Source organism: Scyliorhinus canicula, chromosome 7, assembly GCF_902713615.1.
Source record: "Scyliorhinus canicula chromosome 7, sScyCan1.1, whole genome shotgun sequence".
In the NCBI taxonomy this organism is placed as follows: Eukaryota; Metazoa; Chordata; class Chondrichthyes; order Carcharhiniformes; family Scyliorhinidae; genus Scyliorhinus; species Scyliorhinus canicula.
Window position 1 is genome coordinate 65,507,913 of NC_052152.1, and position 144,179 is coordinate 65,652,091.

General features: G+C 48.0%; 2 protein-coding genes across 5 annotated transcripts; both read right to left on the minus strand.

Moving 5' to 3' along the window:
• Window positions 1-213: 213 nt before the first annotated feature.
• LOC119969040 (nectin-4-like) lies at window positions 214-88,197 on the minus strand. Of its 3 annotated transcripts, XR_005461284.1 has the most exons (7): window positions 88,060-88,197; window positions 63,412-63,747; window positions 39,215-39,550; window positions 36,103-36,214; window positions 22,876-22,929; window positions 11,859-11,891; window positions 214-898 (listed from the first exon to the last, which is right to left on the minus strand). XR_005461284.1 is itself a non-coding variant. In XM_038802192.1 (6 exons), exons 1-5 carry the CDS (start codon window positions 88,133-88,135, stop codon window positions 22,914-22,916), a joined length of 876 nt encoding a protein of 291 aa, XP_038658120.1. In that variant the 5' UTR covers window positions 88,136-88,197; the 3' UTR covers window positions 214-898; window positions 22,876-22,913. The 3 variants fall into 3 exon arrangements, 2 of the variants coding, with proteins under 2 accessions (XP_038658120.1, XP_038658119.1); XM_038802192.1 differs by lacking the exon at window positions 11,859-11,891; XM_038802191.1 differs by lacking the exons at window positions 11,859-11,891; window positions 22,876-22,929.
• A 23,341-nt stretch (window positions 88,198-111,538) lies between these two features.
• Window positions 111,539-125,905, minus strand: LOC119968612. 2 transcript variants are annotated; one of them, XM_038801234.1, is made up of 5 exons: window positions 125,832-125,905; window positions 125,373-125,720; window positions 121,587-121,655; window positions 120,808-120,927; window positions 111,539-112,111 (listed from the first exon to the last, which is right to left on the minus strand). In XM_038801234.1, exons 1-5 carry the CDS (start codon window positions 125,884-125,886, stop codon window positions 112,029-112,031), a joined length of 675 nt encoding a protein of 224 aa, XP_038657162.1. In that variant the 5' UTR covers window positions 125,887-125,905; the 3' UTR covers window positions 111,539-112,028. The 2 variants fall into 2 exon arrangements, with proteins under 2 accessions (XP_038657162.1, XP_038657163.1); XM_038801235.1 differs by lacking the exon at window positions 121,587-121,655.
• Between the last annotated feature and the right edge of the window lie 18,274 nt (window positions 125,906-144,179).

Consider the following 144,179-nt stretch of genomic DNA (forward strand, 5'->3'; position numbering starts at 1 on the left):
GACCTTGGAGCTGTGATGGCTCATTGCACAAAAGGAGTGCTGCCAGCCATATTCAGAAATTGCAGGTGGGACGAGTTCCCATAATTTTCTATCGTACACATACAACTCAGTGGAGTTTTGTAAAATTGGTCCTGATATGAAACACCCAAAGCTAAGTAATTAGCCATTTTTCTCTTTGTACTTTGCCACACCAGTTAAAAAAATAGTAGCAAATTGAACAATATAGAAGTGATTAATCTTAGAAAAAGTACAGAGTACAAATATATATCATATTTCCCATGTAGCCAACTGACAGAAAAAAAGGCTCATATTCCAGCTTCTTGAACAAATGTACAGCCAAGACAAAATCACATTATGTGAATCGGAAATCAAGTACAGTCGCATTAAATTAAAGCCACAATATATTTGTGAAAGTAAATTCAAATATAATTCAAATATGTAAAACTTGTGTGTTCACAATAAAATTCTATATTTCCAATATTTATGTCATGCATTGAAAACAGAAGAACAATGCTACTTTAATCAATTTTACATTTTGGTAATAAATAAATTCTCAATACTGTTAACATTAGGCGGTGCATGAACATATAAATATACAATTCCTTTGTCCATTATTTAAATGAGGCTATAGTTTTCAAATATTTTTTTTAAATGATTACATATGAATGGTGTAAGCACTGGTATGCACGTGGCACAGTTTAATGTTTGATTCAAGTGTTGTTGTAATGTTGCCAGGAGACACTGTCTACACATAGGAGCAGAAAGTCTGTCACCACATGCCTGGTGCCATTTCGTGTAAATCCTGGTTTTGGGACAAATTGCTTGTAGTTAGAAGTTGGACTGGAAACTCTTCCTGAGTTGTCAGGTGATCTGCTATTATCCAGGACGATTTAATCGCCTAGAAAAAAATGCAAACAAATAAATTTGAGACACCAAAATGCAGAAATTAGATTTCATAATTTATAAAGCAACATAAAATGTGGAAGTTATGATTGTGGTTATGTGTGGGACATCCATTATGCCAAGGATCCCCTGAAGTGTTATAAAGATTTTAAATGACCTCACTTGATCACGAGGAATGTGCCTTTCACAAATGTGGTAATTTTCCTCCTACTGAGTCAGAAAGTACAGGGTCGACTGCCCGGAATAGCTCGTTTGCATAATAATTCAAGCATGAGGTGTAAACTCAAATTTGTTTTAAGAATGACTGAAGGGAAAAATTGCATGCCAATTGTGTAAAGAAAAGAGGAAGAGATTTACAAGAGATTGTTACGCAAAACAAGTCCAAAATTTCCAAAAGCTTTTCATGCCTTCCACCACAGATCATATCGGCCAAATCTGAAATTTGTGTGGAACTGATTCTGCTTCTTTTGCCACCAGACGTCTCTGTTCAAAGGTGGGCACAGTTAACTGGGTAGATGACACTTAATTCACTCCCAAAGTTGCTACATTGGCTAGACCAAAGGCTACATCTGCAATAAGAGCCATCAATAGCTTTATGCTGTATTGTGTCTATCAAAGAGTAACAGTACAATGCTCCTGTATACCATTTCCTAAATCCCCAAGAGGACAGGCCCAGACCACAGACAACCTAAATTACAATAACTGAGGTCACTTAAATATGTGGAGTGAGGGTGTCAAGACAGTGAGGATGCCAATTGCTGGAAGCTCTGGCCAAAGAGAGAAGGCCCTGGAAGGGCTAATTTCCTGTGGGAATTAATTTAGCTTTCAGTGGTTAGTAATAAATCTCCTATGGGATTGACTAGCTTTCATTAGCAATGGTTCAGTTTTCCTAAAGCCTTCACACCAGCTTTCAGCTGACAAGAATGCCCCATGGTCATAGAAAAGGAGAGGTTGATGGAATTCACTTGGTAGCTTGTTAACTCCCCGAGAATCCCCAACACCATTGATACATCATTTAAGATACATCCATGCTTCCTATTAGAAAATATGGAAGAAACAAGGCAGAATCGTGGTGAAATTAGTTTAAGCCCAAAAATCAAGCCACAGACAACCCACCCACTGTTTGCCAGAATCAAAGCTTGGGGGTTTAGAAAACAGGAGGTCAAGTGAGCTAACCAATATTCTGAAACCACCCTTTATCTGTACTGTATATGCATAAAAGGCCTTTTTATATTGAGCGTGCAAAACTTCTATGGTCAAAAATAATCTGTCCAGTGACTTATTTCCTTTCTTTTGAATTGTGAATTTCAAATTAGTTCTTCCTGATTTGGGACACCATAAGTAACAGGAAATTGCCCAGCTTCCTCTTTGAGGTTTGATAGAGTTGTGGGAATTTCAAAGAAAATTGAAGCTGAAAACACCAATACTAATCTGATCACCTTCCTCACTTCTGACAGGATCCAGACGAGCTATTTAATTGTATTTGTCTCCTCGGACTCAGCAAATTAGTAAAATTTTATTTCATACCCATAATTCTGAGGAACATCAGCTGCGATTTAACAGCCATGTTAGCTGTGGGCACAATTCCCATAATGGTCGCTAAATCTCACAAGATGCCGGAAACGTGACTCTCGATGGGAAGATTTCAGTTTGCGATCTCCCCAGCCCCACTCCGATTACGCGATCAGGTTCATGCCCAGGAAGGGCGCACCTCTGATTTACATGCATTGCCATCTCATTACGAGTATTAGAACGCATTGTCCTCCCTTGTTGTATCTTCCCACCAAGCTCGCGTGATGTCACGCTGACACAAATCATGACCGTTGTTGAAAAATGGAAAACTGGCACCATGACCTCTAAGAGGGAGGTTGGTGGTGATTGCACATGTCATCACTATCTACCAGGGAGTCCCAGGGGAGAGAGGGCACTGATAAATCTGGGGGATGGGGCGGGGGGGGGGGGGGGGGGGGGGAATCCAAGAAGAATGTAGCTGCGATTGATCTGTGATTGATCTTACGGGAGCCTGTAGCTCCGTTCACAGGGGTCTCTGAAGTCCATTTGCAGGAGTCTGTGGGTCCTAGAGATCAGGGGAGCCTGTAAGCCTATTCTGAAAGAACTTTCAGTGGTCCCATGCACATGGGCAGGAGGGCTAGAGACGCCCTCATCGCGATATGATTCTAGGTGGTCCAGGTTTAGGGAGGACACTTGGTTGACCCTTCTGCATATATGACACCTCCTATGCTCCCAGGGGGTTCGTGAGGGCTAACAACCCAGGGAGCTTGTGATGCTAGCTGCCCATTCAATACTAGAGCGTGATGATCTGCAGTGAGGAAAGAGCTGTGAAGCTCTTCGGAGACACTGAATATCTGACTCCTGTCTGGTTGATGGCAGCTTGCAAACTCCCTGTGAATTGGGTCATTTCAAAGCGATGATGCGCAGAGTTACTCGTCTCTCCTGATGCTGTCTCGGGGGACTGGGGGTTCGGTTAGAGATTTCCCTTTATCATTACTGAGTGCAGCGAAACATCTTTACTGGGAGGACATCACAGCACATAGGGGATGGAGGTGATGCTGGAAGTCCCATTGCATCCGTAATGTTAGCTGCACCATTGCTGTCATCAATCAGTGCAGATTGGGCAGCCTAAAAGTGGTTAACAAAGGGGAATTTAAATACATTATGAGATCAAATATAAACAAACATCAGTGCTCTCCATCTCTAATGCCTAACATCACAAGAGCCCGCGTGTGCGACTACAAGTTCTTAACCCTCCTAACCCCACCACTACATCTAGGTGTCTCCCTAAGATCTGAGGTTGAGGTGGTCTGCTGTCTGCCATGTCATGGTGCCCGAGAGGACCATCCTCTGGAGGGCCAGGACTTGGTGGGCCCTGGCCTACTTGCGGATGGCGCAGGTATTGTGGTGCCACCCTGATCTGTCTGCTGGGCTAGAGGCACTCAATATCTGGAAGGGGAAATCTGATAGACAGGACACTCCCAGGGTCTCCTGCCCACCTGTGCATAAATACTTGCCCTCCTCTCCTGCATAGCATCCAGCATCCATGTCAGTGCACCCTCGCCGAACCTTGCAGTCGGCTTTTTTGCCACCATCCTCTTGGCTGGACTGTGAAAAAGTGCTGTGAGGCTGTTTAAATGCAGTGCTCCCTTGATGGAACTGCTCAGATGACCCCGGGACAGCCAATTCAGACACATGTTATTCCTGTTAAAAAAAGTGTCTTAACAATTCCGGTCCAGATCGAGTTAACGGGGCCGGCACGATTCACTCTGTTTTCCACACCGAAAATAACACAGTCAAATTTTAGGAAGATTCCACCCACCGACCGTGAAATTGTATAAGGCTCAAAAATGGATGCAGGGATTGTAGTGTGCGATGAAACCATGTTTTTTTGCTTCTGCTGTAAGTAGTACACAAACCTGGTGCTACTAGCTCATTTAAATTATTTCTGTGTGCAGCCGGACTCACTATTGAATGGCTGCACGCCAGACCAGTGAGAAGCTTGCACCACTTAATGTCAGCCTGCACTTCTTAAAGGGGAAGTGGCTGCAACAGGTGCTGGCACTGGTTACGGAAGAGAATCAGCGCAAGAAAAATACCAAATACTATGGCACAGTATATATTCCAAGGTTTTCTAATGCTGCACTGGAGGCTGTGGTCAAGAAGGAATATAGGAGGGGTGGCATGGTAGCTCAGTGGTTAGAACAGCTGCCTCACAACTCCAGGGTCCCGGGTTCAATTCTGGCCTCGAGTGACTATCTGTGTGGAGTTTGCACTTTCTCCCCATGTCTGCATGGGTTTCCTCCGGGTGCTCTGGTTTCATCCCACAGTCCAAAGATATGCAGGTTAGGTGGATTGCCATGCTAAATTGCCCCTTAGTATCCAAAAGGTTCGGATGGGTTATTGGGTTATGGGGATAAAGTGAAAACATGGGCTTGGATAGGGTTCTCTTTCCAAGGGCCGGTGCAGACTCGATGGGCTGAATTGCCTCCTTCTGCACTGTAAATTCTATGATTCTCTCGAAGGAGAAACATTGTCCATTGCAGGGTTCACGAGGCCCTGCGAACAACCGATCAGAAGGCAGTAGGAGTAGACAGCTGTGGTGGTCAATGCCAGGAGGATGGTTCCAAGTATCTAGATGTAGTGATGAAAGAGGTTCAATGACCTCGCACAGTGGTTAAGGTCAGTGAATGCATCTTGAGATGTCATATCCCACCAACTACATCAATTAGGGGCGGCATGGTGTCACAGAGGTTAGCACTGCTGCTTCACAGCACCTGGGACCCTTTTCTATTCTGACCGTAGGTGACTATCTGTGTGGAGTTTGCACTTTCTCCTCCCAGTTTGCGTGGGTTTCCTCCAGGTGCTCAGGTCTGCCCACAATACAAAGATGTGCAAGTTAGGGTGGATTGGCCATGCTAAATTACTCTGTAGTTTTTAAAAGGTTAGGTGGGGTTACAGGGATGCGGGGAGAGGGCAGAGGAATAGGCCAAGGTGAAGTGCTCTTTCATAGGGTAGATGCAGACTTGATGGGCTGAATGGCTTCCTTCTGCACTGTAGGGGTTCTATGATGGCCTCAGCAACTGCTCAATTCACCACACCACAATCACTCGCCGACCAATACCCTTCTTCATTCGGTGCACATATCTAAGATTCATAGCTTCACCTCACACATTGCACTGTTGAAAGCTTGGCAAGCTATCTCACAACTTGCACACATTGCCAGCTATTCACGACAGCTCTATCAACCAAACACATTGTATCACACTCACAGACACACTACCCTCTCTCCTGCAGAACAAGGTGACACACAAAATGAGACAGCAGGAGCTATCCCAAGAGGGGCAGGTGAGTCTGATTATCCATTGGAAAAAGACAACGCTCCCCACCAATGGAGCAGCCATAATTTAGGCCTTGGCCAATGGTGGGGCTGAAACCATCCAAGATGACAGTACCCTCAGATCTCATTTTCCGTCTCATATCCCACTTCCTACTCATCCCAGAATCTCCTCATATTTACAAGTTGCAGGTGGTGTACCTGTGCACCTCTTACTGTCGCCCCACTCCACTCACCATAACTCTGTGTCCTTTTTCTATTCAGATCCCCTAGAGCTGCCATCTGGCCAGACAGTGGTAAAAGAGAAGAGGAGGGAGAAAGAGAAAGCAATGAAGAGTAGGAAGAAAGTGAAGGAAACTAGAAGTGGTGTGGATGAAACAGTACCATTCACCTCAACGCTCGCAGCCACCAGCCCAGACGCTGGGCTGGAATCTCTGGATTGTCAGCCGTATGTTTCTTGACCACATGCCATTCGCTGGTGGCGGGATTCTGTCTTCCCTCCGATCGTCAATGGGATTTTCCATTGTAACCATCACATACCGCCACAAAACGCATTGGCGGGAGTGTGCTGCTGGTGGGAAAATTATATCGCAACGGCCAAAGAATTTCGGCCACTGACTCAGCAAGTACTTTAGAGGAAAGTAAAGAAGGAGGATGTGTGTGTAGTGAGACACCTGGTACAAACAGCCTGCATGGGACAAAGAGGGTGCCAGCTCATCAGAGGGCAAGGGCCGCACAAAGGGTTTACTGCAGAGGATTCAGTGAGTTATTCAGCACAGGATTTCCAGCCTCTGACCTGCTCTTTATGTATTCATGCAGCTGGTACAGTGAAGTTTCTTGTCAATGGTGACCCCCAAGCTGTTGATAGTGGGTAGCCACTGAATGGCAAGAAAAAGTGGTTAGATTCTCTCTTTTTGGAGATGGTCATTACTTGACACTTGTGTGTATGAATGTTACCTGCCACTATTCAGCCCAAGCCTAAATGTTACTGATGGCTTGCTTCATGTGGGCACTGACTACTTCAGTATCTGAGAGGATACAAACGGAACAAAACACTGTGCAATCATCAGCAAACAATCCCACCTCTGGCTTTATGATGGAAGGTGATTGGTGAAGAAGCTGAAGACAGTCTGACCTCGGACATTGCCCTGAGGAACACCTGTAATGATCGCCTAGGACAGAGATGCTTGGCTACCGACAACCACAAGCACCTTCCTTTGTGCTAGATATGACACAAGCCAGTGCAGAATTTTCCACCTGATTTTTATTGACTTCAACTTTACTAGGGTTCTGAGTATGTTCTACTCGGTCAAATACCGCTTTGTTGTCAAAGGCAGTCACTCCCACCTCACCGCTGGAATTCAGCTTTTTTATCCATTTTTGGCCAATGTTGGAATGAGGTCAGGAACTGAGTGGTTCTGCTTTGGCAAATGTTGTGCTGATGGAGGGTCTTGTTTTATTAAGAATTATTTTGCAAGTAGAAATATGTTTTCCACAACCCCTCAGCAGATTTATGGGCTCGATATACCAGCTGCATCCCACTGGAATCGGAGTAGGATGCAGCTGGTAAATCCCGGGAGAGGCCTCCCCCAGGAATCCCGACATCCAATATGCCCCGCAAGACCCAACCAGATCTCGCATTGTGTCACAATGGGCAGGATCCAGTCCCGCACAGCTAAATAAGTTTAAGAACTCACTTAGCCGTGCTGATGCCAGGTTGATTGACCACCCAGCATCTATCGACCTTGCTGAGGAGACCCCAGCCAGGCGCTGTTCAGTACTGGTCGCCACTGACGGGGACAAGGCGTATCTGAAGTGGGGGGGGTATGTCTCCCGGATGATCGGAGGCCCCAGGGTGGTTCGCCTCTGGTCAATGCAGTACCTTGGCACTGCTGGTGCCACCTGGGCACCCTGCTGTTGTCACCCAGTTGCAAGCCTGGACTGCCAGGATGCCCAGGTGTGACTGCTAGGCTGGCAGGGGCTCTGCCAGCATGCCAGACTGACCAAAGTGCCAACCTGACATTGTGCCCGTGTGTCCGGGGTAGTTCTGCCCCCCTATGTAGTGGGGTGCATTGGGGCTCGAGGAACCCCCAACAGTTGAGTTGGGGCATTTGGGAGGGTTTCTGGGGTTGCGAGATTGGGGTGCCATTTAAAAATGGCGTCCCAATCTCTTCCTGCACTGGGGAGCTCCAATTATCGGAGCTCCTCCGTGCAGGCAATGATGCTAAAGTGTGGTATTGGGGTCAAGACAGAAGGCTGTTAGATAGCGGGAATGACCCTGCTAATCTCGCCCAGAATGGACTCTGTTTTATTTTGATTAGATCACGCCATAGCCTTTTACAATACAGATAAAAGTCTCCCTTCCTAATAGCACCATGGGTGTGCCTCCACTACATGGACTGAAGCCGTTCAAGAAGGCGGCTGACCACCACCTTCCCAAGGGCAATTTGGGATGGGCTATAAACGCTGGACTTGCCAGGGACACACACATCCCGGGAAATAATTTTAAAATAATTTACGATGGAGCTGCCAGTGTAAACATTTGGCCGGTTTTATTGAACAGCAGAATATTTATTTGGTCTTCAGGATTTACCGACATATCCTATAAAGTTTCAAATGTTCCTTTCAATTAACAGAATCATTGAAACTACGCAGCCACCATAACGTTTGCTCCAATGTTTTTCTCCACATGAACGATCTCTTATTTTCTGTCTGCCTGATGGTACACTGTTGTGTTTATTATATGTGTTTTCAACAACTGTCCTTTCAAAATAACTAGTATGAACTCCGTGTGAACTATGGGGGTCGGATTCGCCATTTGGGAGACTAAGTATTGTCATCAGGACTGAATAGCCTGTCATTTGCTGAGGACATGAGTAAGTGAGTTAGGACATGCTAATGGACCAGCACTCTGCCGACTCGACTTCAGAGCAATTCCCAGCCCAGTGGCATTTCTATAATAATCTTTATTATTGTCACAAGTAGGCTTACATTAACACTGCAATGAAGTTATTGTAAAAATCCCCTAGTTGCCACAATCCGGCACCTGTTCGGGTACACTGAGGGAGAATTCGGAATGCCCAATTCATCCAACAAGCACGTCTTTCAGGACTTTGTGGGAGGAAACCAGAGCACCCGGAGGAAACCCACGCAGACACGTGGAGAATGTGCAGACTCCGCACAGATAGTGACCCAAGCCGGTAATTGAACCTGGGAACCTGGCGCTATGAAGCAACAGTGCTAACCATCGTGCTACCCCTCTGGGGCCAGAGCTAGAGCCAAAGAACCTACACTCCACTTATCACACACCCACTGCAGCCATCAAGATGTCTCAAAGACGACCCCCCCCCCCCCCCCCCCCCCCCCCCCCCCCCCCCCCCCCCCCCCCCCCCCCCCCCCCCCCGCCGGGCATCCCAAGGTCAAGAGTCCGAGGTGGATCCACTGCTCTGTGCCGGTGAGGAGAGGAGGGACAGCCTCTTACTCAGGATGGGCTACAGACTCAAGTCTGCCTTCCTGCATACTGCCTGGGAGGTGGTGGGAGAGGCAGTCAGTGCCAACAGCCTCACCAAGAAGAGATGGCCAGTTGTCTGGAGGGGATCACTGGTGAGGCCTCTGCCCTGAAACAGGCAACTAACCAAAGGCCACGGTGTGGGTGTCCTCTGATTGGGATGGGATCTGCTGACTCCCCCAATACCTCTGCAATGGGGCAGCGCTTCTAATAAGTGCCAATACTTGGCGGGCACCTGATTGAGCTTGGCCATGCCGATCCCCTCGATGAAACAGCTATGGTATGAGGGTTTACAGAGGGGTGGCTTGGGTGGGCTCCCAGTTGACCGAGGCTACCTGAGTATTCAAAGGGCACAGGTAACACCCAGCAGAGCGAACAGCCAAGGGCCTGTAAAGAGCACCAAATGGGTGCATTTAAAAGACAGAACTGCAGCAATGATGGTCTGAACCAGGCCACCCTGATCCCATGGACCTGGCACCAATTCGATCCCCGCTGCAACCCCCAGCCTGGGAAACCAACCCCCCCCCCCCAGCTAGCCCGACATTTCACAGTTTTTTAACCTCCCGCTCTCCCTCTGTAGCCATGGCGCCCAGACCCCACTTGTCAATACTTGCACAAATTCACGCCCGTGAGAATTCCACCTAAAAGGGATGGTGCATAGCTGAAGGGTGGAGCATACTGCGCCACTAATGACAATGAAATCCATGCAAATTTCAGTTTTGCATGGATCTGCCAGTGCTTGGCGTAAACATCAATATCTGCATCAGTGAGGGACCGGAGCATAGTGCCGAAATTGGTGCCGGATGCAAACCTTGATTTTTAAATTCACCCGATTCTCCGTCCAATCACGATTTGCATTTTCAGCATCACGAAACGGAGAATTCAGCACCATATTTTATTATTAATAGATCCATCAATGGTGGGCGGAGGAGAGGAGCAGACCCAAGTAGGATGTAACTAACTGTTAAAATACTGACAGGTTTGCAATGAAAAATACTCACCATATAAATACAAGCACATCTGCTTATCTTGTAAGCATCAGACCATAACACTTCCTGTAATTCACTCAAACATATTCTCAGGAATCAACCTGAGTTTTAAAAAAAAGTTCTGCTTTCTGAAAATATTTTTGAATTTGCATTCAGGGTTTTAACCTTGTTCTACATATTCAAATCTTGTCACATCAAACAAGCCTTGAGGGCATTATAGTAAGACTAGGTGCGGTTTAAAAAGATTGCAGAAGAAAGTAACAATTCCATGCATTACTGTCCAGTCACTGTGATAATGTAGATAAATACATGGGGTATACCCTATTCAAAAGTATGCTGATGAGCATAACCTCATACCACTGGGGAGCCAGAAAAGGTGACATATGCTCATTAACTGGCCACGAGGACAATAGAGTCAGAGCTGCCCTTCGTCAATCAATTATTTCTATGTTTTCTGGAAAAGCATCCCGCGGGCTCCCCGGCAGCCAGTGTGCCTCAAGAGATCTCAGTGGCCTAATAGCAGGAAACCATACATGAGGGACTGCGTTAATACCCATGTGTCTGGGGGGTGATATTACCCATGGGCGGGGGGTGTGAGGGACCCACAAGCCCTCTCAGAGGCCGGGGCACCCTTTCAAAATGGTGGCCCAATCTCGGAAGAGCCGGTCTGGCCAACGAGTTCAGCTTCCCAGTGATGAAAATAATTCTAAGGCAGGATTAACCGACCACCCCGTCCCGTGTTTTTCGGCAGCGGAGACGGCCCGCCCTGGGAGTTACCAAATCCGCCGTTGTCAATGGGATTTCCCAGTGACACCACCACTCGTCGCCGGGAAACCCGTGGGCCGGCGTGGGACTAGAATTTCCCGCCAGCGTGAAGAGCCTTTAAATCCCACTCTAAGTGTGGACTTGACCGGGGAGAAACTCCCCAGGGCCCAAAAAGGTGACTAATAAGTGCGGTTAGATAGCAGTCGGGAACTCGCTGGCAGAGCTGGCGGGAAACTCCCAGCAACACCCTCCACAAATGACACTTTGAAACATTTTCCCCCCTTAGATCGCGCCCGTTATCTTTCTGGCAACCTACAACCGAGCTAATGCCAGACAAAGTGATATGCATTCCTTAACCGAGAAGGCTGAGAGTGGGCCCCTGATATTTGGGCAGCCATAAGGTCTCCATAAACTTTGCCCAAACTTACACCCTGAAGAAGACACTCCCATTTCACTGCAGAACATTAACACAACATGACAGACAGTAATCACGAGTGATAAGTTCAACTGACTTTGTAGAAATATGGGGTGCTATGGGCTGTCTCTGACTTTGGAAGGGACCATTGTGTCCTTGTGGTCAGCCACTGCCCACATCAAGGCAGGCAGCCCCTGGACTAATAGGGTATTGACCCACCACAGTCCATCTGTTCTAATGTGTCTTGGAGCTTAGTTCAACAAATGGACAAAATCTATCACACCAGGCAAATTATAAAAAGAAATAAGATGTTAATTCTTCGATTAGTAAGCCGGAACATCAGGCCAGCTGCACAGGACTGACAGACAACTTGCAGCTGAGCGCAAGTCAGCTGTGATCGACATGGTACATGGGCTGAATATAGCTTACCTAAAAGAGACCAAGCTCACCAAAGGCTGTTCACTGAAAGAAAAATATTACACGTAGACTTTTTCAATACTGTAACAGACTGCATGTGGCAAAACTACAGTTTATCCAAGATAATTTCCATGAAAAGTAAAAACGTTAAGAGAACAGAGAAGAAAGATTTGATAACAATCAAACTCTAATTCTTGAACATAAAACACAACCTTGCAGCTGCCTGTATCTCTCTCCTCAAATGAAAGTTCAGTTCTCCAAATTATAATAACAAAGAAGGAAAAAGAAAGGAAGAGATAAGTCTGGACTTAATAGAACAACTGGCACAACACCAACACAGTGTGCAGAATTTTACAGGCCCCTGTGGTGATATGCCTGCAAGCAATATCATAGAATGGCTGGTGGTGCGACCTCCAACCAGCAGGTGGTGGTACAAATCCACCATGCTCTGAGATGACACACTCCGAAATAAAAACTCAAATCGAAGCTGCTGATACCACGGAGGACCAGCCACTGACCAAGCTAGAAATAGACGACATTGTCCCAATCTTAGAGAAGCTTGCTCTAGAGGTACTTTGTGACTTGTTCCAGGGTTCTGAAATGACTCTCAGATTCTTGAGGACACTGAGGATGAATGAGAAGACATTGATGATTAAAGCGATGATAGCAACGCTGATGTTGAAGAGATTGATGGCTCAGAGAGTGAAACAGTGGAGGAGCTGATGACAATCTCGCTACGCAGCTCAATGGATCACTCATTTTTTCTCGAACTAGACCAGGATGACCCAACACCTGGATTTTACAGAAGGCACCCTGTAAAGACCACCAAATGGTCATTTCGCCACCTATCAACCTGCCGCGGATGTATGAGGGATGGGTAAGACTTAGGGCAATCCACCTGCCCTTATTCCAATTGAGGCCCTTAATTGGCCAATAATTGGCCTCTTCTGCATGGCTTAACTTTTTGGATGGGGGAGGGAGGGTGGTTGTTGCCCAAAAGGTTAACCTGCTCAAGCGTGATGCAGGAAAGTGTGGGGAATTGATAACCCCTTTCCCGACTGAGTTACACTTCCTTAAAATCTGCTCCCCCCTCTGCCTCACGCAAGCTCACCGTATTTACCTTCTTCTAGGCTTCTAGCACTCAGAATGAAATGGAAATGGAAATCGTTTATTGTCACAAGTAGGCTTCAAATTAAGTTACTGTGAAAAGCCCCTAGTCACCACATTCCGGCGCCTGTTTGGGATGGCTGGTATGGGAATTGAACCTTGCTGCTGGCCTGCCTTGGTTTGCTTTCAAAGCCAGCGATTTAGCCCTGTGCTAAACCAGCATTCTCTGCTGACTTTTCCAGTGGCATGATGGGAAACACCACCATCGCCATATGGAAAGTCCTGCCACATCTTAAATCACACTTTTCAATATATTTTGCAGGACTCTGATCCCAGAATGAAGCCTCACTCAATGAGAACGCAAAATAATTAGGTGAGTCGGTCTGTGGGCTGATTTGCAGTATAACAAACTGTGCAGTTCCACTAATCGAGCGCAATGATCAATTTTCCAACCTGCGCCTATGAATGGGGTTTTGTAAAGATCACAGGCAAAGATGATCATTCAACCTTACGCCTGCTGCAAAAATATTAGACATGTCATTTTCTGCACTCATGCAAACTCTGGAAGAAAGAACTGAATGACAGTTGTTCCAATTTCTATTTTAAATAACAATATCCTGTATCAGCATATCAGAAAATTTACAGCTTTTTATCGATATGCTTCTCTGCTATTTTTTGCATATTACTTCAGAAGAGCTTTATTTTGATATGCGGTTGTATAATCGGCTGGTATTCTTTTTTACTTGACATCCTGCAAATTGTAAGGGGAATAGACAGGTATTTATGTGGTCGAAAACGAGACTCCCGAATGGTATGTTGCCTCCCGGGTGCTCGGGTCAGGGATGTCTCCGATCGGCTGCAGGACATACTGAAGGGGGAGGGTGAACAGCCGGTTGCCGTGGTGCATATAGGCACCAATGATATAGGTAAAAAAAGGGATGAGGTCCTACAATCAGAATTTAGGGAGTTAGGAGATAAGTTAAAAAGTAGGACCTCAAAGGTAGTAATCTCAGGATTGCTACCAGTGCCACGGGACAGTCAGAGTAGAAATTCAAGAATAGTCAGAATGAATACGTGGCTTGAGAGATGGTGCAGGAGGGAGGGGTTCAGATTTTTGGGACATTGGAACCGGTTCTGGGGACAGTGGAACCATTACAAACCGGATAGTCTACACCTGGGCAGGACTGGAACCAATGTCCTAGGGGGTGCTTTTGCTAACACTGTTGGGGAGGTTTTAAACTAATGTGGCAGGGGGGTGGGAACCAGATTAGGAAGTTAGAGGTCAGTAAAGAAGCAGCAACTAAAGCCAGTAAGGTACGAGACAATAAACTCAATGTGACTAAGGGGAAGAGTAGACAGGGAAGAGATGATGAACGCAAAGGTGGTCTGAGGTGCATTTGTTTTAATGCGAGAAGTGTAGCAGGTAAGGCAGTTGAACTTAGGGCTTGGATCAGTACCTGGGAATATGATGCTATTGGTATTACTGAGACTTGGTTGAGGGAAGGGCAGGACAGGCAACTGAATATCCCAGGGTATAGATGCTTCAGGAGGGATAGAGAGGGAGGTAGAAGGGGTGGAGGAGTTGCATTACTCGTCAGAGATGAGATCACAGCTGTGATTAAGGAGGGCATGATGGAAGATTCGAGCACTGAGGCAATATGGGTGGAGCTGAGAAATAGGAAGGGTGCAGTAACGTTGTTGGGACTTTACTACAGGCCTCCCAAAAGTGAGCATGAAGTAGAGGCACAAATATGCAGACAGATTATAGAAAAATGTAGGAGCAATAGGGTGGTTGTGATGGGAGATTTTAACTTCCCCAACATTGAATGGCATTCGTGTAGTGTTGGAGGCGTAGATGGAGCAGAGTTTGTAAGGAGCATCCAGGAGAGTTTTTTAGAGCAGTATGTAAATAGTCCAACTCGGGAAGGGGCCATACTGGACCTGGTATTGGGGAATGATCCCGGCCAGGTGGTTGATGTTTCAGTCGGTGATTACTTTGGGAATAGCGATCACAATTCCGTAAGTTTTAGAATACTCATGGACAAGGACAAGAGGGGTCCGAAAGGAAAAGTACTAAATTGTGGAAAGGCAGAGTATAACAACATTCAGCTAGGGAATGTGGATTGGGAGCAGCTGTTTAAGGGTAAATCCACATTTGAAATGTGGAAGTCTTTTAAGGAAAGGTTGATTAGAGTACAGGACAGACATGTTCCTATGAAAATGAAAGATAGAAATGGCAAGATTAGGGAACCATGGATGACGGGTGAAATTGTGAGACTAGCTAAGATGAAAAAGGAAGCATACATAGGATCGAGGCAACTCAAAACTGATGAAGCTTTGGAGGAATATCGAGAAAGTAGGACGAATCTCAAACGCGCAATAAAGAGGGCTAAAAGGGGTCATGAAATACCTTTGGCCAACAGGGTTAAGGAAAATCCCAAAGCATTTTATTCGTATGTAAGGAGCAAGAGGGTAACTAGAGAAAGGATTGGCCCACTTAAAGACAAAAGAGGGAATTTATGCGTGGACTCAGAGGAAATGGTGAGATTCTTAATGAGTACTTTGCATCGATATTCACAAAGGAGAGGGACAAGACGGATGTTGAGGCTAGGGATGGATGTTTAAATACTCTCGGTCAAGTTGTCATATGGAAGGGGGAAGTTTTGGGTATTCTAAAAGACATTAAGGTGGACAAGTCCCCAGGACCGGATGGGATCTATCCCAAGTTACTGAGGGGAGCGAGGGTCGAAATAGCTGGGGCCTTAACAGATATCTTTGCAGCATCCTTGAGTACGGGTGAGGTCCTGGAGGACTGGAGAATTGCTAATGTTGTCCCTTTGTTTAAGAAGGGTAGCAGGGATAATCCAGGGAATTATAGACCTGTGAGCTTGATGTCAGTGGTAGGCAAACTGTTGGAGAAGATACTGAGGGATAGGATCTATTCACATCTGGAAGAAAATAGACTTATCAGTGATAGGCAGCATGGTTTTGTGAAGGGAAGGTCATGTTTACAAACCTAATAGAATTCTTTGAGGAAGTGACAAAGTTAATTGATGAGGGAAGGGCTGCAGATGTCGTATACATGGACTTTAGTAAGGTGTTTGATAAGGTTTCCCATGGCAGGTTGATGGAAAAAGTGAAGTCGTATGGGGTTCAGGGTGTACTAGCTACATGGATAAAGAACTGGCTGGGCAACAGGAGACAGAGAGTAGTGGTGGAAGGGAGTGTCTCAAAATGGAGAAGGGTGACTAGTGGTGTTCCACAGGGATCCGTGCTCGGACCACTGTTGTTTGTGATCTACATAAATGACCTGGAGGAAGGTATAGGTGGTCTGATTACCAAGTTTGCAGATGATACTAAGATTGGTGGAGTTGCAGATAGTGAGGAGGACTGTCAGAGAATACAACAAATATAGATAGATTGGAGAGTTGGGCAGAGAAATGGCAGATGGAGTTCAATCCAGGCAATGCGAGGTGATGCATTTTGGAAGATCAAATTCAAGAGCGGACTATATGGTCAATGGAAGGGTCTTGGGGAAAATTGACGTGCAGAGAGATCTGGGAGTTCAGGTCCATTGTACCCTGCAGGTGGCAACGCAGGTTGATAGAGTGGTCAAGAAGGCATACAGCATGCTTGCCTTCATCGGACGGGGTATTGAGTACAAGAGTTGGCAGGTCATGTTACAGTTGTATAGGACTTTTGTTCGGCCACATTTGGAATACTGCGTGCAGTTCTGGTCGCCACATTACCAGAAGGATGTGGATGCCTTGGAGAGGGTGCAGAGGAGGTTCACCAGGAAGTTGCCTGGTATGGAGGGTGCTAGCTATGAAGAAAGGTTGAGTAGATTAGGATTGTTTTCGTTGGAAAGACGGAGGTTGAGGGGGGACCTGATTGAGGTCTACAAAATTATGAGAGGTATGGACAGGGTGGACAGCAACAAGCTTTTCCCAAGAGTGTCAGTTACAAGGGGTCACGATTTCAAGGTGAGAGGGGGAAAGTTTAAGGGAGATGTGCGTGGGAAGTTTTTTACGCAGAGGGTGGTGGGTGCCTGGAACGCTTTACCAGCGGAGGTGGTAGAGGCGGGCATGATAGCATCATTTAAGAAGCATCTAGACAGGTATATGAATGGGCGGGAACAGAGGGAAGTAGACCTTGGAAAATAGGAGACAGGTTTAGATAAAGGATCTGGATCGGCGTAGGCTGGGAGGGTCGAAGGGCCTGTTCCTGTGCTGTAATTTTCTTTGTTCTTTGTACACACCCTGCTGAATCACATTCTGGGGAAACCAAGTGAAGGTAAATCTCATTCTAACATTTTTTCAATGTTGCTAAGTGGTGAGTCTCAGTTGTGAATTAAGTCTAAAATAATAACCACATTTTATAGGTTTTCCCCATCCATCACAATATAATGGTTAAAAACTGGCCAGAGCCCCAGGCATTCCCCTTTAACTTCTGCATTACAGAATTTTCCCAAATACATCCACCCAAAGAAGTTCCCTGGTGAGAGGTTAATTTAACCTTGATGGGATTTCTGTTCAGGTGTTTTTGAATCATTAACTCCAAACAACATCAAGATTGAGCCGTTACAATATTTGATTTTCACCCTCTGTAAATTTTTCCTTTTCTCGCTATAAATAGAAAAACAAAAAGTAAATTTATTTCTGCTGAGAAAAGTACTGATGTCTGTCTATTCCCAATTCTGGGGCTGGATGCTCCCCTACCCAGCGTGACGGAGGGTCCCGGCGTAGGGGAGTGGCGCCAACCACTCAGGGGTCGGGCAAAAAACCGGGGCCCCCGGCAGCGGGGCTGGCTGAAAGGCTTTCGCTGGTCGGCGCATGCGGAGGCAGTGACGTCAGCGGCCAGCTGCCGCTGATGTCACCACCGGCGCATGCGCGTTGTGGGTTTCTTAGATTCCCGCCACCGCCACCGCCACTTCCCGGGTGGCGGAAAATCTCTGCCACGGCGGGGGTGGGATTTTAGGCGGCCCCAGGCGATTCATCGACCCTGCTGGGGGTCGGAGAATTTCGCCCCTGTTCTCTCATTTCCTCAAAGCAGTGTACAAGTGGTCATGTTTCAGACTCTTTTCCACTAAGGCTGAGAATGGTGATGAAACTCAAGTCGGTCTTGAGTGAGAAATATAATGGCAGCTGATCCACTGGCTACTGCCTTGTTTCTGCTGCTTCTGGGCCTTCTCTCCAAACGCCTAAACTCTCTCCTGGGACCAATTATTTCCAATTCATGTCAACTAAGGGGTTTTCGAGTCCTGCCCATGGTGGAAATGGGCGAAGGCGAGATGGAAATTTTCACAGACTAGCCAAAAATCTGTTGACTTCGGGCAGAAATTTCCGCACCCACTCAAAATCCCGGCTCTAATGTTAAAGTAGGGTTTGCTTTTCAGTTGCTTAATAATTCATGGTGAATGTGCAAGTTAATTCAGTAATGATTTAGTTTTCACATTATGTTCATTCTCCCATGTAAAGCTGTTGTTAAAACACAAAGCGGGACCATCAGAGATAATAATTGATGCACGATCAATTGCACAAAAGACTCAGATTGGTACAACTATGGCTTTATTACAGTGTGATGCGTGGCCTCCTACTGCAGCTGGCGAAATGGCTGCTCAGAAGGAGGACTCGCATATTTATACGGCTCCTTATGGGCGGAGCTAGCCGGCAGGGGCTACCGGCGAACCTGTAGTGCAGGTCCTACTTCATCCCCTAATACAGGTGCACACAGTGATTCACCCCCTGTTAAAAATGAGTCCGACGGGGGCGGCGTGGAACTATATACAGTTTTGCAAATAATTTACAGTGGGAGGAAAAATGGCCATTTTGAAGGTCCGGTGCCCGTGAGAGGTTAAGTCGATCCGGTGCTTTGACGGTTCGCTGGGAGCGACTTAACAGCGGCGGCGATGTCGGTGCTGGCGGTGTTGGTGCTGGCCAGTAGTCGGATGACCCCGGGAGCGTGCCAAAGTCTTCCTCGACCTCATGCATGGGCAGGGGAAGGAGGGATGGACCTGGTGGGGTTAATGTTGGGGGCACCGGGGGAGGGGAGGATGGCGCCTGGGCGGGGAAGTGTGTTTGGTTGGAACCTGATGGTGCCAGGTCCCTGAGGGAGACGGTATCTTGGCGGCCGTCGGGGAACTCCATGTAGGCATAATGGGGGTTGGTGTGGAGCAAGTGTACCCTGTCCACCAAGGGGTCCGCCTTGTGGAGCCAGACATGCCTACGTAGAAGGACCGGTCCTGGAGCTGCCAGCCAAGTCGGGAGTGACACCCCGGATGTGGACTTCCTAGGGAAGGAAAAAACACGTTCATGAGATGTGCTATTTGTGACGGTGCACAGTAGTGACCGTCTGCAGGGTATTGCATCAGGGAGGACCTCCTGCCAGCGAGAGGCTGGGAGGTTCCTGGACCGTAGGGCCAGCTCCACGGCCCTCCATACCGTCCCGTTCTCTCTCTCTACCTGCCCGTTTCCCCGGGGGTTGTAGCTGGTCGTCCTGCTGGAGGCGATACCCCTGCTGAACAGGAACTGAAGCAGCTCATCACTCATGAATGAGGATCCCCTGTCACTGTGGATGTAGGCGGGGAAACCGAACAGAGCGAAGATTGTGTTTAGGGCTTTGATGACGGTGGCAGACGTCATATCGGGGCATGGGATGGCGAAGGGGAATCTGGAGTACTCGTCTACCACACTGAGGATATACGTGTTGCGGTCGGTAGAGGGGAAGGACCCTTTGAAATCCACGCTGAGGCGTTCAACGGTCTGGCCAGTAGAAGTGCGGCTTGCACTCCGCACAGACCTGGCAGTCTCTCGTGACTGTCCGTACTTCCATGACGGAGTAGGGCAGATTGCGAGCTTTGACGAGGTGGTACAGTCGTGTGACCCCCGGGTGACAAAGGCTGTTGTGTAGGGCCCGCAGTCGGTCTACTTGTGCGCTTGCACATGTACGTCTGGCTGGGCGTCTGGGGGGTTATTGAGCTTGCTGGGGCGATACAAAATCTCGTAATTATAGGTGGAGAGCTCGATTCTCCACCGCAAGATTTTATCATTTTTGATCTTGCCCCGCTGCGTGTTGTTGAACATGAAGGTTACCGACCATTGGTCGGTGAGGAGAGTGAATCTCCTGCCGGCCAGGTAATGCCTCCAATTTCAGAGGCGCGGATGGTGCGGGAAAAGAAAGCCACGGGTCTGCCTGCCTGGTTTGGAGTGGCGGCAAGGGCGACATCTGAAGCATCGCTTTCTACTTGAAAGGGCAGTGTTTCGTCTACTGCGTGCATCCCGGTCTTGGCTATGTCTTCTCTAATACGGGCGAATGCATGTTGTGCCTCGGCCGCGAGGGGGAATTGAGTGGGCTGTATGAGTGGGCTGGTCTTGTCCTCATAGTTTGGGACCCACTGGGCGTAGTAGGAGAAGAACCCCAGGCAGCGTTTGAGGGCCTTGGGGCAGTGGGGGAGAGGAACCTCCATGAGGGAGTGCATGCAGTCGAGATCGGGCCCCAGATTTCGTTTTGGACTACATAGCCGAGGATGGCTAGGTGGGTCGTGCTGAACACACACTTCTCTTTATTATACGTAAGGTTGAGAAGAGTGACGGTGCGGAAGAATTTTGCGAGGTTGGCATCGTGGTCCTTCTGGTCATGGCCGCAGATGGTGACATTATCTAAGTACGAAAACGTGGCCCGCAAACCGTACCGGTCGACCATTCGGTCCATCTCCCTTTGGAAGATCGAAACCCCGTTAGTGACGCCGAAAGGAACCCTAAGAAAGTGATAGAGGCGACTGTCCGCCTCGAAGGCAGTGTATGGACGGTCTGATTTCTGAATGGGGAGCTGGTGGTAGGCGGATTTCAGGTCAATAGTAGAGAAGACCCGGTGCTGTGCAATCTGATTGACGATATCAGATATGCGAGGGAGGGGGTACGCTTCGAGCTGTGTGTCCCGGTTGATGGTCTGGCTGTAGTCCACGACCATTCTGTGTTTCTCCCCAGTTTTAACCACTACCACTTGGGCTCTCCAGGGGCTATTGCTGGCCTCGATAATACCCTCCCGAAGCAGCCGCTGGACTTCGGACCTGATGAAGGCCTTGTCCTGGGAGCTGTACCGTCTGCTCCTGGTGGCAACGGGTTTGCAATCCGCAGTTAGATTGGCAAAGAGGGAGGGGGGTCAACCTTGAGGATCGCGAGGCCGCAAACGGTGAGTGGAGGTAGGGGCCCGCCGAATTTGAGGGCAAGGCTCTGGAGATTGCACTGGAAATCCAGGCCCAGCAATAGTGCAGTGCAGAGGTTAGGAAGGACGTAGAGGCGGAAGCCGGTGAATTCTACGCCCTGGACTGTGAGAGTGACCGTGCAGAACCCTCGGATGGGGACAGGGTGGGATCCGGAGGCCAGGGAGATCCTTTGATTGGCGGGGTGGACCACGAGGGAGCAGCGCCTTACCGTATCCGGGTGTATGAAGCTTTCGGTGCTCCCAGAGTCCAGTAGGCAAGAGGTCATGTGGCTGTCGATTTTTGTCGTTGTGGAAGCGGTGCCCAGGTTGTGTGGACGAGATCGGTCCAGCGTCATCGAGGCGAGCTGCGGGTAGTCGTCAGAGGTGTCGGATGGACCCAGATCGTGATGTGTAGTTGGTGTTCCTGCCCCATGGGGAAGGCAAGATGGCGGCGTCTGGAGGTCCTGTGAGGAACAAAATGGCGGCACCCATGGGGCACACATTGCGGGGGCGGGACAAGATGGCGGCGCCCACTGGCCGCACGCAGGTCCGGGAGGAGAAGATGGCGGCGCAAACTGGCCGCACGTGGCCCCGGGAGGAGAAGATGGTGGCACCCATTGTGCGTTCGGAAGGGTGGAGGGGGCGATTGCGGGCGCGATAGTGGCGACTGCACGGGCCTGGCACACAGCTGCAAAGTGGCCCTTTTACCGCAAGACTTGCAAGTGGCGGCGCAGGCTGGGCATCGTTGGCGGGGGTGCTTCTGCTGACCGCAGAATTAGCAGCAGGGACCCCCAGGGTTCGCGGATTGGCGGGCTGTACAGGTGTATTGACTAGGAAGGGCCCCAGCCAGGGAGGTCATTTGCGGGGTCCAGGAGGGGTAGGCTGGGTGGGCCGCGCGGCGAGTGGGGTAGGCTTGAAAGTTATGAGACGCGACCATCATGGAGAGCGCTAATGTTGTGGTCTCCGCTCGGTCGAGCGTGGCCCCTTCCAGTAGTCGTTGTTGGATGGAGTCTGACGCAATCCCTGTTACGAATGCGTCGCGCATCAGGAGATTGTTCGGTGAGAGTGTTCAGTGGCCATAATGGTCTGACAGTCACAGTCCCGTACGAGTGGGATTAGGGCCCGCCAGAAGTCTTCGATTGACTCACCAAGTAGTTGACAGCGAGTGGCGAGTACGTGCCTGGCGAAGATTGTGTTTGATTTCTGCGCATAGTTCTCTTTTAGGAGTGCCATTACTTCCCTGTAATTTGGGGCGTCCTGGATCAACGAGAACATGCTGGAGCTCAACCTGGAGTATAAAACTTGAATCTTCTGAGCTTACGTCGGCGCGGTTGTCGCAGCGTTGATGTAGGCCTCAACACAAGCTAGCCAGTGATTAAAGTCCTTTCTGGCATCGGGCAAGTGCAGATCCAACTGCAGGCAATCTGGTTTGATTCTGATATCCATGTCTTAGAAAATCTGACTGTAATAAATTGATGCATGATCAATTGCACAAAAGACTCAGATTTGTACAACTTTGGCTTTATTACAGTCAGATGCATGGCCTCCTACTGCAGCAGGTGAAATGGCAGATCAGAAGGAGGACACGCATATTTATATGGCTCTTTGTGGGCGGAGCTAGCCGACAGGGGCTACCGGCGAACCTGTAGTGCAGGTCCTACCTTACATCCCCTAATACAGGTGCACACAGTGATTCACCATAATAATAAGCAGCAATTACCTGAAGAAGGTTGTGAATTCTGAACCGTGGCTGCCTCATCAAGTCTGGCAATCTCTAACAGGAAGAACAACAAAAGAAAATCAATCAGGGTTCCGTAGATTCATAGAATGGTTACAGCACCAAAGGAGGTAATTTGACCCATTAGGTCAGTGCATCTCTCTGCAAGAGCAATTCCACTAGTCCTACCTCCCCCACACCTCCCCGCTTTCCCCACAACCCTACAAATCTCTACCTTAAGGTGGTTATCCAATCCCCATTTGAAAGCTATGATTGTATCTGCCTCTACACTATAATCTCATGCAATGTATTCCAGGGCCTGTCTACTCTTTGGAATCTCCTCATGCCACCATTGCTTCCCCCGCCCCCGCTTCATTTTAAATTGGTGTCCCCTGGTTCTAGACTTCCTCTAACAGAAAGAGTTTCACCCAATCTATTCCATCTTGCCCGCTCGCGTCTATCAATTCTTTCAACCTCTCCATTTCAAAGGAGGACAGCGCCATCTTCTCCAACCTATCCATGTTACTGAAGTGCTTCATCCCTGGAACCATATTGATAAACCTTTTCTGCACCGTCTCAAAGCACTCACCCATTCCTAAAATCTCTGCCCCGGATTTGACACAAGACTCGAGTTGAGGTTAAACTAGTATATTACAAAGCTACCCCATAACTTCCTTCCTCAATTTATAAAGCTGCATGTCTTTTTAACCACCTTCTTAACCCGCCCCTCCACATTCAATGATTTCTGCACTACACCCCCAAGTTTCTGTTCCTGCACGCCTTTTAGCCTTTAGTTTATATTTTCTCTCCCCGTTGTTCTTCCTACTCAATGCAAAACTTCTCATTTCTCTGCATTAACTCACACCTGCTGCGTGTCCACCCATTTCACCAGCCTGTTAAGTCCTTTTGAAATCTATTACTATCTTCGTCACAGTTCACAACACTTCTGAGTTTTATGCCAATGTTTGCAAATTTTGAAATTGTGCTCAATAACTCAGGTTGGAGAACAGTAGTGCTTGTACTAACTCCTGGGTAATCACACTATGTACCTTCTCCCAATCCAAAAAACAATAGAATGAGAGACAAGGGCCGGTATTCTCTCCCCCCCCCCCCCCCTCCCCCCCCGGGCCGGGTCGGAGAATCGCCGGGGACCGGTATGAATCCCGCCCCCGCCAGCTGCCGAATTCTCCAGCGCCGGGGATTTGGCGGGTACCGGAATCGTGCCGCGCCGGTCAGCGGCCGCTGGCAGCGGCCCCACAATGATTCTCCAGCCCGCAATGGGGCGAGTGGCCGCCCGTTTACGGCCAGTCCCATTGGCGTAAATTAGAATAGGTACTTACCGGCGGGTAATAGGTACTTATCTGGCCCAGTGGCTGCCCCCGCGGTGGCCTGGACCGCGGTCGGGGCCCACCGATCCGGGGGGGGGGGGGAGGGCCTGTGACGTTGGGGCACTCTATTCCTCTGCGTTGGCTGCTGTGGACCTCCGTGATGGTCGACGCGGAGATGAACCCCCCTGCGCATGCACTAGGATGACGCCAGCATGCGCTGGCGCTCCTGCACATGCGGCAACCCACGCAGGCCGCTGGAGGCCTTTCGCGCAGTTGGTGTGGCGCCAAGCCCCTTCCGCACCGGCCGGCGCGGCGCATACCACTCCGGCACCGGCCTAGTCCCTGAAGGTGCGGAGGATTCCTCACCTTCGGGGCGGCCCGACACTGGAGTGGTTCACGCCACTCCTTCACGCCGGAGTTGCCCGCCCCGCCAATTCCCGCAGAATCTCGTCCAAGGCTACAAATAGCTGAATCTCATGTTGTTTTTTCCTTTCTTTTGCAATGGGAACATCACTTGTGATACTGCCCTGGCTATAAGTCAACAGACTGAAGCAGTGCACTTCGGCTTAACAGAAGGTTTAGAAAAATGAGACATGTAACTTTTCCTATTTTTGTGAGGGCCAAGAAGAGTCCAGCACAAGTTTGTTGAGTCAAATAGAAAGTAACTTTTATTTACAGCAATATATTGACATAGCACCAGCAGTTTACTGCTGGCTCTCTCTTTCCAGCTGATATTATACTGGCTGGCTCTATTTATACAGCTGAAAGGTTAACGTTTGCTCCGCCTCCCTATCAGGGAAGTTAATATTAATTGAATCATAGAACCCTTACAGTGCAAAAAAGGAGGCCATTCTGTCCATCGAATCTGCACCGGCCCTTGGAAAGAACACCCTACTTAAGCCCACGCCTCCACCCTATCCCCATAACCCTACCTAACCTTTTGGATACTAAGGGGCAATTTAGCATGATCAATCCTCCTAACCTGCACATCTTTGGACAGTGGGAGTGCAAACTCCACACCTGAGGTCACCTGAGGCCGGATTTGAACCCAGGTCCCTGGAGTTGTGAGGCAGCAGTGCTAATCACTCTGCTACCATGCTGCCCTGATTTCCCAAGATAACCTTTCCCCTTGCATGAGGCGTGGTGACCCTCAGGTTCAATCACCACCAGTCAGCTCCTTGTCAAAGTGTGAGCAGCTTATGGTCTTCTATGGTGACTTTCAGTTACATGCTCAAAAACTCCAAGGGAGTAAATTTCCAATTGTCCTTAGCCAATAGGATCCTGGCAGGTTACAGCACTAATCTCTCCAAATACCCCTCAAACGCCTATATTTTGAAATTCTTACTTTCTAATACAGTGTGAATACTGCAAACACATCTCATACCAAGATCTTCACTGACACATGATGGACAAGTACATTTTGCCTCAGCAGGCTTTGAACTCAGATCAATACAATTTCCTGGAAATAATTCTGGCAGCCAAGCAGCAATATCTGAAAGGTACTGTCAATGCCAGTGAAAACTGGACTCAATTTATTTGCCAATGCATTATTTCAGGGGTGTAGTAATCCACAGGAAGCAGGAGTTCCGTCACCACACCAATATTTATTTACAATAACGATATTACAGGAGCAGCTACAAACAGTGCTGCTAGCAGTCCAGTCAACTTAAGACTGGCTCACAAAGCCTACACAGCTGATTACATGGACCCCCTCAATGAGCTATCATTGAGGGAGTTCATACTCCAATTGGCCAACCAATAAAGCCAATTGGAGTTCATTACACCCCTCCCCCCCCCAAGGTCCGAGGAATTCCTGCCAGCTGGCATTCCTCTGAGCTTCTTCCTGCTCCTCATGTCTGGGTCTGTCACCTCTGTGTCGTCTGCCGAGTCGTTCTCCGAAGTGGGCGGGGTGTACCTGATAGGTGCTCATCTTTTCCTTGACGGACTCCTTGGAAGTTGTTCGTCCTCCTCCTTGGGGAGAGGTGTCGCGGCGGCCTCGTCGAGTCTGTCCATCTCCGACTCTGATGACTGGATGACGGGGTCTGGAGAAATTGCTCGGGGCTGGGGTGTGGGTATCCTTTCCGTCTGGGCTATCCCAGCTTGAGGCGGCTCTGCTTCGCCTGCCTCCAGGTGTGGTTCCGCTGCCCTTATTTGGTCCAGGCGTTTCTTCAGCACCTTACCTCCTATTGAAACCTCATAGGATATGGGCCCTGTTTGGGACTCTACCGTGCCTTTGACCCACGTTGGTCCATTCCCATAATTCTTGACCCAAACTGGTGCCCCCACCTGGAAATGTCTCTGCTGCCGACTATTATCATGCCCCCTGCGTTGGGCCTTCTGTTGTTTCTCCACTTTCCCCGTTAAATTTGGGAAAAGGAGACTCAGCCTCGTTCGCAGCCGCCTTCCCATTAAGAGTTCAGCTGGCGGTATGCCCGTTGTGGAATGCGGTGTGGTCCTGTAATCAAACAGCCAGCGGGAGAGTTTAATAACTCTGGACCGCTCGCTCTGCCAGGCCGTTGGTCGCTGGATGGTAAGGGGCCATTTTGATGTGACGGACTCCATTTTCCTTCAGGAATTTTTCAAATTCCCCACTTGTGAATGCTGTTCCGTTGTCCGACACCAATACCTCCGGTAGTCCACGTGTTGCAAACGAGGCCCTGAGCTTTTCAATTGTCGATGCTGTGCTTGCCGTGTTTACCCGCTGGACGTCCAACCATTTGGAGTGGGCGTCCATTATCACCAAAAACATTGAGCCCATGAAAGCGCCGGTGTGGTCAATATGCAGGCGAGTCCACGGTCTGCCTGGCCATTCCCACGGGTGCAATGGCGCCGCTGGTGGCACTCTTTGCCCCTGTTGGCACTCCTGGCACCGACGTACCAAGGCTGCTATGTCTGTGTCCAAAACTGGCCACCAAACGTAGCTTCGAGCTAGCATCTTCATTTTAGATACCCCTGGGTGTCCGTGATGTAACTCAGTTAAGATTGGCTGACAGCCCTGAGCTGGGACGATTACCCGGGCTCCCCATAATAGGATACCGTCTTCTACGGTTATTTGGTCCCTACTGCTCCAGTATGGGTGCATCTGGGGCTCCACTGGTCTTTCCAGTTCCCCTGTTAGCAGTAAATGCTTCATCTTGGCTAAAACTGGGTCTTTTTGCGTCCACAACGGAATGTGTTGTGCGTCTACTGGTAGGGTGTCCAAAAAATTTAGAGTCATTACTGTCTCCTCTACCTTTGGTATTTGCGGCGGAGTGTCCGGGAGGGGAAGTCTGCTCAAAGCATCTGCATGTACTACTTGCGTTCCCGGTCTGTGCTCCAGAATGTATCTATATGCCGCCAGTAGCAACGCCCAGTGTTGAATTCTAGCTGATGCAATCGGGGGTATTGACTTGTCTTCTTTTAATAACCCTAATAACGGCTTATGGTCCGTCACTATGGTGAATTTCCGCCCGTACAGATATTGGTGATATTTGTTTACTGTGAATATCACCGCCAGTCCTTCCTTCTCGATTTGGGCGTGCTTCCTCTCAGCCATCGCCAAGGTCCTCGAAGCATAGGCTATTGGCCGTTCTTCCCCATTCCTTCCTCTATGGGCTAAGACGGCTCCTATCCCGTAGGGGGATGCATCACAAGTGACCACCAACTCCTTCCTTGGGTCATAATGCTCTAGGGCATTTTCGGATGACAGCTGTTCCTTAATGTCCCTCAATGCTCGGTTTTGGCGGGTGGACCATTTCCATTCTTGCCCCTTTTTTAGTAGCTGGTGGAGGGGTTCTAGGATGGACGCCCTATTTTCAATAAATTTTCCATAATAGGTTACCAACCCTAGAAATGATTGTAACTCCTGGACCGTGGTGGGAGCTGGGGCTTCTAATGGATGTAAGCCTGACTCGTCTACTTTATATCCCAGGTACGTCACTTGTGGGGCCAGAAAAACACATCTTTCCCTTTTTAGCCATACGCCTGCTTTTGCGAAATGCCTGAGCACTTCCTCCAGGTTCCGTAAGTGTTCCCTGTTTGTCCTACCCGTGATTAAGACATCGTCCAAATAAATCGCCACCTGCGGTAGGCCCTGCAGAATATTTTCCATCGTACGCTGGAATATAGTGCAGGCTGATGACACTCCAAAAGGTAGCCTAGTATAACGAAAAAGGCCCTTCAGGGTGTTGATCGTAGCGAACTTCTGGGAGCCCTTGTCCAGTTTTAACTGCAGGTAGGCGTGGCTCATGTCTAGTTTCGTGAACAAAAGCCCACCTGCCAATTTGGCATATAGGTCATCTATTTTCGGGATTGGGTATTTGTCCAGTAGTGCGTATTTGTTACTGTCTGTTTGAAATCTCCTCGGATACATATCGAGCCGTCTGGCTTCAAAATTGGTACCACCGGCACTGCCCATTCCGAGAATTGTACTGGTCTGATAATGCCGTCGCGCCGTAACCTTTCTATTTCATCATCTACTTTCTTCCTTAATGCAAAAGGTACCGGCCTGGCCTTACAAAATTTCGGAAGGGCTTCTGGGTCCACGTGCAAAGCTGCTTTGGCGCCTATGATTTCCCCCAAACCTTCCTGGAAGACCTCCGGGTATTTTTGGAGTACTCCACTCAACTGCCCGCTTCCACTCTGGAAAATTTTCATCCAATCTAATTTTAGGTCTTTCAGCCAGTTCCGTCCAATTAAGCTCGGTCCGGAGACCTCTACTATCGTCAACAGTAATCTGAGCAATTGTTTCTCATATTCCACAGGTACATGAGTCGTGCCTAGAACTTCCAGGGGTTCCCCCGTGTAGGTTTTAAGTTTTGTCGATGTTTTAGTTAGGGTTAGTGGCTGGAGTCCATCTTTGATTTTTCTAAATGCTGCCACTCCCATTACTGATACGGCCACACCCGTGTCTATTTCCATTATTGTCGGCCACCCGTTCACCCGTGGGGTAATCCTAATGGGTTCTGCTTTCTTCATTGTAATATCATATAATTGTTCCCCTTCGGAGGAGGATGGGGCATCTAGGTTGTGTACTTCCCTGCGTCCCCACCTGCTATTCCTCTTTTGCCACCTCCTTCTAGGGTTTCTGTCGTTGTTACACCACTCTGTCTGGTGCCAGAAGCGCTCCTTCTCTGTTGGGGGAGCCTCAGCCGGTACTTCCCTCTGTCTCCAGTTAGTCCTGGCAGACTTGGGGGCAGTTCTGGGGTTTTCCTTTTTCCCTCTATTCCTCAGGTTTTTCCTGAGAGCGGCTATCTGGTAGCAGGACCCGTTGTGGTAGTCCCTCTCACAAGTATCTACCTCCATTGGCGTGCCCTGTAGTTCCTGCGCCCCACTTGCTGCCTTTTCTAGGGACAGTGCGAGCTGTAACGCCTGCCTGCAGTCTAGCTCCATTTCCGCCAACAGGCGTTTCTGTATTGTGAGGTCATTTATACCACACACTAACCGGTCCCGAAGCATTTCATTTAGCGTCGGGCCGAACTCACACTTTTCCACCAGCCTTCTCAGGCGGGTCAAGAAATTCGTGACTGACTCCCTGTCTTCCCGCTTCGCTGTGTAGAATCTGTACCTACGCAAAATGAGGGGTGGTTTTGGGTCGTAGTACTCTTTCACCAATTCCGTTACTTCTTGGAAAGTTTTCGTGTCCGGCGCATCGGGATACGTCAGACTACGTATAATGGCGAAAGCAGAGGGTCCGCACGCCGACAGCAGGATAAGCCGTCTACTTTTGTCCGTCAGTATATCATTTGCCCGGAAGAAGTAACACGTTCTCTCCACATACTGGGACCAGTCCTCAATAGCCTGGTCGAATGCCTCTAACCTCCCAAAAAACGGCATTTTTTAAATGGCAAGGCTTACCCTCCGAGTGCGGCAGCTGGTCTCCGCAAAATTCGTAGTTTACCTCGTCGCCACTGTAGTAATCCACGGGAGGCAGAAGTTCCGTCACCACACCAATATTTATTTACAATAACGATATTACAGGAGCAGCTACAAACAGTGCTGCTAGCAGTCCAGTCAACTTAAGACTGGCTCACAAAGCCTACACAGCTGATTACATGGACCTCCTCAATGAGCTATCATTGAGGGAGCTTATACTCCAATTGGCCAACCAATAAAGCCAATTGGAGTTCATTACAAGTGGTCAACAGAAAATGTCATTTGATCACTATAATGTTCAACAGTACATTACTGCTGCCATATGTTGACATTCAAGAAATTTAACAGGAGCATGAAGGCCTAATTTTGCCAATAATGTGGCATTTGCTGAGTACAAGGTGCTACTACTTTTATTCGTGTGCTACTTTGCTAATGCCCAGAACATTTATCTATACACATAGAACAGGTCACAACACTACCCTTGGAACACATTACCAACTACATTTTTGTCATTTGAAGAGACAGATATTTACTTCTATTCACCACTTTGTTTTATGCCAAATCTCTATTCATGCCACCAATTTATCTTTAATACCAAAGGTCTTAATGTTTGTGACACTTCTCCAAATTGGCCTGCTTTGAGTGTAATGAAAGTAAAATTGATTGCCAGAGTAAACACATCTGATTATCATTAGTGCAAACCATGAACGTTGTCATATCCATAAAATCTGGTTGTCAAGAAAATCTGTCAGGAAAGCCAAAGAAATTGTACCGGCTAGGATTTACCACTCCCGTTCTCCTCAGCGGGTTTGGTGACGGGAGCGGAAAATCTAGCGAGATGCCCAATTCGCGTTTTATGCCGGCGGAGGTTTCATCGCTATTGTACCCACTCCCCACCAGTGATGCAATGGAAATCCTGATGTTCAATGCCAAGTACCCCATCATATACATTTGATTATCATTATCAGGCCCCTGTGCCTGATCATACCCCCCTCCCCAACCCTCCATTAGATATTCCCATTCACATCAGCGTGAGGACAAATTAGCGTGAATTACAACTGGTCTCTCATGGCAAGCACAGATCCAGCAGTACCAAGGGCAGTGCCAGAGGACAGTGCCAGAGGGCAGTGCCTAGGTAGCTCCAGATTGCCAGAGAGGCATTGCGACGTGCGGGGGTGGTGGCCAGTCTCAGGGAGTGGGGGGGGGAGGGGGGGGGGATTCCATTTTAACTTTTGTGTTGAGCTGGTCTTTAAAAATGGCATCTCTAAAAAACTACGTTGTTGGCAGATTGGGCTGAATCGGCGTCTGCCCTGCCAGCGGTTTCAATGCCACTTTTCCTCCCTGCTACCACACTCTGCATGACAAAGGGAAATTTCCACCCAACATTTTTCTGTTGGTAATATTCCAGTCATATTTTTTTTTAACTGAATGCGAGTGGGAATTAAAGCAAGCAACAGAGTGATTGTGTGAATGTAAACTGAGTGTGATATGTTAACTATGGCCATCTAAAATGGCTGTCTGCAAAGGATAATGGGACTTGTGGTCAAGTTGGGACAGTACACAGCCCCTGTGTATTGTGCAAAGGAAAACCAGACCGAACTGAAACATGCACCTGTTAAAGGTCAATCACCGATTTCCCCAGGACAATAGACTCAAATCAAGGTATAGCAACATAGCAGACTCACTAACGCCGCTTCCCCTTATTTGGAAAGGCATACGTACTTGGGACAATGGTAACTAGGACCCGCCCAGTCATCGAGGTACCCGCCCCCAATTGGCCTGAATCGATTTGGGTGATCGCAACCCTATCATCTATTGGATCCTGAGTTAGTACCGCCCAAAAGGGCGCAAAAAAGGAGGATAAGAGGCACTGTGCCACTAGGGATCGGTCTCTTTTGGGACCGGTCTGTGCCCACACCAACTGCAGCATAACGACCAGACAAGTTCAAGACACGTGATCGCCACCTGAGAGAGACGAGCCGCAGCCAAGACGAACCTGCCGATTTCCAGCCGATACACGTGGGGACTCAGGTAAAGGCCGTGTCTACCTGCACAGAGCCGGTCATCCAGTAAAGGTCATCTTAGTTGATAGGTGTAGTTTAATTCGTAACCACATGTATCATTGCTCATCGAGATAAGTCTTGTGTTTAATAATAAACTGTCTTTTGAACTAACATACTGGTTGTGTGATCATTTGGTCAATACAAGAAACATGGAATTCATTACCACAGGAAGTAGTTGATGCTAAAACTTTGGATATATTCAAGAGGCGGCTGGATATAGCACTTGGGGAGAATGGTATCAAAGGCTATGGGGAGAAGCAGGATTAAGCTATTGAGTTGGATGATCAGCCATGATTGTGATGAATGGCGGACCAGGCTCAAAGGGCCAAAAGGCCTCTTCCTGCTCCTATCTTCTATGCATCTATGTAACATACTCGCAGCCTGTGGTTATTAATAAAGATAGCAACATAATGAGCATAGCAAGACTTCAGACAGATGATTACATAAGGTAATAGAGTAAAAACGGTTATAGGACAGGAATAGATTTGAATGCTGTTGCGGTTGAAAGGATAGGATATGCAAGGGGATGAAAGAAACGTGTCAAAGGTAAAGTTTGGATAAAGGGAATTTACTTTTCTTTTAAATTCTGAAAGCTAAAGTAAAGAGATTAAATTCATCAATTCTGGGAGAGCATAAGACCATAAGACATAGAAGCAGAATTAGGCCACTCGGTCCATCGAGTCTGCTCCGCCATTCAATCACGGCTGATATTTTCTCATCCCCATTCTCCTGCCTTCTCCCCATAACTCCTGATCCCCTTATCAATCAAGAACCTATCTATCTCTGTCTTAAAGACACTCAGTGATTTTGCTTCCACAGCCTTATACGGCAAAGAGTTCCACAGATTCACCAGCCTCGGGCTCAAGAAATTCCTCCTCATCTCTGTTTTAAAGTGTCGTCTTAGATTCTGAGAATGTGTCCTCTGGTTCTAGTTTTTTCTACAAGTGGAAACATCCTCTCCACGTCCACTTTATCCAGATCTCGCAGTATCCTGTAAGTTTCAAAAGATCCCCCTTCATCCTTCTAAACTCCAATGAGGACAGACCCAGAGTCCTCAACCATTCCTCATATGACAAGCAGTTCATTCCAGAGATCATTCTTGTGAACCTCCTTTGGGCCCTTTCCAAGGCCAGCACATCTTTCCTTAGATACGGGGCCCAAAACTGCTCACCATACTCCAAATGGGGCTTGACTAGAGCCTTAGACAGCCTCAAAAGTACATCCCTGGTCTTGAATTCTAGCCCTCTCGACATTAATGCTAACATTGCATTTGCTTTCCTAACTGCTGACTGAACCTGCGCATTAACCTTAAGAGAATCGTGAACAAGGACTGCCAAGTCCCTTTGTGCATTTCCAAAGCATTTCCCCATTTAGAAAATAGTCTATGCCTAAATTCCTACTTCCAAAGTGCATAACCTCACACTTTTCCACATTGTATTTCATCTGTCACTTCATTGGCCACTCTCCCAGCATGTTCAAATTCTTCTGCAACCCACTTGCTTCCTCAATACATCTGTATCTCTACAGATCTTTATATCATCTGTAAACTTAGCAACAGTGCCTTCAGTTCCTTCTTTCAGATCATTGATGCATATTGTGCAAAGTTGTGGTCTCAGCACAGACCCCTGAGGCTGCTAGCCTGAAAAAGACCCCTTTTTCCCACTCTCACCCCTCTGCCAGTCAGCTAATCCTCTACCCATGCCAGAATCTTACCCTTAACACCATGGGCTCTTAACATTTTTAACAATCTCCTATGCGGCGCCGTGTCAAAGGCCTTCTGGAAATCTAAATAAATCACATCCACTGGTCTCCTTTGTCTAACTTCCTTGTTACCACCTCAAATAACTCTAACAGATTTGTCAGACATGACCTCCCTTTGATAAAGCCATGCTGACTGAGTCCTATTTTATCATGCACTTCCAAATACTCTGTGATCTCATCTTTAATAGCAGACTCAAAAATCTTCCCAATAACTGAAGTCAGGCTAACCGGCCTATCATTTCCCTTCTTCTGCCTCCCTCCCATCTTAAACAGTGGTGTTACATTAGCCACTTTCCAGTCCTCTGGGACTCTTCTTGCCTCCAGTGATTCCTGCAAGATCAACACCAATGCCTCCACAATCTCCTCAGCTATCCTTTTTAGAACCCTGGGGTGTAATCCAACCGGTCCAGGTGACTTATCCACCTTCAGACCTTTCAGTTTCCCTAGTACCTTCTCCTTAGTGATGGCCACTGCACTCACCTCTGCCCCCTGATTCTCCTGGAGCTCTGACATCCCACTGGCGTTTTGCACCGTGAAGACTTATGCAAAGTAACTATGCATTAGCCATTTCTTTGTTTCCACTATTACTTCTCCAGCCATGTTTTCCAGCAGTCCAATGTCTATTTTTGCCTCTCTCTTACCTTTTATGTATTGAAAAAAACTCTTCCTCTCTTCTTTTATATTACTAGCTAGCTTGCACTCGTATTTCATCTTCTCTCCGCTTATTGCTTTTTTAGTTGTCCTCTGCTCACTTTTAATAACTTCCCAATCCTCTGGTTTCCCACTAATCCTCCCCACTTTGTATGCTTTTCCTTTTGCTTTTATGCTGTCATTGTCTTCCCTCGTCAACCATGGGTGCCCTGTCCTCACCTAAGCATGTTTCCTCCTTCTTGGGAAGAATTTCTGCTGTGTCTCCCGAATAACCCCCAAAAGCTCCTGCCATTGCTGTTCCAATGTCTTCCGTGCAAGGCTCCTTTTCCAATCAACTCTTGCCAGCTCCTCCATCATGTCTTTGCAGATACCCTTATTTAAATTGCCAAGACATTGGGCGAGACAACGGGATATCAAAGAGAATGAATGTACTTAAAGAGATATGGCAACCAAAGACTGTGATTTCCCTAAATTTAAGACAGATTTAAATTTGATTCAAAGCATCTTAATATTATCAAGCACTGGGGCCCTGATTTTGCAGAAAAAGTAACAAGAGTTTAATGCGCTCATCCCTATTAATGTGTAAATAACACAGCGATTCATGGCAAGAAAGATTCACATCAAGTTGTGAATTGCCAAAACCTGCAGGATGATTTGCCATTAGCCTTGTGAAAACAGGATAATCTCCCAGTGAGGTAAAAATTGCTGCATTTATGCTGTAAAAATTCATTAAACTTGCTGCAGATGGTTCGTGCTTATGCATAATTTAATTATGAGATTGATGTTCCTGTAACGTCACTGAACCCCTCAGCCCGGAAAGGGAATAACGGAAACTGCACAGTTTCAATCCTGCAGATTCCTTGAGATTTTAAAAGAAACTTTAAATGTGGATTTTGCTTCTTGTCTGTCCCTTTTTCACCCTCTTCATCTAATCTTTCTCTGTTTTTCTTCATTTATTTCATTTAGTTTGACCTGTTTTCACCCTGTTTTCTTTTTTTGTCATTTCTCTGTTCTTTTCTCCATAGAACATAGAACAGTACAGCACAGAACAGGCCCTTCGGCCCTCGATGTTGTGCCGAGCAATGATCACCCCGCTTAAACCCACGTAACCCACGTAACCCGTATCCCAACAATCCCCCCATTAACCTTACACTACGGGAAATTTTAGCATGGCCAATCCACCTAACCCGCACATCTTTGGACTGTGGGAGGAAACCGGAGCACCCGGAGGAAACCCACGCACACACGGGGAGGACGTGCAGACTCCACACAGACAGTGACCCAGCCGGGAATCGAACCTGGGACCCTGGAGCTGTGAAGCATTGATGCTAACCACCATGCTACCGTGAGGCCCCATCTTTACATCTCATTGGTTAAGGAGATACACGGTTGGTTCCGTCATTTACCAAGGTTACCAGATGCCCTATTACAAGTGGCAGCTCACACTTACACCATTTTTTGGCACAAACAATGTTCAAGCTGAAAGAGGAGGGAACATATCATTCCGGGCAATCCTCAAATGCCGCGATCCAGAAAATTCTTCACCATTGAGTGAAGCAATTAAGTTTCCTTACCTTTGTTTATGTGTCCTCTTTTTGAAGTAGTAGAAGCTGAGTATAGATATAACTATCAGAATTGTGACCAGTACTGAAATAATCCAGATGTGGAGCTGCGATTTTTTCTGTGCTGCAAAAACACAAAAGGGAAGTATTGATGAAAATCGGGATGGGCAGAATTTTATGGTTCTGCAATGGTGGGTTTACAAACAGGGGGTGGGGATGGCAATAAAATTCTCCGGGTGCCCTCCCACCTGCGAAAACCTGTCTGTAATTTCACAAGGGGCCGAGTAAGGCCTAGAGGCCAATTATTGGGTATCTGAGGGCCATTGCAGGTAAGCTCATATCTTGAGGCTGGTGAGAGCAGTTCAAGGACTGGGAAGAAACCTGGCAGATCACCTTGCTTGGGCCTCAGATGGAAAGAGGAGAAGCCCCTTCCATCCAAGGTTTCGCCCCCACCCCCTTCACCAACCCTTTGATACTCACTCCCTGACTGACCTTGCCACTATCCCCGGGGCCCCCTCCTATCTCCGCCATGATAGCTTGCACCAACCTGGTCCTGTGGGCTCTGACACTGGGGACTGCTTGTAATCCAACCAATGGTTGTTGCTCCCTGTGATGCTGCTGGCATTACAGTGCTTCTGATCAATCAGATTGATTTCCAGCTCTTTGAGGAGGGAATTCCACTTGAATAAGGGGAAGATGTCCCATCCCCAGCCAACTAATTGCTGCGGGGTTGCCCTGGTGCGTTCCCTGCCAACACCCTGGGTGGTGGGGTGAGAAACACTGCTATCAGAAAAATCCTTGTGTTCTCTCTTTTTGTAGTGTTGATCATTTTGATTTTGGATCAAAAAGTCCCAGTTTTGTGAGTTCATCAGAAATTTTTTTTAAATGTAAATATAATGCCAGAAATCTGTTATTTAAAAAAAAAAGAAATCAGTTATTTCTGTCCACTTATTTCTGATTAACAATGTTAAGCATTTGAAAGAATTTTGTCCAAAGATGTGCAGGTTAGGTGGATTGGCCATGATAAATTGCCCTTAGTGTCCAAAATTGCCCTTAGTGTTGGCTGGGGTTACTGGGTTATGGGGATAGGGTGGAGGTGTTGACCTCGGGTAGGGTGCTCTTTCCAAGAGCCGGTGCAGGCTCGATGGGCCGAATGACCTCCTTCTGCCCTGTAAATTCTATGATTATCTATGATAATCAAGTGACAAGGCAAGTACCGGAAGTTCAGGAAAAATGTAATTTGTCCCTAATTTAATCTTGTATCCAGTCGATTGTATGATTCCGAAATATATGGGAGTCTGCGTTATGCAAATTTTAAAATTATGAAGCAAATGTTTCTGCTAGGTCTGGGACTGAATGGTGGACCCAAAAATATGCCAATAGGTATTTCATGTTCCCTTATTTGTACAAAGCAAATAGGTTGGGAAAGCAGTGAGTGTGGAGGCCCTGGGGAAGGGAGGAATCAGAGCAAGAGGCAAAACATGCAGATGCAATTCCTTAAAGAGCCATCTGCACTTTCCTCTGTAAATAGTTTTTCTACCAATTTATGCTAGGTTTGTTGGAGGATGAAGTGAAAATTTGCAAGTGCCTACAGCAGGAAGCCTTTTCTATTAAGGAGCGTTGGAAGTTATGTTGATAGAGGTGATTCAAAGGAGATCTGACAAGTTTGGTTGTAAATGACCATCTCTTAAAAAGGCATCTGTCAGGGCTGCATGGAAAAAGGTGGTGGATCAGATCAATGCAATTTCTAATATTAAGATGTCTCCACTGCCTGTTGCTGGTAGCAGGGTCCTCGATGCAACGTAAAATCACAGTATTTACAAACATCAACCACATCAGAGAGAGTTAAGACCACCCAATCATGGCGCTTCACACTTGAGTGATTTTGAAGTGCTGAGTTGGAAACTGACTGCACTTGACTCTCTTTGATGTGCTGTTATTTGTAAAGAGTGTTATTTCAGCATTTAGACTTACTCATCCATGAAGAGGATGAATGAAACAATGCTGACCGCTGTGTTTGCAGAAGCTGTCAATCACAGCCCACGACCAGAAATGAATGAATGGCTTGCAGTTAATGGATCGGAGGGGTTTAAACACAGGTCACAGCCATTCTCCTTCCAGGAATGGACATGTGGAACTTCAAGGTAGGCGTTACAACTGTAATTTTGTAACTGCCCCAGTTGGCTCTAGCTTCCGGGGGGGGGGGGGGGGGGGGGGTCGTGAAGGGGAGGGGTCCCTCTAGGTAGTGGGTCTTGTAAGGATTTCTTTAGATTCCTGTGGGAGGTCTCCCTATTTAGGGGGCCCCTGTGGGGTCTCTGTGGGAGGGATCGCTCTCGTTCGGGGAACCCTGTGGGGTGTTCCTCTAGTTAGAGAGTCTCCCTATTTAGGGGGTTCCTGGGGGATCTCCCTATTTCAGGGATCTCTGGGATGTGTCCCTATTTAGGTGGTCCCCGGGGGGAGGAATCACCCTATTTAGCCAACCCTGGGAGGGCAAGTTGGTTGACACCCATACTTGGGGGAAGTGGGGGGCACCTGAAAAATCTGGGCCTGGGGGGGGGCTGCTTTGAGATATGGGGGTGGGGAGGGGATGGGCGGCTAACTTATGGTGGGGGGGGGTCTGTGGCCAGCCGCGGGACTTTTCAATCAGGTCGCCAGGTCAAAATGGCAGCCAGTGGCGGCCTTATATTCTTGCCATGCATAAATTTGCATGGTGAAGGATACTGAATTGCTCTGTGTGGGGCTAGTCCCATGGGGGGAATCCGTCTGGGTCTTTACACTATTTACCCAGAAATTAGAACAGGTTTTGATACTTCTAACTTTCTCGGAGTAACTATTAGTGTTACCCTGGCGGAACCATCCAAAGTTAGCGATTTAGGTTGCATTTTCAGGTGGTTCCCAGGGCAGCGCAATTAGCTGAAGGAAGTTAGAGGAAGTTAGCGTTTATGGAAAATTACCATGTGAACCCTTCCCTGTAAGGTTGCAAGTGGGATTCCCCAGTGCATTTTTGGGGATCACCCGCAAACCTCACGTTCGGCAGATTGGAAGTTACGGCATTGATCTTGACAACGTAGTTCACTTTTTTACCTTCAAGCTTTTTAAATATTTATATATTTTTTAGTCTTACCATATACAGTGAGGCAGGTCTTCCCAATATTTTGGCCACTTCTGAATGTATTAAAGACACACTGATAACATCCTTCATCTTCAAGCCTCACCCCAGACAGTACCATAACGGACTCTTGCATCGTTGATGGTTGGAAAGCAGCTCGACCAATAAATGCCCCAGAAAAATTGGCTTGAAAGTTTTCACTGACTGTAGCGATATTGTCCTCAGATTGGCCATTTAACTTTTGCCAGGTAACCTGCAGGATATCATTTACATGTGAAGTACAGTTGAAGGTAGCTTTTCCACCTAAAACTGCTGTCATATTCCCCTCCGTCTCCACATTTATGTCCTTTACTGTGAAATGGAAAAATAATATATTAAAACACATAATTGTTCCACAAAAGTATTTACCCCAAAAGTATTCAGAGATTTATTAACAGAGGACTTAGAATGTCAATGTAGCTCCATGGTTGTAAGCCCATCCCTGAGGCAGAGTGTGGTTAGCTCAAGTTGCACTTCAGAGATTAACTGCAAACTCTAGATAGATACTTGCTGTACAGTAGTGAGAGTGGACTATGCTATTGGAGGTGCTATCTTACAGATGAGATGCTAAACACAGGCTCCCATCAACCCTCTCAGGAGAAAATAAGAGCTACCTGACGCAATTGAATGCACAAACAACAGAGTCCTGTTTTGGGTTTATAAAGTGGAATATTTCTCAGTGCTTGCAGCGTCGAGAACGACTCGCTATCTAACAGGGCTTTGTTTTTTTTTGGACCTCGATAAGGAAAACCCCCACCAACGTCGCACTTACCTCACGTGCTGCACTGATGATCTCAACTCGCCAGTGCAGGAAGGGACTCAAGAGCCATTTTTACATGGTGCCCTGATCCCTCAACCCCCCTCAGACCCCCCACCATCATCTCCGGACCCTCCCAGCTTCCCAGCTTACCTCTTAGGGAGTCCTTATCTCTTAGGTGGTCCTTGAGTCCCCAACCTCACCCTACCTCTTAAGGGCAGAACGCCCCTGGGACCGATCCCTGGAACTGGCAACCCAGCACCTGGGCACCTTGGCACTGCCTGTACCACCTGGGCACCCTGGCAGTGTCAGGGTGGCACTGCCAGGGTGCCTGCTTGGCTGTGCCAAGGCACCCGTGTCGCAGTGGGAGAGCTCGAATACTACCCTGCCCGGAGCCTGACCAACCAAGTGAGGCCTGAGAGTCCTCCCCAGATGCTGTTTCGCTTAGTCCATGTTTGTGTGGATCTGTGCTAAATGGAGCCATGGCAAAATCTTGCAGGTGTGGGCGTTCGTTCAGAGGCCTTGGGAGAATTGAGCGCTGACATATTTAAATGAGCCTAATGGCTCACTTAAATAGGTAAGACTGGGTGGGTTAGGTACAAATCTCAACGTCTTGCAAGATCTCGTTAACTTTTGCGAGGCATTCCAAGCATTGCAAATCTTGCGAGGCCTCTCGTGAAATTTAATAGCCTCGTCGCATCACAGAGTCGTGTGACAAGGCCGTTCGATCGTGCCCACCATATTTGATCCAGAGCGGGACAGTTTCCCCCACAGTGTCTGGTGAATATTAATAGTTCAATAAACATTATTAAAGTAGACAATCGGTCATTTTTTGGTTGGTGCCAGGCTATCAACTTTCTCTGTTGAACAGCAGCCAAACCAAAACGGTTTTAACATGTTCGTTCAAAGCTGCTATCAAAAATAACTTCTTAACTTCAGTGAACATGTAGTCTGAAGCACTGATCTTTGTCTTCAGTGTGACCAGTGACCAGTATCCTGCCCATTGTTATGTGACTGTCATCCCACTGATCATGGGCGGGATTCTCCGACCCCCAGCTGGGTCGGACAATCGCCGGGGGGACGGCGTGAATCCCGCCCCCGCCCCCCGCCAAATTATCCGGCACTGGAGATTCGGCGGGGGGGGGAATCGTGCCGCGCCGGTTGGCGGCCATTCGCAGCGCCTCCCCCCCGGCGAATCTCCGGCCAGCGATGGGCTGAAAACCCGTTGGTTCTTTGCCAGTCCCGCTGGCGTACATCAGACTAGGTCCCTTACCGGCGGGACCTGGCGGCATGGGCCAGCTCCGGGGTCCTGGGTGGGGCGCTGGGCGATCTGGCCCCGGGGGAGGGGGGGGTGCCCCCACGGTGGCCTGGGCCGCGATCGGGGCCCACCGATCCGCTGGCGGGTCTGTGCCGTGGGGGCACTATTTTCCTACGCATTGGCCGTGTCAGCCTCCGCCATGGCCGACGCGTAGGTGAGCCCCCCCTGCGCATGCGCAGGGATGACGTCAGCAGCCGCTGACGCTCCCGTGCATGCACTGACTCACGCCGGCCGGCAGAGTCCCTTCGGCTCCGGCTGGCGTGGCGCCAAAGGCCTTCCACGCCAGCCGGCGGGGCGCAAACCACTCCGGTGCTGGCCTAGCCCCTGGAGGTGTAGAAAATTCCGCACCTTTGGGGCGGGCCGACGCCGGAGTGGTTCACACCAGTCCGTCCCACCGGGATCCCCCGCCCCACCAAGTACGGGAGAATCCCGCCCTATATTCCTGATCACACAATAGGATCAATTATACCTGGATATCTTGTTCATCAGTAATGATGGCATGATAGAATACACTTGGATTTGGATTTGAGTTTATTGTCACGTGTACTGAGGTACTGTGAAAAGTATTGTTCTGCATACAGTCCAGACAGATCATTCCATCCATCAAAAACATAGGACTTAGGATAGACATACAATGTAAATACATAGACATAGACATCGGATGAAGCATACGGAGTGTAGTACTACTAAGTAGAGAAGATGTGTGGAGAGATCAATACATTCCATAAGAAGGCCATTCAGGAGTCTCGTAACAGCGGAGAAGCTACTTTTGAATCTGTTAGTTGTGTGTCAGACTTTTGTATTTCCTGCCAGGTGGAAGAGGTTAAAAGTGAGAATAACACAGATGGGAGGGGTTTTTGATTATGCTGCCCGCTTTCCCAAGACAGCAGGAGTTGTAGATAGAGTCAATGGATGGGAGGTGTGTTCGCGTGATGGACTGTGCTGTGTTCACGACTCCCTAGTTTCTTATGGTCTTGGGCCGAACAGTTACCATACCAGGCTGTGATAGAATGCCTTCTATGGTGCATCTGTAAAAATTGGTAAGAGTCAATGTGGACATGCCGAATTTCCTTAGTTTCCTGAGGAAGTATAGGTGCTGTTGTGCGTTCTTGGTCATTGTGTCAACGTGCCTAGACCAGGACAGATTGTTGGTGATGTGCACAGCTAGGAATTTGAAGCTGTCAACCATCTCCACCTTGGCACCATTGATGCAGACAGTGGCGTGTACGATAGCTGAAATCAATGACCAGCTCCTTAAGTTTTGCTGACATTGAGGGAGAGATTATTGTCGCTACACAACGCCATTAGGATCTTTATCTCTCTCCTGTACTCTGACTTAACGTTTTTTGAGATCTGACCCATGACAGTTGTGTCATCAGCAACCTTGTAGATGGAGTTGGAGCCAAATTTTGCCATACAGGCGTGTGTGTTTGGGAGTACAGTAGAGGGTTAAGTATGCAGCCTTTTGGGGCCCCAGTATTGAGGAGTATTGTGGTGGAGGTGTTGTTGTTTATCCTTACTGATTGTGGTCTACGGGTCATTTATTGCAAAATTTACTAAATGTTGGGCAAAAATGAATTTACAGGCCAGTGTTTGAAATACTGCCCACTGCATATTTCAGTATGTATTTTGTTCCAGTTACTGTTTTGTAATTAATTCTTTCATTTCAACTGCAACATTTTAATTTCTATAAGATTATTAGCAGTACTTTTTATCAGTTCTCGTGCCAAAAATGGAACAAACGGAATTTGTTTTTCTTTTACCTGCTGCTTACTATTTCCTGCCCAAAAGTTGAGGGGTAATATTGGGCTGAATCTTGCTGGGGTGTCGGGGGGCTTGTCTGGTAATGCCTCTTTTCAGAAAGAAACGCTTGCTGAATAAAAAGTGAATCAAGTAGTAGTAAGGCCAGCAGCAAGACTTACCCTGGAATAAAGACCACAGGGGAGAAAACCTCACCTACAATGAGCTGCCAACATAGCAGCACCACTGGTGGCTGCCAGAGGACAAGTCCAAGGATCGCCGAGTGGCCCAGGCTGAGCAGGTGAGGATTGGGATGGTATTTACTGAGGGGGGGGGGGCATGGGGAGAAGTGTGCAGGGTTGTTGGCAGGAAGAGGAGATGTTTTTGAGCATGTCCATCGCCTCTCAATGTCCAGTACCTTGACTGGGCCACTGAGTGCCTTTGATTGAGGGAGCCTTCCCCACACACCAGGAGATGACAAGCTGGCCACATGGTTATGGCTGCTGTGCACTCTGCATAGCAACAAACCTGCCTACAGCTGGGTTAACACCAGCGGTGGTGGGATGAAGCCCTCAAGTGGTCATTCATTGGCAGTCTAAGGGTCTCATTCAGCAACAAGGTGGGAAGGCCGACTCTGGGCCTTCCCACCCAGGACTTAGTTAGGGCAGCACGGTAGCACAAGTGATTAGCACTTTGGCTTCACAGCGCCAGGGTCCCAGGTTCAATTCCCTGCTGGGTCACTGTCAGTGTGGAGTCTGCATGTTCTCCCCGTGTCTGCGTGAGTTTCCTCCGGGTGCTCCGGTTTCCTCCCACAGTCCAAAGATGTGCAGATTAGGTGGATTGGCCATGATCAATTGCCCTTAGTGACCAAAAAAAAAGGTTAGGAGGGGATAGTGGGTTACCGGGATAGGGTGTGTGAGGGCTTAAGTGGGTCGGTGTAGACTCGATGGGCCAAATGGCCTCCTTCTGCACTGTATGTTTGATGTGACCATCAATTCACAAGACACGAGATTGGAAGTGAACAGTGGTTTTAATAATCTTACAGCAGAGCCTGCCTGCGACAAGATGAACTGGCAGGCAGGCTCACGACTGCAAAACTTTATACTTCCGGTTAGTGGGAGGAGCCATGGGTGGAGCCATGGGCGGAGCCAAGGGTGGAGCCCAGTACAAACTCCTCATCTCCCCCTATGGGCAGAGCCTTGCAACGGCTTGTTTACAGAGCCCACAAGGACATAATACATATACTGGAACACAGTGTGAATTAGTAGGTCTATAATTCACCACAATGTTCTATAGAACAGTACAGCACAGAACAGGCCCTTCGGCCCTCAATGTTGTGCCGAGCCATGATCACCCTACTCAAACCCACGTATCCACCCTATACCCGTAACCCAACAACCCCCCCCCCCCCGCTTAACCTTACTTTATTAGGGCACTACGGGCAATTTAGCATGGCCAATCCACCTAACCCGCACATCTTTGGACTGTGGGAGGAAACCGGAGCACCCGGAGGAAACCCACGCACACAGGGGGAGGACGTGCAGACTCCACACAGACAGTGACCCAGCCGGGAATCAAACCTGGGACCCTGGAGCTGTGAAGCATTTATGCTAACCACCATGCTACCCTGCTGCCCCAAGGGTTCTATGTTCTTAATTCTAGCAGAAGAGGAGCAGCACGGTGGCGCAGTGAGTAGCACTGCTGCCTCACGGCGCCGAGGACCCAGGTTCGATCCCGGCTCTGGGTCACTGTCCGTGTGGAGTTTGCACATTCCCCCTGTGTTTGTGTGGGTTTCGCCCCCACAACCCAAAAGATGTGCAGGGTAGGTGGATTGACCATGCTAAATTGCCCCTTAATTGGAAAAAATGAATTGGGTAGTCTAAATTTTTTAAAAAAGAAAAAAAAAATTCTAGCAGAAGTGGGAAAGTGGCAGATTTCAGGTACACCATCATCCGACATAATTCAAAGTTGTTTATGCTTGCAGAGAGAGCAAGGGATTCCGCCTATTGGCACTGTACTTTGTGGAACTTTGGCTGTTCCTTATGATGGTTTTATTGGCGTGCTCCGAGGCAAATATATGACAGCATTCTACTGCTTTTAAAAATCTGCTTCAAACAAGCTCTGTTCCGCTCTCTGGGATATATCTTACTACAGTCCATCTGTGGTCTGTTTGAATTGATAAGTAATAAATTGTCAAGAAACGTTTTCTTCACTATTCAGCTGGATGCTTCACTTCATGGCAAATCAGGGATCTCAAATTCCAATCAATAAATTAAGTTGGGGACTTCCGGTGGCGGTGATGTTCGAGTGAGCCGCACATTCGGCGGGCTCTCACTCCGGAGGGGCTGAACAGCTGATTCCCCGCGATAGCGGGACCACGGGGGCGGCAAAAAGGCTGCCGGAAAAGAAGAGGAGAGCGGGCTGCAGCAGATGGAAGTGTGGGAGGCCAGCAGGTGAGGAAGAAAGAGAGAGAGAGAGACGGAGGCAAGGAGGAAGCTGACCTGAAGGGTAAGATGGCGGACCCACGGACCTTCCTTCCTCCAGGACAAAGAAAAAAAGTTTGGAGTTGCTGAGGAGGGACAGATTGGACCCACTTCAGATGCCCAGGAGGTAAAATTTAAGGAGCTGGGCGAAGGAAAGCGGCAGCGAAGGCGCTGAGGAGCGGGCTGCGGCACATGGAACAGCAGGATTCCAGAAGGCAGAAGAAGAAGGAGAAAAAGGGACAGAGACAAGGACCTGAAGAAAATTACCTGGGACCTAAGATGGCGGACACACGGACCCCGGACTCAGCAATCCAGCTGGCGCTGGATAACATGCTCCAGGTAATGAAGTCCAGTTTTGAAGCGCTGAAGCGGGATAGCTTGGACCCAATCCAGAAAGCGGTGGATCAGCTGAACCAGAGGCTGGACGCCCAGGATGTTAAAGTTAAGGAGCTGGGAGAGGCGGTGGAGGAGGAGGCGGATGCGCAAACGGTTGCAGCGCTAGAAGTGGACGGCCTGAAAGAGCGGCACAGAAGACTGCTGGACAGAGTGGAGGAGCTGGAGAATAGAGTCCGCAGGAACAATCTGAGGATGGTCGGCCTCCCGGAGGGGGCGGAGGGAGCTGATGCTGCAGCGTTTGTAGCAGACCTGCTGAAGCAGCTGATGGGGGCCGAAGCTGGAGCTGGAGGGGGCACACAGAGTGCAGGCAAGGCAGGGGCGGTCGGGCGGACCCCCCCGCCCGATGGTGATTAGGTTCCACAGGTTCGTGGACAAGGAGCGGGTGCTGCAGTGGGCAAAGAGCGCCAGGAGCAGCACGTGGAACAAAAGTGTTCTACGCATTTATCAGGACCTAAGCCAGGAGGTGGCTCGGCGACGAGCAGCCTTTAAGAATGTCAAGGAGGTGCTGTTCAAGAAGCACGTGAAGTTTGGTCTGCTGTTCCCAGCTTGGCTATGGGTCATGCACCAGGGTCAACACCACTACTTCTCCGAACCCGAAGAAGCGATGGATTTTGTGAGGGACCTGGGGCTGGTCCCGAAAGGAGGCCCCAAGGACGCGAGTTAGGGCCCGAGGATTTCTGTGGGAAGGAACGCCGAATGTGCCTGGACTGCTGCTCAACGGTTTGCTGGGCCAAGGGGGCCAAGCGGAACATTTGAGACTCTTTCCTTTGTTCATGGACATTTATGTGCTTTTTCTCTTTTTTCTGTGGTTTTTTCTTTTTTTTTCCTGTTTGGGCTGGTTTGTGCTTTTTGTGCAGCTCGCGGAAGACACTGGAGCCGGCTTGCCCCAGTGGGTGGGGAGGAGGACGGGGAAACAAGGGGAATGGGACAGGAAGGCGCCGGAGTGTTGAGTCACCGGGCTAGCAGATTGGCTAGTCAAGGAAGTCAGATGGGGGGGAAGTTACAGCCAGTAGATGGCAGGGGTGGGGGTATCGGGGGATGGGGTTAGGGGAGGGGGGGTTGTTCTGCTGACGGGAGAGGGACTTGAAATAGGCACTGGAAAGGAGGTCGAGGGTGGAGGCAGCCAAAGGGCGGGCCAGGAATGGCGCGCCGCACGGGTCAGGGGCCGGCCCGAGAAAGGCTATGGCTGACCGGTGGGGTGGGGGGGGGGGTGGGATGTGCCCCCCGACCAGGCTGATCACCTGGAACGTCAAGGGACTGAATGGGCCGGTTAAGAGGGCGCGGGTGTTCGCGCACTTGCGGGCCCTGAGGGCGGACGTAATTATGTTGCAGGAGACACATCTGAAAGTGTCGGACCAGACCAGGCTAAGGAAGGGCTGGATTAGCCAGGTCTTCCACTCGGACTTGGACTCGAAGTGCAGAGGGGTGGCAATCATGATCAACAAGCGCGTGCAATTTGAGGCAGAGGGCATATCCGCAGAAAAGGGGGGCAGATACCTGATGGTACGGGGCAGACTGGAGGGGAGAAGAGTGGTGCTGGTGAATATATATGCCCCGAACTGGGATGACGTGGATTTCATTAAAAGAGTGCTGGGGAAGATCCCGGACTTGGATTCTCGCAGGCTAATAATGGGAGGGGACTTTAACATGGTCCTTGACCCGACTTTGGATCGGTCGTGTCCCAGAACGGCAATGGCAAGGGAGCTGAAAGGGTTTATGGAGCAAATGGGGGCAGTGGACCCCTGGAGAGAGGGACAGCCAACAGGAAGGGGCGACTCGTTTTACTCGCACGTCCATAAAGTATATTCCAGGATAGATTTCTTTGTACTAAGCAGGGACTGTATGGGGGAGGTAAAGAACACGGAATACTCAGCAATTACCATTTCAGACCATGCCCCGCATTGGGTGGACCTGCAGTTCGGGGGAGCGAGCTATCAACGCCCGCAATGGAGGCTAGATGTGGGACTGCTGTCGGAGGAGGGGATCTGCGAGAGGCTTTGGAAATGTATAAAAAATTACCTGCAGGTGAATGACACTGGGGAGGTCTCAGCGGCGACCGTGTGGGAGGCGCTAAAGGCAGTAGTGCGGGGGGAGCTGATTTCAATTGGGGCCCACAGAGCCAAGGCAGACCGGGCAAAGATGGATAGATTGGACAGGGAAATGGGTCGGATAGATGAAGAGCACGCGGAGTCCCCGGGGGAGGTTTTACTGAGGGAGAGGCAGAGGCTACAGGCGGAACTGGGGGCACTATCCACGAGCAGGGCCGTGGAACAGCTTAGGAAGGCGAGGGGAGTGGTGTACGAGTATGGGGAAAAGGCTAGCAGACTGTTACCGCAGCAACTCAGGAGGAGGGAGGCGGCCAGGGAAATAGGTAGAGTGAGGGACGAGGGGGGGCGCAAAGTGGAGGATCCGGCAGAATTGAATAGGGTATTCCGGGACTTCTATCGTAAGCTGTATACTTCGGAGCCGCCTGAAGAACCGGAGGGGATGAAAAGGTTTCTGGACGGGTTAACATTCCCAACAGTTGGGGGGGGGGGGGGGCGAGTGGAAGAGTTGGGGGCCCCGATTAGAGTAGAGGAGGTATTGGGGGGCCTAAAGGCCATGCAGTCGGGGAAGTCCCCGGGGCCGGATGGATACCCAGTAGAGTTTTATAGGAAGTTCTCTGAGCTGGTGGGCCCGGTCTTGGCGAGGGTTTTCAATGAGGCAAGGGACAGAGGGACCCTGCCGCCGACAATGTCACAAGCCACCATATCTCTGATATTGAAGCGGGGTAAAGACCCGGGTGTGCGGGTCCTACAGGCCAATCTCCCTGATTAATGTAGACGCCAAGCTCCTGGCAAAGGTACTGGCGGGTAGAATGGAGGACTGTGTACCGGAGGTGATTGGGGAGGATCAAACGGGGTTCGTGAAAGGTAGGCAGCTGGCGGCCAATCTGAGGAGATTGCTCAATGTGATAATGATGCCCCCAGCGGGTAGAGAGGTGGAGGTAGTGGTGGCAATGGACGCCGAGAAGGCCTTTGACCGGGTGGAGTGGGACTATCTATGGGAGGTGCTTGGACGGTTTGGGTTCGGGGAGGGATTGGTGGATTGGATCAAATTATTATAACAGGCCCCGAGGGCCAGCGTCAGGACCAACAGAGAAGTGTCGGAGTACTTTAGGTTGTACCGAGGGACCAGGCAGGGCTGCCCGCTCTCCCCGCTGCTGTTTGCGCTGGCCATAGAGCCGCTGGCGATTGCGCTGAGTGCCGCAGAGGGTTGGAAGGGGATGGTGAGGGGCGGGGTTGAACACAGGGTTTCTCTTTATGCAGACGACCTGTTCCTGTACGTGTCGGACCCAGTGGCCGGGATGGGAACTATACTGGGAATGCTGAGGGAATTCGGCCAGTTCTCAGGATACAAATTAAATACGGTCAAGAGTGAAATGTTTGTGGTCCAGGCAAGGGGCCAGGAGAACAGATTGAGAGGGCTACCATTTAGGCTAGTTGAGGAAAATTTCCGGTATTTGGGAATCCAGGTGGCATGAGACTGAGGCAGGCTGCATAAGTTAAATTTGGCCAGGGTGGTGGAGCAAATGAAGGGAGAGTTTCGGAAATGGGATGCACTCCCGCTGTCGCTGGCAGGGAGGGTGCAGACTGTAAAGATGACAATCCTCCCTCGATTTTTGTTTATTTTTCAGTGCCTCCCGATCTTTATCCCACAGTCCTTCTTCAAAAGAGTTAACGGGCAGATCATGAGCTTTGTCTGGGCGGGAAAGTCTCCGCGGGTGAAGAAGGCGATGTTGGAGAGGAACCGCAGCGAGGGAGGGCTGGCTTTGCCGAGTCTGGTCAATTATTACTGGGCGGCCAACATCGCTATGATAAGGAAGTGGATGGTGGGTACGGGGTCTATTTGGGAGCCCGTGGAGGCGGCTTCGTGCAGGGGCTCCAGTTTGGATGCCCTGGTCACGGCTCCTCTACTGCTGCCGCTGGCCAAGTACACCACCAGCCCGGTAGTGGTGGCGACCCTGCGGATATGGGGCCAGTGGAGGAGGCATGTGGGGGAGATGGGGGCGTCTGTCTGGGCGCCAATCTGCGACAACCATCGGTTTGCCCCCGGCAGTATGGATGGGGGGTTCCGAGTATGGCGGCGAGCAGGGGCGGGAAGGGTGGGTGATATGTTCCTGGAAGGGAGCTTCGCGAGTTTGAGGAGCTTGGAGGAGAAATTTGGGTTGGTAAGGGGAAATGATTTTAGATACTTACAGTTGCGGGACTTTGTTCGTAGACAGGTCCCATCTTTCCCGCGCCTCCCGCCAATGGGGATCCTCGACAGAATAGTCTCTAGGAGGGAAGAAGGGGAGGGCAGAGTCTCGGGTATATATAAGGTGCTCATGAGGGAGGAAGGGTCCCAGACAGAGGAACTAAAACTTAAATGGGAGGAGGAGATAGGCGGGGAAATGGAGGATGGGCTGTGGGCAGAGGCCCTGAGTAGGGTAAACTCGACCGCGACATGTGCTAGGCTCGGGCTGATCCAATTTAAGGTCGTTCACCGGGCCCATATGACGGTGGCTCGGATGAGCAAATTTTTCGGGATAGAGGACAAATGCGCTAGGTGCGCGGGAGGACCAGCGAACCATGTTCACATGTTTTGGGCATGCCCTGAGCTGAGGGGGTACTGGGAGGGATTTGCGGGGGTCATGTCCCAGGTGCTAAAAACAAGGGTGGTGATGAGTCCAGGGGTGGCAATTTTTGGGGTTTCGGAAGACCCGGGCGTCCAGGGGGAGAAAGAGGCCGATGTGCTGGCCTTTGCTTCCCTGATAGCCCGGCGACGAATATTATTGGCGTGGAGGGACTCAAAGCCCCCGAAGACTGAGTGGTGGCTTGCGGACATGTTGAGTTTCCTGTGGATGGAAAAAATTAAGTTCGCCTTGAGGGGATCTGTGCAGGGGTTCACCCGGAGGTGGCAACCATTTATTGACTTCTTTGCGGGAGAGTGAGCGTCAGCAGGGGAGTGGGGGGAGGGGGGTGGGGGGAGGGGGGTGGGGGGTAGAGTAGAGTAGGAGGGAAAATATGGCGGGTAGTACCGGTGGGAGGGGAGCGGGCTTGTGCAATATGTTACGATGGAAGTATTGAAAGTACGTGGATGTTTGCACATTTTTGCCTTTTTTGCTTCCTTTCTGATGATGTCTGTAACTGTTTATAAAGCCAAAAACTACCTCAATAAAATTATTTATTAAAAAAAAATTAAGTTGGAACCAAGAAATTTGCTCAATTGCAATTTTCAATCCAGAACAGAACACTCAAGAATTAAAATGATAGCCGGAATTTTCTGATATTTTTTCTAAGTGTCAGTCCCGGCGAGAAAACCAAGGAAAATCCCATTGGTGCCGGTGGGAATGTTTTTTCCACATGATTCGTGTTGTACTCTGTGCAGTTTATCTCTGATTCCCTCACCCGGGAAAATCTAATCTCTGAAATCAGTGGGACGCTCCTTTTAAACACCTTCCAAGCACTTGTTAATAATAATAATTTTTATTAGTGTCACAAGTAGGCTTACATTAACGCTGCAATGAAGTTACTTTGAAAATCCACTAGTCGCCATATATTCTCGGGTAAACTGAGGGAGAATTCAGAATGTCCAATTCACCTAACAGCACTTCTTTCGGGACATGTGGGAGGAAACTGGAGCACCCGGAGGAAACCCATGTAGACACAGGGAGAATGTACAGACTCCGCCTCAAGTCAGGAATCGAAACCGGGTCTCTGGCGCTGTGAAGCTGTGAACCGGTGCTAATCACTGTGCTACCTTGCTGCCCAATGTTCCAAATCCAGTAGGGGGGATGGCTCCCAGGAAGACAGCACCTCATTTCACTGAGGGAGCCCACATCAAACTTCTGCATGATGGCATCCTGTACCTGCGACCGCGCTGACGTCCAGCAAACAAGGTCACCAAAACCGCTGAGGAGGATGTGGCCATGGTAGTGAGTGCCTGCTTGCTCCATAAGAGGATGGGGCGACAGTGTTGAAAGAGGATGAATGACCTCCTTTGTGCAGCCAGAGTAAGTCTGCCTCCTAATGTCTCCCTTAACACACCCATCACACCTCCACTGTGATCTCTCTCCCAGCCACCTCATGGGGTCGAACACTTCTTCCCTCTCCCCTCAACTCCCCATGGTCCCACCTCAGAAAATTATCTACTCCAACCATCCCCAATTGTACTCACCTCGCATGACAGAGCTCATCATCATCTGACCTGACAGGACTCCCGCCCACACTTTCCCATCTGTCTCAATGCAGGACAAACCCAAGCACAACCAATGTGAGTGGGCACAGCCTGCCAGAGTCATGCCTGAGCTGAAACCCCTAACATAGTTGAGGAGTGAACCCTTGAGCTGGCCGGCGAGGAGCAGGACCACACCTGTGGTGAGGTGGGGGCAAGAGACAAAAGTAAGAACCGTCAACACATGCAGCCATGCTGCAAGCCTCACTTGAGTTAACCTTCTCCCATCAGTCTGCCCATGTGATTCACTAATGCCATCTCCCTTCCCTTGCAGGTCAATCAGTCGACCAGCCCGGATCATCCTCATGCCCTGTGGAGACCACAGACCCAAGCAGCTCTGAGGGAGACATCTCGGAGACAAGCAACGAGGAGGGTTCTTAGTTGTCACCTCCACCAACACAGATACTCACACCTCAGTGGGAGGGCAGGCTTCTGAGTCACTCACTGGTGAACACCTGACAGCTGAAGATCCATAGAAGACAGAGACAGGAACATCCCAGGGATCCGGCACACTAGAGGTATGCCATAACTCAGGACCGTGCTGAGCCTTAGGCCAATGATGGGCCCATGGGTACGGTTGTGTCAGAGCTGCTGGAGCTACAAAGGCAGCGTCGCACGCATCAGGAAGGGATGACAGCATCCCTCCTCGGCCTGCAGGCCACCTGGAGGAGTCCCATCGCCTTCTGTCTGATGAGATAATGCTGTCATTCCAACGCAGCAAGGCCATCATTGCGAGTGTGGTGTCTGCTGTGGTGACCTTGACACAGGACTTCCACTGCATGCTGGGGGATGTTCGCTCCACAATTCAGCTTATGACCTCCATGTCTGAGAGCGTGGGAATAATGGTGCAGGGCTTCAACTGCATGATACAGGCACTGGTGGGAATCCACAAGTGTCAGCGGCAGAAGATGGCAGGGTTCTTGATATCCCTCCAGCTGCTCTTCCATCCCGTGGAGGAGCCCAATGGCTCCTGGGCACCCAAAGGGATGAGGATCGGCAGGAATGCAGTTGGAGGCCTTCCAAACAAGGGACCTTGTACGTGTACAGCCCATCTGACACTCCCCAACAGACCTCCAGGCCCACACACCAAGGAGGACAGCACTGTAACACCTGTGCAGACTAGACGTAGGCCTGGACCCTCAAGGTCTAGACCCACCAAGGGCACCCACCAAGGTCATCTCAGGCAACAGAATGTGGACGTCAACAGGCCACTTCAACCTCAACTGTGGATCCTGGGGAAACACCTGGACGTAGCAGGAGGGTGAGGCAGAGTAAGAAACGATAGGCACCTGGTGGGCACTGGTGGATCTCGGCACTGGGAGATAAGTCACCATTGTAACAATGCAGTTATACGAAAGATCACTTTGTTCCCCGCACAGATCCTCCACATTATCATGTTCTGACACCATGCTCCACAAACCCTCTCGCAAACTCATCTTTGTGTTGTGTGAGAATGACAGCACTATGTCTCTGTTGGAAGGTTTACCAACACCCACCCCACCCCCCCCTTCCAGAACCATTACCCCCGCCCACAGCAATGCGCAGACCTCTCGTATCTGCCAGTATTCTCTAGTTACGTGGATGCCAAGGGCTGAAAACTCTGAGTCTGCCACCTCATCAGTGGCTGGAGAAAAACACCGGATCTCAGAGTAGACAATAGCAGTTGAGATGTGTCATTCAGACTTTCTGGGCCCCTCGATCACCCCATTCATTGTCAGGGCATGCTCAGCTGTCTTGTCAGGCAGGAGTCAGACATTTCATAGACGATATGAAGATATGAGGAGAGGTCTTCACAGCATATTTTGGTCATCCCCAAACCAAGAGGCTATGAGGGCATCCCTAGCCCTAGTCCCATGCAGACCCTGGCCAACGGCCGAGGTGCTTCTTCCACAACGCCTGTGAGTTGCCCCTCATGGGGCAACCTCTAGGAAGGCTCCCCCACTGGACAGTCCAAGCACCGGAACCGCATCTTGAGCAGTTAAGTCACCTGCTCGACCAACGCGCAAGTTGAGGCATGAGCCTCATTGTAGCGAATTTCAGTGGGTGTTTGTGGCCTTCGTACTGGTGCCATCTGCCACATCCTGAATGGGTACCCTTTGTCCTCCAGGAGTCACCACTCCAGCCACTGCTCTCCCTCAATAATGGCTGGGATCTGTGCGTGTTCCTCAATGTAACTTGCCATGGACACACTCCAGGAAATGGACACATACCTTCATAAGTTCATTGTGTTGTCACAGACAATCTAGACATTGCAGATCCGAAATAGCAGCCCATGCCACCATGGGGAACACAGATCCATGTGGATGCAATTGATGACACCCTGCATCTGGAGCATGACTGCTCTGTGGGTGAAGAGCATGGCCCTGACGTCCTGGCTCACCTGGTCCTGGTCCAAGTTTATGCATATGTGGGTCCTCACTGTGGTAGTCGGAATTAGGGGTATTACGGTACCCAGGTTGATGCTGTAAGAGAACTGGTATGGGAGGTACCGGAGACAGCAATATCATTGGTGAAGCCTTCCTGCTGGTTCCTCTCAGTAAGGCGGAGTATAAGATCCTGTGTCTTCCCAGCAGCTGCATTCTGTACCTGCGCAGCTGGGGGAAACATCTAGTACAATAAAGCCATCAATTGTCATCCAATCTCGCTTCTGGAGTCATTGATCGAGCATCAATTTATTGGACTAGTTTTTAAAGAATGGAGCTCCGAATGAAGCCGGAGTGTCTGCAACGCAACCCCCTCACGGCAATCGCAGCGGCAACCTTCAAACACTGGCTGCCGTGCTTCAACGGGTACCTCAGGACGGCCACAACTACACCCATGGAGGACCAGAAGATGCAAGTTCTACACTCGAGGGTGAGCCCAGAGATCTACACCCTCATCGAGGATGTGGACAATTTTGAGGCCGCGATGGCCCTCTTGAAAGGACACTATATTCGCCCAGTAAACCATGTCTACGCCTGACATCTGCTAGCGACGAGGCAACAAATCCCCGGGGAATCGCTGGAGGAATTCTACTGTGCGTTCCTGGTGTTAGGTAGGAACTGTGACTGCTCGCAAGTTTCAGCCAGCGACCACACAGAACTTTTGATCCGGGACGCATTCGTTGTAGGTATGCTGTCTCCCAAATCCACCAGTGATTGCTGGAGAAAGAGACATTAGGCCTCAAGGAGGCACGGGCCCTTGGTAGCTCCCTGGATGTGGCCTCGCGAAATGACCACGCGTACTTCCCTGTGGTGAATTCATACATTGGCTCCGCCCATGGCTCCGCCCATGGCTCCGTCCACCTACAATACGGAGAAATGCATCCTCGGCTATGTCGTGGAAAATGGAGTCCTGGGCCCCGACCCGAACCGTATCTTACAACTCCCTCTCCCTCATTGTCCCAGGGCCCTCAAGGGGTGTCTGGGATTTTTCTCTTATTATGCCCAGTGGGTCCCCCAGTATGGGGACAAAGCCCGCCCACTATTTAAGACCACACTCTTCCCACTGTCAGCTGAGGCCCGCCAGGCCTTCAACTGCATCAAGGAGGACATCGCCAAACCCGACATGTGGGCGGTGGATGAATCCGTCCCCTTTCAAGTGGAGAGCGACGCCTCAGAGGTCGCTCTCGCCGCCACTCTGAATCAGGCAGGGAGACCAGTCGCCTTGTTCTCCTGAACCCTCTCCGCTTCGGAACTTCGACACTCCTCAGTTGAAAAAGAAGCTCAAGCCATTGTGGAAGCCGTACGGCACTGGAGGCACTACCTCGCAGGTAGGAGGTTTACCCTCATCACCGACCAAAGATCGGTTGCCTTCATGTTTGACAACTCGAAAAGGGGCAAAATTAAAAATCATAAAATCTTGCGGTGGAGGATCGAACTCTCCACCTATAATTACGATATCATATATCGACCGGAGAAGCTCAACGAGCCCCCAGATGCCCTGTCCCGCAGCACGTGCGCCAGCTCGCACGACGACCGCCTGCGGCTATCCACAATGGCCTCTGCCACCCGGGGGTCACATGGCTCGCCCACTACATCAAAGCCCGAAATCTGCCTTTCTCCACCGAGGAGGTAAAAGCCATCACCAGGGATTGCCCGATCTGCGCGGAGTGCAAACCGCACTTCCATAGACCAGACAAGGCCCACCTGGTAAAGGCTTCCCGGCCCTTTGAACGCCTGAGCATCGATTTCAAAGGGCCACTCCCCTCGACCAATCGAAATGTGTACTTTCTTAACGTCATCGATGAATTCTCCCGCTACCCCTTTGCCATCCCGTGCCCCGATATGACCTCCCACACAGTCATCAGAGCCCTGCACAGTGTCTTCACCCTGTTCAGGTTCCCCAGCTACGTACACAGCGACAGGGGTTCGTCCTTTATGAGCGACGAGCTGCATCAGTACCTGCTCGACAAGGGCATCGCCTCGAGCAGGACTACCAGCTACAACCCCAGTAAGAACGGGCAGTTGGAGAGTGAGAACGCGATGGTCTGGAAGACCATCCTACTGACCCTCTGGTCCAGGAATCTCCCGACCTCCCATTGGCAGGAGGTCCTCCCCGACGCGCTCCATGCAATTAGGTCTCTCCTATGCACCGCCACCAACCAGACCCCTCATGAACGACTATTTGCTTTCTCTAGGGGCACTACCACGGGGGCTTTACTCCCATCCTGGTTGAGGACACCGGGCCCGGTTCTCCTCCGGAGGAACGTCCGGACACACAAAACAGAACCGCTAGTAGAGAGAGTTCGACTGCTTCATTCGAACCCCCAATACGCCTTTATTGAATACCCCGACGGCCGTCAGGACACCGTTTCCCTCCGGGACCTGGCGCCTGCAGGATCCACCACCATCACCACCACCGCCGAGGTACCCCTCACACTACACCCCACCCAACCCCCCATGCCCTGCGCCCCTGCGCCTCTAGGTTCCATGCCCACGCTCGACGCCCCCGAGCCTATAGGTTTCCTGCGTCCCCCGTCGCACCGGTCAGGAATGAAGCTCGGACCGAAACGCCCCCGGAGTCCACCCTCATACCCACACCGATCGCCACCACCCAGCCACTCGAAGAGGCTGCAACCCCGGTGCTCCGCCGATCCCAAAGGGCGACTCGGCCACTGGACCGGCTCAACTTGTAGACCCGTCACCCCCGCCGGACTTGATTTTTTTTACAGGGGGTGAATGTGGTGAATTCATACTGTATTGTAATTCACACTGTATTGCATTGCATTGTATTATGTCCTTGTGGGCTCTGTATGTGAGACGTTGCGCGGCTATGCCCATAGGGGGAGATGAGGAGCTTGTACAGGGCTCCACCCTTAGCTCCGCCCATGGCCCCTCCCACTACCAGAAGTATAAAGTGCTGCAGCCATAAGCCGGCTCTCAGTTCCTCTGGTCGCAGGCAGGCTCAGTTGTAAGACTATTAAAACCACAGTTTACTTCCAATCGTGTCTCTAGTGAATTGATGGTCACATCAGTCCCTGACCGCGCGGCAGCCCCTTGGGCAGCATGGAACCCCCCCTCCCCCCGCAGCCAACTGCGATGGATCCCCCATCCCCCCACAAGCTTGTGCTGTGCGACTACCAGGCAACCCTGGAGGTCCCCGCTGCTATTTTTGTGGGCAAGCCAAGCAGCCCCGGCAGCGTTGCCCGGCCCACTCCTCCACCTGCAAAGAGTGCGGTAAAAAGGGCCATTTCGTGGCAGTATGCCAGGCCCGGGCGGTCGCCGCGGACTCCGGGGGCGAACCGGGACCGACACCCCAACCGTCTCCACGAGCGACGTGCGGCCAGCCGGCGCCGCCATCTTCCTTTTCCCGAGCCACATGCGGGCCCCGGGTGCTGCCATCGTGTTCCACAGGGACCACGTGCGACGGATGGGCACCGCCATCTTGCACACCCCCGGCCATGTGCAACTAGTGGGCTTGGCTGGAGCCTTAGGACCCCGATTCGGATGACCACACATCGCCCGAAGAAAACCTCCAGTTTTTGCCAAGACTTGCCTCGGTGACCCTGGACCAGTCTCGACCCCGAACGCTCTCGACCGCGACGACGACCGTGCTCATCAATGGGCATAAATCATCCTGCCTGATCGACTCCGGGAACACAGAGAGCTTCATACACCCTAACACGGTAAGGCGCTGTTCTCTTCCCATACACCCAATTACTCAAAGAATCTCGCTGGCCTCCGGGTTTCACTCTGTAGAGATCAAAGGGTTCTGCGTAGTGAACCTCATGGTCCAGGGAAGGGAATTAAAAAATTTCCACCTCCACGTCCTCCCTCACCTCTGCGCTGCCACGCTCCTAGGGTTAGATTTCCAATGTTAACCTGCAAAGTTTAACTTTTAAATTCGGCGGCCCTATACCCCCCTCACTGTCTGCAGCCTTGCGACCCTCAAGGTCGAGCCGCCTTCCCTTTTTGCGAACCTCACCCCGGATTGCAAACCCGTCGCCACCAGGAGCAGACGGTACAGTGCCCAGGACCGGACCTTCATTAGGTCGGAAGTCCAGCAGTTACTGAAGGAAGGTATTACTGAGGCTAGCAAAGTCCCTGGAGAGCTCAAGAAGTGGTTGTAAAGACCGGTGAGAAGCATAGGATGGTCATCGATTATAGTCAGACCATCAACAGGTATACGCAGCTCGACGCGTACCCTCTCCCCCACATATCTGATTTGGTAAATCAGATTGCACAGTACAAAGTCTTTTCCACAGTGGATCTAAAATCCGCTTACCATCAGCTGCCCATCCGCCCTAGCGACCGCAAATACACTGCATTCGAAGCAGATGGGCGGCTCCACCACTTCCTAAGGGTTCCCTTCGGTGTCACAAATGGAGTCTCACTCTCCCCACTGACCAACGGTCGATTGCTTTCATGTTCGATAATGCACAGCGGGGCAAGATAAAGAACGGTAAGATCTTACGGTGGAGGATCGAGCTCTTCACCTACAACTATGAGATCTTGTAGGTGAAGAGCTCGATCCTCCACCGTAAGATCTTACCGTTCTTTATCTTGCCCCGCTGTGCATTATCGAACATGAAAGCAATCGTCCCGGGTGCTAAACGAGCCTCCTGATGCCCTATCCCGCGGCACATATGCCAACACACAAGTGGACCGACTCCGCGCCCTCCACGCGGACCTCTGCCACCCGGGGGTCACTCGATTCATCCATTTCATCAAGACATGCAACCTGCCCTACTCCATCGAAGAGGTCAGGACCGCCACCAGGACCTGCCAAATCTGCGCGGAGTGCAAGCCGTACTTCTACAGGCCAGAGAAAGCGCACCTGATAAATGCTTCCCGCGCCTTTGAACGCCTCAGTATGGACTTCAATGGGGCCCCTCCCCTCCACCGACCACAACATGTACTTCCTGAACGTGATTGACGAGTACTCCCGGTTCCCATTCGCCATCCCATGCCCCGACATGACAGCAGCCACTGTCATAAAAGCCCTCCACAGTATCTTTATACTGTTCGGTTTCCCCACCTACATACACAGCGATAGGGGGTCCTCCTTTATGAGCGACGAACTGCGTCAATTCCTGCTCAGCAAGGGCATTGCCTCGAGCAGGACGACCAGTTACAATCCCCGGGGAAATGGATAGGAGGAGAGGGAGAACGGAACAGTCTACAAGACCGTCCTACTGGCCCTATGGTCCAGGAATCTCCCAGTCTCTCGCTGGCAGGAGGTCCTTCCTGATGCTCTCCACTCCATCCGATCACTGCTGTGTACCACGACCAACCAAACACCTCACGAACGTCTCCTTATCTTCCCTAGGAAGTCCTCCTCCGGGACCTTGCTCCCAACCTGGCTGGCAGCTCCTGGACCCATCCTGCTCCGCAAACACGTGCGGGCGCACAAGTCGGACCCATTGGTTGAGAGGGTCCACCCCCTTCACGCTAACCCTCAATATGCCTACGTGGCATACCCCGACGGCCGACAGGATATGGTCTCCCTTCGGGACCTGGCACCCGCTGGATCCCCCCCACAGCCCCACCACCACCCTCACCCTCCTTCCCACCGGCGCACCCCAGAGCCGCCCCTTCCCAGGTGGATTGGTCCTCCCACCGGTCCCATCCAGGGGTGATGAAGAAGCCGAAGCCATGTTCCCGGAGCCACGGATGCCCGGGCTAGCACCTGCGTCCCCGCTGAAACTACGACGATCGCAGAGGACGCCAGGTCCCCCGATCGACTAATTGCTTCATTTTGAATGTAAATAAATACTGTAAATAGTTGCGACATGTAAAGAGGCAAAACACTGTACTAATGTATACCAGGTACCACCATAACCTCCACCAATGTATAACACGAGACAACCACCCCCGCCGGACTCTTTTTTTTTTAAACAGGGGGTGAATGTGGTAGTCGGTATTAGGGGTATTACGGTACCCAGGTTGTTGCTGTAAGACCATTGGTGTGGGAGGTACCTGAGACAGCAATATCATTGGTGAAGCCTGCCTGCTGGTTCCGCCCAGTAAGGCGGAGTATAAGAGCCTGTGTCTCCCTAGCAGCTGCATTCTGTACCTTCACTGCTGGGGGAAACATCTAGTCCAATAAAGCCTTCAATTGTCATCCAATATCGCTTCTAGAGTCATTAATCGAGGATCACTCACGAATAGCTCTTCTGTGTCCTCCTTTATGCACTTCTGTCTGGTTGACTAGGATATGCTGCACAGGTCACCCGTGCTGTCCTGAAACTCGCCACTGGCATTCAAGTTCAAAGGGACAGTGATTTTCAGGGCCACAGGCAATGGGTGACCTCCCAGTCAATGTGGTGCTAACTCTTGTATCACCTGGCAGAGGTGCTCCACCATCACCTACGCAGGCGCCATCTTCTCTGGCATTGCACCTCTGACATCTGGACATAGGATGTCCCACGTGGTATACAAATGGCCTATAGTGTCTTCTCCAAAGCTCCGCCATTTGTGGCCCTGCTCCCAAGGGATTAACAGGCTCTGCCTCTCCCTCCTCCGCATCACGTCAATGATACTGCTTGATAACAATAAAAGCAATTGCCAGCTCAACTTCTCCATGATTTTCCCGAATCAAAAACTGAATGGACGTGAACATCAAAGTGAGGTATTCTAGCAATGCCCTGACCCACAGCCCCCTCAGGATCTGGGACATCCACCTATGTGCATCCCCCTCTGTGAGTACCTTGCCACTGAGCATCACTCCCTCCCCACTTGCCCACGGTTACCTCTCTTAATTCCACCTGAATGAAGCACTTCGATCCTCAAGAGACTCAGTGGACCCTGTGACTCCCCCAAGGGTGAGGAATGAGGGCAGTTGAGTGCATTCAATGGACCTACGTTCTAACATCATGGGAGAACGAGACTCTACCATTCATCATCTGAACTGAGTGTCTGTTGAGCACGTTTACCATAATGCCTTGCATTGGGGGCCACATCTTTCTAGTATGAAAATGTGAGAATTAGCCTTGGAGTTCAATGCTTGCGGGCTAGGCTTGCAAATGGTTAACAATTGGGTTCCAATTAATTGTACGCTCATGCATTGCAATGCTGATTAAATTGCCACAATTGATTCATCAAGGAAGGGTCAGGGAAATGATTCAACAAGTGGCTTCCCCTTGTGGCAGGTAAGGCACACCTGATGCATGTGAAGACTCCAATTTGCAGTCAACTTCATCCTTCGAGAGCACCCTCAATCCCCCAGCTCTTAATCACGACTGTGGATTAAATGAGTCTTTCAACTTGAACAGCCAGCCACCCATACACAATCTCTGGCATAGTCTCAATAGAAAGCTCGTTCCTTCAGGCTTCAAAGTGTGGGGATTCATTCTAACTGCACTCTTCCTCCCTCTTGTGAGGGTCTTCAGTCCTCATGAGGCTAGTAACCGCCCCATGTCAGAGTCAGCCTGGCATCTTATGGGACTCTACCTGGGAACCTCACAGTCACCCCCAGTGCTGAGCCTGTGGATTCACCTGCTCCCACCCACTTTCCAGCTGCCAGTCTCGAAGGGCAACCCCTCAGTGAGGGGCCTGAAAAATCGTAAAACGCAATCTCAACAGTGAAAATCGCGTTTCCTGATTCTCACACATTTTGTACCTGAATTGTCCTTTTCATTGATGGCTAACGCAGGATAAAAATCCCCCACATTGTTTGACTGTTGTGATTTGAAGAAATTATAGAACCAAATAGGAACAATGTCCCGTAGCGAGTGAGGTTAGTATCACCGAGAAACTTAATGCTATCTAACAAAGCTCTGGTTAGATATGGGGCCTTCGCGGGGAATGTGTGGCCAAAGCCTAGTCCCATTTCCTCCACGGAGGAGCCCCACTCACCAAAACTCCTCAGTGCAGAGAGATTGGGGCGTCATTTTTAAACATCCCCCTAAGCCACAACTAAGAGGTCCCTGGGGCCCCTACACCCTCTCCCCCCCACATCCAGGCAGGACAACCCTGGCCTGATCACTGCCATGCAGAAAATGCCAACTTGACACCCTGGAAGTGCCCCTGCCAGCTGGTAGTGCCATATGGGCAGCTTGGGTGCCAGACTTGCAGTGCCCAGATAGTACCAGCAATGCCAGGGTACCATCCTGCCAAGAGGACATTCACCTGGGGGTCTCCAATCCCCTGGGAGACTCCCACGAATGCTTTTCTATCTGTGGAGGCCAGTACTGAATGGCGCTCGCCCGAGTTCTCCAAGGTGTAGGGGATATATCCCAATGCCTTGGTTATCTCAGGGAACTGTGTATTAAAGTGAGACGAGTTGTCTTGCTCTAATGTCCAGATTTGCCAAAAAGTGATCCTGCCCACAATGGGCGGTATTCACATTGCAAAGTCTCATGAGATCGCTTTAAATTTCGCGAGGCGTAGCGAGCTGGGTAGATTCTGGGAGCACGGTCTCCTGGCAGTTACTGCCCACATTGCGCTGTGAGACAGACACCCTGGAAGTGCTCTGCCAGCTGGAAGAGCCATATGGGCACCTTGGGTGCCAGGCTGGCAATGCCTGGGTGTCAGGCTAGCAGTGCCGAGGTGCCCAGGAGGCACCAGCATTGCCAGGGTACCACCCTGCCAAGTGGGTGAAAGTCAATTGATACCATTAATAAGAAGCTTGGTCAAATAACTGTTGAGAAAGGTTTGTAGAGGTAGTAATAGAAAATACAGAGACGTTGGGTATGAAATCCATAATTAAAATAGTCATGTATGTATGGGCTGTGGGAGGAGATAAACTGAGAAGCCTTTTTAGGTTTCAAACTTTCTTATACTCTTATTTGTATCTATCATACCATTTACAGTGAGGCAGGTCTTCACAGTCTTTTGGCCACTTTTGAATGAATTAAAGACACACTGATAACATCCTTCATCTTCAAACTTCACTCCAGACAGTACGATAGTGGACACTTGCCTCTTCGATTGTGTGAAAGCAACCCGACCAATAAATGATTCTAATACGTTGCGTCCAAATTTTCCACTAAATGTGGCGATGTTGATCTCAGATTGGCCATTTAACTTTTGCCAGGTGACCTGTAGAATATCTTCTAAATGTGAAGTACAGCTGAATGTAACATTTCCACCTAAAAGCACTGTCATGTTCTTCTGTGTCTCCACATCCAGGGGTTTCCCTATGAAATAGAAAAAAATAGTAAAACAAGTCAGTCATTCACAAACATCATCTGTGCTTAATTCTCTTCTAAAGTACACAGAGGCTCACGAGTTGTAGTGGATTATTCGGCCACTTGTGGCTCAGTGGTAACATTCTCACATCTGAGTCAGGGGTGGAGTCTTAGAGTCCTTTAGTGGTGGGTGGCGCTGTAAATGCAGCGAGCCATTCTAAATTTCACCAAGGTTCTGTGTTTAAGTCGCAATCCAGACACTGGATTGCTAAATCTGGATTGACACTGCCAGTGCGGTAGTGAGTGAGCATTGCTGGTGGAGGTGCTGTCTTTCAGATGAGATGCTAAACATAGAATTTACAGTGCAGAAGGAGGCCATTCGACCCATCGGGTCTGGTACAGCGCTTGGAAAGATCCACCTAAACCCACACCTCTACCCTATCCCCACACCTCCACCCTATCCCTGTAACCCCAACTAACCTTTTTTTGGCACTAAGGGCAATTTAGCATAGCCAATCCACCTAACCTGCATATCTTTGGACTGTGGGAGGAAACCGGAGCACCTGGAGGAAACTCACGCAAACACGGGGAAAAAGTGCAAACACCGTACAGACAGTGACCCAAGTCGGGTATCAAACCTGGACCCTGGAGCTGTGAAGCAACTGAGCTAACAACTGTACTACCATGCTGCCCTCTCAGGTGAATGTCAGAGATACCACAGGGAAGAGCAAGGAAGTTATCCCCATTGTCCAAGATAATATTGATCCCTGATCCTATATCATTAAAATAGGTTATGTAGTTGTTATCATATTAGTGACTGGGGGACCTTTCCGTGCTGTTTTTGGATTCTGCATTCCACACAGTAACTATACATTCAAGTGTACTTTTAACGAGCTGTGAAACATTTTGGAAAATTTTGACTGAATGAACTGATGTTTATGATAACATTCTTAAATTAAATTCAACTCAGGGTGGTGCAATGAACGCCCATCTGCAGTCTTTAAACCCTTTGAACAGTCAAACAGTACCTCATAATTAAAGTTCTCTGAGAATAAAGTAAACACCTTCCCACCTGCAGCTTTAAACAGTCTGTCAATATGCCAAGTTTAAAGATCTGCAAGATGAAGGTAAAAGTGGTAGAAACATTTGAAGATTTTTTTTCAGCCAGTTTCATTGCCCTTTAAAGTATTGAAACCTCTCTGCAAACTAGAAGCCTAAAGACTTTGAACTGCATTGTTTACATATAATTTCACTGACCATTGGGCTGGATTCTCCCAAAATGGGACTATGTCTCCACGCCAGCGTAAAAACACTAGAGTTTACTCTAGAGGTTCCTGCAAAAAAGTACAGCTAATTCAATGCCCTGCTGGGAACTAGCAGTGACCCGAAGTAATCCACGCAGCTTTAGCTGCGGATACGGGTCCCGCACTTCCGGTCTGGAGTCAGCGCATGTGCACGGCGGCGGCCTCCAGTGGCTGAGCTCCATGGCGGACTCAGGCCACGGAGACAGACATAAAAATTAGACCGCCCCCCGATTGGCTACGCACCCGAGCGTCTGACCGCACGGATCTAACCCCCAGCCGCCTGTAAGGACCCCCCCACCCCCCCGTGTCCGATCACCTCGCCCTCGCCCTAACCAGGGCGGCCGTGGACTGAGTCCGCAGCCGCTATGCCAAGATCCCGACCGGCAATACCAGGTTAGTTCCACGCCGTTGGGACCTCAGCCGGTTGGGAGCGGAGGATTGCTGGGCGGGCCTCTGTCATTGGCCCCCCCAGCCACGCAGCGTATTCCGCGATCACGCTGATTCTCGAGTCCTGGAGAAATGCTGGACAGTGCGGGCCCGATTGTGGCGTGAAATTGGGTTCTCTGCCCCGGCGCCAAACGCGATTTTGGCACGGGGCTGCGGAGAATCCAGCCCCACTGTCTTTTACAAACCATTTGATTGACAGGTTCAAGCCGTTTCAAAGGAAGGATTACTATTGTTTATTTATATAGCTCTTTCGGGTCCATTAACTCTGAGGAGCAGCTGTTTTTCTACTGTTGAGGCTGTCTCTTTGTTTTCAGTATCTGGATGTTCTTGAGAACCTTCATCTCACAGATCTTTGAACTTGGCATGCTGTCAGACTGTTTAAAATGTTTAAGGCAACAGATGGGAAGACCAGAAAAATAACCTCCACCTCAGGAAAGACCCTCAGCCCGAGCCCCTGACACCCACCTTGGCATCATGGAGGCAATTGCAGGGAGGTGTTATCACCCCTTGCCACCCCTTGGACTGAAAGCTATTGTGGTGAATGTGTAACCACTATAATTCACACTGTATATTACTGTGTCCCTGTGGGCTCCATCTGTGAGCCATTGTGCGGCTCTGCCCACAGGGGGAGATGAAGAGCATGTGCAGGGCTCCGCCCAGGGCTTCGCCCCCATCAGGAAGTATAAGTGCTGCGGTCCTGCGAGTCCGCCCTCAGTTCAGCATAGTCGCAGGCAGGCTCAGTTGTAAGCCGATTAAAGCCACAGTTTACTTCAACTCGTGTCTCTGAGTGAATTGATGGTCGCATCAGCTGTCAAGTCCCGTTTCTCAGCACTTGTATCAATTCACGTTAGCGTGGAGAATCCCAGAGGGCAGGTGAATCTGGCATTGTACCCGTAAATTAAATTTAAATTAGGGATAATTACCTGCTTGCATGTTCCCAACAAGCCTGGGCGGGAGCTTTGTTGTGGCTAGCGGGCGGGCTTGGAGACATGCAATGGATTTTACGACTGGAGTGAAACCCATTTTTTTTCCCAATGGCAGATTCACCAGGCCATCGGGATTCCTGCCGTTGACTGGAGGCCCTGCAGAATCCCCTGTCACACCTTCCCCCATGTTTCCAGCACCAGTGTTCTAGCACAGCAGGACTTTGCTGACCCTCTGCCACTAACGGAAACATGACCCAGTTTCCAAGAGGGGTTCAACCTAACTGCACAGCACATTTCTGGCAGGATTCTCCCTACTAAGAGGGAATTCTCATTACCTGACCCTGAATTCCAGAAATGCGGTAGAAGAAGGAGTAACCGGGTAGTTACTGGAGCAGGAACGTCCTGAAGATAGGAAGATAAGAAACAAGGTCCAGAGTAGAGTTGTCAACATTTGGATGTATCCGTTTCACCACATGATCTCCTGCCTGCAAGGCCATGCCCATTCAAACAGCCATTTTTCCACCAATACTTTTAAAATGATCAAATTAACTTGTTTGAGGAAAATATTTTCCCTTTTAGCATTCTTATCGTGGAGATTAACCTTTAACTCCTGGAGACGCCCGGCCAATCCTGGATGGTTGGCAAATGGAGGGTTCTGGAGGGTGGTGCGATTAACCCTCTCTGGAGCAGCAGTATTTGACTTTGTCTCAACCAATCTGTTCAGTTATGTACCTCATCATGCAGACTTTCTTCCTGCAATTCTAGGTTACTGCTCATTGTTGTTCTTTCAGTACCCATACCTTATCTGTCAGGAATTCGCTCCAACAATTTCTTCATCATCTTATTATTATTATATTAGTCATGTCATGCTTGAGGCATAATGTCTGCACTTATCAGTGTTTTCCACATATTCAGAGGCATGTGTACGCACATCATGAAAGAATGAATCAAATATTAAAGGAACAATGCTGATTAAAATGAACCAAACTGCAATTTTGCATATATTTTTGTGCAAAGAAAATGTGCAATATGGTGACTTTGTAATAAAGCGCACTGAAGTGCAAGACTGAAAATTATGGGGATTTATCGTTAATTATTATAAAAGAAAAAGTCAGCTCCATATATCAACCAAGTTCTGTTTATAAAATAGCCTATTAGTTAACTGAAAATTGCAAGGTAGTTTTGACATCCCTTGTATTTCTCTTGAGAGTAAAATCTAACCAGTTGTGATGTTCAGACTCAACACCTGGTGGTGGGAACATGCAGTACAGAGGGCATTGAAATGAAGGGAGAAGAATTCTAACTGAAGATATCTGCTAAAGCTCGTATTGAACTTTTTATTGATATAGGAAGTTTCAACTAAAGAGGGACACACACAGACATGTCAAAGCACATCACTGGGGTGGTGGCCCTGACTAAAAAACCTCTCATAGACAAAGGCTTCTCAGGTATATGTGGTTTTCTGTCTTTCTGGCAGATACCTGGAGACATTCCCTGCTGAGGGCAGGAGATGACTACATGCAGGTGGTCTTTTCCCGACCAATCGGATGACTCGATTTAAGACATTACGTTGCATGCCGAGAGACAAGGGTCAGAAAGGGATGTCAAGGTAAGTTCGGACTTTGGGACTGGAACCAGAAAGTGTGATCTGGTCAGTCACTGGAGTCATGTGGAAGAATTTTTTCAGTGGACTGACCACCTGGGGATGAGCTCCTTCACAAGGGTTTTACTAAACAACCGGTGTTGTAAGCAGATACTATTGTTTAATGGGTTCTGTCAGCTGGATGTACCTTTAAGAAATGGGTGTTTATCAAATAGCTGCAGTGATGTCAGTGTGTGTGTGTGGAGCTGGGCTGTCTGTCTTTTACTTTTGTTTTGAGCTGGCAGCTCCAGTGGGTTTAGTTTCATTTTCAGAGGTGGATAGCTGCATTCAAAGCAAGCAGCTGTATAATGATCTCTCTCTCTACAAGCTAAAGAATGAATCCACATCATTGATGATTTCAAAGTAATACCTGTTTCTGTAGAGCATTTAAACCAGCCCCAGGGGCTGTTTAGCACAACGCTAAATTGCTGGCTTTGAAAGCAGACCAAGCAGGCCAGCAGCACGGTTCGATTCCCGTAACAGCCTCCCCGAACAGGCGCCGGAATGTGGCGACTAGGGGCTTTTCACAGTAACTTCATTTGAAGCCTACTTGTGACAATAAGCGATTTTCATTTTCAAACCTACTGTCTTTATTTTAAAAAGGATTTAACTTATGGATGTTGTTTGGGAAGTTATTAAGGGTTACCTATAGAATATTGTATTTGGGAAAGTATCAGTGTTTGTAAGTGATAAGGTATTTACTGTGTGTTTATAAAGTGTTAACTGGATTCATCGAATAAACGTTGGTTTGTTTTGAACATACTTTAGATCTCTGTTGCACCACACCTGTAAAGTGGGTCCTTGTGCTCCCACAACCAAAATCGATTAAAAGTTGAGGGTCAGGTGAAGTTCGTAATATACTTTGGGGTTCTCTAAACCCTGGCCCATAATAGTTCAGAAAGTTCTCCACATAAAGTGGAAATTGTATCTAAAGTAGTTTCTTGTTATTGATACTCAGTAGTGTCCAGACCATAGAGAGTAACGAGACCCCCTGTTTAAGAGTCTTGCAGCTTTGGACGACTACGAGCAGGGATCCTGACAATTGAAGAAATAGCAAAATGAATTTTGGACAGGTTTGACACGAAATATGGAAAAGGGAAATTCCCTGTAAAGCAAAGGTTATCCGAGAGGGGGGATGAACCAGTGGACAAGGCTGCTTACTGGACGTAGGGGTCCTCTTGTAGGTGAGCTGAAGACGTATTAGCACCAGAGTAAGGGAAAAGTGGCTAGGCAGGAGCTGGAGGAGTGAGGTGGTTGTAAATGTGCAGTGGAAACATCCCCGGAAGCCCCAAATGTTAAGAACAAATAGGATGAGGCATCTGTGAGGTGGGATGTATGCTCCAGCAGCTAGATAAGGTGAGGAGAGGGTGATTCAGGGTTGCTGTGTGTAATTAACTAAAAGTAGTCGAAAGAAAAGTGATTGAAACTATTAACAGAATTTATTAATTTTGCATGCTTGTATTTTAAGCTGTACATTAAGTTTTAAGTTGTGATGTTAAGACAAGTGTTGCAAGAATGCAAAATGCAAAGGAGGTTCCTGGTAATAATATCTTTGTGCATGTTTTCTTTGGCACTCTGAATTCCTAACCTGTTGTAATTCACACTTCTAGGTTGCATAGAAATATATAAGTATGAATATGATTATTAAGAGGCCAGATTTTCCGCTCCTATTTTCATCGGGAGGGTTCGGTGACGGTAGCGTAAAATCTCACAAATCACATTTTATGTTGGCAGAAAAGCTCACTGTGATTGTCCCTTTCCCAGTCAGTGACGTGCAACGGCAGGAACCTAATTTCAATGATTTGTACCAGTAATCGAGCCTCTATTCAGGAAACCCCCTACCCCTCTACTATCCTGTCAAAACATCCACGCACATAATGGACATAAAAACATGGGTGTATCCTTGTTTTGGCTTCACTGTGAAGTTATTATTCTGGATGGAAGTCTATGAATGCAAGGATGTATACATGCACTGAGCCAATTGCATTTGGAATGGTCATGCAGAAAGCAGGTTTGAAATCATTAGTAACAACCAAAACACCCTAAAATGTGATTAACTCCGAAAATAGTAGGTAACAGAATGAGGCAAAATTATTGGAACATAGAAAGATGTAAAGAAAATGCAATAAAATATTGTGAAACTCATTCCGCTTTAAAAGCTTGTGGAACGAAAGCAAATCTGGAAGGGTGTGAACTACTTATGAAAACAATAGTGAATAGAGGTTCGGAGAAATATTCCATGGGAAATGGATCATACATATTTATCATGTCAGGAGAAGATAAAAATAGTTATATTTGGGCACTTGAATATTAACTCTAAAAGAACATTTGCAGTGTGATTTGATTAATTTCACGAAAGTTGAAATTACAGCAACAATGTACATTCACTTGGATTCCAAGTGAAATAAAAATAAATTTGAGACTGACAAAGGTAGCTACACTGATTAGTCATTTGAAGTAAAGAGAAATTGTCTTGGTGTAAACAAATCAGAATGTTAGAGAGTTTATATGTCAAGCAGACTTTTAACTGAAGCAAAATTAGAGGAGGCTAATAAATTTCCCAAAAGATCAGATAATATTGGGAAAACTATCTCATTTCGACATGCCACGAATGGGAGAAGGAATAGCTTTAGTATTCTCTTGGACAGGAAACATTGCTACAAGATTGCTTGCACTGATATTTAACTTTGGAAAATACCTTACACAAATTCTTATTATCATAGAATTTACAGAGCAGAAGGAGGCTATTCAGCCCATCGAGGCTGCACCGGCCCTTGGAAAGACCACCCTACCCAAGGCCACACCTCCACCCTATCCCTGTAACCCAGTAACCTCACCTAACCTTTTTTGGACACGAAGACCAATCCACCTAACCTGCACATCCTTGGACTTTGGGAGGAAACCGGAGCACCCGGAGGAAACCCACAAAGACACTGGGAGAATGTGCAGACTCCGCACACAATGACCGAAGCTGGGAATCGAACCTGGGACCATGGAGCTGTGAAGCAACTGTGCTAACCAATGTGCTACCGTGTTGCCCAATTGTTGTAGGGGTTGTACTTCTCATAAATGTAATTGTTTTAAAGGTATTAAGTATACAGAGTTCTATGTAGAGGATCAGAGGCTGGATTCTCTGCCCCGCCACACCACATTTCTGCCCTGACCTGCCGGCAGGATTCTCCGTTACACCAGCCGTTCAATGGGGTTTCCCATTGTGGGGCAGCCTTACGCGTCGGGAAACCGCCGGGCACCGGCAAAACGGAGAATCACACCGGCGGAGAATCCTGCCCCGAATTTTACTCTTCTGCAGGAACTTGCCTCGCAATTGAAATGGCTTCTTTACATGATGCTGGAACATTGAATCAACAGATACGTGATGATTTCTTGAGACAACGGGAGATTCAGAACTAGATATATAAAAGTCCTCATTATCTTTTTTTTTAAAATTTAGATTACCCAATTATTTTTTCTATTGAGGGGCAATTTAGCGTGGCCAATCAACCTACTCTGCACATTTTTGGGTTGTGGGGGCGAAACCCACGCAGACACGGGGAGAATGTGCAAACTCCACACGGACAGTGACCCAGAGCCGGGATCGAACCTGGGACCTCAGCGCCGTGAGGCGGTTGTGCTAACCACTAGGCCACCGTGCTGCCCTAAAAGTTCTCATTATCAACAGTGAACGTTCAGTGTAAAGTTTTTGGCAAATTATATCACTTAAAAATATTAGATTCATTATTTAAAATTTTGGACATCAATAAACTCAGAATCAAAACCATGGGTTTGATTCCCGGATTGGGTCACAGTCAGTGCGGAGTCTGCACATTCTCCCTGTGTCTGCGTGGGTTTTACCCGTGTGCTCCAGTTTCCTCCCACAAGTTGCGAAAGAATTCTCCCTCAGTGTAACCAAAAAGGCGACGGAGTGTGGCGACTGGGAGATTTTCACAGTAACTCCATTGCAGTGTTAATGTAAGCCTACTTGTGATACTAATAACGTTTATTATTATTATGATAACAACTCAGAACTTCTTCCAATTAAGTAGGATGGCGGCTGTAAGAACCATTTTGAAGCAAATTTTGCCATGCTAACCAAGTTGAGTGTGCGCATTAGTTTGGCCTCCAAACCGAGATTAAAGAGACATAGGCCTGGAATCACAACTAGTGATGACACAATCTTCTTTTACATAGAGGGGTTAGACTCCACATATATGGAAAAGGTATGCTCCATCATTGGTGCCATGATTTTTGCATTTGGTTATGATGAGTCACAACTCTCAATCAAGGAAGTTACACTGCACACCAATGGCAACAGGAATCTGATCAAAAAGACATTCCCCCTGCACATCAACCAGGTTTTGCATGTGGACTACCTCCAACCATGACATGGTATTGAAACCCTCCAGATTGTCTATGCAACCATTGATTATGCTTATATGATGTGTTCAAACTGATGATGGCCTTCTGACTCTATGCTACATGATGTCAAAAAATGACTTTTCTGTGCAGAAAAACCCCAAATTAAATAACGTTGATTACTAGTTCAGTGATTGTGAGAAAACAAGGATGCGGCTTAATTGTTTTAGTATTTACTTGAAGACCTCTCGTAAGAAAGGTAGTGCCCTAATATGCTATCAGGAAGGACACCTACATTTTGAGCAATTCTGACCAGTCACAGGGTTAGGAAAAAATTCAACTTTAAAAGCAAGATGTTGTCACAAAGCCACACAAGGTACCAGCCTCCCCGGACAGGCGCCGGAATGTGGCGACTAGGGGCTTTTCACAGTAACTTCATTGAAGCCTACTCGTGACAATAAGCGATTTTCATTTCATTTCATTTCAAAAGAATAAAAAATCCGAGTGTTGTTCACACACTTTTTAGATATCACTTTCAAGATTTAAATTTTCAACACTTAGGTCAGAATATTTTTTTTCTTACAATTAATGTTCACCCTTGGTTTTGAACATTATTTGTGAACATCTGTCAGTTTGGCAGAGAATTCAACACACAGCAAATAAAAAACTCACTAATAAAGAGATTCAAAACTTTCAAGCACAAATGTATACACATCATATTCTGATGTTAACACAATTAGGTGCTAGAAACCACACCAACTTCAATATCATAGCTTCCTTTGCCTATTTGGAACACCTGAGAATTACTTTAACCAAGAGGAAGTGATGTAGAATTGGCTTAGTCTATGGAAGTGTTAAAATGTGAACTTAATTAAATATAGCTCAAAGTCTTGTGCGGAAAATAAACATTATTTTCACAGGCCCAGAGAAACAGACAGAAGCCTTGATAGGGAGGACTTTCCAAGGAGCTAACCAGGCTTAAACCGATAACATGACATATATTTTCTGAAAAGCTTTGATTTGATTCTATCCGAGCAATTCTTGGGACAAAGAAGTCTAACAGTGAAATTGCCAATAGTCATGTTATTCAGACGTAACATATTTTCTTTACATTACAAACATTGGCAAACAAGTAGTCAGATCGGTGAAATCCAGGAGGAAGTAGGAGATCTTTGCAATTAGAGGGTTAAGGTCTTATTAGATCTCCCTCAAACTCAGACAAAGATAGCTGAAGCTACGCTTTATACTTTGGATTGTAAGCATAAAACTTATTTGGTTGTTTGCATATCCTGACAATTTCATTACCCTTGAGGATTTGAAGTTTTTTTTTAAACTTTGTAGTATTCAAATCAATAATGTTATCTAAGATTGAAGAGTGCAGGAGGGCATGCCAGGAGCAGGACCTGGCATACTGAAAAATGAGGTGCCAATCTGGTAAAGCTACAATACAAGACTACTCGCATGCTGAAAGGGGGTAGTTTTAGACATTATATCGGAATTAATTTTAAAACTCGAGCTATCCATTAAGTGCTGAAGGAGTTAAAATTCTTCTGTATTGATCTGTGTCACACAAGATGCTTAGCTGAAGTTGCTAGCTGTAGGAAAACACCCCAAGGAAACATTTTGCTGGTGATGGGGCCCCAGGAAAGGGAAGTAATGGATGGTCATTCTTAAGGATGGCAATAACAATATGGGATCATTCACCATTTTGCTGTGGTGCTAAATTGTCTGGCATGGACAGAAAGGGAGTTTTAATCACAAAGAACAGTTTATTGTTGCAACATTTGTACCTTGGGAAAATAACATTAGAAGTTAGGGGAGTCAGACAGGAGAGGTAATTTATATGGATAGGCCTGATAATGGAAAACCGGTGATGAATATTAGAGGACAGGATGTACGAGTCTTTGTACTGATTGGATATTATAATTAAGTAGAGGTGCCTATGTTATGATTGGTTAATTGTTCACATACACTATGAATGATGTAAACCTAATTGATAATCGTGACTGGACATGGATAGCAAGTAACAACTGATCAGTATATGCTAATTTCTTGCAATCAAATCCGGAGTATAACTATCTGTGTAATGCTTGAATTAGGGCTCTCCAGTGAGTCAAGTTAGAATGTCACAAGCCCTTGCTATAGTTTGAATAAAGGCTTTGGTTGTAATTACAAAGAATCTCAGTCTGGTTTCTCATGAACGGGAGAGTGAAGTACACTATAGCTGAATAGCAATATTTTTCTCTGCAACACATGCCAACCAACATAAGCAACAAACGATAGACAGAGCTAAGTGATCCCACAACCAATCAGAACTAAGCTCAGCAGACAGCCACATCCAGCTGTGAATGGTGGTGGACAATTAAACAGCTCACTGGAGGAGAAGGCTCCAAAAATATCCCCATCCTCAATGAGGAGGAGCTCAGCACATTAGTGCAGAAGACAAGGCTGAAGCATTCACACTAATCTTCAGCCTGAAGGGCAGCACGGTGGCACAGTGGTTAGCACTGCTGCCTCACTGCGCCGAAGTCCCAGATTCGATCTGGGTCACTGTCAGTGTGGTGTTTGCACATTCTCCCCGTGTTGCGTGGGATTCACCCCCACAACCCAAAGATGTGCAGGGTAGGTGGATTGGCCACGCTAAATTGCCCCTTAATTGGAAAAAATGAATTGAGTACTCTACATTTATAAAAAGAAAATCTTGAGCCAGAAATGCTGAATAGATTATCCACCTTGGTCTCCTCTAGACATCCCCAGCATCATAGATGACAGTCTTCAGCCAATTTGATTCATCCAACGTGATATCAAGAAATGGCTGGAGGAACTGGATACTGTAAAGGCTATGAGTTCTGAAAATATTCCGGCAATTGTACCGAAGACTTGTACTCCAGAACTTGTCATGCCCTTAGTTAAGCTGTTTCAGTACAGCTACAACACTGGCATCGCCCTGGCAATGTGGAAAATTGCCTCTGTATACCCTGTACACAAACAGCAGGACAAATCCAACCCGGTCAATTACCACCTTATCAGTCTAGTCTCGGTCATCAATAAAGTGATGGATGGAGTCATCAACAGTGCTATCAACTGGCACTTACTTAGCAATAATCTGGTCACTGACATTCAGTTTGGGTTCCGCCAGGGTCAATCAGCTCCTGACCTCATTAAAGTCTTGGTTCAAACATGGACAAAAGAGCTGAACTCCAGAAGTGAGTTGAGAGTGACTGCCCTTGACATCAAGGCAGGATTTGACCAAGTATGGCTTCAAGAAACCTTAGCAAAACTGGAGTCAATGGGAATCAGGGGGGAAACACTTCACTGATTGGAGTGTTATTGTGGAAGTTGTTGTGCTTGTTGGAGGTCTGTCATCTCAGTCCTGGGATATCACTGCAGGAGTTCCACCTAGGCCCAACCACCTTCAACTGTGTCATCAATGATCTTCCTTCCAACATAAGGACAGATGTGAGGATGTTCGCTGATGATTGCAAAATGTTCAGTACTATTTGTGACTCTGAAGCCACTGAAGCAGTCTACTTGTAAATGCAACATGACCTGGATAATATCCAGGCTTGGGCTGACAAGTGGCAAGTAACATTCGTGCCACACAAGTGCCAGGCAATGACCATCTCTGATAAGGGATAATCAAACCATCGCCCCTTGACATTCAATGGCATTGCTATCACTAAATTCCCCACTATCAACACCCTGGGGGTTGCCATTAATCAGAAACTGATCAGGAACAGCCATATAAATACTGTGGCTACCAGAGTAGGTCAGAGGCTAGGAATCTTGTGGTAAGTAACTCGCCTCCTGACTCCCCAAAGCCTATCCACCACTGACAAGTCAGGAATGTGTTGGAATACTCTCCACTTGCCTGGATGAGTGCAGCTCCAACAACATTCAAGAACTTCAACACTATCCAGGAAAAAGCAGCCTGCTTGTTTGGCACCCCTTCCACAAACATTTACTCCCTCCACCACCAATGCACAGTAGCAGCCATGTGACAATCTGCAGGGTGCACTGCAGGAACTCATCAAGGCACCGAAGGCAGCACCTTTTAAACCAAAGAGCACTACCATCTAGAAAGACAATGGCAGCAGATACATGAGAGCACTGCCATCTGGAAGTTCCCCTCCAAGTCACCCACCATCCTGACTTGGAAATATATCGGCGTCTCGTCACCATCACTGGGTCAAATCCGGGCAGTCTCTCTCTAAAAGCACAGTGGGTGTACCTACACCACATGGGCAGCAGCGGTTCAAGAAGGCAGCTCACCATCACCTTCTCAAGGGCAATTCAGGACGGGCAACAAATGCTGGCCCAGCCAGTGAAGTTCGCATACCATAAAAATAATAAAGTGTTATAATGTTAAAAAAATTATGGCTCACTCATTAAACCTCACAAACCTAACTTTTCCAGAAGTCTTAATTAGAAGATTTTAAATTCTAATAGAGGAGACGTTTTAAGACAGACAGATCTGTTACAATATTCTGTATATGTTTCTTCCCGAGATCATTTTGTTCAGTTTGACAACGTTAGTTTAAAAAAAAAGGCTTTTTATCTGAAAACCAAATTGCTATCTAGCATAGATAATTAAGCTCTTACAACGTATTAGAATTTATTTTTATAGTTGTAGTTTTAATCTAGCAATAAGTTCAAAAGGAAGATTTAACATTGTCAGTTAGGTAGGGGTAAAAATGACAGAACTCTAAACAGTAATACTTCAATATCTCTTGTGGGTTCCTTATGTAGTGTTTTAACATGTCCCTCAGAATTACAATAAATTCCCATTTGCATGCATTATGCATTTCAGTCATTATGAGGAAGATTGAAGTTCCCCAGGATGACCATTGGAGACTCATCAGTCATCTGCCTGATTGTAACTCACAAAACTATGCCAACCTCTCCTGAATCATTTTGTGGCCTGACACATATTCCTAATAGTAACATTTTCCCTTTGCTGTTTATTTACATTTTATGCATAGAAATGCAGTACCATTTTTGCCAATCTATTCCATTTTAACTCTGTTCTCTACATTGCCAAATTTTGCCACCACATTTCGTGCCCTCTCTTCCTGGGCCTTCCTAAAACACATGCGAGTTAATTCTCAAATTATTTTATAATTTCAAAAGGATTCAGTCTATCTGACAACACTTATTTCTTCTCTGTGTGCCGGCACTGCGAGCTCATCCATTTTTTGCATTATCCCCTTTTCTTAACTTAAATGTGTTCTGCTTGTCCCATCCCTCCTGACAAATGAATTTAAATCCACCCATTTTGCCTGATCAAAACTTTCTGCAAGAACACACAATTGCATCTTGGCAAAGTTTCCTTTTCCCTAAAACAGTAAAAGCCATAATCATTAGTTTATCAGCATAGAGATTCCAATCAACCGCGCTGACTTTATTCAGAGCAATTCACCCAAAATTGGAAAAGGCAGCACCAAAGATCACAGAATGTTAAGTGCAAATTAGATCCAATGCAAACTGAATTTCTGTAATCTTTAATCATCATTTGGAATTTCCGCTAATTCACATAATCACAGAATTGTTACATGTAGAAGGTCATTTGGCCCACTGTTGATGCACCAGCTCCTGAATGAATAATTTACCTCCTGCCACTCTCTTCCATCTTCTCCCCATAACCCTGCACATTGTTCCTTTTCAAACAACAGCCTAATTCCATTTTGAATACCTCAGGCAGTGCACTTCGGACCCTAACCACTCGCTGTGAGAAAAATTGGTCGCGATTCTCCGACCTCCTGCCGGGTCAGAGAATCGGCGCGGCGTCGCGCGATTGGACGCCATTCTCCGATGCGTGCCAAAACGGGTGCCGGCTGCACAGAGAATCGCCGAAAACAGCTGTAGCCGCGATTCTCCGGTGGAGCAGGGATTCTCTAGGCCGGATGGACCGAAGTCCCGCCGGCGCCGTTCTAACATGCTATAAAACAGTGTCAACCAGTCGTGCTGGCTGACGCTGCAGGAGGATGTGGGTGATGGCGTGGAGCGGCCCCGGGGGGGAGGGGGGTGGGGGGGGCGGTGGTTGACGGCATTGGGGGTGGGGAGCCCAGGAGGGGGAGCAGCACGGCCGTGTCTGTGGGCGGTGTGGGGCAGGCTGGCGGGGATGGGGGCGGGGGTGGGGTTGGGGGGGGGGGGGGTGCCCACACCTCCTGAGGTGGTGATGGGGAAGGAGTGGTTGGGCCGGGCGGTTCCAACAGCCAGACCCCATGACGGCGGACATGCGGCTGTCCACCCAACCCGTTCGCTGTCCCGGCGCAGGCGGCCCGGCCGTCCTGACGTATGCCAGACCCCCCCACCCCCCCCCCCCCAACAAAACCCACCAGCGGATAGGTCCAGGACGGCACACATGGCAGCCCCCCAGTGAGGGCAGTGCCACCAGACGGCGGCCCTGGCAGTGGGGACGGCCGGCAGGTCTCAGGGCACTGAGGGGGCAGGGGTGGGGCGTGTGCTGGCAGCCGGGCCGGCCATGTAGCCCATGGCATCTGGTTGTGAAGGGGGGTATACCAATGCTGAAACCCTGTCTACTCCCACCCCCGACAGATCGTACAATGTTTAGCCATCTCTCAGCATTGTTGGCCGCCGTGGCTGTGGCTGCTGCCCTGCATGAGGCCCAGTAGGAGCTGGAGCATGGGTGTGACAGGGAGGTGGCGGATCCTGTTGCAGGCAGCGGGCTGCAGTGGGGCACGTGCAAGCCGCCCAGGCCGCAGGGCCACATGCCCGGGAGGCGCAGGAGGAGCACCACGCCGTGCGAGAGCCACAGCACGATGAGGAGGAAGGTGTGCCAGGGCCACAGAGGCGTTCAATGCGACAACGTGTGTACCGGCCCCGCATGTCCTTCGAGGACCTCCCGGACAGGGCGTGCAGGAGGAGACTCCGGATGAGCTGGGAGACGGTCGCCAACATCTGCCACCTGATGGCACACATGGCACCATGCGGAACCGGGGGTGGACATGCCCCCCCAGTGGCCGTCAAGATGACAGTCGCCCTCAACTTCTTCGCGATGGGGTCGTTCCAGCCGGCAAGTGGGGACCTGTCTATCATCTCCCAGCCATCGGTGCACAGGTGCATCTGGGCCATCACCAACACCCTGTACGACATTGCTGACCGGTACATACAGACGCCTATGGACTACGCCCACCAGGATGCCCGCGCAGCGGGTTTCGCCGCTGTTGCCCGGATGCCATTGGTGCAGGGGGAGATCGATGGAGTGCATATCGCCATGCAGTCCACCTCGGAGGAAAGGGCCATGTGCCTGAACAGGAAGGGTACATATTTAATGAACGTGCAGGTGGTCTGTGACCACAGGATGACGATCTTGCACGTCTGCGCCAGACACTCTGGCAGTGTGCATGACTCCTTTATACTCTCCCTATCGTTCATCCCCGCCATGTTCGAGGGGCACCCCTGGTTGCTGGGCGACAGGGGTTATCCATTGCGGTCATGGCTAATGACGCCTATCCAGAGGCCACAGACCGACATGGCACGCCGCTACAATGATGCCCATGCAGAGACCAGGAGTGTGGTCGAGAGGTGCTTCGGGCTGCTTAAGATGTGCTTCAGGGTCGGCCGCATCGTCAGGGTCTGCTGCGTCCTGCACAACATAATCCAGCAGAGGGGCGATGTGCTGGAGGAGGAGGAGGAGGTCAGGATGAGGGGCACTCTTCTCCAGATGAGGGGGATGGCGAGGGGGAAGCAGATGCACGGGACATGGGGGATAGACGGCAACAGAAGGCTGCCCAGCGCCGCCGGCTGGGCCAGCAGGCACGGGAATCGCTGGTGGGGGTCAGTAGTAATGGGCATGGGCACAGATAGCAGAGTTCGGCACCTCCCCCACCACCGACAACCCTCACCTCCCCCACCACCACGTCACCCTCACCTCCCCCACCACCACGTCACCCTCACCTCCTCCACCACCACATCACCAGCATGCATACCACCCCGCCATGACACATTCACATGCGGCACAACGGGATTGTGTCGCACGGTTGATGGTGTAAGCGGGTCTGGTACAAGGCATGGAGGATGATGACAGCCTGCCCTGCGATGGGCTCCAAACCATACATCGTTCGACAATGTCCACATCAAGACCCTCTAACTGCATCCCATGGCCCTGTCGTATGGCTGGGGGCGGGTTTGCATGGGAGAACCGTGAGTGGGGGGCGCGGAGCCGCATGTCACACGCACCAGAGCTCAACTTCTATCACAGCACCCTTCACACACACTGGCACACAGTCCCCGCCCAGCCCCGCACACATCGGACAGAGTACAGAGGCAGCTCACATAGGTGTGGAATGTGTTTAATATCAGACATCCTGAACATGCGCCCTAGCCCATTTAACTATTCTGTGTCCTGAACCCGTGCCAATTTACTCATCAGTGTTTACCTTTCTGGCCTTACGGGCCCTATGACTACGTCTCGTTGTTCCCCCAGATGGTACAGCAGAACTGGAGGTGGACTCCTGTGATTCCTGCCCTGTGACTAGGGTCCCCTTTGGTGGCCATTTCCTGGGGCGGCCCGGCCTGGATGGGCCAGGCTGCACCTCGGGCAATTGGGATGACGTGGTGCCACCCTGTTCTGCCCGCTGCCCACCAGATGTACCAGAGACGGTAGGGGGGAGGGGGGGTGGAGTCCGAGGTGGCACGGGGTTCTGGCACCCCCCCTGCAGGGAGAGCCGGAATGGGCCCCAGCACCTCCTCCACCCCCGAGGTGCCCGGTGGCCCCCGGGGCTCTCCACGGGATGGGGGTGCGAGCGGATCCAGCAGCCGGGGCACCACCATCACCTGGCGCTGCCAGTCCTGGAGGCCCGCGCTGATATCGAACAGGGTCTGGACATTCGCAGCCATGGAGCTCAGGGAGTTCGCCATCCCTGTCTGGCTCTATACAACGCTGTCCATCACCTGGGCAATTACGCTGATGCTCTCAGCGATGGCCTGCTGTGACCGCGCCAGGATGTTGAGCACCTCTGCGATGTTCAGCTGGCTCTGGCTCATGGCTGCCTATGAGATGGCAGCCCTGTCCTGGGCCGCAGAGGCCGCGTGTACAGATAGACCGAGGCCATGCAAACTCAGTCCCATGCCCGACACCGTCGCCACCACTGCTGACACTACCCGTGCGGTGTTGGCCTGTGTGGCTCTCATGACCGGCACCATTTCCTGCTCCTGGACTCGGATGCCCCTGCACTTGCGTCTGCAGGTGCTGGAAACCGGCCGTCACATTCTTACGCCCCTGGGTCCCTGACTGCATCGGGTCTATGGATGGGCGGGGGAACTCCAGGGACCGGGGACCCGCCTGGGTGGCAGGTGTTTGCCGGGGCTGGGCTGCCCTCCAACCGTCTGGCCCCTCAGCTGCTCCTACCTCCACCTGCTGTACCGGAGCGGCTGTGTGGTGCACACCAGTTAGTTTCCCAAAAGCCTCACAACTAAAATGGCCAACCGAGGTGAGAGTACCTGCAGTGGCAGTGGGTGCAGAGGACAGCTATGATGCAACCTCAGTGTCTTCATCGGACCTGCAGTCGGGGGTCCTAAGGGGAGGGGGCTGAGGGTAAAGGGTTGAGGGGAGAGTGCTGAGAGGAGAGTGCTGAGGGGAAAGGGCTGAAGGGAAAGGGCTGAGGGGAGAGTGCTGAGGGGAGAGTGCTGAGGGGAGAGTGCTGAGGGGAGAGTGCTGAGGGGAGATGGCTGAGGAGGGAGGACTGAGGAGGGAGGGCTGAGGAGAGAATGCTGAGGGGAGAATGCTGAGGGGAGAATGCTGAGGGGAATGTCTTCGGGCACACCAGTTATGTCCAGTGCCCTCTGCTTGTGCACGGTGAGGGGCCGCAAGTCAGGTCCACCCCCTCCGGTTCGGACACGCTTTCGTTGGTTATGGGCGCTCTACTCCTTGGGGGGGGGGAGGGATGATAGTCATTGTTAGGCGGTCCGATGCATGCGATTGGATCTATGTTGGCATTGGTGCACAGAGCACACGGCCAACGCGGCTTGCATGGGTGGCTGCAGCCAAGCGGGTCATGGCTGTGGGTGTACCGTCCCCCTGGGGAGGGGGGTCATACATTTGGGGGGTGGGGGGGGTTAGTGCCATGGGCACATTGCTGTGTACTCACCCTGGCTGCCCTCAGTAGGTTGTTGAGCTTTTTGTGACACTGCTTGCCAGTCCTGGGTGTCAACATGATGGCACTGATGGCTGCACCCACCTCTCCCCACAGACGCCGGGCCATGTTGGGTGGGACCGTCTGGCCGGGTCCAGGGCACAGACACCCCCTCCTCTCCTGGAGGGCATCCAGGAGCGTCTCCAGGTCGTGGTCGGTGAACCGGGGTGCTGCTCGACGTGGCACCATGTTGCTCCATCGGCAGCCTGTGCGCTCGCATCGCCTTATGTGCGCCGCGGTGCCACGACGATTAAGTGGCCCCTCGTCCCTGATGCTGCTCTGACACCTCGCCCCCTTTCACGCCCCTGCTAGCCCCCTTGTACGGCGCAGAATGGGGTCCCGGAATGGGCGCCAACCACGGAGTGAAGCACTCCCCTTTTTGATGCCGGCGCCGACAATCTGCCGTCGCAGCAGAGAATCGCGCCCATTGTTTCCCATGTTGATTTTATTTCTTTAACCAATTATTTTAAAATTGGTGCCCTCTCATTCTTAATCCTTTTGCAAATGTAAAATTTCATCCCGATCTAGACCACTTATGATTTTGAAAACCGAATCAAATCTCCTCTCAGCCTTCTTTTCTCCATGAAAAATGGTTCCAATCTAACCAACTTATCTAATAACTGAAGACCCTTATCCTTAGAACCATTCTTGTGAATCTTTTTTTGCTCGGTCTCAAATGTCTGCACATCCTTTCCAGAATTGTACGAAATACTCCAGCTGATGTGTAATTAATATCTTCTACATGTTGAACAGAACCTTTTTGCTCTTGTACTCTATGCCCCTATTAATAACGCTGAGAACACTGTATGTTTTTTTAATAAATTTAGAGTAGCCAATTATTTTTATTTTTCCAATTAAGGAGCAATTTAGTATGGCCAATCCACCTAACCAATCTTTGGGTTGTGGGGGTGAAACCCACACAGACACGGGGAGAATGTGCAAACTCCACACGGAAAGTGACCCAGGGCCGTGATTCGAACCCGGGTCCTCTGCGCCGCAGTCCCAGTGCTAACCATTGAGCCACATATCACCCCACTGTATGTTTTGTTAACTGCTCTCTCAACCTGTCCTGCCACATTTAATAACTTATAAACACGTGCACTTCGATCCCTCTGCTCCTATACTCCCATTGGAGTAGTGCCCTTAGTTTAAGACTGCTTCTCCATGTTCTTCTTAACAAAATGTATCACTTTCATTTCTCTGCATTGAACTTCCTTCTGCTTCCTATCAGCCCACTCCCACTTGTCTATGTCCTTTTGAAGTCCTACACTGTCCTCTTCACAGTTTACAATGCTTCCGTGTTTTGTATCAACGACAACGTTTGAAATTGTTCTCTGAACATCAATGTCAAAATCATCAGGAAAAGCAAAGGTCCCAAGACCAAACTCTGTGGTACTCCATTACAAACTGTCCTCCAAATCAAGAAAACATTAATTGACCTGTCACTAAGCAAATGTTGTATCCTTTCATTCCATGAGCTATAACTTTGGCCACAACTGTTGTGTGGCAATGTATCAAATGTCTTTTGGAAGTCCATGTACGCACCAACAGAATTACCCTCATCAATCCACTCTATGTTTTCAAAATACCCCAGAAGGTTAGTTAAATAGTTAGTTAGTTGTGTCTGTTTGCAGAATTTTAAGGAGTCTCTTACAATTATGTTTTTTTGGGGAACGCAAGGCTAAAAGATACATTTTAAGAGCTTCTGTTTTTTACTTAAGTTTATTAAGAAACTGAGTACTGAATTATAATTAACAAATCATTCTGTGTATCTTTTAAAAGTGAGTAATTTAAAAATCACGTTACTTAAAAGTGGTGGATTGACATGGTGATTAAAAGTGCTTAATTCATGATAAACCCATTTTGAGCTTGTCATTCAAATGTATAGGTTACCTGTCTTAAGTATGCCAAGGAATAGCTTTATAAACAATGTTTTTAAATTGCATTATATTACACTGCCAGATTGCACTAGTTCTTGACAGATATTGCATTTGGTAATAGCCAAGTGAGTATGAGCAGAAACCCGAGAAAAAATACTTCACAAAACAGGACAAATTGACTCCAGACCATCCATTGCTCTGGCCTGTGGCAAAGGGCTAATTCAAATTTTTCACTCTGAGAAAACCCAAGCACTTGGTGACTATCCACTAATCTACAAAAGGTTCAACTCAATCACAATATTTATTTATATAGCACCTTTAATATGGGGCTGCACAGTGATTAGCACTGCTGCCTCACAGCGCAGGGTCGCAGATTCGATTCCGACCCTGGGAAACTGTCTTTGTAGAGTTTGCACTTTCTCCCTGTGCTTGCGAGGGTTTCTGCCGGGTGCTCCAGTTTCTTCCCACAGTCCAAAGATGTGCAGGTTAGTTGGATTGGTCATGTTAAATTGCCCCTCAGGGTGGGGTTGCAAGAATAGGATGGGGGATTGGTCCAAGGTAGTGTGGTCGTTTAAAGTGTTGGTGCTGACTCGATGGGCTGAATGGCCTCCTTCTGCACTGTAGGGATTCCATAATAAAATGTCCAACAGCACTTCAGAGGGGTGGAAAGGGGTGGAAAGGTTAAGCATGTTATTCCAGAGTTAAGGGTCTAGGCCGCTGAAAACATGGCCATCAGTACCTGATACCAGCCTTCTGAGTAAGGGTTGAGAATGTATTTCATTAATTGACCTTTGTTTTCTCTGGGCTCCCTTCTCCGTCCGTTGAGCTTTTCATTTCAGCTCACCTCTTCCACTGCCTCTCCAAACAGTCAGATCCCAGAGTTCATGGCCGTCAGTGACTTGCTCCAGTTGTCAGTGTCAATATCCACCATCTTGATATCTTGCTTTCAGGTGTCCTTGTTGAAAAAATATAGGTGCCCAGGGGGTCATGACCCAATGGTCGATTCATTTGGGTATACGGTCATTACCCATCCAATAAACATGGCTGATCCAGCACGGACATCGTTGGCTTAGCAATGAGTATGTGCTGATGGAATTAGCAAGCTACAGGATTTATGAGTTGGTGGACTTGACTTGACAAAAAATGCTGAGGATGTATCTAAGACAGCAAAGTTGAAAACTGCTCAGTCTTTTCTCCTGCCAAGCACATGTTGTCCAGGTCTCACCATTGTAGAGAAGTGTGCTAAAGATGCAGGCTTGGTAGGTTCACCATGTGGTGTTTTCAGCCGAGTTGCTGTTGTTCCACACTCTCTTAGGTTTGCTTGGACATAACAGCTGTAATTTTTGCAAGGTGTGCATTGATTTCAGGATCAAGTGACATATTGCTGGTGATTGTAGAGCCTAGATATGTGAAGCTGTCAACAACCTTGAGCAACACATTGACCATGTTGAGAGATGGAAACATCCTGGACCATGAAATTTGTTTTTTCTGATGGTTAAACTAAACTTTCTACAGGCGAGAGGAGAGTCTGTCCATTTACCGTTGAAGGTATTCCTCAGAATTGAATGTTAGTGCAGCATCGTCAGTGTGAGGTAAATCTGTGATAAGGATCTGGTGCACCTATGTCTTTGATCTCAGGTGAGCAAGACTGGACAGCTTTCTGTCAATTCTGGAATGTAAACAGACAGCCACCTGTAGATGACCTGACAGAATAAGGTAGTGGCTAAGAGAAGAATATGTCAGCAAGAACTGATATCAGAACACAACACAACCCTTTTTGACCCCACTGCAGATTTCAAAGGATTCGGATGTTGCCCTGTCTTAGCTGCCCTTACCCACCATGTTATCTTGGGACGAGATTACATTGAACAGCTTCAATGGGCAGCCGGCTTTCTCCCACAGTTGAAGTAGACCACATCTGCTCACATGGTCAGATGATGAGATAACAATAACCAAATCTGGACTAGCCACCGATGATTGAGCAATTAAAGTCTGGGATGATTAGTCAACTAGTTAGCCTGCCTGTTGTAAGGTTGCTTCACACTAAGGGTTTTATAAAGGGCTGACCCTCGGGATAACAGCTGATACAGAGTGCAACCAAACCCACTACTCAAATCATCTTTTCTGGATGAACAAAAAGCACCAAGGAATCAATACCTCTCAAAGTGATGCCAAAAGTACCCAATCCCCCAACCCAGTTCAGACACCGAAGGAACAAGTAAAGAAATAGCAGCAACCTCCAGTGCAAAGAGGAGGGCGATATGTGGGAGGTACTTCTCATACTACTCCAATGTTAGAATGCTCCACTTTATTTCGCTAGCTGTCCACAATAATATCTGGTACATTCATTCAAGTTTTTATAATGTAACCTTTCGACCTTACCATTGCAGCAATTTTCACAATTGCACACCATAAGACGTAGAAGCAGAATTAGGCCACTTGGCCCAATGAATCTGCTCCGCCATTCAATCATGGCTGATATTTTTCTCATTCCCATTCTCCTGCCTTCTCCCCATAACCCCTGATCCCATTATTAATCAAGAATCTATCTATCTCTGTCCGAAAGACACTCAGTGACTTGGCCTCCACAACCTTCTGCGGCAAAGAGTTCCACAGATTCACCACCCTCTGGCTGAAAACATTCCTCCTCATTTCTGTTTTAAAGCCATGATGTAGAGATGCCGGTGTTGGACTGGGGTGAGCCAGTAAGAAATCTTACAACACCAGGTTAAAGACCAACAAGTTTGTTTCGAATCACTATCTTTCGGAGCACTGCTTCTTCCTTAGGTGAACCATTCAGGTTCGCAGTATCCTGTAAGTTTCAATAAGATCCCCCCTCATCCTTCTAAACTCCAACGAGTACAGACCCAGAGTCCTCAACCGTTCCTCATATGACAAGCTGTTCATTCCAGAGATCATTCTTGTGACCTCCTGTGGACCTTTTCCAAGGCCAACACATCTTTCCTTAGATATGGAGCCCAAAACGTCTCAGAAAACTCCAAATGGGGTCTGACCAGAGCCTTATAGAGCCTCAGAAGTACATACCTGGTCTTCTATTCTAGCCATCTTGACATGAATGCTAACATTGCATTTGCCTTCCTAACTGCTGACTGAACCTGCACGTTAACCTTAAGGGAATCATGAACAAGGACTCCCAAGTCCCTTTGTGCATCTGATTTCCTAAGCATTTCCCCATTTAGAAAATAATCTATGCCTAAATTCCTCCTTCCAAAGTGCATAACCTCACATTTTTCGACATTGTATTTCATCTGCCACTTCATTCCCACTCTCCTAGCCTGTCCAAATCCTTCTGCAGCCCCCTTGCTTCCACAATACGACTACAGATTTTTGTATCATCTGCAAACGTAGCAACAGTGCATCCAGTTCCTTCTTCCAGATCATTAATATACATTGTGAAATTTCATTTGAGATTTCTTTTCTGTAAGCATTTTGATACATTGCCGGATTTTACTGACCGGAGCAATGTTTTCTCCAAATCTTTTCCTTTTTCTTAATCATTTCATAGATCACTACTAGGACCCAGAGTTCTATGAGCACATTATGTGTTAAATTTTTGAACAAGTGAAAAATGTAGAAGCGAAGGATTCTCACCATCTCTAACAGCAACCAGCAGTACAAGGGTAAACAGTTTCATTTGCAGACCGTCACCCGGCACCAGGCTTTTCATGGAGCAGCAGCAGGAAGAAGTGTTTAAAATGGTCGGAAGTTTGAGACAGGAAAGACCTTGCTCAATACAACAGTTTTGTGAAACTCATTAAAAGGGTGGTGCTTGTGCACATGTGCACTGCTCACTATATTCTAATTACCACTTACTACTGGAGTAAATAGCGCCATCGTGTGTTTAGTTCTTCACAACCAATATTTAATCAAAGGTTTGTACAAGGGTGGGCTGATAAGCTGAGGCAATGTTCCCGAGCTGGGTATAGGCAGTTTTAGTGATGGCACGAACATATAGTTTAAAGCTCAACTCATTTGTTCACTGTTGCTGAGTGTAAATCCTGGAACTACCTTCCTAGCAGCACTGTGGGTATACCTATACCAAATGAACTGCAGCGATTCAAGAAGGCAGCTCACCACCACCTTGGCAAGGGAAATTGGGGATGGGCTATGAATGAGAAACTCCGGTGGGAATTTGACTCCAGAAAATATCAACAAGATGTACTATTAGCTGCAAAAACCTAATTATTTGGGTTGTATGACATTCTCATCATTTACATTCACAATTTATGTACCTCCACGCTTGTTTTATCAATGAACAGTATAGTAATTCATTAGTGCACAGGGAATGTAACCATTGTCAAATGCGGCACTACTAGCAGACAGTCCTCTGCTGGGACACATGTGAAAGCTGGTGCTCCCTGCCACCTGAAGCTACAGAGGAAGGTGCCCAGAAGGAAAACATCACAGTTCTGCTGAGAATGGAATCTAGGCAATCTTCAAGTGTTATACCGGCAGAATCCGTAAGGAAAAGGAGACGTCGACCTGAATCACCCACCTGCCATTTCTGGCTGAAGATATTTGCAAATATTTTAGTCTTGTCTTTTACATTGATGTGTTGAGGATTAGGACATTTGTGGAGCATCCTTCTCCATTTAGTTATTCAATTGCTCATCGTCAATCATGACTGGATATGGCAGGTTTGAAGAGCTTAGATTTGGGGAATTCTTTGCACTTTGGCATGCACGTAGTCCAGCGCTGTAGCTTCTTCAGTGCTGTCAGTTGGCATCTCATTTTAAGATATGCCTGCTGTTGCTCTGGCATGTCCTCCTGCACTTCTCATTGAATCTGATTTGATTCCCTGCCTTGATGGTAATGGTGAGGGATGCATGAGGTTATGTATTGTCGTTAAATACAATTCTGCACCTGCATCTCAGTCTGTCCAGAGCAAAGGAATCCACAATGCCTCCCTGCAAAATCATGTCCAATATCATCAATCCTTTTGGAAACCCATTTGGGTCAATGCAAAGCAATTAATAATAATATTCTTTATTAGTGTCACAAGTAGGCTTACAGTAACACTGCAAAGAAGTTACTGTGAAAATCCTCTAGTCGCCACACTCTGGCGCCTGAGGGAGAATTCAGAATGTCCAATTCACCTAACAAGCACGTATTTCGGGACTTGTGGGAGGAAACCGGAGCACCCAGAGGAAACCCACACAGACATGGGGAGAATGTGCAGCCTCCGCACAGACAGTGACCCAAGCTGGGAATCGAACCTGGAACCCTGGCGCTGTGAAGCAACAGTGCTAACCACTTAATTAATAAACATTCTTGTATGTAGGAATGGAAGATAACTCATGGTCACCTGCATTGCTAATCTTAGACCCTTTCTTCAAGTTACAACATCACAGCAGTAAGCACAATCATGAAATTCAACTCTTGTTTTTGAACAAGGCTGACGCCTTCAAATCGAAACTCCAAGGAAGGCATTGAACAAGAGAAAATATAATTTATTAGATGCATGCAATCAAGTTTTCATGAAATGTGTATCCTTTTCTTTTTGTTAATTTCTTTTTAAATTATTTTGAACATTTCAAATTTAATGAATGAAATGCTCTAAGATAGATTTTGAACACTTTGAGGAAAAGGTCATACAGTGTCACCTGATGGTATTACAGTTGCTACAGTCAGTGTTGTTTAACACGAGCACGTACTGTGAGGATGCCACCAAGTGGTGTCTCAGGACAGTGCTGTCATATACATTGTGGCGAATGTATAAGCACCTATTACTTCACCAGTATACTGTGTTGCATTATGCCATGCCATTAACCCTGTGGGCTCCATCTATGGGCCACTGTATGGCTTCACCCACAGGGGGAGATGTGGAGCATGTACGGGCTCCGCCCCTTATAGGAAGTATAAGAGCAGCAGACCTGCGGGACCGCCTTCAGTAATGTACCAGTTGCAAGTGGGCAAAGTTGTAAGCTGATTAAAACCACTGTTTACTTCGACTCGAGTCTCCGAGTGAATTGATGGTCGCACCATACATCAAAGCAGCACTTTAGTGGGGTACAGCAATCGGGAACTAATTGAGTGATTCTATGAAAGAGCCAGCAATGTCATGGTGGGCATGGCTTCCTTCCATGTTGCAACATTAGAATTATAGAATAAGGAAAATCATTAGGTAGATTACATTTTAAATGGGGAGAGACTGAAAATAGCCGCATACAGAGATGTTCCTTGTTCACGCATAACAGACTGTTAACATGCTGGTGCAGCAAGCAATTGGGAAAGGTATGTCCATTGTTTATGACAAATGGAATAGAGTAAAAGAATAAAGAAGTCTTCCTGCAATTATATAAGACCTTGGTGGGGGCAGAACTACACATAAAGTATTCCATGCTGCATTGGTTTCTATATCTAAGAAATAATGGGCGGGATTCTCCGACACCCCCCCCCCCCCCCCCCCCCCGGCCGGGTCGGAGAATTGCCGGGGGGCGGCGTCAATCCCGCCCCGCAGCTCTGATGCCAGCTGCCGAATTCTCCGGCGCCAGTTTTTTGGCGGGGGCGGGGATCGCGCTGTGCCGGTCGGGGGCCATTGGGGTGTTCCCCTAACCTCCCTGGCGATTCTCCGGGCCCTGATGGACCGAGCAGCCACCCGTTTTCGGCCGGTCCCGCCGGTGTGAAATGGACAAGGTCCAGACCGGCGGGACCTGGCATTGAGGGCGGCCTGCGGAGTCCTCGGCGGGGCGCGGGGAGATCCGGCCCCCGGGGGGGGGGGGGGGGGAGCCTACGGTGGCCTGGCCCGTGATTGGGGCCCACCGATCTGCGGGCGGGCCTGTGCCGTGGGGGCACTCTTTCCCTCCGCGCCGGCCTGTGTAAAGCTCTCCGATGGCCGGTGCGGAGAGGATACCCCCGCTCATGTGCAGGGATCACGCCAGCGGTTCTGCGCATGCGTCAGAACACGCTGGCACTCCTGCGCATGCGCCAACTCGCGCCAGCCGTCGCACGCCATTCGGCGGCGGTTGGCATGGTGCCAATCACTTCAACGCCGGCCTAGCCCCCGGAAGTGCGGAGGATTCCGCAACTTCCAGGCGGCCTGAAGCCGGAGTGGTTCAAGCCACTCTTTGGCACTGGTGTGGTCCGCCCCACCAGTTGGGGGAGAATCCCGGCTAATATACTTGCCTTAGACGGAGTGAAATGAAGATTTAATAGACTGAGTTCTGGGATAGGAGGATTGTCCTATGAGGAGAGATTGAGTAGACTATGACCATAATAAATAAAAGAAAATTACTGCAGATGCTGGAATCTGAAACGAAAGGGAAAATGCTGGAAAATCTCAGCAAGTCTGGCAGCATTTGTAGGGAGAGAAAAGAGCTAACGTTTCGAGTCCGATGACTCTGTCAAAGCTACATCTCCGACAATCTCCATCTCCGACAAGGGAAGATCTAACCATCGCCGCTTGACATTCAAAGGCATTACCATCGCTGAATCCCCCACAATCAACATCCTGAGGGGTCACCATTCATCAGAAACTGAACTGGACTAGCCATATTAATACTGTGGCTATCAGAGCTGGTCAAAGGCTAGGAAACCTACGGTGAGTAACTCACCTCCTGACCCCCCCAAAGCCTGCCCACTATCTACAAGGCACAAGGCAGGAATGTAATGGAATACTCTCCACTTGCCTGGATGATTGCAGCTCCAACAACACTCAAGAGGCTCGACACCATCCAGGTCAAAGCAGCCCGCTTGATTGCTACCCTTCCACAAACATTCTATTCCTCCACCATCGATGAACAGTGGCAGCCGTGGTTACCATCTAGAAGACGCACTGCAGGAACTCGCAAGGTTCTTTCGGCAGTACCTTCCAAACCTTCGACCATTACCATCGGGCGGCACGGTGGTGTGGTGGTTAGCACTGCTGCCTCACATCTACAGGATCCCGGGTTCAATTCCAGCTTCGGGTGACTGTCTGTGTGGAACAAAAAAGAACAAAGAAAAGTACAGCACAGGAACAGTCCCTTGGGCCCTCCAAGCCCATGCCGACCATGCTGCCCGACTAAACTAAAATCTTCTACACTTCCTGGGTCCATACCCCTCTATTCCCATCCTATTCATGTACTTGTCAAGATGCCTCTTAAATGTCACTACCGTCTCTGCTTCCACCCCTCCTCTGGCAGCGAGTTCCAGGCACCCACTACCCTCTGTGTAAAAAAACTTGCCTCGTACATCTCCTCTAAACCTTGCCCCTCGTACCTTAAACCTATGCCCCCTAGTAATTGACCCCTCTACTCTGGGGAAAAGCCTCTGACGATCCACTCTGTCTATGTCCCTCATAATTTTGTAGACCTCTATCAGGTCACCCCTCAACCTCCGTCGTTCCAGTGAGAACAAACCGAGTTTACTCAACCGCTCCTCATAACTAATGCCCTCCATACCAGGCAACATCCTGGTAAATCTCTTCTTCACCCTCTCTAAATTCTCCACATCCTTCTGGTAGTGTGGCGACCAGAATTGAACACTATATTCTAAGTGTGGCCCAACTAAGGTCTGTACAGCTGCAGCATGACTTGCCAATTCTTATATTCAATGCCCCGGCCAATGAAGGCAAGCATGCAGTATGCCTTCTTGACTACCTTCTCCACCTGTGTTGCCCCTTTCAGTGACCTGTGGACCTGTACACCTAGATCTCTCTGACTTTCAATACTCTTTAGAGTTCTACCATTCACTATATATTACCTACCTGCATTAGACCTTCCAAAATGCATTACCTCACATTTGTCCGGATTAAACTCCATCTGCCATCTCTTGCCCAAGTCTCCAAACAATCTAAATCCTACTGTATCCTCTGACAGTCCTCATCGCTATCCACAATTCCACCAACCTTTGTGTGACCTGCAAACTTACTAATCAGACCAGTTACATTTTCCTCCAAATCATTTATATATACTACGAACAGCAAAGGTCCCAGCACTGATCCCTGCGGAGTTTGTACTTTCTCCCCGTGTCTGTGTTGCTTTCCTCTGGGTGCCCCGGTTTCCTCCCACAATCCAAAGGTGTGCGGGTTAGATGGATTGACCATGCTAAATTGCCCCTTAATGTCCAAAAGGTTAGGTGGGGTTAATGGGTTACGGGGTTAGGCCAGAGGCATGGGCTTGTGTGGGGTGCTCGTTCCAAGGGCTGGTGCAGACTCAATGGGCTGAATGGCCTCCTTCTGCACTGTAAATTCTATCCAGAAGGACAAGAGCAGCAGATACCTGGGAACCCCACCACCTGGAGGTTCCCCTCCTGGTCGCTCACCATCACCACTTGGAAATATATCACCTTTCCTTCACTGTCGCTGGGCCAAAATCCTGAAACTCTCTTCCTAACAGTACTGTGGTGTACCTACACCTCAGGGTCTGCAGCGGTTCAAGAAGGCAACTCACCACCACTTCCTGAAGGTCCACTAGGATTGGGCAATAAATGCTGCCCAACCAGCGACTCCCGTAAAAATGAATTTAAAAAAGAAACTAGGCATATATTCTCTAGATTCTAGAAAATGAGAGGTTGTCTCATTAAAACAAAGACATTTATGAAGCGGTTTGACAAGATAGGTGCTGGGAGGATGATTCCCCTTGCTGTCGAACCTAGGACTAAGCATCACAGACTCAGAACAATGAGTTGACCATTTAGTCTTGCAACACCAGGTTAAAGTCCAACATGTTTGTTTCAAATACTAGCTTTCGGAGCACTGCTCCTTCCTCAGGTGAATGAAGAGGTATGTTCCATAAACATATATATAGACAAATTCAAAGATGCCAGACAATGCTTAGAATGCGAGCATTTGCAGGTAATTGAATATTTACAGATGCAGAGATAGGGGTAACCCCGGGTTAAAGAGGTGTGAATTGTCTCAAGCTAGGACAGTTGGTAGAATTTCGCAAGCCCAGGCCAAATGGTGGGGGATGAATGTAATGTGACATGAATCCCAGGTCCCGGTTGAGGCCGCACTCATGTGTGTGGAACTTGGCTATAAGTTTCTGCTTGGCAATTCTGCGTTGTCGCGCGTCCTGAAGGTCGCCTTGGAGAACGCTTACCCGGAGATCAGAGGCTCAATGCCCTTGACTGCTGAAGTGTTCCCTGACTGGAAGGAAACATTCCGCACACATGTGCACGTTGCTTTTATGTGCATAATTACACAATTTGCTGATTAGCTTGATAATTGTGCTACCTCTGGATAATTTGAGAAATAATCTACCACTACCAAATATTCCTTACCATCAAGATAGAATAACTCTATCCCAAACGTTTGCCAAGGAACTGACACAATTTCACCTATTTTCATCGGTTCCTTTGCTTGTCGATATTGATATCATTAACAAGTGATACACTTTTCCACCATGTTCTGTATCTCTTTGTTTATTCCCAGCCAATATACAGTATCTTATGCTCTTTGCTTGCATTTCTTGATTCCACGGTGGCCCTCATGAATCTTTTGTAGTATTGTCTTGTGCAGAGACTGTGGAATTACGATTCTCTCTTGCCTCAATAACAAACTCTGAGTGTATGTGATGATACTTAGAACATGAAGCTTTCAGGGGTGGCATGGTGGTGCAGTGGGTAGCACTGCTGCCTACAGCACTGAGGACCCGGGTTTGTCCCGGCCCTGGGTTACTGTCTGCATCGAGTTTGCATATTCTTCCCATGTCTGCGTGGGTTTCACCCCCACAACCCAAAGTTGTGCAAGTTATAATAACCTTTTATTGTCACAAGTATGAAGTTACTGTGAAAAGCCCCTAGTGGCCACATTCTGGCGCCTGTTCGGGTAAGCTGGTACGGTTATTTAACCCGTGCTGCTGGCCATGCTCTGCATCACAAACCAGCTGTATAGCTCACTGAACTAAACAAGCCTTTGTTAGGTGGATTGGCCATGCTAAATTGCCCCTTCATTGGGAAAAAAAAATAATTGGGTACTCTAAATTTATTTGAAAAAAAATAGAACATGAACCTTTCAGCCATCCACTGTTGAGATTATTTCCAGGGCTGGAGGGTGGGTGAGTGCCACGGAGAGGGGATACCTGGAGAGATGGGCCAAGGATTTGGAGGTCGGCGGCATTACGCAGGAAAGTGACAGAGGCATCACACTAGTTGTGCACAAAGGTGTTTATTGTGTTTTCCAATTCCCCACCCTCCTGATGGTGCTGCCCACCTGTACCCCCAGCTCCCACACCGCCTACCTACCCCCCACCTCCTCCCCCGATGCCCTTAGTGACCCTTGATGTGCTTAGCCCTCCTAACTCTACCACTACATCAATGTGTGTTCCCAGGATGCGCATCTGAGGTGGAGGCAACCAGCTTCTTACCACATCCCGTAGCCATCAATGCCCTGGCAGGCATCCTCTGTGGGTTCTGAGGCTGGAGGGCCCTGGCTGACTTGTCACTGGCACATGCACAGAAGTGCCGCCCTGCCCTGTGTGCCAACTCTGAGACGCAGCCTCATCAGAGGGGTGGACCTCAGGGAGCTGGTGGCCACCGACACCACTCCATGGGATTAGTCCAGGTTGGCAGCCGACGCCCCCTCCACTCGATTGGTGCCCATAGGGCCCTGGTATAAGCTCTGGCAGCCCCTGCATCATCTGGCTTTGCCAGCCCTGGCGGTTCCCCATGGTCTGCACCATCGTGTTGATGCTCTCGGCTATGCTACTCGGTGATTGGTCCATGCTCTGCAGCATCTTGGCAATTCCCACCTGTAACTGGGACATGCTCCACAGCGCCTCAACCATTCCCATCTGAGAGCGGTACATGTCCTGCAAAGTCGCATCAAGGGCAGCCTGTTACTGGGTTACATTCCCCAGTGAGTCGAACATTCTGCCGAGACCCTCAGCTATGGCCGTCCCAGACTGAGCGATGCCTTGGACACCTTTGCTAATGGTGCCGATGTCGTGCACCAGGCTCTCCACTGCGGTCACCACCCTAGCAGTGTTGGCCTCGGTGCCACGCATGACCGGTGACAGCTCCAGTGCCCGTAGCCTCTGGGACTCCTCCAAGTGGCAATGGATCTGTTGGGGAGACACTGATATCTCCCTCTGAATGTCCCGGCTGCACCCTAATGTCTCCATCAGCTCTGGGATGACCTCTTCCACAGGCTCAGCATCAGGTTGGAACATAGCTGGGTCATGGATCCAGCAGATCTCCGACTGCTGTCTCGCCTGGGGATTCCTGCCTCCACCTGATGTACATCAGCAGCAGTGTGGTGCTCACCAGATTGTGCCCCAGAAGCTTGGCCACTAACATTTCTCACTGAGGTGCATGTATTGGCGCTGGTGGAGGGTGTAATGTGACTATTCCTGATGCAACCATCAAATCACTCAAAGACACGAGAAGAAGCAAACCGAGGTTTTAATCAGTTTAGAACAGTGCCTGCCTGTGACTGGTACAATACTGTGAACTGCCGACAGGTCAACTGCTCTTTATACTCCCTTTCAAGGGGAGGGGCCATGGGCGGACCCCGTATATGCCCCAACATATCCCCCTGTGGGTGAAGCCACGCAATGGCCCATAGGTGGAGCCCACAAGGTCAACAACAGAACATAGCTGTAACACAATGGCAGAACATGATAATAATACACCGGTGAATTACTAGTACTATACATTCACCCCCTGTTAAAAAAGTGAAGTCCGGCTGGGGTGATGGGCTCATACGTTCAGCCGGTCCGGTGCACGGATTGTGCGCTGCGATCGCCGAAGCACTGGTGTTTCTGTTGGTCCGGTTGTCGGGCTCATCCGTGCTGGCATCGGAAGTGGGGCCGGTGCGGGCACAGGCGTGGACTCTGGGAGCGTCTCTTCTGGAGCTTCATTTGGACCGGTGTGGCAGGCGGGAGGGAGCGCGGGAGCCATATAGGGGTGGAGGCGCTGGACATGGTAGGTTGGGCGGCTTTTAGTGGGGGGCTGAGATGGTGGTGGTGGTGATGGAACCTGTGGGCGCCAGGTCACGGAGGGAGATGGTATCTTGTCGGCCATCTGGGTGTTTGACATAAGCATACTGGGGGTTAGAGTGCAGGAGCTGGACCCTCTCTACTAGCGGGTCGGTCTTATGGCTCCTGATGTGTTTTCTGAGGAGGACTGGTCCCGGTATCTTCAGCCAGGATGGAAGCGAGGCCCCTGAGGTAGCTCCCCTAGGGAAAGCAAACAAGCGGTCATGAGGAGTCTCGTTCGTGGCCGTGAAAAGGAGGGACTTGATAGAGTGGAGCGCTTCGGGGAGGACCTCCTGCCAGTGAGAAACTGGGAGATTCCTGGACCGCAGGGTCAGTAGGACGGTCTTCCTGACCGTCGCGTTCTCCCTCTCCACCTGCCCGTTTCCCCTGGGGTTATAACTGGTAGTCCTGCTTGAGGCAATGCCCTTACTGAGCAGGTACTGATGCAGTTCGTAGCTCATGACCGAGCCCCGGTCGCTGTGGACATAACTGGGGAAACCAAACAGGGTGAAGACACTATTCAGGGCTCTAATGACAGGGGACGTAGTCATATCAGGGCAGTGGATTGCAAATGGGAAGCGGGAGAACTCATCTATGATGTTGAGGAAATATGTATTGCAGTTATTGGAGGGGAGGGGCCCTTTGAAATCGATACTGAGGCGTTCAAAGGGCCAGGATGCCTTTACCAGGTGGGCCTTATCCGGTCGACAGAAGTGTGGTTTACACACGGCACAGATTTGGCAGACCCTGGTCATAGTTCTGACCTCGGTGGAGTAAGGCAGGTTGCGGGCCTTGATTTAATGGACGAGCCAGGTGACCCCTGGGTGGCAGAGGTCATCGTGGGTAACCCGAAGCCGGTCACCTTGCGCGCTGGCGCATGTGCTGCGGGACAGGGCATCTGGGGGCTCGTTGAGCTTCCCAGGACGATATACAATATCGTAGTTATAGGTGGAGAGTTTGATCCTCCACCTCAAGATCTTATCGTTCTTGATTTTACCCCGCTGCGTATTGTCGAACATGAAGGCTACCAATCGTTGGTCGGTGACAAGTGTAAACCTCATACCCGCGAGGTAGTGCGTCCAGTGCCGCACGGCTTCCACGGTGGCTTGGGCTCCTTTTTCGACTGAGGAGTGTCAAATTTCCGAGGTGGTGAGGGTGTGCGAAAAGAACGCTTACCGGTCTGCCTGCTTGGTTGAGGGTGGCAGCGAGGGCGTCCTCTGATGCGTCGCTCTCCACCTGAAAGGGGACGGACACGTCCACCGCGCGCATTGCGGCTTTGGCGATGTCCGCCTTGATGCAGCTGAAGGCCTAGCGGGCCTCAGTTGCCAGTGGCTAGATGGTGGCCTTGATTAGTGGCGGCCCCAGTTGGTCGAGCGTGGCGGGCAGTGAGGAAGATGGCGTCCAAGATGGCGGCCCCCATGGATCGCACGTGGCCGGCTGCGTAGGGAAGGATGGCCAAGATGGCGGCACCTGTGCATCGCACGTGCTATGAGGGCTGGAATATGGCCGCCCCCACTGATAGCACAAGGCTGATGATGCGTCTGCAAGGGGCGGAGTCGGCAGACACGCTGTCACACTGCGGGGTCTGCGGGCCTGTGAGTCTGAGGATCGGGCCTGTGAGCTCCAGTTCTTAGACCTGGCCAGGCAGACTTTGGCGAAATGTCCTTTTCTCCCGCAGCTGCTGCCGTTCGCGTTGCGGGCCGGGCAGTACTGTTGGGATTGTTGAGACCTGCTGCAAAAATAGCAGGGTAGCCTCCCATGATGGGCGGTCGGCTGCGCGGCGCAGGCCTGGGGTAGTCTTTGGTCGGGGGACCATGAGGGGGTCGCGTAGTCAGCCGGGAACGTGGTAAGGCTCTGAAACGTAACTTCCATCGAGATGGCTGACTTTACCGTGTCATCCAGGTCCTGGGCCCCCTTTTAGAGCAAGCGCTGTCTCACATAATTCGACCGGACTCCCGCCACGTCGACATCTCGGATGGCGAGTTCCATGTTTTAAGTGGCTATAATGGCCTGGGAATTACAGTTGCATGCTAGTGCTTTGAGGTTGCGTAGGTAGTCATCTAGCGACTCCCCGGGGCGCTGGCAGCGAGTGGTGAAGATGTGTCGCGCGTAGACCTCGTTCATGGGCCGTACGTAGAGGCCTTCGAGCATCACGAGGGCGTCTGCATAGGAGGAGGCCTCACCGAGCTGAACAGAAATGTAATGGCTCACCCGTGCGTGGAGGAGGCTCAGTTTCTGTTCATTGGTGACGGAAGGTGTGGAAGAGGCAGCGAGATAGGCCTTGAAGCATCGAAGCCAGTGTGAAAAAATTTATTTTGCCTCCGCAGCCTGCGGATCGAGTTCCAATCGATCAGGTTTGAGGGCTGATTCCATAGTTGTATTTAAGCTGATTAAATTGATGCGACCATCAAATCACTCAAAGACACGAGAAGAAGCAAACCGAGGTTTTAATCAGTTTAGAACAATGCCTGCCTGCGACTAGTACAATACTGTGAACTGCCTACAGGTCAACTGCTCTTTATACTTCCTTTCAAGGGGGGGAGACATAGGCGGAGCCCATGCATGCCCCCAACATATCCCTCTGTGGGTGAAGCCACACACTGGCCCATAGGTGGAGCCCACAAGGTCAACAACATAACATAGCTGTAACACAATGGCAGAACATGATACTAACACACTGGTTAATTACTAGTACTATACATTCACCACAATTACAGTGGCATCCTCAGAGCTCTCTTCTGAGGTGATCCCCGTGGGAGACTGGAGAGGGGACAACACGGGATGAGCCGGCGCCATTGGCTGGAGGAGGATGGAAATGCGGGCAGTGGGATGGATTGATCAGTCAGTAAGGCAATAGCAATTCACATTTGACAGATCCTCCGGGTGGGGTCCAGTGGTTCCTCACTGTTCTGTTTGGTCTTTTATACCTTATGAAGGAATCTACCAAACACCTACAGTGGGATTCTCCTTTCTGGGGACTAAGTCCCCACGCCGGCGGGAGAACCGGTGCCAACCAGTCCGGCATCAACAGCCCCCCGAAAGTGCAGAATTCTCTGCACTTTCGGGAGCCAGGTGGATGCCGGTGGGGCTGGTGTCGCTCAAGCCACGGCTGAACGGACAGCGCGAGTTCGTGCATGCACCGAATGGCCGGCGTGATCACACACATGAGTGGAACCGCTGGCGTGGTTCTGCACCGGCCGGAGTATTTTGCCGCATGCGCGGGGGTTCTCTTCTCCACGTCAGCCATGGCGGAGCCCTATATGTTCAAAGATGTGCAGGTTAGGTGGATTGGCCATGATAAATTGCCCTTAGTGTCCAAAATTGCCCTTAGTGTTGGGTGGGGTTACTGGGTTATGGGGATAGGGTGGGGGTGTTGACCTTGGGTAGGGTGCCCTTTCCAAGAGCCGGTGCAGACTCGATGGGCCGAATGGCCTCCTTCTGCACTGTAAATTCTATAATAGTTCTATGAACGCGGAAGGAAGAAGTGCCCCCATGGAACAGGCCCGCCTACAGATCGGAGGGCCCCGATTGCAGGCCAGGCCACACCGTTGGGGTTGAATCCCCCCGCGCCCCCGAGGACCAGCCCCGCCGACGTACCAGCCAGGTCCCGCCGTGTGAGACCATGCGTAACCCCTTCGACGAGACTGGCCAAAACGGACGGCCGCTCGGCCCATCGGGGCCCGGGAATTGCCGTGCGGCCGCTGCCAATGGCTCCCAACTGGCCTGGCGTGAAACCCCCCCGCGCCTGAAAAATGGCGCCGGAGAATACGGCAGCCGGCGTCAGGGTGGTGGGGCAGGATTCACACCACCACCCGGGGATTCTCCGACCCTAGGGTGGGATTCTTCCAATGCCGACGCAAAAATCATGTTCGGCGATTGGCCGGAGAATCCGTTTTTACCCCGAAATCGGGGGCAGCACCATTTTTCAGATTCTCCGCCCCCTCAAAAATGGTGTAATCACTGAGTATGCCGCACGCCATCGGAACGGCCTCAGGACGTCACCTGAGGCCTTCTCCCGATGCTCTGCCCTCGATCGGCCAACTTCCCGACAGCGTCAGTTGCGTGTGCTCACAGTTTTCGGGGACCTCGCGTGGCGGATGCAGATTGTGTCCCGCACCAGTCGGGGTGGGGGGGGGGAAGCTGTTCCGCTGGCAGGGGGGGGGGGGCTTCAGTGGGGGCTTGGGGGACTGGTGGGGAGTGGTCCGGGGGTGGCGAGGGGGGGTTATAGGGGCACACTATCTGGCAGGCTGGGTCCGTGCACGACCAGCTCCATGTTGTACAGCACATCCGCTGCATGTCGTTGACGTGTGCATCTGCAGGTAAAGCCGGGACATGGCACGGCTGCTTGCCCCCCACTGGGTGGAGCATCGGTGCGGGTGTGGCGCCGACCTTTTGGTTGTAAGACAGTCACATGCTCGGGACATAGTCTCAAAATTGGATAATCCAGCCCCACGACCTTTCCAAAACATTACTGAAGGAAATACAATCAGATCAAGGGTTATTTAAAGAGGACATGAATAGCCTGGAGATAAAACAATGCAAATCATTGCCGTATCATCCAGAGTCACAGGGAGTGTTAGAGAAGTGACATTAGACTTTGAAAACTATAATGAGAGTGTCTAGTCAAGATTACCCTCATGATTGGGACAAAGGCACTCCATTTTTATTATTTGCCATTCGGGATGCGCCAAACGATTTTACCTGATTGAGACATCTAGAGGAATAATGAGATGCGATTGGCCCAATTACGAGATAAACAGGCACCCAGGAACATTGAGGTGTGAATGGCCATATCAGAAACATTGTTTACTAAAGGTCAGTGGGCTAGACAAATTATATCTTCTAAAGGCAAGGAATTCGAGTGACGTAGACAGCCGAATCCACAGGGTGAGCTATCAAAGAGACTGAACAATATAACTGCTAGATCCTCATTGAGAAAGGAGGCTAGTTCTTCATCTAATAGTCAGACAGGCCATTTTCAACTGTGATCCGAGCCATGGAGGCCTGTTCCAGCTAATATTTAGAGCCAATGCAGATTGCATATAGTCTCCGCTAAAAGGTGCAGTTTCGTGCCTTTGCTGAATCAGGAAAAGATATTTCCCAGACTTGTTCACCAAAGTGGTATTATTTGGTAACTATTAACTCAATGTGACCCATATAGATTTGCTAAAATCGGATATAGCTTGGTGAAAGGAATGTTTCAGTGAGTTCAGGAAATGTGGGTATATTTTGGGAACAAGAGATGCTTTCAGATAAAACCGCATGTTTAGCTATTAGTATATTCAAGTGTCATAAGTAGTCTTTTGTCGCGTGTTTTTTCTTTATTTTTACTTTAAAAAATATTCTTGATTAATTGTGTACACAATGATGCGACCATGGGGCAGCACGGTGGCACATTGGTTAGCATTGCTGCCTACGGCGCTGAGGACCCGGGTTTGAATCCCGACCCTGGGTCACTGTCTGTGTGGAGTTTGCACATTCTCCCCGTGCCTGCGTGGGTTTCACCCCCACAACCCAAAGATCTGCAGGTTAGGTGGGTTGGTCACGTTAAATTGCCCCTTATTTGGAAAAAAAATAATTGGGTACTTTAAATTTAAAATAAATGATGCGACCATCAATTCATTCAGAGACACGAGTTGAAGTAAACTGTGGCTTTAATCGGCTTACAACTGAGCCTGCCTGCGACTGTGCTGACCTGAGGGCGAACTTGAAGGACCGCAGACCTTATACTTCCTGCTGGGGGCGGAGCCAATGGCGGAGCCCTGTACATGCTCCTCATCTCCCCCTGTGGGCAGAGCCGCGCAACGGCTCACAGATGGAGCCCACAGGGACACAGTAATATACACTGTGAATTTATAGTGGTTACACATTCACCACATTCACCCCCTGTTAAAAAATCAAGTCCGGCGGGGGTGATGGGTCTACAAGTTCAGTCGATCCGGCGCCCGAATCGTGCGTTGAGACCAACGAAGCACTGGAGTTGCAGCCGTTTCGGATGGCTGTGGAAGGATGTTCGGTGCGAGTCCGAGAGTGGACTCCGGGGGTGGTTCTTCCAGAGCTTTGTTCCTGCGGACCGGTGTGACGGGTGGAAGGGGGCACAGGAAGCAAGTAGGTGCAGGGGTGCAGGGCATGGGAGGTCGGGCGGGGTGTAGTGTGGGAGGTACATCGGCATTACTGGTAGTGGTAGTAGATCCTGCGGGTGCCAGGTCCTGGAGGGAAACGGTGTCCTGTCGGCCATCGGGGTGTTCGACAAACGCGTAGTGGGGGTTTGAGTGCAGGAGCAGGACCCTCTCTACCAGGGGATCTGTCTTATGTGTCCGGACGTGTTTCCGAAGGAGGACAGGGCCCGGTGTCCTCAACCAGGATGGAAGCGAGGCCCCCGTGGTAGTGCCCCTAGGGAAGACAAATAATCGATCATGAGGAGTCTGGTTTGTGGCCGTACAAAGGAGGGACCTAATTGCATGGAGAGCATAGGGGAGGACCTCCTGCCAGTGGGAGGTCGGGAGATTCCTGGACCGTAGGGTCAATAGGACGTTGCGTTCTCCCCCTCCACCTGCCCGTTCCCCCCAAAGTTATTGTTGGTAGTCCTGCTCGAGGCGATGCCCTTGCCGAGCAGGTACTGACGCAGTTTGTCGCTCATGAAGGACGAACCACTGTCACTGTGGACGTAGCTGGGGAAACCGAACAGGGTGAAGACACTGTGCAGGGCTCTGATGACTGTATGGGAGGTCATATCGGGGCTTGGGATGGCAAACGGGAAACGGGAGAACTCATCTATAATATTGAGAAAGTAGATGTTACGGTTGTTCGAAGGGAGGGGCCCTTTGAAATCAATACCCAGTCATTTAAAGGGCCGGGATGCCTTTACCAGGTGGGCCTTGTCTGGTCTATAGAAGTGCGGTTTACACTCCGCGCAGATTGGGCAATTCTTGGTGACGGCTTTAACCTCCTCGGTGAAGAAAGGCAGATTGCGGGTCTTGATTTAGTGGGCGAGCCGGGTGACCCGCGGGTGGCAGAGGTCATTGTGGATAGCCTGTAGTCGGTCATCTTGCGCGCTGTCGCATGTGCCGCGGGACAGGGCATCTGGGGGCTCATTGAGCTTCCCAGGACGATATACGATATCATAATTATAGGTGGAGAGTTCGATCCTCCATCACAAGATTTTGTCATTCTTGATTTTGCCCCGCTGCGAGTTGTCAAACATAAAGGCAACCGATCTCTGGTCAGTGATGAGGGTAAACCTCCTACCAGTGAGGTAGTGCCTCCAGTGCCATACGGCTTCCACAATGACTTGGGCTTCCTTTTTGACTGAGGAGTGTCGAAGTTCCGAAGCGGAGAGGGTCCGGGAAAAGAACGCTACTGGCCTACCTGCCTGGTTCAGAGTGGCAGCGTGAGTGACCTCTGAGGCGTCGCTCTCCACCTGGAATGAGATGGACTCATCTACCGGCCGCATGGCGGCTTTGCCGATGTCTAACGCAGTTGAAGGCCTGGCGAGCCTCGGCTGACAGTGGGAAGAGAGTGGCCTTAAATAGTGGGCGGACTTTGTCCGCACACTGGGGGACCCACTGGGCATAGTATGAAAAAATTCCGAGGCACCTCTTGAGGGCCTTGGAACAGTGAAGGAGAGGGAGTTGTAAGAGAGGGCGCATACGGTCAGGGTCGGGTCCTAGGACCACGTTTTCCATGACGTAGCCGAGGTTGGCAAGTCTAGTTGTGCGGAAACCGCATTTCTTCTTATTATAGGTGAGATTCAGTTTTTGGGCGGTTTGGAGAAATTGGTGAAGGTGGGCGTTGTGGTCCTGCTGGTCATGGCCGCAGATGGTGACGTTATCCAAGTACGGAAATGTGGCCCGCAGCCCGTACTGGTCCACCATTCAGTCCATTGCTCGTTGGAACACCGAAACCCCGTTCGTGATGCCAAAGGGAACCTGGAGGAAATGGAAAAGGCGGCCGTCTGCCTCGAACGCTGTGTAGTGGCAGTCCTCCAGGCGGATTGGGAGCTGGTGGTATGCAGACTTCAGATCCACCGTGGAGAATATGTGGTACTGGCCGATCTGATTTACCATGTCTGCAATCCGAGGGAGCGGGTACGCATCAAGGAGCATGAACCGGTTAACGGTATGGCTGTAATCAACCACCATCCGGAACTTTTCCCCGGTTGTGACGACCACCACCTGAGCTCTCCAAGGGCTGTTACTGGCCTCTATGACTCCTTCACGCAAAAGACGTCGGATTTCAGATCTGATAAACACCCTGTCCTGCAGGCTATACCTCCTGCTGCGAGTGGCCATTGGTTTGCAGTTGGCGGTGAGATTAGTGAAGAGTGGAAAGGGGTCGATTTTCAGAGTTGCTAGACTACATATAGTGAGTGGGGGAAGGGGTCCGCCGAAGCTGAGTGTTAGGCTCCTGAGGTTGCACTGGAAATCCAGTCCTAGGAGGAGGGGCGCGCAGAGGTCTGGGAGCACATACAGCTTTTCGCCCGCAGCTGCTGCAGGCCACGTTGCGGGCCGGGCATTGTTGCCGGGGCTGTTGGGGCTGGCCGCAAAAGTGGCACGATAGCCCTCCGTGGTGGGCGGGTGGCCGCGCGGCGCAGGCCTGGGGCAGTCTCTGGTCGGGGGTCCACGATGGAGTCGCGTGATCGGCTGGGAATGCGGTTATGCTTTTGAAAGCGTCCTCGTATTACTGTGTCCTCCAGGTCCTGGGCCCCTTTCTCGAGAAGACGCTGCCGCACATAACTGGATAGGACACCTGCAACATCAACATCTCGGACGGCGAGTTCCATGTGTTGGGAGGCTGTCACGGCCTGGAAGTTACATTCGAGTGCTAGGGCTTTAAGGTCACGCAGATAGTCTTCTAGTGACTCTGCAGGGCGCTGGCAGCGAGTTGTAAAGATGTGCCGCGCGTAGACTTCATTCACGGGCCGCACGTACAGGCGGTCGAGGATCACGAGAGCCTCAGTATAAGAGTCAGTTACATCAAGTTGAGTTGAAATACGATGGCTCACCTGTGCGTGGAGAAGACTGAGTTTCTATTCTTCTGTAACAGAGGAGGTAGTCGACGCAGCCAAGTAGGCCTTGAAGCACCGAAGCCAATGTAAAAAAAAATTCCTTAGCTTCTGCGGCCTGTGGATCGAGTTCCAGTCGGTCAGGTTTGAGGGCTGATTCCATAGTAGTTTTTAAGTTGATTAAATTGATGCGACCATCAATTCATTCAGAGCCACAAGATGAAGTAAACTGTGGCTTTAATTGACTTTAATCGGCTTACAACTGAGCCTGCCTGCGACTATGCTGAACTGAGGGCGGATTCGCATGACCACAGCACTTATACTTCCTGCTGGTGTCGGAGCCAAGGGCGGAGCCCTGTACATGCTCCTCATCTCCCCCTGTGGGCAGAGCCGCGCAACGGCTAACAGATGGAGTCCACAGGAACACAGTAATATACAGTGTGAATTTATAGTGGTTACACATTCACCACACACAACGATTAGCTTGGTTTCCCACTGGGTTGTTCATTATTCAAGTTATCCTTCAGGGTTTAGAGACACTCTCGCAGGTGACATCAGTGGAGCTCTCATGTCATGTGAGAGTACCTTTAAGAAATGGGTGTTTAAGAAATGTACCTTTAAGAAATGGGTGTTTAAGAAATGTACCTTTATGAAATGAGTGTGTATCAGTGATGTCAGAGTGTGGGTGGAGCTGGGCTCTCCGTCAGCTGTTTACTTTTGTTTTAGGCTGTTTGCTGCAGGGTGCATTTTAGTTTCGTTTTCAGAGCTGGATAGCTGCAGTCACAGCCAGAAGGTGTATGAGTCTCTCTCTCTGTAATCTAAAAAGTGTAAATTGATCCTTTGATGTTTTAAAACTAATAACTGCTCTCAGTAGTGACTTTAACCTGATGTGCTTCCCTTACAGGTTAAGTTTTTAAGTTTTATGGTTGTTAAAAGGAAAGCTTAAAGGATTACTTAGTGTTGTAGTCTTTGGGAGTTGTATTTGAATTAATAGTTGCTACATAGAACATAGAACATAGAACAGTACAGCACAGAACAGGCCCTTCGGCCCTCGATGTTGTGCCGAGCAATGATCACCCTACTCAAACCCACGTATCCACCCTATACCCGTAACCCAACAAACCCCCCAACCTTACTTTTTTAAGGACACTACGGGCAATTTAGCATGGCCAATCCACCTAACCCACACATCTTTGGACTGTGGGAGGAAACCGGAGCACCCGGAGGAAACCCACGCACACACGGGGAGGACGTGCAGACTCCGCACAGACAGTGACCTAGCCGGGAACTGAACCTGGGACCCTGGAGCTGTGAAGCATTTATGCTAACCACCATGCTACCGTGCTGCCCCGTGCTACGATGTTCATGTCAGTGTTGGAAGTGTCTGTTCATCTCTCAAGTCTACACTAGCCAACACTTCAGTTCACTGTAATTTTTAAAAAGATTAACTTGAGTTCATAGAATAAACATTGTTTTGCTTTAAAAAATACTTTTCCATTTCTGCTGTACCACACCTGTAGAGTGGGCTGTGTGCTCCCCATACCACAATCTATCAAAAGTTGTGGGTCAGGTGAACTCCATGATACACTTTGGGATTCTCTAAACCCTGGCCCATAACACTTAACACACAATTTTTAACCTGGATGCAACAGATTCCAGTTTATCCCCCTATGTAGCAATCTCTGAAAGGATTGAATTAATGTATTTAAAATAAAATATTTACAGGCAACTGGATCGTTCAGCACACCATGATTACTAAACAGTTCTATAAGTAAGAGTAGGTAAAAGATTTGGGGAGGTATTCCTGGCCAGAAAACAACATCCCTCATTATGAATAATTTATTCCAATATTCCATTCTGCTCCGCAATGATTACATGCACTCATGCATTTCTGCATTTTCCAGGCGTCCTGCCCAATCATGCAATCCAAAGTACATTTTGGGGTTCAATAACTGAAACATTTGCCTAATTGTCTGCCATAACTTTGCCATAAGGTATGCCAGAACTTTGTCATAAGATCGACATATATCCAGGAAGAACAATATAAACACCATTTGCATCACCTTCCTACTGAAGTTACAGTGGGTGATTGGGAAACCTCCCTGGAATCTAATATTTATTTCTAGTATCTATGCATTGGCACCAGGTTTTGGTTTCCATCCTGAGTCACCAGCTACATCTGAAAGTTGATCTCAAGTCCCATATTATCCAAGGTGTACCTTTATTTGCCTAGTAGCAAATCATGTGAGGCCAAAAAATTGTATTGGGCAACCTTTGCGCTGTATACTGCAACCAGCATATATTAGATGCTACTACATGAATTCATCTTTCACTCTCTCTCTCAAAAAATACACTGAAAAGCACAACACGAGGCCATGGGCTTGACCCAATAATGGGGTTTATTTACACAAATTGGATGAACAAATATTACAATTTAACAAAGGTATTACAGTTAGTTTTTATAAATCCAGCCAGGAAAAGAAGAATGAAAAATTGTATTTTTTAAAATACTCCTCATAACCCGACCAAAATATATCACTTAACATTCTTCTACGTTAAAGTTAATCTGCCATGTGTCTGCCCATTTCATTGATCTGTCTATGTTTCCTTACAGTCTGCTACTATTCCCCTCATTGTTTACTACATTTCCAAGTCCTGCATCTTTTGCAAAATTTGAAACAATGTCCTCTTTTCCCAAGTTCATGCCACTAATATCTATCAAAAAGAACAGTGGTTCTAATACCAACATCTGGGGACTAACACTGTACACATTCCCTCCCAATCTGAAAAACATCCATTCCCCACTACTTTCTGCTTTTTGTCCTTTAACAAATGTCTTTAATTGCCTCTCATTCCTTTTTTAAAAAAGATCTCAACAGTACTTTTCATGTTCAACCTGATTCTCGATTATGTTTGGAGCCTAACATTTGTCACATGTTCCTTTGTGTCTCCCATTTTATTTCTATAGCGAGATTCAACGGCCTCGTCCCGACCACGTCGGGTATGATGAGGCCACTGAATCACACCCAGGGTTTCTGTGACAGATTTAGTGAAGTCTGGAGAAAGGAATGGTAGCAGTTTTGAGGAAATTCCCAGCCTGTGCAATTTCAGAGAAGACCATTGATTATTAAGTTAGGAAAATAGATGTTGGATGAAATTGAATTGGCAGCAGTGTGAAGTGATGCATCTTTGAAGGAAGAATATGGATTATAATAGGAAGGAAAGAAAGAAACGAATGTACTAAATGCTAAAACTGTAAAGGAATTCAAAGAGCAGATAGACAAATCTATAAAAGTGGGAAGGCAAATTGGTAATAATGAAAAAAAGCAAACATTTGGCACCCTAGTTTTTATAAATAAGGACACAGAGGAACACGGGGAAAGTGGTAACACGGAATGTATATGAATCATTGATTAAGTTACAGTTTGAATATTCAGATTTGGGTGCCCTTTGGCTCCACCATGACAATTCATTCTGATGACACCAGGGTTGTGAGACTAGAGACAATGGGGCTCTTCGAATTATTGGCGGGAAGGTAAAAAGCTGAAAAAATGAAAATCACTTATTGTCATGAGTAGGTATCAATTAAGTTACTGTGAAAAGCCCCTAGTCACCACATCCCGGCACCTGTTCGGGGAGGCTGGTATGGGAATTGAACTGTGCTGCTGGCGTGACTTGGTCTGCTTTAAAAGCCAGCGATTGAGCCCAGTGTGCTAACTTGATAGGTACTCAAAAGTCTGAAGAGTCTTTATGGTGTAAATAAGGAAAAATGATATCCACTGATTAGTGATTTGGTAACTAGAGGGCAGAAAGTAAGATGATCACCAAGAGAAACATTGATTTTTTGATGCAGGGCTGTTAGAAAGTGACGTTCTCTACTTGTGATAGAAACAAGATACATATTAGCTTTTGAACGGAAAGTGAACATTTTCTTAGAGTAACAAAAATGGGAAGAGAACAATGAAATGAAAAAGAGTGAGGGCGCGATTCACCCAAAAAAATGACTAAGTGCCATTTTGGGTGTGTTTCATTTCCAGCCAAATGTTTGGGTATGATCCAGATCGGTATTCACCAACACTTAGTCATTTTTTTGGAGCTTATGAAAATTCTCACTGAATCATCCCACACTATAATTTTTCCTGCATTGGGGAATTAAAGGTGCCGGCAAGACCGGCTCCTCAGAGATAGGGAGGGTCCCCCCCCCCGACCACAGACATTGTGACCCCCTGCAGGTATGGGCAATACCCCACCATCAGTCCCGGAGGGGCAACCTCCCTGCATCATCCACATCACCACGCCCACCCCCACATGACCCAGGGATATCGATGACCCGGCCCCCTCATCATCCATCCTCATTGGCATTGCTTCCCCCTCCCCAAGTGAGCATACCCAACTATGGGGTCACTGAGGGCCCTCCTCACCTTTAAGGCCACCCGCCTTTCACTCCCCCCCCCTTCAGGCCCCTCCTTCACCTCCCCACCCTTCATAACCCCCCTCCCCCTTTTATACATATCTTCACCAACAATCCGGTGAATACTGGGAACAAGGAGACTGTTCGAACAGATACACATATTTAAATTAAATGAAATGAAAATCGCTTATTGTCACAAGTAGGCTTCAAATGAGGTTACTGTGGAAAGCCCCTAGTCGCCTCATTCGGCGCCTGTTCGGGAAGACTGGTACGGGAATTGAACCGTGCTGCTGGCCTGCCTCGGTTTGCTTTCAAAGCCAGCGATTTAGCCCTGTGCTAAACCAGCCCCTTTTTAATCGTTCATTTAAGTGTGCTGATCTAGGTCACAAACAGCGAGGGTGTGATCCAAATCACCATCGGCATAGCGGGTTGGGTGCATTCTGCTCGACTCGGCGCGAAACACATTTTTGGCCTCTCCTGCTATTCGTTGGGAATAATGCAGTGGGAAAATCGTGCCCTGAATCACTCTTTCTGTAGCCAAACACATGCATGATGGACCAAATGGATTTAATTCTTGTCAGTAGCTAATTAAGAATATTACTGCTTGTAAACACTTAAAATGGGTAAGGACTGTCTATAAAAGTGCAAGCCAAGTTTCATATTTGTGTGCCAAAGTTGCTCAATTTGCATTCTTGACAATTATGCCAGGAACTGGTTCACCGCTAACCTCTGGATTACAGAAAGTCACATCAGCTACAGACAAATAATCAGCGGTGGTACCTCCAGGAGTATATCTCAGGCTGCCAGATCAGGCTGGAAAATGTAGCCTTGGCGCCTGAGATTTATTTTTCCTGCCCCCAAAAGACACTTAAATATGTCCACTGCAGCCCCTATGGAAGAAGTTGCTATGTTTCCATCTTCGTGCAATACTGGCTTCCAAAGAGGCGCTATGTTCCTGAGAGACCAGAGGTTAGGGAACAAGTGCATGAAATGCCCACCTTCTCAGTGCTGGTACCTTCGTTTGGAGTGAATAGAAGCTCCACCCTGAACAAAGGCTCTCTGAATTTCTGATGTTAGGCAAGACTAGGCATACCTAAGTCCTGATTGAGTTTGCAGGCTTTGCAACACATTCTCACCAGACTTACAGCAGGAAAATGTAGACAGTGTCAAGGATTTACCGATCAAGAGATTAAAAAAAAACATTATTTGACATAACTGACATAATTATATTTTTACATGTCTTTGTTCAGACTTCTTGCGGCACTCTCCCCATATTTTCATAGACGTCCTCACTTTCATTATGGGATTGTTTTTCCTTGGCTCCTTTACCTGTTGAGATAACAAAATGTATAATTATGGTGAATGTTTCTTCAAGAAATGGGGGTAAATCATGTTTACATACAATTTCACACTGAACTTGGATTTTATGGTGTGATGTGCGTTTTCCACATGACAACATGCTTCAGAATATTGATTTGTAGCCATATTGCTTTAGCACAAAGCAGTAAGACTCATATTAAATTTATTTTTCCCTATTATTATGTGATTGTTTTTGATTCTCCTTCTCCAAAACTTTCCCTACTCTCAGATTAAAGGGTGAACAGGGTCTTTGGAAACTGCAATGATTCAATAGTGATCTTAAAAGCATCCTGCACAGACACCCCCAGTTACTAAACAAAAGGACAACTGATCAAAAACATTTAAAATGGCACTTTCTAATAAAGCCTTTGATGGTAAAGCTATGGGGCTGGATTCTCCGATTCTGAGGCTATGTCCCCACGCCGGCGTGGGACTGGTGGCGATTTACGCTAGGAGAATTGGCGCAAAACGGCTGCCTATTCCCCGTTTTGCTGGTGGCTATTAGGAAGGCAGCGTAGAGCACCTGGCTGTCGCTGCCGACACGCCCCAGAGAATTGCCGGCTTCATGGCCGCACATTCGCACGACGGCGGACTGCAACGGCCAGGCCATGCTTCATGGCGGATGCAGCCCACGGACCCAGGTCCGTGAAATAGTCCCCCCTTTGGCCGGCTTGCACACCCAGGACCACCCCCCCCCCCAGCCCCGAATAATGCCCCCCTGCCCACGGATCGGCCCTCCCCCGACAATGGCAGCGCTGGACTGAGTCCACAGCCACCGCGCCGAGTTCTCGACGGATGAGACCGCACGTGACCCACGTCATCGGGAACTCGGCCAGTCGGGGGCAGAGCATCGGGGGGGGGGGGGGGGGGCAGACCTCAGGCAATGTCCTGAGGCCATCAACACATGGCGTGCTGGCTTTGGAAGGGGCGGAGCATCGCGAAAGCAGTGCCGCCCCCGATTTGGTCGAAAACTTGGATTTTCCGGCTGTTCTCCGAACGCGATTTCAGTGTCGGCGACCGGAGAATCCAGCCCATTATTATTATGAACTCAGCACATGGCAAACCCAGAGGCAAACTCCAGATGATGTGCACTGGGAGCCCTGGGAAATAGACATACACTTGATCCTGGTCTCCTGAAGACATAAGTCTGTAATACTACCAGGTTGGTAGACATAAGGTAACAGCAATCAACTTCTAGAAGAAGCACTCATGTGAGGAAGCGGCTGCCACTGCTCAATTTAAGTAGAGCCAAATTCATGACCTAGATTCAAATGATGGAAGCCCTGTAATAGTAGATATGGTCAGCCTACCTTCCTGCTGTAGAGAACCAGAATCAGTTTATTTGACCATTCCTCCTTAATAGCAATGCATTTTGTCTCTGAGAACAAATACTGATTTCCTTTTTATTCCCTATTTTAAGTTGTGTGTTTAAATTCAGCCCAATGTCTCAGTTTGATCCTGCTATTCTACGCATTACCACTTTCACTTTGATATGAAAAGGTTTCTGATGCGCCTCAAAATGAAAATAGTGGTATGTAACATGGAAGTCAGTTCCTGATCTGACGCCTGAGACCAATGAGGTTTGGAGGCGTGAGAAACTGTCTGGCAGGAACTCTCACACCAATTAAAGTTCACAGCAAGTATTGCATGTCTGTGACTTACTGCGATGTTACATTTGAAGAATATGCAGACATTACTTAAACACAGTGCACTCCTAACATTAAAAATGAGCATCCAAGCATGCGTAAGCAAAACTCCGGATGAACAATTGTAACTGGGGTTGATAGCTGTCCACTACATTACACAAATACTGGTTTAAGATCAACACAGGCTGTAATTAAATATTTCTAATTACATTTTTCCAATCAAGTTCTGTCACACCAGCCTCTCTAAAGCTAGTTTGCCCTCTTTCTCCCCATTTGCATTTAAAATTTTCATTGAGATTATAGCATAACCTGAAATTGTGCTACTTTGAAATCTACATTGAACAAATTTCATACCATGAAAGCAACAGAACTACAATTGCCAACAATAGATGCTTTGAAATGATCATTAAAATTTTCTTTTCAGAACTTCTATTTTTCTAAATGGCTGGGGGAAAAAATGAATTGCATCACTGGTCTGTATGGGTAATCAAATATGATAGCAGCATTTGATTTTGCCCAGGAAGGTACAAGAGAATCACCCTCTCACACAGACTGCTTTTATATTACAGCACGGCTACTGAAGTCAATAAATCATTGCCAAAGCCAATGTAATTTTCTTCCATTTACTTGTCAATTAGCCCTTCGTAGCCATTAGAAATCTCTACAGGAAAAGAATGGCTTGTATTTTCCCAGATAATGGAGAAGATTTTAATATTTTGACCTGCTGGGAGTGAGGGGGCGGGGTTCTCCGTTTGCTGATGGCAAAATCGGGAAAGGCGATTGGGCGGTGCATCGGTTTTGATGCCGAAATCATGGCGGGCACCGGATTCAGGCCTAATTGTAATTCTCCGGTACCTCGACAGCGGGGTCAATGTGTTCCACTCCGCATGTTAGGTAAATGGCATTGGGATATCATTCGTGGACCTGACCCGGTATTCTCCAGGGTCTCCGCGACTCTCCGCCTCTACCGAGGCGAATTCCTGATGGCGAGGGTCACTTGTGTTTTCAAAAATTGGTGGCGTGGCTTGATGTGGATGGTGACTGGAATGCACCCACCCGAACAGGATGGGTGCATTCCAGTGCAACAAATGCCACCTTGTTGGCTGGATGAATGTGTGTGGGGAGTGAAGTGTGTATATTCACAGCTTGTCAGCCTCGCTTATGTCAATCATGGACCCAGTGAATCAGGCACCGTTTTTCATTGGAATCAATCGTGTTCCACGTGGCCCGGTGCTAGCCCCTCAACGGTCGCTGAATCGGTCAAGGTAAGGCGCCAGTTTTCCTGTCGTAGAAGTTCACGAATCCTGCCCTTGCAACAACACTCAGGAACGGAGAATCCAGTGAGGGTGTCTGGTCCCACACGGGAAACCCACCGGTCCAGGTTTTTCCACATGTGGAATTTTTCAGCCTCAGACAACATTGACAGGTACCTTTCTCAGATGCCAGGCTTTGCTTTCAGTAGGGCAGAGAATGCTGGAGGGGGAAGCCTCAGCACCAGGTAGGTCTAGAGGTCTTAGGGATCAGAGGCTAGGCGGAGATTGGATTGGAGACCCACAGTGTGTGTCGAGGGGTGGATCAGAGAAGGAGAGTGGTGGGGCAATGGGGAAAATCTTGGGCACTGAGGATTACATTTGAAATGGTGGGTATATATGACGCATGCACATAATAATATTTAAATTGCCAACCTGTCTCCTGGGATGGAGTTGGCCACTTGCATAACCCAATCCCGGCTCTGGTGAAACCAGAAATGAAAAGAAAGATTGCATTTCAAAGGCCAATTAGGGATGGACAGTAAATGCAGGTCTAGCCAGTGTATATCCCGAAAATGAATTTTAAAAAATTAAATCATGCCTTTCACAACCACAGGATGTGTTCAAACTCTTTACAGCAAATGGAGTATTTTTGAAGTATAGTCACTATTATAATGAAGGAAACTCAGCAGCCAATTTATACACAGCAATGATCAGATAATCTGTTTTTGTGATAGAAACATAGAACATTGGAGCAGGAGGAGGCCATTTGGCCCTTCAAGCCTTCTCCGCCATTTATCACGCTCATGGCCTGATCCAACTCAATTGCCTGATCCTGCTTTGATGTATTCTCATGTATTTTCTTGAATTTTGTTTAATTCCCTTTTCTTCCATGTACTGAATGATCTGTTGAGCTGCTTGCAGAAAAATACTTTTCACTGTACCTCGGTACACGTGACAATAAACAAATCCAATCCAATCCAATCCAAAGTGCTGTATCTAGCCGCCTCTTGAATGTATTCAATATGTTAATGATGTTATCATGTTATGATGTTAATTCTGGAATAAATAGTGCCCAGTTCAGTCAGATAATCTCCTTTGCTCTTCTTCGATATAGTGACATGGAATCTATTATGTCTACCTGTTAGATCAGGCAGGGCATTGGTTTAATGGCTTGTCTGAAAGACAATGCCACACTTGTTTAGTAATGCACTGGCTTGCTGTGTCAAAGATTCTGGAATGGTTCTTGAACCCACAACATTTTGACTAAGTACCAAGTACGAACAACTGAATCACAGCTGAGAGTGGCAGAGAAATGGGCGGGTTGGCAGAAGGTTGGACTCAGATTCAGATTTTTAACACTTTAACCTATAACCCCAACCCACCAACCTTTTGAGGTTAAGATCCCTCCCAATGTGCCTGAATATATATGTATGATTTTGAAATTATATACTGCAATCCTTGAAATTTTAGAATATATTATTTCTTTGTAAATAATTACGTTGTGCTTACACATCATTTAAAATTAGCACTGAATATCAAATAGGTGTATGAATGATGGAAAGCCATCAACCTGAAACATAACTATGTTACTCACTCCACATATGCTGCCTGACCCGCTGAATATTTCCAGCATTTTCCACTTTTATTTCAGTTTTCCAGTAGCATGGTGGTTAGCATCAATGCTTCACAGCTCCAGTGGTCCCAGGTTCAATTCCCGGCTGGGTCACTGTCTGTGTGGAGTCTGCACGTCCTCCCCGTTTGTGCGTGGGTTTCCTCCGGGTGCTCCGGTTTCCTCCCACAGTCCAAAGATGTGCGGGTTAGGTGGATTGGCCATGATAAATTGCCCGTAGTGTAAGGTTAATGGGGGGATTGTTGGGTTACCGGGTATACGGGTTACGTGGGTTTAAGTAGGGTGATCATTGCTCGGCACAACACCGAGGGCCGAAGGGCCTGTTCTGTGCTGTACTGTTCTATGTTCTATCCTCAGTATTTTGCTTATATATATCAATTATCCTATCTAATGTATTTACCACAAAAAAAGGAGTATTTGTATGTATTCTGATGCTGTTTTACATTGGTTTACATGACATTTACAGGTGCAGACATTGATAGAATGAGTTATTGTGCACTCTCAGTATGAGTTGCTTACTGGGTTGACTTTTTATGAAGCACGCCATCCTTTAAAGTCTATTACATTGTATGTCGTGTAAAGTAATTGCTATCGTCTTTCCATGTATGCACACTAGGTTACATATCTGTGTAATCAGCATTATGTAAAAAAATTGGCAAACAATAATGTTTGTGGTTTATCGGTCCACGAGATGTCTGTGGTTGTGGTCTATGATATGATCTGTATTTTCCAAAGCCATACAACAACCAGTTTTGTGAACAATACAGCAGTGAAAATGTGACTGCAAAGTTACACAAAATATTATTTGATGTATGATTATGCTTATTTATATTATTATTCATTTGCAAAAGCACTTTAATACTTATGCAGGATTATTTAGTATGGGTGGCACAGTGGTTAGCACTGCTGCCTTACAGCTCCAGGGGCCCGGGCTTGATTCCGCTCTTGGGTGACTATCTGTGTGAAGTTTTCAAATTCTCCCCGTGTCTCGTGGGTTTCCCCTGGGTGCTCCGGTTTCCTTCCACTTTCAAGGATGTGCAGTTTAGGTGGATTGGTCATGCTAAAGTGCACCTTTGTGTCCAAAGGTGTATAGGTTAGGTTGATTGGCCATGATAAATGCACAGGTTTATAGGGATAGGGCGAGGAAGTGGGCCTAGGTAGCGTGCTCTTTTGGTGGATTGGCACAGACTCAGTGGACCGAATGGGCTGCACTGTAGGGATTCTATGCATTTACAATAATTACAATACTGATTTTTGTATGATGATAATTCTTAACTATGTTATTTCTATGGAACATTTCAGAAACATCCGTAACTTTTTAATTTCCATTTTTCAAAGCTGTTATCAGAGACGACTTACTGGGTGGTGAAAAAGTGTTGCAAGGATCCTCGGTGAGATGATATTGGGCAATCACTGCTTGAACCTACAATGATGCAAATCATTGAAGTGGCTGCCGAGTGTACTATCTACAAAATTCACTGCAGTAACTCACCAAGGTTCCTTGTCAGCACTTTCCAGACCCACGGCCACTACCATTTACAAGAGCAGCAGACACCTGGGAACCCCACCACCTGAAGGTTCCCCTCCAAATCATTCATTAGCTTGACTTGGAAAAATATTGCCTTTCCTTCACCTCCTGGAACTCCCTTCCGAACAGCACAGTGGGTGTACCTACACCTCAAGTACAGCAGTGGTTCAAGAAGGCAACTCACCATCACCTTCTGAAGGGCAACTAGGGATGGGCAATAAATGATGGCCGAACCAGAGATGCCCACATCCGGTAAATGAATTTTAAAAATTCATGTAATCACCATTATCCTCTATTGGTAAAAAAAAATAACTATCAGGTACACAATAACTTAACTTTTCTTATACATCTAATCCTAATATGTGACCTCTTTAATTGTGTTTATTGCTTTGGTGCTTGATGTTTTAATTAGTGATTTTGCCTCTCCAACTCCCTTTCCTCCTAAAAATACTTGGGCGGATTCTCCTTCAACTGACCCCTGAATCAAGAAACGTGATTGGATGGAGAATCGATTTTGATGCCAAAATCATGGAGGGCGCCGGTTTCACGTCAAATCGCAATTCTCCGGACAGCGGCATCAATGCATTCCACTCCGCACATATAGTAAACGCCATTAGCATATTATTAGCCTGACCAGGGATTCTCCGGGGCCTCTGCGATTCTTCATCTCCATTGGGGTGAATGGCAAGGTTCATAGAATTTACAGTGCAGAAGGAGGCCATTCGACCAATCACATCTGCACCGGTCCTTGGAAAGAGCAGCCTACTTAAGCCCACACCTCCACCCTGTCTCCGTAACCCAGTAACCCCATTTAATTTTTTTTGGACACAAAGGGCAATTTAGTATGGCCGATCCACCTAACCTGTACATCTTGGACTGTGGGAGGAAACCAGAGCACCCGGAGGAAACCCACGTAGACACGGGGCGAACGTGCAGACTCCGCACAGACAGTGACCCAAGCCGGGAATCGAACCTGAGACCCTGGCGCTGTGAAGCAACTGTGCTAACCACTGTGCTATCGTGCTTTTAAAAGTTATGAAATAGGCGCTGTGGCTGCTGAGGCAGGGGTGTTGGATGCAGAGTGTCTAACATCGTCATTGTTTATTGACAGTTGTGCTGCTGGCTGGGGGCTCCTGTCAGGGCCGGAGGGGGTAGGAGGGGGCTGTGGGGTTGGGGTGGACGGGCATGTAACACATTGCCGCAGCCTCCAATGCAGCCATGTGGCTGCGTAAGCCACTGACTGCCTACTCTGAACCTTGGGCCACAGGCCGTATGGTTGCTCCCCCCCCCCCAGGCCACCCCCGGATGCTCTCTGGCCCCATCCGACCCATCAACAGGATGGGCACGCTCCAGCGCAACCAGTGCCATCTTGTTGACTCGGATGAGTGTCTGTAGGGAGTGAAGTGTGTATATGCAGCTGTAGCTTGTCAGCCTCTTGAGTGTCAATCACGGGACTGGCGAATCCCGCGCCATATCTCATTGGAATCGATTGTGTTCCACGTGGTGCCGGTGCTAGCCCCTCAACGGTCACTAAATCGGTCCAGGTGCGATGCCAGTTTTGCTTTCATCAAAGTTCGCAAATCCTGCCCTGGTGTCAACACGTAGTGTCAGGAATGGAGAATCCCACCGCGTGTCTTTAATTCAGCTTTTCTTCACCTATCCTAGATTGGAATATAAATTCTCTGGGTTTGGATCTATTTTTAGCTAATTATTTCTTATCATATAACTGCTCTGGGTCTGGTTTAGCACACTGGGCTAAATAGCTGGCTTTTAAAGCAGACCAAGGCAGGTCAGCAGCACGGTTCAATTCCCTTACCAGCCTCCCTGAACAGGTGCCGGAATGTGGCACCTAGGGGCTTTTCACAGTAACTTCATTTGAAGCCTACTTATGACAATAAGCAATTTTCAGTAATTTTCTATATGAATGCAAATTGTTCTTGCAAAAAATGGGAGGGGGTGTTCGTTCAGCTCTTCTGCGGAAGATAGGGCAGACCGGGGAGAAAATCAGTGTAAAAATTAGCACAAGACTTTTAAGTATTTTCCTGATTTTTGTTCTGTCATTCACAGCCTTTCTCTGACTCTGCATTGACAGGTCAATTGTTTAATTGGTTATCCACATTTTAAAAAATAATTTGTACAGTGCGACCTTATAGAGATCAATCGATGAGATTATGGACATGTTGGTTGTTTTTCTTTCAGTTAATTTGTGGATGTAGGTATTGTTGACAATGCTAACATTGAAGGTGTACCTTCTTCTTGAACTGCAGAGCATTTTGACACAATTTAATGGTTTGATTAATCACTTTAGAGAGCAGCTAAGAGTTAGGCACGTTGGTGAGCTACTGGAGTTCACATGAACCAGGCAAACTCTGCAGGTTTCTTCACTAAAGCCCATTAGAAAATTGCTTTTTTTTCTGACAATCCAACTGTTTTGATTTACTTTACTGATACCAGCTGACTTTTTCTATTTACATAGTTAAAAGAGATTCTACTTGATGCTTATTTTCAATCACTTAGTGCTCCCGTGCTCCCTGATTTGTACTTGCGTAGAATTCATTTTTTTGCATTCTCAATAATTTAATTCACATTTTGACTTTGTCTCCACTTACCTTGCCTCCTTGACCTTTTCTTACAATATCTCACAATAGCCCATGTTAAAATAGCTATGACGATCAGTGCTCCTGCTCCAGAGAATGCAGCTATGAAGCCACAATTTACTATAACGTAATCTAAAAAGTAAATCAAACATAATTGATGAGAGCAGGTGGCATTGAACAGTTATTTTGTAACTAAAGATGACGATAACTCGGTAAGTACCTGCAACAGTAGGAATTGTGCAATTAGTTTTTTTATAATCAGGTATTAGTGGGCAATGCTATCTTAATAGTTTTGACCACAGACAAAAATCTTGCATAAAACCAGTTACATTGCGTGCAACTTCAATTAATTCTTTGATCAGGAAAAATGGAGGCCTGTGTATTTGCATTCTTGCTTATCTACGTCCTGTCAAAGATTCACTTTAAACAGCTTCAGCAATACAGCACTCGTTCCATCTGCCACAGAACTGTCCGCCCACATATGAGCTTTGGGCTCTGTATCAGACAAAGGAGGTAAAGGAGATAAACATCTTTTAGTTTCTTCAAAAGGCTACAACTTCCGCAATATATGTCAATCGAGTGAATGAAGGGGATTGGAGGGAGGTTTAGAAGGGTTGGGTGTAGCTTTTAGAAGTTGGCAGAAAGAACAGAGTATCAGAAATGATAGAAATAGACATTAAAGTTTAAAATAATATTTGGGATGTTATAAGTTTAATTTGCTATGTTTTTTTTATAACTTATGCATTAGTTTTAAAAAATAGAGCAATCTACTCATCAAACAGCATTCTTACCATTGGTTTCATTGGCTTTCACATGAGTTAGATTAGAGTCTGCAGTTTCATCTATTATCACTACTCCCCCTGGAAATGAAAATGCTCATGTGTAATTAATAACAAACATGGATTGGTCTCTTTTTGCAGATATACATTTTTGTGAATTAGGATACTGTCAGATGTATAAGATACCACAACATTTAGGCAATTTGTATTTTTAATGATGGTTTGTTGGTCACTCGTAGCTTTGCTGACAGATGGAAACCATGGAGAAACTGAAGACTGGGGAGCAAGTGGAGGCTGAGGAAACAATTGCGGAGGTGAACACAGTCCTAAGAATCATCAGGGAGGTTCGCAGAGGCTGCGACTAGTGGCAAATGGAGAGATTTTGTGTGTTACTTGCAGACAACATGTTTTTTTTATTGCTATAGGAATTATTTACTTCCCATTGGCTGGGCCACGGTCAGATCTTATGTATGATTGCTGTTTTTCCAAGGTTCAACTCTATCCGATTGGCAACTGATCCACAGGCCAATGACATTTCTGAAACAGTACACTCACTGAGATGGACTAGTAACATAAATGTTATTTGTACTGATGGTTACCTCAACATTGCCATTCTCAAAATGTGGACTGACGAAAGTTACCGTCCCTGTCAGAGCTATAAATGTGAAATACAAAACTTACTTGCAGATATGCAAAAAGGCAGATGCTTGGTTACTTTTACAAGTCTGACAGTATCATTATCTAATTCAACAACAAGGCCAATAATCTCACAAACTGCTTTAGTCAGTTTAAAAAACCTTTACCCTAGAGGCTCATAGACAAATGCAGTAGCATGGGTTTTCACCCATGAGATTAGGCAATTAATGATAGACTATAGATGCTGGCCCAGCCATTGGAACACACGCCCCGTGAATGAATAAAAACAGATACTGTATAATGCAAACAAACCCAAGGTCCAAGGCCAACCAATGAAAATAAGGATTTATGATTAAGTGATGCTAACAGAGAATTGATGAGCTAGACCCATAATGTTTGTTGTTGATGGATTTTCTAATAAAATTGTAACCTCTGCGCAAGTATCATGCTACTTCTATATTGCCCTTATACAGGATTGTTCTGTTGATTCCACTCACACTGATCTTGCACAGAGATCAGCAACTTCTAATTAAACATCCTAGATGTATTAACGCAGAAAACTGGGAAGATCCATTTGAATGATTCTAATCCCTCGCTAAATCTATGAAACAAAGAGATTTAAAAGCGAGAGGGCAGTACACAATTGTTATAGACTTCAAAAACAGGATGCCGTGAAAATACAAACATAAAAATCCCCAAAACCATTATGTTCAGTTTGTTAACCAGGTAGAATCATCAACAGATTTCAGTTTCCAAATTAGGAAAGGGATTAAGCAAGAACTTGTTGGTATTGGTGAAATTGCTCACAAAATGGATGATAGGGTCAGAGCAAGCCCACTCTTATGCATACACTGCCCACTGGCTTGCTGAGACCAATTATTTTTGTTTACTGTCACTGGCAAGGTTGGCATTCATTACTCGTTCTTAGTTGTTTGGAGAAGGTGGTGGTGTTGCACTTTGTGTTTGTAGCAGTTTGATACAACTGAGTGTCTTCTGCTGTCAGAAAACCAGCTGCCAGTCAACCATATTGGTGTGGGGCTGAAGTCACACAGAGGCTGACCTAGTAAGGACAAATAGTCCCCTTCCAAAAATGGTGTCACTGTATCAGTTGGGACTTCTCAAACAATCCAAAAACTTTACATGATGACGCCTTTTTATTCAATTTGACTTCAAATCCTCACACAATTTTTCATCCAAAAATGTCCACATTGAGTTAGAGATTGCAAGCCAGACGGACTGAATTGAAGAAAATGGGTCTCTCATTGCCAATAAAACATTTTTTTCCTTCAGACTGTGAGCACTTGAAAAACCATACCATGTAAGGCTACGCATCTCCTGCTCTCTCATGGCGCCAAGGACATGGGTTCAATCCCGGCCCCTGCTCACTGTCCATGTGGTGTTTGCACATTCTCCCCGTGTCTACACGGGCCTCACCCACAATTCAAAGATGTGCAGGGTAGATGGATTGGCCACGCTAAATTGCCCCTTAATTGGAAACATTTAAAAAAGACTACGGGCCAAAAGTGCAGGTAAATGGGATTAGAAGAGATTTGTATTTGATGGCCGGCACAGACACGATGGGCCGAAGGGCCTCTTTCTGTGCTGTTGAAAACTCTTATCACTTCCATTCCCATGATTTCCTCGGAGAGCCTTTTCATTGCTCTTAATTCTTCAAATATCCACCATCCAGATTAACGCCAGTGTCCGGAGCCTGGTTAGCCCTCAATCAGATGGAAGGATGGAGGAGGAAGGGGGCGGCCACTCGGGAGGGAGAGCTGGCTGAACCCCACCCTCCTCAGCAAACTACCAAATGTGCTGAAGGTACTGCCCCCGCCACCTAAAGCGGTTGCCGCTTTCCGCCAAAAATTGGTCATCTTTGCAGGAGTTGCGAAACTCTCTTTAACCTTTAGATATTGCCTGGGATTTTCCTACTAGCGCGCGGTGGTTCCACCGCCAGCAGCAGCACAAGGTGAACACAACAGCAGACAGCACTGCCAAGTCTCTCCTGACACCCCGACACACACACACAAATAATGGCAGGAATGAAATGCATTTGCAGGCAAGAGGAAATGAAAGAAGGATGGAGGGGGAGGGGGAGGGGGAGGGGGGGGGGGGGAGAAATGTGTGAGATGCAATAACAAAAAGGAAACTCAATAAAAATGAATTTTAGGTCAGCGGTGTCGGGCAGAATTTTAGATGTCGGTCCTCAAAACGCCAGACATGTTGGGGGTGGACATGAATGACTCACTCACATTCAAGGGAGTCACGCTAACCACTTTATCAATGACACATTCCTTTTAATCTCAAGGCAGACTAGCTGATATTTCTCTGACCAATCTTTTCTGTTTGCACAGGTACACAGGTATTGGCCTTGAATTTAGCACGGGGATCCTTCCGCTGTTTGCATTGCTGGGGGGGGGGGGGGGGGGCAAATCCTGGTGGCAAGAACCTGTGATTCAATCTAGTCAAAAATAACGCCCTTTCCCAAACATAAAGCACTGACATTTTTTGAGATCGGTTCCCTAATAATACCATTGAACTGTGACAGTACGTGTGATAACTGATACGCCTCAAAATGATTCGTGATAACAAATCGACGAGGTAATAATGAGTAATGTGTCAGGGAGAACCTGTGGGCTGGAAAAGCTGTGAGATGCGGCAAGATGCAAGGTGTCATTTAGTTTGGAAGGTGAGATATTGAAGTAAATGCGGTGCTTCCCGGCTCGCCGAGCCGCAGTGGAAGGCGGGTTGTGAGGGAGAAACACAACTGAGTGTCTCTTCCCCTGTGGAAACATTTGCATTTCTGAAACTGGGATGTGAGGAGCGAGTTCTCGAGGCAGGGATCTTTGTTTGATCTTGCGAGCCATTCAGCTTCTGGTAAAGATTGGTATGGATGACGATGCAGCATTGAGCATCAAACAATCTCAAAATGTCAAAACGTTTGGCTCCCAGGATTTAATCGCAGGAAAATCAGGTCAGGCCGCCCTCAGTAATCTCCCGTGTGCATATACAGGGACTGCTGAAGTTTGACGCATTGTGATCCCCCTCCAATTATTTTATTTAATGAACATTAATACTTACAAATTCGTTTCAAGGACTGCAATAATTAGCCAGTCCTTGAATTTCTCCTGCTTTGAACACCGAATAGCTGGGTGTACTCACCGATCACGTTCACTATCGTGTCCTGGGTGAACTCTTCTCCATTCTGTGTTGTGATGGTGCAGGAATATGTCCCGGTGTCGTTCAGCATGATATTTTGGATGGAGAGAGAGCCGTTTGGGTAGATCTGTGCCCGGAGATGGTAGCCGCCGAACCAGTATGGTTCCTGGCTGTCCTTCTCAGGTATGAACTGAACGATGGAGTGCCGGCTGGTGGGACTCACATGCGTCCAGTCTATGGTGTGTATCTGTTCAGCAATGACCATGGCTGGAATTGCCAGGAAGATGTTGCCATTGACCGTTCCATTTACAACCTTGGTAATGCTTCCAGCGGCCGCTGCTTGCAGTACAGCTAAGAGAGATTGGGGGGAGACACAGGGTAAGGCTGTAAGTTGTTTACAATACACCACAATATAGACAATACGAGGCAACAAGAACGGGCCAGTTGTCCGCAGGAACTTACCTAGCAGCCACCAGCTGTACAGGGCAGCCATTAGGGGGTTTCTGGTCCACTTCATCACGGAACCAAGCCCACTCCACTTTCAACTTGTTGCACGAGGCGCAATTGCAACTTCCTGAATCTGAGTAACAGCGAGTGGTTCTCGCCTCCTGCTCAGGTAGTGGTTAGAGGAGGCGAGCGACGAAACTAAACAGCCAACTGTCTGCAATGAAGATGTAAAAAGGTTGAGAAAGTAGTTGAATGAAAGACAGGCCCGGAGCAATGCTGGCCAGTGCATGTGAAGCTCTGTGTCAGTGTCCACACTGCCTGCATGGAGTTGGGAATACATATTGCAAGTCAAACGTTTAAATGATGAGATACTTGTACGATTTTCTCGATGATAATTGCAGATATTATACATAAACTGATTTAACGAATAGGGCGTGATACGTAAATTCATAAAATCGCTATACTTAAATAATAATTAATAATTTAAAAGTTTACTGATATATATATTTAAATAAATATAAATGTATAAACATCTATCCATGTAGCTCCTTGCTTCCGTATCGTGATTTCTTTCATCAAACTGTTACGTTTTGTTCCGTTATATTTCGATATATTGAAAACACACGGGGTTGCATCAGACGAAAATCCAAATCCCGTTCCTGTCAATTGCATCAGACAACTCCTGAACAGCGAGGCATGCTTCCCGATCAGTTGGAAAAATAACAATGATTTCGTTAAAAGGAGACAAACTCAAAAGACTGGCACATTACACTCAAATAGTAAAGGATTATAACGTGTAAGTGTTCAAAATTCAGTGAACAGAACGGGGTGAAGGCGCAGCCGGTTGGTTGGAGAACGAATTCAGAACCATGGCAATGCAACATGATCCGTTTGAATTATTCTGATCCACAACACCAATCTTTCGGTTCAGACATTTTAGCTGCAACATTCAAACGGACATTAAACCAGTAGCACCGTTTTCCTTGTAGCCGGTGTTGGTCCCGGACGTGCGTGTTAGATACATTTCGAAATACTCACCAACACTAATGAAAATTATTTTAAAAATGTGCCAGTTTAGTTAATAATTGTAGCTGCATTTGGGGTTTCTATTTTTACCGATTATGGCTTGATCCGACTGGAAAAGAGATGATCTAACACCACTTGCATTTGGCAGGGCGGTGGAGGGTGATCAAGTTTTTTTAAAAACTTGCACTTCCTGGACAATTACATTGACAAAGAATGAATTAAAGTAGCTGAATATTGAATTTGAGCTGGCTGAGAGCGAAGCTGTGTGCATGTTTCGCGTCACAGCTCTACCCAGGGCAGGAAATTGTAGTTCTAGGTAGATACCATTTTCTGGAGTCCATTAAGCAACAGGACAAATAGCTGCAGCAGAAGAGCTTCTTCCCAGATGAATCCCACATTTCTGTTAATGCAACTTCCTGTTTAATTAGAACATAGAACATAGAACAGTACAGCACAGAACAGGCACTTCGGCCCTCAATGTTGTGCCGAGCCATGATCACCCTACTCAAACCCATGTATCCACCCTATACCCGTAACCCAACAACCCCCCCTTAACCTTACTTTTTATTAGGACACTACGGGCAATTTAGCATGGCCAATCCACCTAACCTACACATCTTTGGACTGTTGTTAGATCTAATTGTTAGATAAGCTGCAGAATTGCAGACCTGCTTCATGCAAAACCACAACAGTTCACACTTACAAACTGGCAGCAATTAAGAAATCACAAAGGGGTTACCCACAATGTATATGTTTATCATTCAGTACAAGGCCATGCCATTCCCTGATAAATTAAACGAAAATAACTAATTTGTTCAATTCCCGCATCAGGTAAATGATAATTAATAATCACTGATTACTACAAAGTTACCTGACCTAATACCACTGAATCAGCAAGACGTTTAACCAGTACAAAGGTGATGAGTGTGTGGTGTGGGGTGGGGTGGGGTGGGGTGGGGTAGGGAAGAGAAGAGAGTATAACATACTTTATACAGCCGATCCGTGAGTATCTGACAAAGTAGCATAAACTATAGAGTGTTGATTAACGATTAACAGTGCAGAAAGGCATAGACTGCTATCGGAGATTTGTGTGTATCCATAACACATACCTGCAGACAGAGGAAGAAAATATAAGTAATATAGGAGGCGAATGAACTGAGGCAACCACAAACAATTGCAACGGGGACACAATTGACTGCTGGTATAAAGGGGAAACAGACATAACAGCCAAAACTATTCCTACCCACCCTCATTCACATATAAATTTGACCACTCCCATGCAGTAAATTCAGTTAACAAGGTTTTTGCATTCCACAAGAAGCAACAATCTGTGAAGACCGGGAATCCGAAATAAAAACAGCACATTCTGGAAAGCAGCATCTTAGTCGGGATTCCTCGGGATGGATGATGATTTGCTTCCTCCCGGTTCAGTGGGCTCTCGGGTGGCTGAGATGTCCACTGTGCGATCTGCAGACCCTTCCACACGCAGGGCAGGTGGTGCTTGGAGAGGGGCAGGTGGGTTCGCTGGACGTTTGTTCGTTCCCTCCAATGCCATCACTTCAGCTCTGCAGGATCTCCCATCAGACCTCCGGGTATGTTTAACTTCTTTGGAGATGCATTGAGCACATCACTCAAACATGTTTTTGCTCTCCTCCTGTGCAGGGTGGTCTGCTGCCCAGGTCTGAGTTCCCAGTACGGCGGTTCCTTAAGGGTCGACCGGGCAGCAACGCTTGAAATAATCAGCAAGTCGGGCAGTCTATGTGGAGAGAAACAGAGTTAAGGAATCAGGTCAGTAACAATTTATGAGGACTCTTCACATTCTGGTACAATGTGCACAATGTTACGCACATGACGATCAAATGTAAAATGGTGGATGTGCACTACAAGCATTTGTAAGGCAAAATACATAAGTTACTAAATACCTGCTCTTTTGGGGTACACTATTCTGTTCTTTTCTGAATGAAGGCGCAGGGATCAAACTGTCAATGGAGTAGAGCACATGAAACCTCTGGCCAGCCCAGAGGAAGCAACCGTGCAGATCATGGGATGGGAGAATTTTCCTTCATGATGATTCGAAACCTGGAGGATGATTACACTTCCTTTTTGAATAATTGGGAAGAAGTAAACATGTTTTTATGGGTGGAAGTAATACCTTTACATGTACTCATCAGATGCACTTCTTTTTTTATACTTGAACTTCAGGAGTAGCAAGTAGTCGATCTTACAAGCCTCGCTGCAGCACCCAGTATAATCAGTATGACTGTGTTGAAATGAGCCCTCGGGCAGATATTCACACGCTAGAGAGATTTATAAATTTAGAAAGGGAAACACACAATGAGTCACAGTCTCGACATTGTCAGATTCTGGAATACACTGAGGCAGGTTGCATGTCAAAGTATAAGAATGGAGATCTCTTGACAAGCCCCTACACCTATCGAGATCAGGAAATATGAATCTTTTCTGAGTCAGCACCCCCCCCCCCCCCCCCACTGTCTGGAATTCACATATTAATAAAGGAAAACACCAAGGCTTTTTACACTGACGTGCAGAATAAAAGAATGACCAAGGTGAAGTTAGGGCCGGTTAAGGACAGTAGTGGGAACGTGCAGGTCAAGGAGAAACAGCCCCAGTGAGACACATCCAGAGTGGGAATTGGAACTTGGTAATTTTGTGTAGTTAGGTAATCAGGAAAGGTAGAGAACCAGAGAGCATCTGAGAACCTGGGAAGGTAAGTGATTTTTATTTTTATTTATTTTTATTTTTGTTACCTTTTCAAATTGTGTGGCGGGGAACTGAAGTGACATCACAGTAAAGCTGTGACCTGATTGGCTGGTTGGGAATCTACACTAAATTAAAAAAATTAAGCATTGTTAAACTAATTAAACATAATTACTTAATTACATAATTATAATTTAGAGGGGTATTTAAGCCAGAGTTCGGAGAGTACTGTATTTAGCTTTCGCATTTATAGTAGAAATCTAATGCTAGGAAACATATAGTTAACAGTAACGTAAAAAAAAAATAAGGTTAATTTACTAATTCATTGACGAAATGTGAATTAGAGGGGTGCAGTGCTCTGACTGTAAGATGTGGCAGGTCCGGGAGGCTTCCAGCATCCCGGATGGTTAATCTGCAGAAAGTGCACTCAACTGGGCCTCCTCACAGATCGCATGGTTTGGTTGGAGCAGCAGTTGGATGCACTTCGGAGCATACAGGTGGCGGAAAGCATCATAGGTAGTAGTTATATAAATATGGTCACACCCAAGGTGCAGGCAGAGAAATCGGTGACTACCAGAAGGGGCAGGCAGTCAGTGCAGGAATCCCCTGTGGTTGTCCCCCTCTCAAACAGGTATACCCTTTTGGATACTGTTGGGGGGATAGCCTAGCAGGGGAAAACAGTAGCAACCAGAGCCGTGGCACCACGGCTGGCTCTGATGTTCAGCAGGGAGGGTCAAAGCACAGAGGAGCAATAGTCATAGGGGACTCTATAGTCAGGGGCACAGATAGGCATTTCCGTGGATGCGAAAGAGACTCCAGGATAGTATATTGCCTCCCTGGTGCCAGGGTCCAGGATATCTCCGAATGGGTAGCGGGCATCCTGAAGGAGGAGGGCAAACAGGCAGAGGTTGTTGTGCAATATTGGTACTAATGACATAGGCAGGAAGGGGCATGAGGTCCTGCAGCAGGAGTTCAGGGAGCTAGGCAGGAAGTTAAAAGGCAGGACCTCTAGGGTTGTAATCTCAGGATTACTCCCTGTGCTCCGTACCAGTGAGGCTAGAAATAGAAAGATAGAGCAGCTAAACACGTGGCTAAACAGCTGGTGTAGGAGGGAGGGTTTCCATTATCTGGACCATTGGGAGCTCTTCTGGGGCAGGTATGACCTGCATAAGAAGGACGGGTTGCACCTAAACTGGAGAGGCATAAATATCCTGTCCGCGAGGTTTGCTAGTGTCACACGGGAGGGTTTAAACTAGTATGGCAGGGGGGTGGGTACCGGAGCAATACGTCAGAAGCTGAAAGCATTGAGGGAGAACCAGGGAATAGGGCCAGTATGGCTCTGAGGAAGAGCAGACAGGGAGATGTTGCTGAAAACATGTGTCTGGTGGCCTGAAGTGCATATGTTTTAATGCAAGAAATATTACGGGTAAGGCAGATTAACTTAGAGCTTGATTAGTAAAGATTTAGAGTAAAGGTTTAGAGTAGATGTACGAGGCAAGTTTTTTTACACAGAGGGTAGTGGGTGCCTGGAACTCGCTGCCGGAAGAGGTGGTGGAAGCAGGGACGATAGTGGCATTTAAGGGGCATCTTGACAAATACATGAATAGGATGGGAATAGAGGGATATGGACCCAGGAAGTGTGGAAGATTTTTGTTTAGACGGGCAGCATGGTTGGCAGAGGCTTGGAGGGCAGAAGGGCCTGTTCCTGTGCTGTACTTTTCTTTGTTCTTTGTTCTTTGTGTGCATGGAGTCTGAAGTTATAGGAGAGGCCCTAAATGAATACATTTCTTCAGTGTTCACAAAGGAGACGGGCCATGTTGTTGAGGAGGATAGTGCGATACAGGCAGGTAGGCTGGAGGAAGTAGATATTTGGAAGGAAGATGTGTTAGAAATATTGAGAAGCCTGAGGATAGATAATTCCCCTGGGCCTGATGGGATATATCCTAGGATTCTTTGGGAGGCGAGGGATGAGATTGCAGAGCCTTTGGCTTTGATCTTTATGTCGTCACTGTCTACAGGAATTGTGCCAGAAGACTAGAGAGGCAAATGTTGTCCCCTTGCTCTAGAAAGGGAATAGGTATAACACTGGGAATTATAGGTTGATTAGTCTCACTTCGGTCATTGGTAAATTATTGGAAAGGGTCCTGAGTTTGATTGTATTCTTTATGGAGGTAACTAAATACATCGATGAAGGTAGAGCAGTTGATGTCGTATACATGTATTTTAGTAAGGCGTTTGATAAGGTGCCGCATGGTTGGCTCATGCTGAAAATAAGGAGGCATGGCATAGAGGGAAATTTTGCCGATTGGATCAGTAACTGGCTATGATACATAAGACAGAGGGTGGTGGTAGATGGTAAATTTTCACCCTGGAGCCCAATCATTAGTGGTGTACCACAGGGATCAGTGCTGGGTCCTCTGCTTTTTGTGATTTTTATCAATGACTTGGATGATGGAATTGAAGGTTGGGTTAGTAAATTTACTGATGACACCAAGATTGGTGGAGTAGTGGATAATGTGGAGGGCTGTTGTAGGCTGCAAAGAGACATTGATAGGATGCAGAGCTGGGCTGAAAAGTGGCGGATGGAGTTTAACTCTGATAAGTGTGAGGTGATTCATTTTGGTTGGACAAATTTGAATGCGAATTACAGGGTCAACGGCAGGGTTATGAAGAATGTGGAGGAGCATTGAGATCTTGGAGTTCATGTCCATAGATCTCTGAAAGTTGCCACCCAAGTGGATAGAGCCATGAAGAAAGCCGATAGTGTATTAGCATTTATTAACAGGGGATTGAGTTTAAGAGCCATGAGGTTATGCTGCAACTGTACAAGACCTTGGTTAGACCACATTTGGAGTATTGTGTGCAGTTCTGGTCACCTCATTATGGGAAGGATGTGGAAGCATTGGAAAGGGTGCAAAGGAGATTTACCAGGATGCTGCCTGGATTGGTGGGTGGGTCTTATGAGGAAAGGTTGAGGGAGCTGGGGCTTTTCTCATTGGAGCGAAGGAGGATGAGAGGTGACTTAATTGAGGTGTATAAGTTGATGAGAGGGATAGATAGAGTGGATGTTCAGCGACTTTTACCTCGGGTTGATGTAACTGTTACAAGGGGGCATAACTCTAAGGTTCATGATGGAAGATATAGGAGGGATGTCAGAGGTAGGTTCTTTACTCAGAGAGTGGCTGGGGCGTGGAACTCACTCCCAGCTATGGTAGTGGAGTCGGACACTTTAGGAACTTTCAAACGGTTATTGGATAGGCATATGGAGTACACTAGAATGATTGGAAGTAGGTTGATTTGATCTTAGTTTCAGACTAGTTTGGCATAACATCGTGAAGGGCCTGTACTGTGCTTTACAGTTCTATGTTCTAATACTTTGTGGGCAGCGAGGAGAATCTTGATCGATGGTGCACCTTAGCTCTTTGTGTAGAAAAGTACAACTACACCACTGACATCTACCCAGCAATGTGGAAAATTGCTCAGGTGTATCCTATGCACAAGAAGCAGGACAAATCCAACCCTGCCAATTACCACCTGATCAGTGTACTCTCCATCATCAGCAAAGTGATGGAAGGGGTGTGCAACAGTGCTATCAAGCGGCATTTACTCAGCAATAACCTGCTCAGAGACACTGAGTTTGGGTTCCGCCAGGGTCACTCAGTTCCTGATTTCATTACAGCCTTGGTTCAACATGGACAAAAGAGCTGAATGCCAGATGTGAGGTGAGAGTGACTGACCTTGACATCAAAGCAGCATTTGACTGAATATGGCACCAAGGCAGCATTTGACTGAGTATGGCATCAAGGAGCCCTAGCTAAACTGGACTCAGTGGGAATCAGGGGGAAAACTCTCTGCTGGTTGGAGTCATACCTGGCACAAAGGAAGATGGTTGTGGTGGTTGGAGGTCAATCATCTCAGCTCCAGGGCATCACTGCAGGATTTCCTCAGGGTGTCCTAGGCCCAACCATCTCAGCATCAATGACTTCTCTTCCATCATAAGGTCAGAAGTTGCTATATTTGTGGATGACTGCACAATGTTCAGCACCATTTGCAACTCAACATGCTAAGGGGAGGACATGGCATCCATGGCTGATGAGGGATATCAAGGGCAGCATAAAAGCTAAAGGGAAAGCAGACAAAGTGGCGAAGATTAGTGGGAAGCTAGAGGATTGGGAAGCCATTAAAAGCGAGCAGAGGACAACTTAAAAAAGCAATAGGGGGGAGAAGATGAAGTATGAGTGCAAGCTAGCTAGTAATATAAAGGAAGATAGAAAGAGTTTTTTTTCAATATATGAAAGGTAAGAGAGAGGCAAAAATAAACATTGGACCACTGGAAAATGTGGCTAGAGAAGTAATAGTTGAAACAAAGAAATGGCAGAGGGATTGAATAGTTACTTTGCATCAGTCTTAACGGTGGAAGACACCAGTGGGATGTCAGAGCTCCAGGAGAACCGGGGGCAGAGGTGAGTACAGTGACCATTACTGAGGAGCATGTTCTGGGGAAACTGAAAGGTCTGAAGGTGGATAAGTCACCTGGACCGGATGGACTACACCCCAGGGTCCTAAAAGAGATAGCTGAGAAATTGTGGAGGCATTGGCGATGATCTTTCAGGAATCACTGGAGGCAGGAAGGGTCCCAGAAGACTGGAAAGTGGGTAATGTAACACTCCTGTTTAAGAAGTGAGCGAGGCAGAAGACGGGAAATTATAGGCTGGTTAGCCTGACTTCGGTCATTGGTAAGAATTTAGAGTCTGTTATTAAAGATGAGATCGCAAAGCACTTGGAAGTGCATGGTAAAATAGGACTGAGTTAGCATGACTTTGTCAAAGAGTGGTCGTGTCTGACAAATCTGTTCGAGTTCTTTGAGGAGGTAACAAGAAAGTTAAACAAAGGAGAACCAGTGGACGTGATTTATTTAGATTTCCAGAATGCCTTTGACAAGGTGCTGCGTAGGAGACTGTTAAATAAGTTAAAAGCCCATGATGTTAAGGGTAAGATCCTGGCATGGATAGAGGATTGGCTGACTGGCAGAAGACAGAGAGTGGGGATAAAGCGGTCTTTTTCAGGATGGCAGCTGGTGACTAGTGGTGTGCTTCAAGGGTCTGTGCTGGGACCACAACTTTTCACAATATACATAAATGATCTGGAAGAAGGAGCTGAAGGCACTGTTGCTAAGTTTGCAGATGATACAAAGATCTGTAGAGGGACAGGTAGTGTTGAAGAAGCAAGGGGGCTGCAGAAGGATTTGGTCAAGCTAGGAGAGTAGGCAATGAAGTTGCAGATGAAATACAATGTGGAAAAGTGTGATTTTATGCGCTTTGGAAGGAGGAGTTTAGGCATAGACTATTTTCTAAATGGGGAAATGCTTCGGAAATCAGAAGCACAAAGGGACTTGGGAGTCCTTGTTCATGATTCTCTTCAGGTTAATGTGCAAGTTCAGTTGGCAGTTAAGAAGGCAAATGCAATGTTAGCATTCATATCGCGAGGGCTAGAATACAAGACCAGGGATGTACTTCTGAGGCTGAATAAGGCTCTAGTCAGACCCCATTTGGAGTATTGTGAGCAGTTTTTGGCCCCGTATCTAAGAAAGGATGTGCTGGCTTTGGAAAAGGTCCAGAGGTGGTTCACAAGAATGATCCCTGGAATGAAGAACTTGTCATATGGGGAACGGTTGAGGACTCTGGGTCTGTGCTCGTTGAAGTTTAGAAGGATGAGGGGGGATCTTATTGAAACTTACAGGATATTGCGAGGCCTGGATAGAGTGGACGTGGAGAGGATGTTTCCACATGTAGGAAAAACTAGAACCAGAGGACATCATCTCAGATGAATGGGACGATCCTTTAAAACTGCGGTGAGGAGGAATTTCTTCAGCCAGAGGGTGGTGAAGCTGTGGAACTTTTTACCGCAGAAGGCTGTGGAGGCCAAATCATTGAGTGTGTTGCTCGTTCTGGGTGAGTGTGCTTAACACTCAATTGGCTCTGTTTTATTCTTTAGCTCTAGAGTGGCCAGGTATCTTTATGATACCGCCACGAGGTTCAAGTTCAAGTTCAGATCAATGACTCAATACACCAGTTAGTAAGTTTATTATTACGCAGTTATTTACTTCTCATCCATATAATACTAAGTCTAAACTATTCCTACCGCTACTAGGCCAATACTTATCTGGAATACGGGAACTGCCGGATCAGGGAACAATGGCCTCTTGCTCTGTCCTGGATCCGCAGGCTTCCAGTTGGTGTGGACTAAAGGGGTCAGGAGTGTCTATTCTTGTAGCGGGCGTTGTATGACACTGACTTGTCGGTGTAGCAATTGGCCAGGCCTCTCCTTCTCACGTTCAAGTTCCTGGAGAGCTGCTGCAAAGGTGTTCTGCTGGGAGGGCCGGCTAAGAGATAGGAGGGCTGGCTAAGAGAGAGGAGGGCCGGCTAAGAGAGAGGAGGGCCGGCTAAGAGAGAGGAGGGCTGGCTAAGAGAGAGGAGGGCCGGCTAAGAGAGAGGAGGGCTGGCTAAGAGATCAAGCTGGGGTCGGGGCCTCTGTCTTATACTGTTTTGGGTTTCGCGCCCATCTGGGCGGACCCTCTAGAAACTTGCAATCGATTGGGTCTCGTCCCAATCGATTGATTTGAATTTCCCCAATAATGGGGCTGTTCCTCGATCACTGGGCGGTTCTTGGGGCTGTTTGTATCTTATTGTCCAGGACTCCTGCTTGTGCCGAAGAGTCTAGCTTGGCCTTTGTTATTCTTAATTGTGTCCATTGTGCCCGGGAATCACCGGGAATTGCTCAATTAATATGCGCAGCTTGTTAGTTTCTATGCTGTCTGGTTTCTTCACGGACAGAATCCACAGAGAGGTTCTGCAACCTGCTTGCCTCTCTGACATTGTCCAGTTTTCCCTGTATGCAACTCAATGTTCCATTTTATGTCGGGAAGTGGCCAGCTTCGGTGGCTACAAGTGTCTTTAAGACAGAGTTAGATAGGTTCTTGATTAATAAGGGGATCAGGGATTATGGGGAGAAGCCAGGAGAATGGGGATGAGAAAATATCAGCCATGATTGAATGGCGGAGCAGACTCGATGGGCCGAGGGGCCTGCTTCTGCTGCTATGTCTTCTGGTCTTATGGTCTTTTGGCCAACAGATAATGAAGCAGTCCATGTCCAAATGCAGCAAACCTGGACAATATCCAGGCTAGGGCTGACAAGTGGCAAGCTACATTCGGGCCACGCAGGTGACAGGCAATGACCATCTCCTACAGGAGGGGATCTAACCATTGCCCCATGACATTCAAAGGCATTACATTGCTGAATCCTCCACAATCAACATCCTAGGGGTTACCATTGATCAGAAACTGAACTGGGCAAGCCATATTAATACTGTGGCTACTAGGACAGGTCAAAGGTTAGGAATCCTACGATGAGTAAATCACCTCCTGACCCCCCTCAAAGCCTTCCACCATCTATATGCCACCAGTCAGGAGTGTAATGGAATACTCTCCACTTGCCTGGATGAGTGAAACTCCAAGAACATTCAAGAAGGTCAACATCATCCAGGACAAAGCAGCCACTTGATTGCTTCTCCTTCCACAAACATTCAAACCCGCCACCACCGATGAACAGTGGCAGCATGTGTACCATCTACAAGATGCACTGCAGTAACTCACCACGGTTCCTTAGATAGCACCTTCCAAACCCACGACCACTACCATCCAGAAGGACCTGGGAAACCCCACCACCTGGAGGGTCCCCTCCAAGTCACTCACCACCCTGACTTGGAAATATATCGTCGTTCCTTCACTGTCGCTGGAGCAATGCCCTGGAACTCCCTCCCTAACAGCACAGTGGGTGTACCTACACCTCAAGGACTGCAACAGTTCCAGAAGGCAGCTCACCATCACCTTCTGAAAGGCAACGAGGGATGGGCAATAAATGCTGGCCTAACCAACAAAACCCACACCCCGTAAAATGAATTTAAAACAAAGTAAATCCTACCTACCGGGTAATTGTGCGAAACCATCCGCAGCAATTGATTTTACCCCCTTCTCCACCCCACACAAAACATGTTTTAACTGCTTTACATTCCTTCATTTTTGTTCAATATTAGTTTCCACCCTTTTGAACCTCAGATCCTTGATTATTAATGTCACTATACCTTCCTTTGTTACAATCCCTCCAGGCTCTAGATGAAGAGAGTGCGGGTGTACCATTCTAGGCTATACAATGCCTGTGGGGATCGCAAGTGAGCCGCTCATTCTGTGACCCCATATATTCATGTGAATTAGTTGCTCTTTAATTTGTTTTATAATTTGAGTACCTTTTCAACAATTGTTTAGGTTTTGTTGGTGTTAAATTGGATAGGTCCTAAAATCGGGAGGAAGGATTGCGATGGGCAATTGCCCTGCCCTTGTTCAAAGTGATGCAGGCAGAACTCAAACTTCTATGCTGCCTGCTAATTGCAATCGTTGTGGTGTGTGCCATCAACATCTGAACATGCTCTTCTGGCTGCGTGGCTCATCACAAGGGCCAATGTGGTGTAAAGATAGCCTGTATCCCTGAACGGCAGACTGCACAACTGAAAGGTGAAGGGCACAAAGGCTGAAACTGGCTGAAGAGAGTTGAAGAGTTTAGAGATGGCACAACAGATCAGAAAGTGTTTCTGGATGCTGCATTGGAGGCTTTGGCAGAGGAAGTGCAGAAGAGGAGGGTCCCCTGAGGGGACCAGAAGGCTTTCCAGAATTGATAGGAGAGCCACTGAGAGCAGGGAGCCCTTGTACGTAATGCCAACAGTCGAGCTCTGAGAACTTGGATGTAATGCTGAAAATATGTTGATCTCACATGAGTGGTCAAAGTCAGTGAATGCATCGCCATGTGCCATATGTTACCAGTGCACCAATTGTCTCAGATACTGCTCAATGCACCAAACTCTCATCATTCACCAAAAACCTATATCAAACACAACTCATGCTTCACCTTCGTGAAGTCCTTCGAGGGTGTGAGCATCCTCTCCCAGGACAATATTCCCAGTATTGAGTCTGGTCATGCTCGACTAGCTGCGATGGGTGGGCCACATTGCCCGCATGCCCGACACAAAGTTACCAAAACAAGTGCTTTACTCCGAGCTCCGCAATGGCAATTGATCACTAGGAGGGCAGAGGGATCATTACAAGGACACTCTGAAAGCCTACCTAAATAAATGCAACATACCCACCAACATGTGAGAATCATTTGCCTTAGAATTGATGCTGGAGAAAAAGCATCCTTGAAGGTGCCACTCACCTCCAGCATCGTAGGGTGGAGCATGCGGAGGCCAAGTGTAAACAGCGTAAGGAGAATGCAGAATCCAGAGTGTCCCACCCACCCATCAAACACCACCTGTCAAACCTGTGGCAGTCTGCGGATCCAGGATCGGACCTTTTAGCCACTGCAGAACCCAGCTCCCAGGAGTGGAGGTAAATCATCCTGGATGCTGAGGGACGGCCCAAGAGAGACTTCATCTTCATGGTCCCATCTCCCCCTCACAACCTAGCAGTGTTGCCAGCTCTGTCCTCATATTTCACAGCCACCATACATTGCCAGCTAATCAACTGTGGCAGGCACTTCACCCAAACATAGAGCATCACACTCACTAAAAATGAGCTCCTCTTTTGCTGGACAAGGTGACCCATAATAGGTAGCAGCAGCAAACCAGCAGAGATCAGGCACAACTGCATGCTTTCACCCCCAAGAAGGAGACAGTACTTGAAAAATTGAAGGCAGTGGCCAGTACTGGGGCTAAAACCAATGATGATGGTAGTTTGCTCTAAACTGATCTTCCTCATCCCACTTTCATCCCACAATCTCTTTAGGTATCCTAGCCACAGTTGGTGTAACTAAACACATCTTGTGCTTCGTCACTGCCTCACCGCAAACTGCCCTTGTTCATAAGTTCATCAGATCATAAGATATAGGAGTAGAATTTTGGGCAGCATGGTAGCATGGTGGTTAGCATAAATGCTTCACAGCTCCAGGGTCCCAGGTTCGATTCCCGGCTGGGTCACTGTCTGTGCGGAGTCTGCACGTCCTCCCCGTGTGTGCGTGGGTTTCCTCCGGGTGCTCCGGTTTCCTCCCACAGTCCAAAGATGTGCGGGTTAGGTGGATTGGCCATGCTAAATTGCCCGTAGTGTCCTGAAAAGTAAGGTTAAGGGAGGGGGGTTGTTGGGTTACGGGTATAGGGTGGATGCGTGGGTTTGAGTAGGGTGATCATGGCTCGGCACAACATCGAGGGCCGAAGGGCCTGTTCTGTGCTGTACTGTTCTATGTTCTAATTAGGCCATTCAGCCCATCAAGTCTTCTTCACCATTCGATCATGGCTGACATGTTCTTCATCTGTTACCTACAATGCTACAGATCAAGAGCTGGATTGCAAAATCAGCCAGTGCATCTCCCTTATGCTCCTTTATGCTTGTACCTTTATGCTTTCAGACACTGGGAATCTGCTGTCCTTTACTCGGTCTGGCTTGGGTCTGAAATGGCCCAACAACCTACTCAGTTGTATGAAACCAAGGTAGAAAGATTGAATGAGAATTAGGCTGACAACAGCATTGACTTGGCACTGGAAACGGAAAAGATACAACCGGACAACCCAACCCTACAGATTCCTCTGACATCTCTGGACTTGTGTCAAGATTGGAACAACAATAGTCTCACATAGTTATACTCATTGAATCATACCTAGAGCCAATATCCCAGACACATCCATTACCATTCTTTGGTATATCCTCTTCCTCTGCAGGACAGACCCACCAGAGGTGGTGGCAGCATGGCTATATAAGAGTGGAGTGGCTCTTGACCCCAGACCCCATGAAGTCTTATGGCATTAGGTCAAATATGGACCAGGAAATCCCCACGGTAGGCATCTAACGCCGTACCTAGCTGATGAATCAGTGCTCTTCCATGTTGGACACCACTTGGGAGAAGCACTGAGGATAGAAAGGCCAGAAAATGTACTTTGGGTAGGGTATTTGAATGCCCATCATCAAAAGAGACTTTGTAACACTGGTACTGACTGAGCTGGCTGAGCCCTCATATCCATAACTGCCAGACTGAGCCTATGCCAGATAGTGAGAGTCAATAAGAAGAGAAACCCTACACTTGTCCTCACCAATCTACTGTATATGCGTCTGTCAATGTCAATATTGGTAACAGTGACCATTGCTCAACCCTGACTTCACATTCAGGATATGGCCTGTTCTGTGGCACTATCACCTTTCCAAATGGGCTAGATTCGGAGCAGATTTAGCAGCTCAAACTGGGTATCCATGATGTTGGCCATTAGCAGCAGCAGAATTGTATTCAAACACAATCTGTAACCTCATGGCTCGGCATTTCCTCTGTGATGTAGCCAGTTTTGCTGACACTGGGAAGATAAGTAGGAAAGCAAGTAGTGAGGAGAATATAAATAGCCTGCAAAGGATATGGATATGTTCAGTGAATAGGCAAACATTTGTTACATGGTCTATAATGAGGAAAAATGTGAGCTTGTCCCCTTTTGTGGAAAGAATAGAAAAGCAGAATATTATTTGAATGGAGAGAGACTGTAAAATGCTGTGATACATGAGTCACAAAAAGGCAACATGCAGGCACAGCAAGTAATTAGGAAGGCAAATGGAGTGCTGGTCTTTATTGAAAAGGGGATGGAGCATAAAAGTGAGGAAACCTTGTGACAACTGTACAGGACATTGATGAAGCCACACCTAGATTACTGTGTGCAGTTTTGATTGCCTTATTACAGAAGATACTGAAGGAGGTTCAGATAAGGTATACTAGATTGATTTCTGGGATTAAGATGTTGTCTTATGAGAAAAGGTTGAACAGGTTGGGCCTATACTTATTGACCATAAGACCATAAGACATAGGAGCAGAATTAGGCCACTCGGCCCATCAAGTCTGCTCCGCCATTCAATCATGGCTGATATTTTCTCATCCCCATTGTCCTGCCTTCTTTCTCCCCATAACCCCTGATCCCTTCATTAATCAAGAATCTATCTATCTCTGTCTTAAAGACACTCAATTATTTGGCCTCCACAGCCTATGGATCTATGGAATTCCTTGCCCAGTGAAGCAGTTGAGGCTCCTTCATTAAATGTTTTTAAGGTAAAGATAGATAGTTTTTTGATGAAAAAAGGGAGTAAGGGTTATGGTGTTCGGGCCGGAAAGTGGAACTGAGTCCACAAAAGATCAGCCATGATCTCATTGAATGGCGGAGCAGGCTCGAGGGGCCAGATGGCCTACTCCTGCTCCTAGTTCTTATGTTCTTATGTTCTGTGGCAAAGAGTTCACAGATTCACCACCCTCTGGCTGAAGAAGTTCCTCCTCATCTCTGTTTCAAACGATCGTCTCTTTAGTCTGAGACTGTGTCCTCTGGTTCTAGTTTTTCCTACAAGTGGAAACATTCCCTCCATGCCCACTCTATCCAGGCCTCTGGCAGTATCCTGTAAGTTTTAATAAGATCCCCCCTCATCCTTCTAAACTCCAACGAGTACAGACCCAGAAACCTCAACCGTTCCTCATAAGACAGGTTCTTCATTCCAGGAGAAGAAGATTTCATTATTGAAGATTAGAAGAATGAAAGGTGATATTATTGAAACATGTAAGACTCTGACGGGCTTGATAGGATACATGTTGAGAGAAAGTTTCCCTTTGCAGTGGAATCTAGAAGTAGGGGAACTATTTCAGAATAAGAGACCTACTATTTAAGATGAAAATCGCAGGATTGTTACTGCGCAGAAGAAGGCCAATTGGTCCATTGTGTATGCACTGGCTTTCCAAATTGACCATTATGACTTATTCCCATTCCCTGCCTTTTCCCCATACCCTGCACATTTTTTCTATTCAAATAATCATCCAATGCCGTCTTGAATGCCTCAATTGAACCTGCTCATACTTCCAGGCAGTGCATTCCATACCCAAACCACTCGCTGTGTGAAAAAGTTTTTTCTCACATCACATTTGCTTCATTTGCAAATCACTTTAAACCTGCGCTCTCTCATTCTTGATCCTTTTACCAGGAGTAACAGTTAGTCCCTATCTATGCTGTCCAGTCCCTGCATGATTTTGAACATCTTTATCAAATCTCCTCTTAGCCTTCTTCTCTCCAAGGACAACAGTCCCAACCTCGCAATCTATCCTCATAACTGAAGTTTCTCATACCTGGAACCATTCTTGGTTCTCACACTCTCAACAATGCATTCACATCCTTCTCATGGTATGGCACTTAAAATTGACCACAATACTCCAGCTCAGGTCTAGCTAGTGTCTTGTACAAGTTCAGCATAATCTCCCTGCTCTTATACTCTATGCCATTATTAATAAAGACCAGAATACTAAATGCTTTATTAACTGCTCTCTTAACCTGTCCTGCCACATTCAATTATATATATACTTATTCAGCCATGTCCCTCTGCTCCTGCAGCCTGACTGATTGGTGTTTGGAATTCTCTTCCCAAGTGAGCAGTTGAAGCTGGGTTACTAAATATATTTAAGGCTGAGCCAGACAGAGTTTTGATCATTGAGGTGGTTTGGATTATGGGAAGCCAGGCAGGAGAGCTGAGTGAAGACCACAATCAGATCTAATTAGCTAACAGAGCGGCCTTGAGGGTCGAATGGATTAACGCTGGTCCCATTTCTTATGTTCTTATGCATTTTCTTAAATCCCTCACTAACCAACAAGCTAGTGGACCATCCTCGGTTCAATGAAGAGTGCAGCGGAGCATGCCAGGAGCAGCACCAGGCTTACCTAACAATGGTGAAGCTACAGTCTATGACGATATGCATTCTGATCAGCGGAAGCAGCATGCAATATGCAGAACAAGGTGATCGCGCAACTAATCAATCAGATCAAAAGACTGCAAACCTACCAAATTCAAGAAATTAATTGTGGTGCACAATTAAACAAATAACCAGAGGAGGAGGCTCCACAAATATCACCACCCTCAATAATGAGAGAGTCCAGCATGTCAGTGCAATAGTCAAGTTTGTAGCATTTGCAATCATATTCAGCCAGAAGGTCTGATGGATGATCCATCTCAGCATCCTTCTGAGGTTACCAACATCTCAGATGCCAATATTCAGCCAATTTGAATCATTCCACGTGGTGTCAAGAAACAACAGCAACAACTTATATTTATATAAAACTTTTAACATAAGCATCCCAAAGTACTTAACAGGTGAATTATTAAACAAAATATAGCACTGAGACATATAAGCAGATATTAGGTCAGATGACCAAAAACCTGCTTAAAGAGGTATGCTTTAAGAAGCTTCTGAAAGGAAGGAAGTGAGGTAGAGAGGCAGAGAGGTTTAAGTGTGCGTTATCAAGTGGCATTTACACAGCAATAGTCTGCTCACCAATGCTCAGTTTGTGTTCCGTCAAGACCACTTACCTACTGACCTTATTACAGCCTTCACACAAACATGAACAAAAAGCATGAATTCAGAGGTGCAATGAAAACGATTGTCTCAACATCCAGGCAATGTTTGAGAGAGTGTGATGTCAAGAAGCCCTGGAAAAATTGAAGTCAAATATGAAGCAGGAGAAAAACTCGCTACTGCTTGGAGTTATGTCTAGCACAAAGGAAAATGGTTGAAGTTGAT

Coding starts and splice junctions, on each gene's coding strand:
- LOC119968612 (XM_038801234.1), bottom strand. CDS start 125,886: ATGAAGTGGACCAGAAACCCCCTAATGGCTGCCCTGTACAGCTGGTGG. Junction 120,928..121,586: donor GAAAGCCAATGAAACCAATG/GTAAGAATGCTG, acceptor TTTACTTTTTAG/ATTACGTTATAGTAAATTGT. Junction 112,112..120,807: donor GAAAAGGTCAAGGAGGCAAG/GTAAGTGGAGAC, acceptor TTATCTCAACAG/GTAAAGGAGCCAAGGAAAAA.
- LOC119969040 (XM_038802191.1), bottom strand. CDS start 88,135: ATGAAAAGCCTGGTGCCGGGTGACGGTCTGCAAATGAAACTGTTTACC. Junction 39,551..63,411: donor GACCTGCCTCACTGTAAATG/GTATGATAGATA, acceptor TCCATTTCACAG/TAAAGGACATAAATGTGGAG. Junction 899..36,102: donor AAGAGGACACATAAACAAAG/GTAAGGAAACTT, acceptor ATTTTTTTCTAG/GCGATTAAATCGTCCTGGAT.